This window comes from Musca autumnalis, unplaced genomic scaffold (genome assembly GCF_047663935.1).
Source record: "Musca autumnalis isolate F117 unplaced genomic scaffold, ASM4766393v1 scaffold_5, whole genome shotgun sequence".
Lineage (NCBI taxonomy): Eukaryota > Metazoa > Arthropoda > Insecta > Diptera > Muscidae > Musca > Musca autumnalis.
This window is the reverse complement of record NW_027412088.1, coordinates 129648400-129792578: the sequence shown is the minus strand read 5'-3', so window position 1 is coordinate 129792578 and position 144179 is coordinate 129648400. Positions and strand designations below refer to the sequence as shown.

Below are 144179 nucleotides of genomic sequence, written 5' to 3'. Positions count from 1 at the left end.
CAGCGGGTAATGTTGTTAAATTTCTCGTTGAGGAGGTATTTCGAAAGTTCGGAGTGCCGGAAACGGTCCATAGCGAGAATGGCGCACAATTCAACGCAAAACAACTCAAAGACATGATAGAGGCATACCAAATTCGTCATATGCAAACGGCCCCATCTTCTCCCCAATCAAACGCCTCTGAGCCCGTAAACCAATCTGTGTTGGCAGCGATCAGAGCGTTTTTAGAAAAAGATCACCGTGATTGGGATCTCTAGTTAACAGAGATAGAATGCGCACTCAGAACGTCAGTACATACGGCAACCGGGGTAACCCCATTTTTCGCGCTCTTTGGGTACCATATGTACACCAATGGCGCCGGCGAGGAAATTGAAGTCACTTACAGAGCATGAAATCTTAAACTTAGATAAAAATGATAAACTAATGCTCATAAGAGAGCGTATTAAAGAAAATATGCACCATGCATATGAAGTAAGTGCCAAGAGGTATAACCAACGAGCCCGAGTCACGAAACTTATACCGGGGCAGGAAGTTTACCGTCGCAATTATATGCTCAGTGGCTTCGGAAAAAACGTCAACGCTAAATTCGTCCGAAAATTTACTAAGTGACGCATTGTCAAACAAATAGGAAATAATATGTTTGAGATTGAAGACCTACAAGGTCGATCCATGGGTGTGGCACATGCAAAAGATTTGAAAAGGTGACACACTATTGTGAATAACGGATGGCAACAACAAGACTGTGATGCTAGCTAGGAACCATATAAGTTAAACCTTTATGGGAAATGCCCTATATTTGTGTAATGCTATGGTGGTAAACTTTCGAACTTACTATCATTGAATCCACTACATACCGTGTCCAAAACAGTCGCCGACCGAGATATTACAGATAAGACAAAATGGCAAAGTAAACGATCTAAATAATAAAATAATACTAAAATACATCCCTAATAATGTCAAAAGAGCCCGACTAATTAGATCTCAGGGTGTGAGAGTTCCCCACGTTGGTCCTCAACCCCTCATAAATCAACATAAGACAATAATTCACGATAACATTACAAATCTCTCCGCACACCGTCTACTCCCTCTCGCGCTCGTCATAACCGGAGTTTTGTTGCGGGAGGGTTATCACATAGCACAAAAACGCCACCTTCAAAATGTGTCATGCCAAAACAGTGAGCCTATTGAACACTTTTGTTGTCGTTTGTTGGGCTAGCATAGGAGAATCACAAATATATGCCACGGGGCCTGGTTAAGATGACCCCGAATGAGTTGGAGCCATAACGAAGGATGCACTTTATGTCTGCAAGGCATCATTACATAAATCGGAACAAGAATTATTAATTAAACAAACGAAAATTGATTATTTCTTGTATTTTACCGCAGTTTCACAATCGCACACAAATTAAATTGTGTAATCACTGTTCTTAAGACACTCTATTAAATTTATATTCACTTTTGTGGCGTTGTTGGGGGCTACATTTCCATTTTTGGTTTGTTTATTGGTAAACAAAGATTTTTTTGCACACGAGACGATGTGTGTAACTGGTTCTTTTTGTTTTGACAGGGAATGTAAGCTGTCAATATGCCAGGCGTTATTACACCCCGTACTAAGTGTACAGGGTAGGCCGTATAAAAAGGTAGTTCCAACACTGAGGTCTCGAATTGATTTATGGCAAAAGTTTAAATTTAAATATAAATGGAGTTAATAGAAACTTAATAGAGAAAAAAAGACAAAGGTATACTATATAATATTATAAATAACTCGATTTTAATGAAATATTGGAATTTATATTGAGTGAAAATCGCTCATATAAGAAGGAAAATTTTGGGAATGAATGGCCATAATAGTGTGGAAAAGAAATGGTTCGGACACAAACGCGTTTATTAAGATTAAATAACCTATTAAAAGAAAGTTATCCTGTGGGAAATAAATTAGAAAAATAATAAAATTTGAAGGCTATAAAAAAATAAAGTGCGATTATGAAAACGTATAAACTTTTTGTGCCAAGTAAAGTGTATTAATTGCGAAAGTAGGACACAACAACAAATAAAGTATATTTGCTCTGCAGGTGGCTAAAAGCAAAACGGATACTCAGGTTCAGAGCGGTTATGTGCGTAAATATAGTCTACGTTACGACCGAAATCCCGTTTAAGACAGAAAAACCGCGATGAAAACATATAACATTTCTTTCTTTTGTAGAAACAAATAATTTTCTTCTATAAAAATATACATTTTATGTTATGTTTTGCTTTTGTTTTCGAAATACAAAACACACACATACATCTATACAAAACATATTTTACGGCCTGTCATAGTTGAATTTGTTCAACTTGAAATTGAATACGCTCGACGTATTTCGGTAGTATTCATAAGAATACATGTGTTCTACTTTTTTTTTCACCACACACGCTTTGGGCATACGGTCGTATATAGGTACTGGCCTTATATGTATTTTTAATATTTTTTTCTATTTACGTATTTTTATTTGTTGTTATATAAGTTATTTTCTTATCTGTTTTTCAGAAAATTTTCATAACCATATTTTAACATATATTTAAATATTTGTTTTGATTTTTTTGGTAATTATTGTAAGGGACCTACAAAGAAGTAGTTGGTAGGGGTTCATTTAGTTTGTCTGGGATGCTTGGAAGTTCCCAAAATCGAAATTCTAACTACTTACATGAGCTCATATAGGTAGGGATATCGACATAAAAATAGAATTTGGTCAGAATATAGACCTATTAACCCCCTAACGATACTGGTGTGAGTCTCGTTTTGACAAAGATTTGAATTAATGAATATTGTTAGCATTTTTACCAATTTTAGTAGCCGCATGATAATGACTTTATATAACACTTAAGTTTAACTAAATAATTTAAACTTTTATTCCGTATTTTGTTTTACAATAAATATGTTTGATGACTTGTATTAATATGAAATTTGAGTGAGAACATTTTTAATGGTAGTATACGGTTGAAAGAAGGGAGTTAATGCCGTAGATGGAGGAAATGGGGTCCGTGAGATGATGAAGGGATACATGGACCATGGAAGGGCGGGCAAAGTGGGGACCTAGTAATCAAGGGTCCAGTATTCTGTGAGTGCCTCCGCCTTTGTGTTAGTGTTCGTTTTGTTTAATGTCCTCTGTTTTCGTGTTAGACCCTATGCTAGTAGTGGCGGGTTGAAAACCTCCCTGAGGCAGGTATGAGCAGTCGGAAGGCCATTATAGGGCCGAAATGGCAGCTCATCGGTAATGAGCGCGTTTATCTTCAATCCCCATGTTTTGTTGGGGTTACGCGCCATTATTCTAAATGTGGCGAATCTTCTTTCTCGGAATAAAAAGGACCGGAGCCCCATTCGTCTAAAGGAGGAGTAAGACAACCGCGACACTGATGCCGATTGACTGACCAATGCCCGGATAGCCATTCTAATTCTATACTTTCAGCCGTTACTCGTACTATTGCCGTTGGAGTCATTACCAGGTCCCATGTGAAAGGGGCCGATTGGATTGTTTCTGGCTGCCGTATATTATCATCCAATTGTGGCGTACCGTGAAGAAGGGTATGGTGCCGATAGTCACAACGTCTGCAGCTCTTGAGGCATTGGCAGTCCGGCGCTAGATGACTCCTCGCAAGACAGTTGCGGCAATAGTTCCTCCGCTCAACCGTTTCGTAGCGTTGAGTGGGCGACATCTCTAAAAACCGGCGGCAGGAACTAATGGGGTGATCCTCCTGGCAGATACCACAGGCATACTGCCAATAGCTTGGCCTTTCGTGACTGCTTCCTCTGGTTGGACCGACTTCTCCGAGGCTATTTTGGCGGTTACTTTTGAAGGTGGCTCGGTTACTTTGGCCCTGGTTTTCTGGCTGCCAGTCATCAGAGGAGAGATAAGTTGCCATATATGGAATAAAAATGAGAGAGGAGTACCATGGATTTTTAAAAAAAGGGGGCCCGACTAGTCAGTCGGAAAATAACTTGACGACTTTTGTAATGGGTCTAGTAATGGTCCCTCCACTTGTACGTAAGTCAACTACTCGAACGTTTGAGTCAACCCCATGATAAGTCTTTTCAACCCTTCCTATCTTCCATTCATTAGGAGCCAATCTATCGTCTTTAATCACTACTAAATCTCCTTCTTTTAAGTTATCTTGTTGAACTTTCCCCGTGTGGGGCTTGCTAGATCCTCCATCGGGACCCTCCCATTGGCGAATTGGGGACGTTCGGTGTGTTTCAACAACATACAGGACACCGGGGAAATAAAATACCCGGGGGTGACCAAAATCTAGCCTAAGGGACGGCAGCTGGTCCCTTAGTATCACTGGCGGGCAGATGTCGAGTCGACTAATATGGTCGCCTTTGGAGAGTGGGTGGCGTAGCAGAAACTGCGAAAGCGGCACACACACAGCGAAATGTGAATATCGGTTTGGAGCAAGCCAAGCACATTCCATTTTCATCGGTAGCGTCTGACCCATATTGGGCGGCTACAAACAGCGTCTGTATTCCAGAGGAACGGCTGAACAAAAAAGAAGGAAAACTATAAACCCTTCAGAAGGCAACGGGAAACCACTGAAGTATAATCCCTTGAAAACCATACAATTACAATGAATACAGGAAATAACAAACGGCCCTCAGTCTCCGGCAATTCGAGGGTGCTAAGAATCCCCGGAGGTAAAACCAAACTAAACATAGGAACGTGGAATATCAGAAGTCTTTACGAACTTGGGAAATTGGACAATACCATAAACGAGATGAAAAGGTTACAGATAGATGTGTTGGGCATTAGTGAAACTTGGTGGACGGAATATGGAGAATTTGTATCTCATGATATAAAAGTTTATCACTCCGGAAACCCGGAAGGAATTCATAGAAGAGGTGTCGCAATTCTGATCAAGAACAAAATAGCTGCCAGCGTCGCTGGATGGGTTCCAATATCAGATAGGGTCATGATGGTGAAAATATCTGGAAAACCAATTAATATAAACATAATACAAGTTTATGCACCCACCTCTGATAGCAATAACGACGAAATAGAACAGTTCTACAACGACTTGGAAAAATTGTTGAAAATGACAAAACCGCACGACATCACAATAATCCAAGGGGATTTTAATGCCAAAGTCGGGCAAGAAGTAACAGCTGAAGTTACAGGCAAATTCGGACTGGGAAAACGGAATGAAAGAGGAGAGAAATTGATTCAGTTTTGCCAAGAATATAAATACAAAATCACCAATACATTATTTTGTCTTCACCCTAGGCGACTTTATACGTGGAAATCACCTCAGGATAATAATGGCAACATAGTAAGAAACCAAATAGACTACATTTTGATAAATAAGAGGTACTGTACGTGTGTGTCAAAATGTTCTACCTATCCTGGTGCTGATGTCCCCTCAGACCATAACCTTTTAATGTGCAATTTAAGAATTAAACTTGCTACCACTCGCAAGAAAAAGCCGGAACCAAGAATCAATATTGAAAAACTGAATGACCCATTAACGAAACAAACGATAAAGGAACAATTAAATGCCGACCTCACTGAAATAAATGCAACAATATGTAATGTCGAGAACCTATGGAACCAAGTGAAAAAATCCATAAAAGATGTCACAAAAAATATAATCGGAACCAACATGCGCAAAAAAGAAGATCCATGGATAACGGATGAAATTCGAGCACTTCGGAAAGAAAGAAGTAAACACAGAAATGTAAACTATGAAAGATATTGGGAGATAAACCAAGAAATTAAAATCGCTACACGTGCTGCAAAAAATGAGCAAATAAATAAGTAATGTCAGGAAATTGAACGACTTAAAATACTTCATGACGACTTCAATCTCCACAAAAAATTAAAAGAGACATCTGGTATTTATCCAAAGAGATCGTCAACATTTATCTACAATGATAATAAAGTAGCAATTTATGAAACTGCAGAAAAGAAAAAACTATGGGAAGAATATATTAAGCAATTATTTATCGATCACCAACGAACATCCTTATCCAACTCTGGGGATGAAATTAATTTTACAGGGACACCCATTACTGAGAATGAATTACAACTAGCTATTATGTCAATGAAGGATAAAAAGGCAATGGGTCCAGACGAAATACCTGCCGAGGTACTTAAGTTAATAGACGGAAATAACACCAAGCTTCTTTTAAAATTATTCAACAATATATATAAAACAGGACAATATCCCCAAGATTGGCTCAAATCAACATTTATTACAATACCCAAGAAAAATAATGCGAAGACCTGCAGTGACTATAGACTAATAAGTCTAATGAGCCACGCTCTTAAAATATTTTTAAAAATAATACATAGACGAATCTATTCGATCTGCGAAGCACACATGGGACAAACACAATTTGGATTCAAGGAAGGCATGGGGACACGAGAAGCGTTACTAGCTGTACAAGTATTAATACAAAATTGTCGAGAGGTACAAAAAGATGTATTCTTATGTTTCGTAGACTACGAAAAAGCGTTCGATACGGTAAATCATGATAAATTGATAGAGATCCTACTTTCAATCGGATTGGAAGACAGTGACATAAACTGCATTAAAAACCTATACTGGAAACAGATAGCAAACATTCAAGTAGATAATGAATTAACTGACGATGTTCCAATTTCAAGAGGTGTAAGACAAGGCTGCATATTGTCCCCTCTTTTATTTAACATATATTCCGAGAAAATATTCGAAGAATCTGTACGTGGAAAGAATATTGGTATCCAACTAAACAACACCCTTATAAATAACATACGCTATGCTGATGACACCGTATTAGTAGCAAGCAGCATAGCTGGACTACAAAAATTAATAGACGCAGTAATACAAAATAGCGAAATATACGGATTAAAAATCAACGTTAAGAAAACAAAATATATGGTAGTAAGCAGGAATCATGCCGACAATAATACGCCACTAAAGATAAATAACGATGAAATAGAGCGAGTGACAACCTACAAATACCTCGGTATTCAAATCAACGATAAATGGGACATATCAAGAGAAATTAAATGCCGAATAGAAATGGCAAGAAACAATTTTTTCAAACATAACAAAGTTTTACTTAGCCACGACATAAGTCTTACTACAAAAATACGATTTGTAAAATGTTACATATGGTCCGTTTTATTGTACTCTGCGGAAACATGGACTTTGAAAGCTGTAGATGAAAAAAGACTGAACTCGTTTGAAATATGGATATATCGTCGAATTTTAAAGATCCCATGGACCGAGCGCATTACAAACGACGAAGTGTTAGAACGCATGCAAGTCGAACGCCAATTAATAAAAAATATAAAAACACAAAAAACCGCATATCTTGGTCACATTATGAGGCATGAAAAATATAAGCTTCTGCAAATTATTATCCAAACAAAAATCGATGGGAGAAGACCAAGAGGGCGACGGGAAACATCATGGCTCAAAAACATTCAAGATTGGACTGGACACCATAATGAAAGAACTCTTCTGAATGCCGCTAAAAACAGAAACCTATATATAAATTAATAAACTGATTTGTTAAATATACCAAATTATCATTATGTAATTGTATGATCGCTAAAACCCGAATACGGAATGGCAAATAAAGAAGAAGTTGAACTTTCCATTTTGTACGGCGATGTAGTTCCCTAAGATATTCTATCTTCCACCTTTGACAAAAGTTTTGGGAAATAATCTTGAGTCTTTTCCATCTGTTTGCCAAGTTTATATCGCAATCTGAGAAATCAGGTTCGGGGGCGGCCAAAATTGGCGCGCCAATCTAAAAATGACCTGGCGTCAGTGGGAATAGATCGCTAGGATCGTCACTAGCGGAACTAAGTGGTCTAGAATTGAAGCATGATTCGATTCGTGTGAGAATAGTACAAAATTCCTCAAATGTAAAGTTCATCTTTGGAATTGATTTTCGTAAATGTGTTTTGAAAGATTTAACGCCTGCCTCCCAAAGGCCACCCATATGGGGAGCGCCAGGCGGAATAAACTTCCAATTAAGATTATTTTGTATGTTTTGGTGTATGACTGAGTTTTGAAGGGACTTAAAAAAGCGAGTCTGTACTTTTTTAAAAGTTCCGCTGCTCCAACAAAGTTAGTCCCATTATCCGAATAAACACAGGATGGACAGCCACGCCGACCGATAAACCGCGTAAAAGCTGCTAAGAATGCTTGAGTGGACAAATCGCTGGTGGCTTCAAAGTGAATGGCTTTTGTCGCAAAGCAGACGAAAACACATACGTTTCCTTTAGTGACCAAACAAGCTCTACCAGTAAAGTTCTTGATGTTGAATGGCCCTGCAAAATCCACTCCAGTATTGTTAAAAGTTATAGTTAGAAGGGTCCTTTCTGGCGGTAAAGATGCCATTATTTGTTTCTGAGCTTTGGCCTTGTACAATGTGCAAACTCTGCAATTGCGTATGACTTTTCTTATAAAAGGTTTCAATCTGGGTAGCCAAAACTCCGATCTTCTGACCCTAAGCATTAGTGAGTTCCCACCATGTAACGTTACTTTGTGTGTGTGTTCGACAAGCAATTGGGAGAATTTTCCTAAGTTCGGTAGTAGACTAGGATGTCTCTCGTTGAAAGTGAGGGATGGCGATTGTGCCAATTTTCCATGAGCTCTCATTATGCCTCTCTGATCAAGATAGGGAGTCAAAGTTAGTAATGAGCTGGTTGGAGGTATACGGGTTTTCTTTTCCAGTGCTTCGTATTCGTCCGCGAAAAAATATCTTTGTGTTCGAATGATACTGGCACGTTTGCCGGCCTTAATCTCATCCGCTGAAAGTTCTATTTCCGATGTTAGTAGGTTTTGTCGATCTACTAGAGTATTTCTGCAGAATCTCAATGCTTGCGCATATGTTCTGTATACCCTGGCTAAGGACGAGATACCTTTCATAGGGTCTTTCTCCAATACATCCTCGATGTTTAAAACGAGTGCCTTCCTGGTTTTAGCCTCTAGATTTGTCTCTCCATTTATCTCCTTACTTGGCCATCTTGGTCGTGGCAATTTTAGCCACTATGGTCCCTTCCACCAAAGTCTATGGTTAATCAATTCACTGGGTGGGCAGCCACGGCTTGCAATGTCTGCTGGGTTATCTTCGGAGTTGATATGACCTGTTGGCCTGTTGTGCGCTCTAGTCTAAGTTTTTTTTTTTTTTTTTGAAGAATGGGACTCTACTATAAATTAATTAAGGAACTCTGTTCCCTTAACAAAATCCCGTAATTGTTTTAGGTCGTCTACAATTACCTGATTAAGATCTGGTATTGTATCGTTCCCTAAAATCTCTGGGATCTGATGTTTGCGAAAGCGGGGCATTGGCAGAGAAAATGCTCCAATGTTTCATCATCCTCTCCACATGCCCTGCATACGCTGTTGTCTGCACAATTAATTTTTTGCAGATGAGCTTGTAAACCCAGGTGACCTGTAAGAACACCTGTAAGTCTACTCAACTCTGCTTTACCTACCAGTAATAGGTTTTTTGTTTTTTCCTCATTTGGGTCTCCCCATAGGATTTTTGTGGCTTTCCCTAATTCCTCTCTATTCCATAGGGATAAGTGGGCATTTTTTGCCCAATTTTTTAACTCTAGCCGAGACGCATTTAGTGGCTTTGCGTTCGCCAAGTTTACGGTTGCTAATTCCCTTCCCTTTTTTGCCAGAGAATTTGCAATCTCATTACCTCTATTCCCCGCATGTCCCGGTACCCATATTATACGCACCGTGCCATGCTGAGTATAGCTGTTGATCGAATTTATACAATCCAAGACTGTTTGTGATTTTACTGTCTTGGATGTTATTGCTTTGATTGCAGTTTTACTGTCCGTAAGGACGTTTACAGTAGTTGGCCTCGTGTTGGCATTAAGCCAGTTCAGACACTCTGTGATCGCTCGGATCTCCGCTTGATGGACCGTATTGTGATCCGGCAAACGAAGAGATATTTCGGTCTCTGGTTCTTCAATAAAGAGACCCAGTCCCGTTCTCCCACCTAGCACTGAGCCGTCTGTATAACATCAGTTTCCAGTCGGCATTTGTGCTAGATTTCCGCCGATCCACGAGTCTCTGTCTGGAATTAATGTCTCGCATGAGGCAGCTACAAAAGTTTCAGGTATACGGTTCGATACAATGTTATCCATTGACTCTCCCGTTGTTACCTGTAGAATGTTTTGATGGTATGTTACGTGGTCCTTACTGATCCACACGTCCATCGCTTTAAGTCGAATAGCTGCGACAGCCGCTTCATACCTTATCTGGATTTCTATTGGGTGTATATATAGAATAGTTTCTAATGCCCTCGTTGATGTTGTCCTCATTGCGCCGCTTACACTTAGACAGCACATTCGTTGGACTTTCTGTAGTATTTTAATATTACACTTTTTATCCATAGCTGCCCACCAGACTACTGAAGCGTATGTTAGAATAGGTCTAACTACGCTTTTGTTTAGCCAGTGTGTCATCTTAGGATTAAGACCCCACTTGGCGCCTATAGCCCTTCTACAGGTTGACCAACATCTACGAGCTTTATTGGCTCTTTCTTGAATATGGTCTTTCCATTTAAGTTTCCTATCCAGAATTACTCCCAGATATTTGACTTTATTGGAAATATTGATCGTCTTGTTTAGGAAAACTGGTTCTTCAAAGTGTCCCAGTTTTGTTTTCCTAGTAAACAGACATATTTCCGTTTTTTCCGGGTTTACATTAAGACCTCTTGGTCTAGCCCAGTTGTACGCTAGTTTTAGGGCTGATTCAGCTCTTCTGCATAGCAAGTTTGGATTCTTACCCCTCAGAAGTATTATAACGTCGTCTGCATAACAGACTGGGTCAAATCCCTCATCGGTTAAAGTCCTTAATAGGCTATTTATGGTAGTGACCCATAGGAGTGGGGATAAAATCCCCCCCCCCCCTGTGGCGTACCCTGACCAACTTTGTCCTTTATTTTTACGTCAAGTAGCCCGCAGCTTATCCATCTATTCCTTAGCATGTGGCTTATCCAGTCCCTAAGGGCCCGATTCACCTGAAACTTATCTAAGGATTGGATAAGGGTTTCGGTGCTGACGTTGTTGAAAGCACCCTCGATATCAATGCATACCGCTAGTGTATACATCTTCCTGTCGAAGGTTCTCTCGATGTGGTGTACAACCTCATGTAATGCGGTTTCCACTGATCTACCTTTAACGTATGCATGTTGTTTGTATTTAAGCATATCGTTTGGAATCTTGCTCTTAATCATGGTGTCGACTATTCGTTCCATGGTTTTAAGCAGGAAGGATGTTAGGCTTATCGGACGATAAGACTTAGGAATTGCGTAACTTGCCTTCCCAGGTTTGGGGATAAATACTACCCTCGCCTCCTGCCAGGCTTTAGGGGTATAGTTTTAGTTTTAAGCATGCGTTAAAAATTCCAGATAGTTTGGGCGCAATGAAGTCCATCTCTTTCTGGAGTAAGCCGGAAATATCTCATCCGGCCCCGCTGCTTTGAAGGGTTTGAAGCTCTTGATGGCATCCTTTACCATCGCTTCATCAATTGTTGGTGCTTCCTCTGTAACACATTCCCTCATTACCGGCACCCCTGCGTGCGTCGCAGTGTTCGGCGGGAAATGTGTATTCATCAAAAGCCCCAGCGTGTCCTCGATTGTTTCCATCTTATTTCCCATATCATTCACCATGATCTCGGTTTGTGTATGGGTTTTCGATAGAAACTTTTTTATTTTGGATACATCATTTACGCTGTCTACCTGTTCACAGAAAAGTTTCCAGGAATTGCGCTTTGCTGTTCTAGCATTTTGTTGTATTCTTTAAGTTTTGTGTGATAGTTGTCCCAGAATACAGCTAATTTCTTTCGTCGAGCTCTGTTGTAAAGCCTTCGGACCTCTTTGCCTTTGTTACGAATTTCTCCTGTCATCCAGGGTTTTTCGTAGGCAGATTTCCTCTCTCGAAGGGGACAACTTTCTTCGAATGACTTTACTAAGACCTCCGTTATAATGTTGACATTTCTGTCTATATCTTCCGTGCTTAGGCATTCATATCTATCGTGCCCTAGCCTGTCTTTTATTAGTTTCCCAAATTTTATCCAATTGGTTTTGGATTTATTTCGGAAACTTATAGGTTTCGGCGGTGGCCGTGTTAGTTCAGATCTTATATAACGATTATCCGAGAAGGAGTGCTCTTCCGAGACCCTCCAATTCTGCACCTCGTTTATAAGATTTTCGGAACATATTGTTATATCTAATACCTCTTCCCTAATCTTGTTAACAAAGGTGGCTTTATTACCTATGTTAAGGGTTATTAGGTCGTTAGTATTCAAGAAATCTAAAAGGGCTTGGCCCCTTTTGTTAGTATTAGTACTACCCCACGCAATGTGGTGTGAGTTAGCATCGCTACCTACTAGTACTCCGTTACCTGTTTGTTTTGCTTTCCTCACCAACCGCTGCAGCTCCGACGTAGGTGGTAGTGTCGGCGAGTCGAACGGTAAATATACTGACGCAAGGTATATATTTCCATTCCCCAGCTTCAGCACAGTTGCGTCCGATGTTGACAACTCTGGAGAGAAAAGAAAACTTAAGTTTTGTAACATATTATACAGGTTCTCGGTCGAGACCCCGTATTTGCAAAAACAGTTGGTAGTTTATATGGTTTAGTCCAGTGACCTTGTTCTGAATAGTCCAAGGTTCCTGGATCAAGCCAATATGGATTTTACCTTTATTGATTTTCTCCATCAGGGCCATGGTTGCCGTCTCGCTCCGATGGAGGTTTATCTGGATGACCTCAACCATTGGTCCCCCAGTAAACGGGCTTCTTGAGAGTCGCTGATTACGGCATCGACTCCCTTTTCATTGTTGCTGGGAGGTAAAACCTCTTCGCATTTTTGTTTGGCTTCCTCGCTTTCGCCGATTACCGCCTTTCCTGTTTTGAAGCGGACAGCGTTGGAGATGTAGAAAGCCCTGCCCTTAGTCTTTGTCAGACTAGCCATGGAGAGATGGTCAATTCCGACCACAAGGAGAGTTCCGTCCTCCTGCTCCTCCCTGTGGAAGACCTCCCATCTCTTCACGTCCAAGTCCTTGTTTTGACGACCAAAGACTTCGAGCATGCGTTCCGTCTCGAACTTGCTGCCCCATCCTCTGACGAATACTGAAGTTTTTGTTAGTTGAGGAATTTGGTCTTTCCTCACCAACTTTAGTTTGCCGTTTTCCCATGGAGGTATTATGCTGCTGATAATATCCTTGAGGGCGGCCACGTTTGCATGCTGGGCAAATTGGAACACCATCACGTCCCCTTTGACCCCACTGCTGATAATTTGAATTGGATCACCTCCAATCATTATGTGATCCAATATCTTATTGTTGACCATTTCCTCAATTGCTGGAAGATGGTCTTTGGGTAGCTTTCCGGAACCTCTATTGGTATCGATCACTGCATAGCAGAGTTCGTCCCTATAGCGTTTCTTGGCTACCTTGGCGTAAGATGGCGGCTCTCTACCAGTCTCCGCAGCCCTCTTCTGCCGGGTCCGGGGTTTCTTCGCAGAATCCCCAGGCACTGCAGTCGATTCTGCGGCTGGGCACACCATCTTCACGTTCGAGCTGACTTTGTCGCCCTCTGCCAAAGGATTCTCGGAACAGTCTCCTTTGCGTGGTACTTGACGCGGTGCACTCGAAACGTTTGGGGATGTGGAGCTCTTTTTCTTCTTCGTCGGCTTTACAGTGTTCTGCTGTTCGGGGGATCTGATCCTCTTCGCCGCTTCCGAAGAAGTGGAGGGAGTGTTCATGATCCCTGTGGGAGCATCCTGCGCTATAGCCTTTTTGCTTGCCCGTTGCTTCCTGCACTTGCGTCGTTGAGCACCAGACCGCTGCTTTTTGTGTGTTGTGAGCTTTGCAATGCTGTCGCTCACTTCGTCTACCATCTTGTGGACCTCATCCTTTTCTGGGATTTCCATGACGGTTATATTATTTTTGCTTTCGCTATCAGATTTGGAGTCTGAGTCGCTACCTGTATCTGAAGGCTGGGTCGAGCATGAACTTCCCCTTAGCTTCTCAGTCTCTTCCTCCCTGTATCTGCCCTTAGGCTGTGTGCTTGTCGCATTACCTTCGACCACAGGTGCCAAGGCACCCACACCTGTGGGAGAGATTTGCTCACGATCGCATGATGACGACGGGGTGTGACTCGTGGGCAGATCAGCATCACCCGCCGGTACTGGGTTTATTAGGCCCTGCACCGTAACTTTTTCGCTTTGTCCAAATTTCTTCATATTGTGTTTTTTGTTTTAGGGGAACACCCCCATAGTCAGTTTTTTGTCCGCGGGGAAAATAAATTTCCCTGAGGCAGGTGATCGTACTAATCCGTTCCGGAACAGGTTTACTCACAAATGAATTCCCTAGATCTAGAACAAATTAGTACGGTCATCCGCCTCCCCCTATCCGCCGGTGGGGACGCGCCCGGTAGGAGAACTGACAAACACCCATTTTTAAATAACTTATTTTTTGAGTGGCTAGCCACACTCGTACATATTTTGAGAATGGCAAGCAACACTTGCATTTATTTTATAGAGTAGCAAGCCGCACATACGCTTGTTTTTCAACATGTCAAAATCAGCTACTTGCGCACCCGATTTTCGGTATTTTAAAGGTTTTAGCCTCCACCGAATTGGTATTTAGACCTTTTCCGGGCTACAAAAATTTCCCTCGGAAATTTGTCGGTATACGTTGATGTTTTGGGGGGAGGGGGTCCATAGAACGGTATATATATCGGTATATTGAAGGTTTTAGACTCATTAAGTAGTAGGAGGCGCTGTGTCCTGTATCAATTAAAAAACTAATTAGTGTCAAATAAATCAAACAACCCTTTAACTGGGGTAATTAATTCTTGATATGAGGCATGCAGGTGTCTATGTTTATGGTTAAGTCTATGGGTAAGATATAGAATTGTTATTGTTATCCCTTTTTGTTTATTTGTATGTATATATTAAAAAAACTAATTAAAATCTAGGATTGATTTGGAAAATGAAAGGGGGGAAAGCAGATGCATAATGCAAGTGGGTGGGTGTGAGGTGATGTGATACATACAAGCAATAGAATTGTTATTGATATTGATCATGGTGTATGCATATGTGATTTGTATGGGATTTTCTATGCTATGGACGATCATGCTATTTTGTTGTGAGGGATGATTGTGTGTCATTGTCAATGAATCTTTTTTAGATCGCATCCAATAACATTTCAATGTATTTTTTTTTTAAATAATTTAATTAATCGAAAAAAAGCTCGATTAATTAAATTAATTAAATCTCACAAATAATGGCCTTCGCCCCTAAAAAGGCAAAAACTTTAAAATAAAGTATTTTTTTTTTTGTTTGGCTTATATTATTGAAAATGTGTGTTTATGAATCCTACAATGGATTATTTTTCTGCAGTGTTTCGAGTTTTGGTGTTTGAGTTTGTAAGGTGACATATTTTAGAAATGATATTAGTATCAAGTCATGTATTATATGTGTTTTGTTATGAAAGACCATAAATTCAATTTTCCTTGGCTGTGGAATTTTCTGAAATATTTGTTTGAAGTAATGTATTCATTGTCCTAAAATTTCTTTCTTATTGGCGGTAACCAAGAGTCAACATATTTGAGATTTGGGGGCGACAATTAGGATTTCTGTTTTCTAAACAATTGTGTTTGGGGTTTGTAATGCATAAATATTGGATTTGTGGGTCATGTATTAGAAACAAATTTTAAAAATGTTGTTAATATTAAGTCATATGCTGGCTGTGACATTTCCCAAAATATTTGTTTGGAGTAATGGATTCATTGTGGTCTTCAAGTGTTAAGAGTTTTTCTTATTGGCGATATTTAAAGATTTTGTGTTTTAGTGGCGACCGTTAGGTATTTCTGTGTGCTTTAAGTTTGTAAGGCATTACTATTGAATTTATAGGTTATGAATAAAAAACAGATATGTATTGAACATTTTATTAGGTCTTGCAATGAAAAATTATGTATTAAATATTGCTACAGTTAACATGCCTTTAAATATTCGTTTTTAATGATGGATTATGGTCTGCAACAGAGGTCCGCAAAATGCATATAAAGGCACACTCTATTGCCTTTTCCCAAAAGCGAATAGTGCAGTGCCTTGCATATAAAAAATATGATTGTGCAAAAAGCAGATTCACCCCAAAAAAGGATTCACTGCTTTAGTGCATGCTTGCTTGCTTTTACATTTGTATTCACACGATTCGCAAATGCAGTATGCACAATACTGCATACCACCACACAGTATCGTACCATCTTCTGTTTGAATAAATGAATACTTTTGCCAAATTTCGCTTTTTCTTTGAGTTTCTTTAATAATAGGATAAACTAAACTAGTAATTGTTTTTATTGTCTCAACATTAATTTTTTTATGTTTATTAACATGTAAATTTGACCAGAAATATCTACTGCTTTTTGTAATGCAACGTGCTTTTTCGAAGGCAGCGTGCAAAAAAAGGCAACGAGCTCTTGTAGTGTGTTGTGTGTGTGCAATTGGCACACACTCATGAAAGCAAGCAATAGCATTAAACAGAGATGGCAATAGCAAGCAATGAAAAAAGCACGAAATCGCGAATATGCATTAAAAGCGAGTGGCATTTTGCGGACCTCTGGTCTGCAAGTGTAAAGAGCGTTTCTTATTGGCGACAACCATGGAATCGAATCAACTGTAGCGTTTGTATGCCACTTGAGTGGTAGGAGAGCTAAATGTATTAATATATGTAGGTTCAATTTATTATAGCTATGTTCCTCTACGTGCAAAAATCCTAAAAGTTGACCACTTTTTACTCGAAAAGTGTTCCTTTACTTCAGACACTATACAATTCATACAACTTTTACTACTTTACATAGTTTACCGACAATTGGAGAATTAGTGTTTTGGTGACGACAATTGGGGATTTATGTAACCTATACAATAATATTTGAGGTTTAAAAAGCATAAATATTGGATTTGCGAGTTATGATTAAGAAACATATACATATAATAAATATTTTATTATGTGTTTCATAAACTCTGACATTTCTTCACATATTTGCTTTTGATTGATAGTCTTCAAGTTTAAGGTGTTTTTTATGGCTGACAACCATAGATTCTTTTAATGCAATTGTTTGTGCATGTTTACATAAACATATTAACGAAATTACTTAAAATTTTAAAGGGATTATGTTGGAAATTGAAGGGATGCAAGTGGATGATGTCCGTTGTGAATGAAGTCGTCTTTTGTACATACATTTATATAGGGTGACTGTTCATAGTAAGTTGTTGGTGTTGTTGTAGTGAACACATATTGCAATGAAATGCAGGTGGATGGGTGTGAGGTCGTACTAAATACCTCATTGTATTGTGTATGCGATTTGTATAGGCATTTTGTAGATATGGATGGTTATTGTTGAGGACGCATATTTATAGTATAAAATCTTCTAACATACAAACAGTATTAATACAATAACAATAACTTAACCATTAACATTTCAATAGAAATGTTTTTGTGTATAATTATGCATTTATATTTCCAGAGTTGTAGGATTTTTTAGTGTAATGGTGACGACAAATAGGGATTTCTTCATCCTAAACAATTGCAATTAATGTTTTGAGATTTATATATTGGATTTGTGGATTATGAAAACGATATATAATTCAAATTTTAATAATAGGTGTGTACGATAATCTAAAAAATATATAAATTAGTACAAAAAATACTATATGTTGTTCGATAAAAAAATTTTAGTGAAAGATAGAACAAACTTAGTAGTTTTGTGATAGAGAACTTACACATTTTTGGCTGGAAAAATGTGTACGTTTGGACAGCTAACTTTTAATCAGTAGTTAAATGTAAACAACTTGAAATGTTTACATGTATGACCAAGAAAACTACACAATTTAATTTTTGGAATCATTTCAATAACTAAAATACAATTATAAAATTAATGTTTTATGTTATTTGGTTGAAAAATCGATTTTTTTTGCTTGAGGGAGTAAAATTCATTGAGAGTAGTTACTGAAATAATTATTGCTGGAAAAGTTATCATACATACCTAATACCAAGTCCAGTGTTACGTATGTTTTATTATGAAAATTATGAATTAAATATTTCTTAGATTTGGCATTCCTTTGAGTGATGAATTGTTGGCTGTCTTCAATATCTTTGTTACTTTATAGAAAACAAGAAAATAAGTTATATATTCATATAAAACCCCACCACTTCACCCCCAATTAATTTGAAAACACCGCTTTAAGAACCACATGGACTAAAACCAACCCGGTATAGAAACCACATGGTTTAAAAACCACACGGGTTTAAAAAGCCCGTGAGATAAAAACTGTTTATTATAAAAAAGGCTGGATTTGCCATTCAAATCCAATAATAAGAAAGTTGGAAGTGTAAAAAAATGTTGTAAATTTTTTGCATGTTAAGCAAAATGATTTTCTAGAAATTTGTTACCATGAAGAACGTCGATAAATGAATTACTTGGGACCTACATATATCTATAATTTCCTAAATAAATTTGGCACGAGAATTCTTCAACATTTTTAGGGTTTCAAATGAAAAAATTGGATGCTATGTACAATATATGGATATTGATATTAGGTTCTTACTTCAATTAACCAAATGCAAAAAGAATAATTTTAAATTTTATGGATGTTTATGAAGAAATGAAACGTTAGTTTAATAGTTTCATCTATACATCAATGTCTACAACAACCTTGCTGTAATTAAAAGGTTATTGTTATGGTGAAAAGCGAAAATAGTAGAAAAATTATGACAGTGCGATTGTGTGTTTAAAGAAATTATATCCACCGATTTAAATATTAAATTTATATCTAACACACAAGAACTGTATGCTAATAAGTTGCAAGTTTTGATTTACAAATCCTTTGTGCCAACGTTGCTTGTGAACAATTTTGAATGTCTGTGGAGGTATATTTCCCACACCGGTTGTAATATTTACGTATTCTAAGTGGGTGTTGGTAGGTTGTCATCAGAAGAATAAATCTGAAAAGAGTTGTTAAAAAAAGATCTGGATTGGCGGTGTTATGTTTGTTTAATTATAAGTATTAAGGACAAATTTGGAGAAATTATACAGAGATGCTAATGAAATAACATTAAACAAAATTACAATTAACACATCCAATTAGTAATTGTAATTTTAGTGGTATTCAATGAGAAAAACGTGTGATGGGGGTATATGTGCTTATGAAAATATTGTACTTATATTGCTATTTGATAATTGGACTTTAATTTAGAGGAAACTAGCACTTTTGGTACAATCTGAAGTAACATATTAGGGATTCGTATGTTATCAAATGTTGTTGATGATAATATTGTGTATCAGATTAAGGGTAATTTATGAGTTATAGAGTCGGAAAATAAAATATATTTGCAGGCGTTTCGAGCATATCTACTCCCAGTATGAACATTTCATATTATACAGACAAATTACATCCTATTTTCCTCTAGAATTATTCGAACTCATATTTATGAGAATTCACGGCATGAATAATGAAAATATATAGGAAAATAAAACTATATTTAAAATATATAAGAAACACACTTTTCTATTTTGCCCTGTTCACAATATTCCAATATTGCCAACATGGTTACATTTGATAACTCCATAACAGCATAGACTTGTTAAACTTTTTTATCAAAGCTCTTTCTTTGCGATGCCTAATTATAATAGACATAGAAAATATTTATTTTTATCTCAACGGAAAAAAACCAACGGAAAAAGTCCAAAGGGTATCTTTAGCGCTAAAAAGAAAGTAAAATTAGGCAATGTGAATGGCATATGCTTGAGGTCAGTATGGTACTGAGGATGAATTCAGTAATGTACTTAATGATTTTGCATCAATTAAGCGATCATGAATAATCAAATAATATGCCGAGGTTTTAGATGCTATTGGTGTATTTGTTTCAACTTCTTGCTTCACATCTGTTGGTCAGCTTTTATGACTTCTTTTTGATAGCGTACCTTAATTACAGTAAGCGGTGCGTTTGAAATATTTAGGATTGGTTTAAAAATGATACAATTGGTTGAGGTTCTTTAAAATAGTAGTTTTTGTTGAAACTTTACATTCATGTCATAGAGTGCTGCATATCTGCGATCTTCAAATTTTAGGTTTAAATCATCATATGGATATGCTTCGAAAAAATGAACCTTCATACTTACTAAATTGGAGTGAATAATATTCTAATTATTTTCTAGATCTAAGAATAAAAAGTGTGTGGTCTTTTAATCGTATAATCCTATCATAGAAATGCAGTAGGACGCGACTTCCCGATATTTGTTTGCATTATTTGTTTTTACCCCAAAATATAAATATACAGTACGCAAAGTTCATATTCGTACACCCCTAAAAAATGAATAAAATCGTTATTAATTCCATATTTTATGTGCGAATATGAAATAATTGATAGGAATTGCCATAACGAAGAAAGATTTAAGAATATCAAAACAAATTTTTAATTTATTCCATCATTTTGGTATAGATGGCGCCTGTGTGGGTGGCAAAATTCGTATTCGTACACCTGTAATCACTATATATTTGGAGTTTTTAAGGATTTTCAAAGCCAAGTACCCCAAATTTTTGTTTTAGTCTTCTTTTTGAATGCCTCTGCTATAGAAATATTTAAAAATAACGGTCATTTTATTAAAAATTTTGCATGAATAAAAAGTCAGAGGAATATTTAAAATCCTTAAGAAAAATGTGGTGGATATGATTAGCTATTGCAATTTATTCCCGAATTTTTGACGAAAATAGCTTATAGCAGTCCTTCTGTAACAATATTCGAGGTCTAATATGAAAATAAATGTTGTCAGCGTTTGGAAATGCAAAGAAACGTAATCCGGGCCTAGGTAAAATAAACACAGTTTTGGTTTTGACTTGGTAAAAATCGAAAGTTTCGTTTTAAATTTGACATAAAATGTATTGAAGTTTTAGAATACGGTTTCGAAAATCATTTTATGTCAAGAAATATCGGAAATTACGAAATTTTAAGGAAGAAAATTTCCCCAGAAATAATGCTTTTCATCAAAAGGTTACCCCACGTTCTTTCCTGGACAATTTACTTCATTCTTTTGACATTTTTATACTCATTTTGGATCCTTTGGAAAAGAAATATAATACTCAAGAAGTAAAAACCACTATTTTCGCAATTCGGCAGCCATAACCCTCGTTCATAGTAAAGGTAGAATTTCAGTTGTACGCAAACAGTATGAAAACTTGTACAGTTTCATTTTTCTTCATAATTTCTCACAGTTTTCGGCATAAAATGATTTTCGAAACCGTATTCTAAAACTTCAATACATTCTATGTCAAATATAAAACGAAACTTCCGATTTTTACCAAGTAAAAACCAAAAATGTGTTTACTTTACCCATATTAGGGATTCGTATGTTATCAAATGTTGTTGATGATAATATTGTGTATCAGATTAAGGGTAATTTATGAGTTATAGAGTCGGAAAATAAAATATATTTGCAGGCGTTTCGAGCATATCTACTCCCAGTATGAACATTTCATATTATACAGACAAATTACATCCTATTTTCCTCTAGAATTATTCGAACTCATATTTATGAGAATTCACGGCATGAATAATGAAAATATATAGGAAAATAAAACTATATTTAAAATATATAAGAAACACACTTTTCTATTTTGCCCTGTTCACAATATTCCAATATTGCCAACATGGTTACATTTGATAACTCCATAACAGCATAGACTTGTTAAACTTTTTTATCAAAGCTCTTTCTTTGCGATGCCTAATTATAATAGACATAGAAAATATTTATTTTTATCTCAACGGAAAAAAACCAACGGAAAAAGACCAAAGGGTATCTTTAGCGCTAAAAAGAAAGTAAAATTAGGCAATGTGAATGGCATATGCTTGAGGTCAGTATGGTACTGAGGATGAATTCAGTAATGTACTTAATGATTTTGCATCAATTAAGCGATCATGAATAATCAAATAATATGCCGAGGTTTTAGATGCTATTGGTGTATTTGTTTCAACTTCTTGCTTCACATCTGTTGGTCAGCTTTTATGACTTCTTTTTGATAGCGTACCTTAATTACAGTAAGCGGTGCGTTTGAAATATTTAGGATTGGTTTAAAAATGATACAATTGGTTGAGGTTCTTTAAAATAGTAGTTTTTGTTGAAACTTTACATTCATGTCATAGAGTGCTGCATATCTGCGATCTTCAAATTTTAGGTTTAAATCATCATATGGATATGCTTCGAAAAAATGAACCTTCATACTTACTAAATTGGAGTGAATAATATTCTAATTATTTTCTAGATCTAAGAATAAAAAGTGTGTGGTCTTTTAATCGTATAATCCTATCATAGAAATGCAGTAGGACGCGACTTCCCGATATTTGTTTGCATTATTTGTTTTTACCCCAAAATATAAATATACAGTACGCAAAGTTCATATTCGTACACCCCTAAAAAATGAATAAAATCGTTATTAATTCCATATTTTATGTGCGAATATGAAATAATTGATAGGAATTGCCATAACGAAGAAAGATTTAAGAATATCAAAACAAATTTTTAATTTATTCCATCATTTTGGTATAGATGGCGCCTGTGTGGGTGGCAAAATTCGTATTCGTACACCTGTAATCACTATATATTTGGAGTTTTTAAGGATTTTCAAAGCCAAGTACCCCAAATTTTTGTTTTAGTCTTCTTTTTGAATGCCTCTGCTATAGAAATATTTAAAAATAACGGTCATTTTATTAAAAATTTTGCATAAATAAAAAGTCAGAGGAATATTTAAAATCCTTAAGAAAAATGTGGTAGATATGATTAGCTATTGCAATTTATTCCCGAATTTTTGACGAAAATAGCTTATAGCAGTCCTTCTGTAACAATATTCGAGGTCTAATATGAAAATAAATGTTGTCAGCGTTTGGAAATGCAAAGAAACGTAATCCGGGCCTAGGTAAAATAAACACAGTTTTGGTTTTGACTTGGTAAAAATCGAATGTTTCGTTTTAAATTTGACATAAAATGTATTGAAGTTTTAGAATACGGTTTCGAAAATCATTTTATGTCAAGAAATATCGGAAATTACGAAATTTTAAGGAAGAAAATTTCCCCAGAAATAATGCTTTTCATCAAAAGGTTACCCCACGTTCTTTCCTGGACAATTTACTTCATTCTTTTGACATTTTTATACTCATTTTGGATCCTTTGGAAAAGAAATATAATACTCAAGAAGTAAAAACCACTATTTTCGCAATTCGGCAGCCATAACCCTCGTTCATAGTAAAGGTAGAATTTCAGTTGTACGCAAACAGTATGAAAACTTGTACAGTTTCATTTTTCTTCATAATTTCTCACAGTTTTCGGCATAAAATGATTTTCGAAACCGTATTCTAAAACTTCAATACATTCTATGTCAAATATAAAACGAAACTTCCGATTTTTACCAAGTAAAAACCAAAAATGTGTTTACTTTACCTAAGCCCGGATTACGTTTCTTTGCATTTCCAAACGCAGACAACCTTTATTTTTATATTAGACCTCAAATATTGTTACAGAAGGACTGCTATTAGCTATTTTCGTCAAAATTTCGGGAATAAATTGCAATAGCTAATCATATCTACCACATTTTTCTTAAGGATTATAAATATTCCTCCGACTTTTTATTCATGCAAAATTTTTAATAAAATGACCGTTATTTTTAAATATTTCTATAGCAGAGGCATTCAAAAAGAAGACTAAAACAAAAATTTGGGGTACTTGGCTTTGAAAATCCTTAAAAACTCCAAATATATAGTGATTACAGGTGTACGAATACGAATTTTGCCACCCACACAGGCGCCATCTATACCAAAATGATGGAATAAATTAAAAATTTGTTTTGATATTCTTAAATCTTTCTTCGTTATGGCAATTCCTATCAATTATTTCATATTCGCACATAAAATATGGAATTAATAACGATTTTATTCATTTTTTAGGGGTGTACGAATATGAACTTTGCGTACTGTATATTTATATTTTGGGGTAAAAACTAATAATGCAAACAAATATCGGGAAGTCGCGTCCTACTGCATTTCTATGATAGGATTATACGATTAAAAGACCACACACTTTTTATTCTTAGATCTAGAAAATAATTAGAATATTATTCACTCCAATTTAGTAAGTATGAAGGTTCATTTTTTCGAAGCATATCCATATGATGATTTAAACCTAAAATTTGAAGATCGCAGATATGCAGCACTCTATGACATGAATGTAAAGTTTCAACAAAAACTACTATTTTAAAGAACCTCAACCAATTGTATCATTTTTAAACCAATCCTAAATATTTCAAACGCACCGCTTACTGTAATTAAGGTACGCTATCAAAAAGAAGTCATAAAAGCTGACCAACAGATGTGAAGCAAGAAGTTGAAACAAATACACCAATAGCATCTAAAACCTCGGCATATTATTTGATTATTCATGATCGCTTAATTGATGCAAAATCATTAAGTACATTACTGAATTCATCCTCAGTACCATACTGACCTCAAGCATATGCCATTCACATTGCCTAATTTTACTTTCTTTTTAGCGCTAAAGATACCCTTTGGTCTTTTTCCGTTGGTTTTTTTCCGTTGAGATAAAAATAAATATTTTCTATGTCTATTATAATTAGGCATCGCAAAGAAAGAGCTTTGATAAAAAAGTTTAACAAGTCTATGCTGTTATGGAGTTATCAAATGTAACCATGTTGGCAATATTGGAATATTGTGAACAGGGCAAAATAGAAAAGTGTGTTTCTTATATATTTTAAATATAGTTTTATTTTCCTATATATTTTCATTATTCATGCCGTGAATTCTCATAAATATGAGTTCGAATAATTCTAGAGGAAAATAGGATGTAATTTGTCTGTATAATATGAAATGTTCATACTGGGAGTAGATATGCTCGAAACGCCTGCAAATATATTTTATTTTCCGACTCTATAACTCATAAATTACCCTTAATCTGATACACAATATTATCATCAACAACATTTGATAACATACGAATCCCTAATATGGGTAAAGTAAACACATTTTTGGTTTTTACTTGGTAAAAATCGGAAGTTTCGTTTTATATTTGACATAGAATGTATTGAAGTTTTAGAATACGGTTTCGAAAATCATTTTATGCCGAAAACTGTGAGAAATTATGAAGAAAAATGAAACTGTACAAGTTTTCATACTGTTTGCGTACAACTGAAATTCTACCTTTACTATGAACGAGGGTTATGGCTGCCGAATTGCGAAAATAGTGGTTTTTACTTCTTGAGTATTATATTTCTTTTCCAAAGGATCCAAAATGAGTATAAAAATGTCAAAAGAATGAAGTAAATTGTCCAGGAAAGAACGTGGGGTAACCTTTTGATGAAAAGCATTATTTCTGGGGAAATTTTCTTCCTTAAAATTTCGTAATTTCCGATATTTCTTGACATAAAATGATTTTCGAAACCGTATTCTAAAACTTCAATACATTTTATGTCAAATTTAAAACGAAACTTTCGATTTTTACCAAGTCAAAACCAAAACTGTGTTTATTTTACCTAGGCCCGGATTACGTTTCTTTGCATTTCCAAACGCTGACAACATTTATTTTCATATTAGACCTCGAATATTGTTACAGAAGGACTGCTATAAGCTATTTTCGTCAAAAATTCGGGAATAAATTGCAATAGCTAATCATATCTACCACATTTTTCTTAAGGATTTTAAATATTCCTCTGACTTTTTATTCATGCAAAATTTTTAATAAAATGACCGTTATTTTTAAATATTTCTATAGCAGAGGCATTCAAAAAGAAGACTAAAACAAAAATTTGGGGTACTTGGCTTTGAAAATCCTTAAAAACTCCAAATATATAGTGATTACAGGTGTACGAATACGAATTTTGCCACCCACACAGGCGCCATCTATACCAAAATGATGGAATAAATTAAAAATTTGTTTTGATATTCTTAAATCTTTCTTCGTTATGGCAATTCCTATCAATTATTTCATATTCGCACATAAAATATGGAATTAATAACGATTTTATTCATTTTTAGGGGTGTACGAATATGAACTTTGCGTACTGTATATTTATATTTTGGGGTAAAAACAAATAATGCAAACAAATATCGGGAAGTCGCGTCCTACTGCATTTCTATGATAGGATTATACGATTAAAAGACCACACACTTTTTATTCTTAGATCTAGAAAATAATTAGAATATTATTCACTCCAATTTAGTAAGTATGAAGGTTCATTTTTTCGAAGCATATCCATATGATGATTTAAACCTAAAATTTGAAGATCGCAGATATGCAGCACTCTATGACATGAATGTAAAGTTTCAACAAAAACTACTATTTTAAAGAACCTCAACCAATTGTATCATTTTTAAACCAATCCTAAATATTTCAAACGCACCGCTTACTGTAATTAAGGTACGCTATCAAAAAGAAGTCATAAAAGCTGACCAACAGATGTGAAGCAAGAAGTTGAAACAAATACACCAATAGCATCTAAAACCTCGGCATATTATTTGATTATTCATGATCGCTTAATTGATGCAAAATCATTAAGTACATTACTGAATTCATCCTCAGTACCATACTGACCTCAAGCATATGCCATTCACATTGCCTAATTTTACTTTCTTTTTAGCGCTAAAGATACCCTTTGGTCTTTTTCCGTTGGTTTTTTTCCGTTGAGATAAAAATAAATATTTTCTATGTCTATTATAATTAGGCATCGCAAAGAAAGAGCTTTGATAAAAAAGTTTAACAAGTCTATGCTGTTATGGAGTTATCAAATGTAACCATGTTGGCAATATTGGAATATTGTGAACAGGGCAAAATAGAAAAGTGTGTTTCTTATATATTTTAAATATAGTTTTATTTTCCTATATATTTTCATTATTCATGCCGTGAATTCTCATAAATATGAGTTCGAATAATTCTAGAGGAAAATAGGATGTAATTTGTCTGTATAATATGAAATGTTCATACTGGGAGTAGATATGCTCGAAACGCCTGCAAATATATTTTATTTTCCGACTCTATAACTCATAAATTACCCTTAATCTGATACACAATATTATCATCAACAACATTTGATAACATACGAATCCCTAATATGTTACTTCAGATTGTACCAAAAGTGCTAGTTTCCTCTAAATTAAAGTCCAATTATCAAATAGCAATATAAGTACAATATTTTCATAAGCACATATACCCCCATCACACGTTTTTCTCATTGAATACCACTAAAATTACAATTACTAATTGGATGTGTTAATTGTAATTTTGTTTAATGTTATTTCATTAGCATCTCTGTATAATTTCTCCAAATTTGTCCTTAATACTTATAATTAAACAAACATAACACCGCCAATCCAGATCTTTTTTTAACAACTCTTTTCAGATTTATTCTTCTGATGACAACCTACCAACACCCACTTAGAATACGTAAATATTACAACCGGTGTGGGAAATATACCTCCACAGACATTCAAAATTGTTCACAAGCAACGTTGGCACAAAGGATTTGTAAATCAAAACTTGCAACTTATTAGCATACAGTTCTTGTGTGTTAGATATAAATTTAATATTTAAATCGGTGGATATAATTTCTTTAAACACACAATCGCACTGTCATAATTTTTCTACTATTTTCGCTTTTCACCATAACAATAACCTTTTAATTACAGCAAGGTTGTTGTAGACATTGATGTATAGATGAAACTATTAAACTAACGTTTCATTTCTTCATAAACATCCATAAAATTTAAAATTATTCTTTTTGCATTTGGTTAATTGAAGTAAGAACCTAATATCAATATCCATATATTGTACATAGCATCCAATTTTTTCATTTGAAACCCTAAAAATGTTGAAGAATTCTCGTGCCAAATTTATTTAGGAAATTATAGATATATGTAGGTCCCAAGTAATTCATTTATCGACGTTCTTCATGGTAACAAATTTCTAGAAAATCATTTTGCTTAACATGCAAAAAATTTACAACATTTTTTTACACTTCCAACTTTCTTATTATTGGATTTGAATGGCAAATCCAGCCTTTTTTATAATAAACAGTTTTTATCTCACGGGCTTTTTAAACCCGTGTGGTTTTTAAACCATGTGGTTTCTATACCGGGTTGGTTTTAGTCCATGTGGTTCTTAAAGCGGTGTTTTCAAATTAATTGGGGGTGAAGTGGTGGGGTTTTATATGAATATATAACTTATTTTCTTGTTTTCTATAAAGTAACAAAGATATTGAAGACAGCCAACAATTCATCACTCAAAGGAATGCCAAATCTAAGAAATATTTAATTCATAATTTTCATAATAAAACATACGTAACACTGGACTTGGTATTAGGTATGTATGATAACTTTTCCAGCAATAATTATTTCAGTAACTACTCTCAATGAATTTTACTCCCTCAAGCAAAAAAAATCGATTTTTCAACCAAATAACATAAAACATTAATTTTATAATTGTATTTTAGTTATTGAAATGATTCCAAAAATTAAATTGTGTAGTTTTCTTGGTCATACATGTAAACATTTCAAGTTGTTTACATTTAACTACTGATTAAAAGTTAGCTGTCCAAACGTACACATTTTTCCAGCCAAAAATGTGTAAGTTCTCTATCACAAAACTACTAAGTTTGTTCTATCTTTCACTAAAATTTTTTTATCGAACAACATATAGTATTTTTTGTACTAATTTATATATTTTTTAGATTATCGTACACACCTATTATTAAAATTTGAATTATATATCGTTTTCATAATCCACAAATCCAATATATAAATCTCAAAACATTAATTGCAATTGTTTAGGATGAAGAAATCCCTATTTGTCGTCACCATTACACTAAAAAATCCTACAACTCTGGAAATATAAATGCATAATTATACACAAAAACATTTCTATTGAAATGTTAATGGTTAAGTTATTGTTATTGTATTAATACTGTTTGTATGTTAGAAGATTTTATACTATAAATATGCGTCCTCAACAATAACCATCCATATCTACAAAATGCCTATACAAATCGCATACACAATACAATGAGGTATTTAGTACGACCTCACACCCATCCACCTGCATTTCATTGCAATATGTGTTCACTACAACAACACCAACAACTTACTATGAACAGTCACCCTATATAAATGTATGTACAAAAGACGACTTCATTCACAACGGACATCATCCACTTGCATCCCTTCAATTTCCAACATAATCCCTTTAAAATTTTAAGTAATTTCGTTAATATGTTTATGTAAACATGCACAAACAATTGCATTAAAAGAATCTATGGTTGTCAGCCATAAAAAACACCTTAAACTTGAAGACTATCAATCAAAAGCAAATATGTGAAGAAATGTCAGAGTTTATGAAACACATAATAAAATATTTATTATATGTATATGTTTCTTAATCATAACTCGCAAATCCAATATTTATGCTTTTTAAACCTCAAATATTATTGTATAGGTTACATAAATCCCCAATTGTCGTCACCAAAACACTAATTCTCCAATTGTCGGTAAACTATGTAAAGTAGTAAAAGTTGTATGAATTGTATAGTGTCTGAAGTAAAGGAACACTTTTCGAGTAAAAAGTGGTCAACTTTTAGGATTTTTGCACGTAGAGGAACATAGCTATAATAAATTGAACCTACATATATTAATACATTTAGCTCTCCTACCACTCAAGTGGCATACAAACGCTACAGTTGATTCGATTCCATGGTTGTCGCCAATAAGAAACGCTCTTTACACTTGCAGACCAGAGGTCCGCAAAATGCCACTCGCTTTTAATGCATATTCGCGATTTCGTGCTTTTTTCATTGCTTGCTATTGCCATCTCTGTTTAATGCTATTGCTTGCTTTCATGAGTGTGTGCCAATTGCACACACACAACACACTACAAGAGCTCGTTGCCTTTTTTTGCACGCTGCCTTCGAAAAAGCACGTTGCATTACAAAAAGCAGTAGATATTTCTGGTCAAATTTACATGTTAATAAACATAAAAAAATTAATGTTGAGACAATAAAAACAATTACTAGTTTAGTTTATCCTATTATTAAAGAAACTCAAAGAAAAAGCGAAATTTGGCAAAAGTATTCATTTATTCAAACAGAAGATGGTACGATACTGTGTGGTGGTATGCAGTATTGTGCATACTGCATTTGCGAATCGTGTGAATACAAATGTAAAAGCAAGCAAGCATGCACTAAAGCAGTGAATCATTTTTTGGGGTGAATCTGCTTTTTGCACAATCATATTTTTTATATGCAAGGCACTGCACTATTCGCTTTTGGGAAAAGGCAATAGAGTGTGCCTTTATATGCATTTTGCGGACCTCTGTTGCAGACCATAATCCATCATTAAAAACGAATATTTAAAGGCATGTTAACTGTAGCAATATTTAATACATAATTTTTCATTGCAAGACCTAATAAAATGTTCAATACATATCTGTTTTTTATTCATAACCTATAAATTCAATAGTAATGCCTTACAAACTTAAAGCACACAGAAATACCTAACGGTCGCCACTAAAACACAAAATCTTTAAATATCGCCAATAAGAAAAACTCTTAACACTTGAAGACCACAATGAATCCATTACTCCAAACAAATATTTTGGGAAATGTCACAGCCAGCATATGACTTAATATTAACAACATTTTTAAAATTTGTTTCTAATACATGACCCACAAATCCAATATTTATGCATTACAAACCCCAAACACAATTGTTTAGAAAACAGAAATCCTAATTGTCGCCCCCAAATCTCAAATATGTTGACTCTTGGTTACCGCCAATAAGAAAGAAATTTTAGGACAATGAATACATTACTTCAAACAAATATTTCAGAAAATTCCACAGCCAAGGAAAATTGAATTTATGGTCCTTCACACGCAGAGAAAAAAATATGTTTGATCCAACAATATTCCAAGAGCAAAATATGTATTGTTAACATATTGTTGGATTCCTCATGTAGTATTGTAAATCCAAAAATAGTTTGTGTCAACTGAACAATATTTCTCTCTTTTCTTCGAAAATTTGTTTCTCTTCTCTCGCTATTCGATGCCGTGTTGAAAAAACAATTTTGGTGAGTTGTGGTGTGTTTGTATGACATGCTGTCTTTACCTTTGTTTTTGTGTGTATGTACTTGTGAGACTCTTGTTTTTATTTGTTTCTGTTTTGTTTCATTCTTCTTTCCTTTTCATGTTTGTTATGGTGTTTAATTATTCCTTATGTTGTGGTGGGTTCTTGTGGCTTTTTGTTTGTCTTTGTTGTCAGCCAATGCAGCAAACCATGTATTGTGTTCATCAATGATTGCAATATTATACGCGACATTTATATCCAAGTTATGCGAAAAGTGTATATGAGAAGTATATGCACTCAAATCAAAAAATTCTGGGCTGGTTTTCTGTATTGACAATACTTTTTGTAAACAAAATTAGATTATGATAGTTTCTACAATCGGTATTGTTAACGATTTTAACAATATTGCGGAAATTCGAAAGTTGTTTTTGTTTTCTATGTTTGGAACAAAAGATGGTATTTTTGGATTTGGATTACAATGTTTGAACAAAACAAATTCATTTTTGGAACCAAAACATATATTTTTGTTCCAACAAAAGCGAAAAATATTTTTTCTGTGCGTGCATAACAAAACACATATAATACATGACTTGATACTAATATCATTTCTAAAATATGTCACCTTACAAACTCAAACACCAAAACTCGAAACACTGCAGAAAAATAATCCATTGTAGGATTCATAAACACACATTTTCAATAATATAAGCCAAACAAAAAAAAAAAAATACATTGAAATGTTATTGGATGCGATCTAAAAAAGATTCATTGACAATGACACACAATCATCCCTCACAACAAAATAGCATGATCGTCCATAGCATAGAAAATCCCATACAAATCACATATGCATACACCATGATCAATATCAATAACAATTCTATTGCTTGTATGTATCACATCACCTCACACCCACCCACTTGCATTATGCATCTGCTTTCCCCCCTTTCATTTTCCAAATCAATCCTAGATTTTAATTAGTTTTTTTAATATATACATACAAATAAACAAAAAGGGATAACAATAACAATTCTATATCTTACCCATAGACTTAACCATAAATAGACATCGGATTTTGCATATTTGCATATTTTTTAATATTAAAGATACGAAGATTCTGTTTGGACCAAAATTCGTTTCAAAGAAATCTAAATTAAATGGCAGGGTCATATTTCGTATTTATTTTGCATATTTGCATATTTTGCATATGCAAAAAATATGCAAAATATGCAAAAAATATGCAAAATATGCAAAAAATATGCAAAATATGCAAAAAATATGCAAAATATGCAAAAAATATGCAGAATATGCAAAAAAATATGCAAAATATGCAAACAGATTTTGGCCGAAAATAGTCATAAAAGTCGTTAAATTGTCATTTAAAGTTGGAAAAACCATCAAAAAATACATAACAGTGTTCTAAACTACAATTAAGCCTCACTTGTAATTATGCCTGGTAAACCTTTTTCTAGGAATTTCGGCAGGTGATTTTTGTAAGTTTGGATCGATTATTTCTGGAGAAATTTCTATGTTTGCTTTGTTAAGATTTCTGTCGTCTTTTGGATCTCAGATCAAACAATGATCAACAATGGCAGACCAATAAATTCAGGACTAAGGTACCACATATGATTTATCATTTTGTTATTTACTTTATCTGATATTTGTTTGTGAATGTCTTTCGTATTATGTAAATCTTCAATGCGGTTTAGGTCTTGTTTTGGACCTAAAAGTATTTCTGAATATAGTTTTCACTATTTTTTGTATTAAACTCAATCTATTGTCTCTATTTCTTTTTAACCTATTGATAATGTTTACCCAATATATCCTATATTATATCTATATAAACATTATCTTGTTCATTATACGTTTTGTAAAATCAATAACCCAAACTCTCACTTATAACACTCAGTTGTTGTCGTGTGGGATACCAAATAAATAAATAAATAAATAAAATAGAAAAAAACATTCTGGGGCGTCCAGTCTCGAACGATTTAAACGCAAGGTGATTCTTCGGCCTCTTGTTCTTGGGAAGTGAGTTGGGCAGTAGTTTTAAAACACTCTCGCCTACTTCGAACTTGGATTTGGCAATCGCAGACTATTCTTATAGAAGTCACTTGAATATGTTTGGTTGATGTCCGGATGTGCTTCCAAACTTGCAGTCAAAAATCCCTCTCAACAATTTTCTAACAAGTTTGTACGGTGGTACAGAAGCTCTCGACCTAATATCTGCTCGAGCTGGTGAGACCCAATTTTTCTAGGCATTTGTACACTGCTAGTTCTTGTTTCTCCCATGAGCTACTGTCAGTTTCAGGAACACCTAGGAGTTGTTCTTTACCCCCATGTGATACCAGAACAGCAAGCCGTTTTCTCTTCCCTGTTTTGAGAATATCTGTTAATAGTTTTCCATGCCAGTGTACACAAATAGCCTCGTTCCTTGAAGCTGTTGCATTTATTTTTCCCGGTTTATTCTCCGCTGTTCACGGATAAAGCTTCTAGAGATCTTATATTTGTAGGAACCCTCTCCGATAGCTTCTACTGTAGCCATAATGATACTAGTAACGTTCATATACACCTTACAGGGGTCCAGCACCAATGACAATTGCATAGTTACGATTTTCTTGAAGCCACGCTTGATTGTATTCGGGACAGATGGTTCTTCAGATTCTACGATACGTTTAGCATCAAAACAAGACCTAGGTCCCATTGAAAATGTATTGAAATATGAAAAAATTGACACACAAATTTCCGAAAAAGGAAATAACAACATGATTAATAATCTGTGGCATCTTAGTCCTGAACTTGCTGATCTGGCATTGTTTGATCCAACGGTGCAAAACGCCGTAAAGAGTCAAAAGGCGACAAAAATCTTAACAAAGCAAAGATTAAAATTTCTTCAGAAATATTCGATCCAAACTTCCAAAAGAGCAAATGCCGAAAATCCTGGAAAAGGGTCTGGCATAATTCTTGTTGTTCAAGAGATTAAACATTAACTCCGAATTTCCAGGAGGCGCAAAGGATGGCAAACAACTTGAAAGTTGCGAACTACATAGCAGATCGATCTTCATGTAGTCAGCTGTACCCAGATAGCTCCAAAACCACATGATGTCTGACCCTCGAATAAATTTAATTTAGAACAAAATGTAAAGGACATTTGTTTTCATTCCAAAAATTGATAAAAATGAAGATAATGTTTTTTTAATAGTCTCCATTTTCGCACAAAGGCGTACCTAGTCACGTTTATCGGGACATTGGCTTTATTATCTCGAATTCTGTAATACCTATTTAGTATTAGATTTATTATATATACTTATATTTTGTTGTTCAGCAAGAAATGTTAAGAACAGTATGGACAAAAAGCTTTAACCCATATCGTACCGAGAAAATTTTTGTATTTATTTTTTTTAAAAACAAAGCACTTTTTAGGGTAATTAGGACCTATGATGTCAAAAATCAACTCAAAAAAATTTTCCGATTTTTCGTTTTCCCGGAAAGTGGTGTTCGAAATTTCGAACACTGGCACTTAAGCTATATGTTTAGAAGTAAAATAAAATTGATTTATTTGCCGTTTTATTGATTTATTTCACAATTTTTGTATGAAAATATGGTTGAAGATTGGTATTGAGACTTCTTTGGACCTACAAAACTTTTCCCCGAAATGTGTCAGCACTGGTCCACGTTTTGGATTGCCCCCCATAGAACTGTACCGCCCGATTTTCGGGAGATCTCAAGGATTTAGCTGCATTATCCTACAGAAATGACTGTAAATTTATACATATTTAGTCTTTTTTGAGGTTACTTAACTTTCCTCCAGAAATTTGTCAGCATAGGTCCACGTTTTATATAGCCTCCGTTGAATTGTACCTAACGATTTTAGGGTTTTTCAGGCTTTTAGCCGCACTATCCTTTAGAAATGGCTGAAATTTAGTATTTAGTCTTATATGGTGCTATTATAACTTTTCCTCGCAATTTGTAAGTAAATTTCCACGTTTTGATATACTCATCGATATGTAGGTTAAGTACCAGCGTTCGAAATTTCGAACAGTCAACTTTGCACATCTGTAAAGTCGCGCTTGCGCATGTTAATAAAGTTCTCTATATTTTGTGAAACGGCTACATATATTGGCAATAATTCCCCATGATTACTTTTTTAATTTCATTTATTTATAATTTTTTAAAATTAATTTAAAAAAGATCCAAAAATATAGGTTTTAAAAATCTACCCTTAACATCGAGGGGGAGGTGGGGTTTTCAAGGGAACATTTTTTTTTATTTGCTGACAGATTAGACTTTATACATATACCAAAACTTGTTTAAAATTTAAACTTTTTCATCCATAAATATTTTTTTGAAAAAAGGTGATTTTACTGTTCGAAAAATCGAACACCAAGTACGAAATGGGTTAACCATTCCAGAGAAATGGGTCGCCGAAATCGCTAAATAGCCAAAAAATTGAGATTTTCATAATGTCGAGGCCCCAGTGGAACATGTTAACATATTCCAATTGTGCTCAAACTTTGACAGTCTTAAAATCTGACCACACTAAAAACTTTATGCGGTTGCCGCCTTACAAAATCCGTCATCGATTTGTTCCCTTTGAACAATAACCAGCCCAACGCTACAAAATGTAACAAAGAAAATATTGAATTTTACATAGAACGTTTGATATTTTATCAATTTTATATTTTTGCATTGTTTAATAATAAAAAAAATGTACTACAATACCATTCTTTTATACCCTACACCACACTGTCGTAAGAGGTCTCGATAACACAATAATCTGCTAAAAAATCGACGTTAAGCGGCCAACTATCTTAATTTAGAACACTTTGAAGATTTCTGACGATTTTCTAACATTAATTGACAATTTTACGACTTTTATGACGATTTTCGGCCAAAAACTGTTTGCATATTTTGCATATTCTGGATATTTTTTGCATATTTTGCATATTTTTTGCATATTTTGCATATTTTTTGCATATTTTGCATATTTTTTGCATATTTTGCATATTTTTTGGCATATTTTTTGCATATTTTTTGCATATATTTTGCATATTTTTTGCATATTTTTTGCATGTTTTTGATATGACCCCAAATATCGAAAAAAAAACTTAAAACGCCTAGATCCAAAATTTAAGTCCAATCAGATGAGAAATAAAAAACATGCAAAAATCCGATGTCTAACCATAAACATAGACACCTGCATGCCTCATATCAAGAATTAATTACCCCAGTTAAAGGGTTGTTTGATTTATTTGACACTAATTAGTTTTTTAAGTTTTTTAATTGATACAGGACACAGCGCCTCCTACTACTTCATTATAACACGGAAATGGCTGCAAGATGGTACTTAGTCTTCATTGAGGGTATAAAACTTCACACCTGAAGTTTGTCGGTATAGGTCCATGTCTTCATATAGCCCCCATAGAACGGTGCCTCCCGATTTTCTACATATAGCTCGTTCTCCACCAAAATAGCTGATATTTGGTATTAAGTTTTTGATAGAGGTATTAAAAACATTCCAGCTGAAATGTGCCGGTATAGGTCGACGTCCTCACATACCCCCATAGGACCGTACCTTCCGATTTACGGTATTTTGAAAGTTTTGACCTCAATATACCACCGATATGACTGAAATTTAGTATTTATTTATTTATTATAATATTAACAATGTAGTAAATACACTGTTAATAACAGATGAAATAGCATTGGCTACAATGACCATCAGCTAAATTGCCATGGGTGTATTAAATATTGCAGAAGGGAATTATCAGTATAAGCCCTTTTCTTCAAATAACCCCATAGAAGTGTACTTTCCGATTTTCGGTATTTTAAGGTTGTGTCATCAATATCCCATCGAAACGGATGCAATTTAATATATAATCTCCGTTGGTGGTATAAAACTTTCCACCTGAAAATTTCCGGTATTGTTCCATGTTTTATATACCCCCCATAGAAAGATCTCTCCCAATTTTCGGTATTTTGAAAGTTTTAGCCACAATATTCAATGGGAATAACTGAAATTTGTTATTTAGTCTTCGCTGGAGTTACGAAACATTCATCCAGAAATTTATCAGTACAGGTTAACGTTTTATTCAGCCTCCATAGAACGGCGCTCCCGATGTTGTTAACTATCCAAATCCAGAATATCCAGGTTTCGGTCTAGTCGGTATTGCCCAATTTTATGTATTTCGCTCAATTCGGAAAATTGTAAATATTGGTCCATGTTTTGCAAAGAACAAAAATGTCGCCCCATATTAACTGTTTTGAAGGGAGTATTATCAGTTGAGATATATGTACTACTCCTGCAATAAAAGGAAGAGTTTAGTACTTTCATAAACGAAATAAAACTAATTGTTCCTATTCACTTCAATACAGTTCGTGGTGGAGAGTATAAAAAGTTCGGCCCGGCTGAACTTAAAGTTTTTCTTACTTCTTTTTTTGTTCACATTTCCTATTTGTTAAATTGTGTGAAAGTGATTATTTGAAATTGGCCAATTTAAACAATTTAAATGAATCAACATTAAGTAAGGTAGGATATTTATAAATTGGCGTGTGGCCATTGCCAGTAACTCAAACAGCAATTTTTGAACTTTTGCACACATTGTTCGCATCCGTCCGTCTGTGGTAATCACTCTAGCATCCACAAAAATGGAGATAGGACGCTGATTTTGGAAAATGCGTCTTTTGTTTGCAGGCAGGTCAAGTTCGATGATGGGCTATATCGGACCACGTTTTGGTTTAGCCCCCATATAAAGGTACCCCCCGATTTACGGTATTTTGACGTTTTTAGCTGCATTTTCAGACCTATTTAGCTATGATTTGACATTTAGGGTTCTTAAATGTCAACAAACTGATATAACAAAACTTCTGGGCATAGGTCCACGTTTTGGTATAGCCCCCATATAACGGTACCCCCCGATTTACGGTATTTTTACGTTTTTAGCTACATTTTCAGACCGATTCAGCTATAATTTGACATTTAGGATTCTTAAGTGTCAATAAACTTATATAACAACACTTGTGGACATAGGTCCACGTTTTGGTATAGCCCCTATATAACTGTACCCCCGATTTACGGTATTTTGACGTTTTAGCTACATTTTCAGACCGATTTAGCTATAAATTGACATTTAGGGTTCTTAAGTGTCAATAAACTTATATAGCAAAACTAGTGGACATAGGTCCATGTTTTGCAATAGCCTCCATATAACGTTACCGCCCGATTTCAGGTATTTTGACGTTTTAAGTCACATTTATAGACCGAATTAGCTATAATTTGATATTTAGGGTTCTTAGTGACCAAAAAGCTTATATTCGAAAAAATTATGAACATAGGTCCATGTTTTGGTATAGCCCCATATAACGGTACCTCCCGATTTTCGGTATTTTGAGAATTTTACCTACAAGTTTTAACCGAATTAGCTGTAACTTGAACATTTGACATTTGAAGTTCTTAGTGGTCACCACACCTCTCCACCAACAATTGTCAAGAAAGGTCCATGTTTGGATATAGCTCCCATATAACGGTACCTCCCGATTTTCAGTAATTTGGCAATTTTAGCTACAATTTTGAACCGAACTAACTGTAATTTGACATTTGAAGGTTGTAGTGGTCACCACACATCTGCATCAACAATTTTCAACATAGCCCCAATATAACGATACCTCCTGATTTTCGGTACTTAAAATTTTACTTAAAATGTTTAACCGAACGTAGGTCCATGTTTTGGTATAGCACCAAAACAAACCTCCCGATTTTCCGTACCTCGGCTTTATTTTTTGGACGAACTTTCTGTAATTTGAAATTTAAGAGCCAACAAAAATTATTCATTTAAGTTCATATTTTTGTATAGCCCACATATAGGGGTACCTCCGAAATAGCTGTCAATGACATTTGAAGTTCCCACGTTATGTACCGATTATCGGTATTTTGAGGTTTTAGCTACAATTTTTAACCGAATTAGGAGCTATTTGACATTAAAGGCTCCCATCAAAAACTGTCAACATAGGTCCATGTTTTATTATAACCCCTATATACCTACGTACTTCCCAATTTCTAGCCCACCAAAAATTGTCAACATACATAGTTAGATATAGGCACCATAAAAAAGGGCCTCCCGAATGAAGCATTTTATGAACATTATCTGACATTTTAACGTACCCACTTAAAGTTGGGGACGGGAATGAAAACTAATTATTCCATTTTAGTTCAGAATATTTTAAGGTGGAGGGTATGAAAAGTTCGGCCCGGCCGCGCTTAACGCTTTTTTACTTGTTCGTGTTTGCTTTACTACTACTGTAGCATAACTTCAGACGAACAAATTTAAAAGAAGCCAAATATTCTGAAGCCAAATATTCGTCTGGCACGTACACTTAAAACAATATTCTCATATTGAATCCGTTCCGAATCGACTTCTGGCTGAAGTCATATTTGGTAAAAGACTAAAGACCAAGTACGACCCAATTCAAATGTGTTTCTGACATTTCTTTATTCCTTTACCAGCTATAACTTCAGACAGAAAGACATGCCTCTTATGTGTCGAGGCCTTTAATCTTCCAATACTTTAGTTTCAGAAAAATCTAATAAAGGCGTACAATTGCATTTTACTTCACAATTTTCATCTTGTTTCTGATTCCTTCTTGTTGGTCTGAAGCATTTCGTCATGACTGAATGTTAATTTTTTAGTCGATGGTCAGACTAGCACGATTTCAACATGGCGTTACAGGCGAGAGGTATGAAGTAGTGAAACCCATGTACATGCTTTTCAATGTTTGTTGTGTTTCCTTTTTTCTCAAGCAAACGTTAACAAAACCAGCATAAAAAATTTAATATAAACATTTTATTAATGAAAAAGTGACAATTTAACTATTAATATCAATTGCATTGCAAATGTTAATTATTTTATGTTGTTTTTAGCTTATTTATTTTTGTTTTGTTTTTATTCCCAGCAAAATGTTCGATGCCAAAGATGCTATTCAAGAATGGGTGCAAGTGAAATGGAATGTCATTTTTTCAGCATCTTCACTCATTCTTTTTACAAGAGCGTGACCCCCAAAAGATGCAATTCATTTTCAGATCCTAAGCATGTCATCTTTACTAACTCGATGGAATGGCATCTTCAACAATTCTTTGGCATGTCATTTTCACCAACCCTTTGGCATGTAATTTTCACGTCTTGTTCGGAAAATGGAAATTGCTGTATTGAAAAATGATTTTCATTTTTTTTATTTTATTAATTCAAAGGAATTAATAAAATAACTATAATTTATTTATCATCATAAAGTTTACATCTATAATTGCAGTTTGTTCTCGTTGTTGTAACAGTAGTTAATATGTTTGTATTCTCATTTTTCTGCTATCAGTCGTAAGAATGTGGCTATTTCGCTATTTATATGGTTTGTAACCACAAAGCTGCAAACTTAAGTTTCTTAGCAGGATTGATAGGGCAATTGAAAAGGAGCAGTGTGTCGTGGGGGCCTGTGCTGTATGCTGGGCAGATGTTTTCCACGGTGTCATCAGTACTTGCCCTATAGGAATTTTGACGGCTGCACCATCCCGAGCGTATTGACCCAAAACTACTCTGGTTTGTCCTGACAGCTGGCGCTGCGCTTCTCAGCTGCGATAGATGGTGGATGTTCTCCAGGGAATGCATTCACACAATAACTGTTTACTGCATCTGCGACTGCATTCGTGTGAATGCTACTTAAACCTGGTTGAAAGGCTTGTTGATCTAGAGGTTCTCTCTTGTAACGTTAGACTTCTCTTTCTAGATTATGAGCACGGTTTGCTCTGAGTGAGTCCTCTGCTAATATGGAGATGGAGATGGCCTTCAGCGCAGTTGTTGTGCTGCTTACGGATCCTATGCTATTGATCCACAACTGGAAAGTTATTTCTGATGCTGGAAGAACTATAGCCACAAGGGTCCTTGCTACGGGCGACAAAAGCGAAATCGGTTTGTAAGATTCACCTTTGCTGGCATCCTTTTCGGGCTTCAGTAGCTGGCCTATTTTCCAGACTTCGGAACGATGTGTTTGGCAAGCGACAGGGTGTACATTTAAGTGAGAAACTTGACCTCCGGCCGTCCCAGCTGCACGCAACAGAGTTTACTTCCTCCCCAACAGGTTTCGATTCATCTTACAAAAGGATTTTACTTCCCATCAGTGCAGTGCAGATTTTGACGTTGGCTCCAACTGCAGATTACTATTTCGTGAATTTTATTTTACAACGTTTTGGAAATGTTTGTTGTTTTGTAGGGATCTACAAATCGACTTGTTGAGCATGGTTCTCTAGAACAGGCAAGGAAAATTTTATTATTGGTCTGTTCCTTTACTTTTAAAAATGGTAATTGTTGCAAAAATGGTAAAAGTGGTGAACTGCTCTCATATATGTAAATTGTATGCTTTTAAAAGTAAGGAAGCACTTTGCGGGTAAAAACTGGTAACCTCAGGCACGTAAAGGAACACGACTAATACCAAAGAGTGCAGTCCGACTCTACTTTTAGCTCAATGATTGGGACTTCCTAGCATAATAAATCTTACATTGCTTTAAACGTACATATTTAGAAAAATAAAAGAATATATACATGTGTAAAAATAAAAACACAAAATTCATCTCTATTGGATCGATGGAATGGGTTCAAATGCTAAGGAAAAGATCGGATCTATCACGACTTCCTTTGAATTGGTTCAAATGCTGATGAAACGATCGGATCTTTCACGACTTCCTTCGAATGGGTACGAATGCTGATGAAAAGATCGGATCTTTCACGACTTCATTTGAACCAATGCAAAAGATCCAGTGAAATCATGGCATCTCATGGAACCACTTCCATAAAATTTTGCTGGGTTGGTATGAGAGACACAACAAATACGATTGGTCAAATAAGGAGGGCATGCAAATTCTGAATTTTCTCTTTAACGTGTGAAAAGAAACTTTAACGAAATTTGTTTCAAATTTCTGATCAACGACTTAACGGTGCCAAAGCTATTTTTGCATTATTAGCAAAAGCTTGAAATCAGTAACCACACTCAAGCTTTTTAACTATTTGAGGATCTTTACTATCCATTATTTTATTTATGGCTATATCACACCATATGCTTTTTCACATGTATGACATCAGCTGGTCTGTAAATTAGTATATCCAATGTGACAACATACACGTGAAAAAGCATATGGTGTGATATAGCCATTAACATTATTTGAACCACAAAACATGTTACAACGTTTAGAAACTGTTAAGTTAACAGTTAAGGCAACACATGTATTTACGCAGCAACATGTTTTGTTCTTTCTTTTATGCGTACACCACAAAATAAAAATAATGCAAAAAAAAAAAAAAATATTGAAATAAATGCATTTTTATTCAAGATTAAATGTACATGCAAATTTCTGGAATATCACAACAATTTCATTAATTGTTCCCAACGCATGCATACCTTTCTTCATCGCAAGGTATTAACAAACAAACGAAACCTTTGGTACAAGTAAAAAATAATTTAACTAAAATGTATATTTTTCACATTATCCACCCAATATTATCATATTCTTTCGAACGGCAAGGAAATAATACGTAAATTTACCTATCTACATTAGGGCTATAACCAAAAAAATACCACCACATAGCCGTGTAGAGCGTGGAAAACTATTATGAAATACGGTGTCAATTTTTCTCTATCGCGAAAAAAGTTTCCGCACCAAATGCATGGAAGTTCAGAAATGCATTTTTTAATTTTATCGGTTATAACAACATATTTGCTTTTGATTAAAATTTTTATTTTTTTGCAATCTAATTTAAAATCATTATCAAAGCGTTCTGGACCAATTTGTTCTCAAATCGCGCCATTTCGGAGCATATTAGGATTTTCTGACACTATTGCAATTTTTGGTTTTTCTTTATAAACTCGTGAGTTTTATGTTTATATTTTTTGTACCTTTCGGACAAGAGAATTTGGGGTCATTTGCAACGAATTCGCGAAAGTTACAGGCTGTTTTTGTTGATCTTGCCTGTGAGAATTGTATTTGTTTTCTACAAAAATACAACACCAGTACCATATGGGGAATTTTGTCCTAATAATGAAAACGCGTTTCTAAGATCGATTCGATGAAAAAAGTTTCAGCACCGACCGCAATTACTAAAACCCTTTTGATATTTTTTCTACTTATGATTTTAAATTTGCTTTGTTTGAATAAATATTTATAGACAAAAATACATTTCTCACAGGCAAAGTCATTAAAAACGGTCTATAACTTTCGCGAATTTGTTGCAAATGACACCATATTCTCTTGTCCGATAGGTACAAAAGATATAAACATAAAATTCGCGAGTTTATAAAGAAAAACCAAAAATTGCAATAGTGTCAAAAAATCCTAATATGGTCCGAAATGGCGCGATTTGAGAACAAATTGGTCCAGAACGCTTTGATAATGATTTTAAATTAGATTACAAAAAAATAAAAATTTTAATGAAAAGCAAATATGTTGTTATAACCGATAAAATTAAAAAATGCATTTCTGAACTTCCATGCATTTGGTGCGGAAACTTTTTCCGCGATAGAGAAAAAATTTCACCTTATTTCATAATAGTTTTTCATGCCCTACACGGTTATGTGGTGGTATTTTCGATATCTGCAAAAAAGTGCAAAAAGTTATATCCCTAATCTACATAGACTAATGAAAACGTAGACGTCGGATCTCTCTCACCGACTATGTTCGAATTGAGTGTGTTAAATAAGAAACTCAATATAAAATGCCAAAAAAATACAACTTAACAATTACATCTTGTCCTTAAAGTCCATTTTAGTTATACCTTACTTTAAGAAAATTAGAGAATAAGGTTTGCATTACCAGGGATTTGTTATTACATCTTCCATTTCATATAAATGTTAAATTTTGTAAAAATATGGCAATATCAAGAAAAAAGTCTGTATACATAAAATTTACTCAAATCTGATTGGTTGGTTTGAATTTGCTGACAATTTGTTCTTGCTTTTGGTGCAGCATACTCTCGGGCGCAGTTTAAATTTTAAAAGGAACACAAAGTTCCTTTTAATTTATCTGACACTTATTATTAAAGGAAACATGTAAGAACAAAAAAACGGGTTATCTGTCCGATACCGGCCAAAATTTAACTACAGAAAGGATGTAATATTGGGCCTATGACAAACAAAAATGTTTTAATGGCGAAACCTATAGCTCTGCGTGTTGCGTGTGCGTTCAAAAATACAAAAACAAAATACATGTATTTCAAATTGAAAACAACAACAAATACATGTATTTTGTTTTTGTATTTTTGAACGCACACGCAACACGCAGAGCTATAGGTTTCACCCTAAGAATTGAATTGTTCACCACAGACAGACACTCCATAGCAACCATAGACAAATAAAAGAATAGACAGAGATATTGTAGTGTGCTTGTTTTTTGTAGGGGTCGCTCTTACAACCAATATGCTGTGTGTTCACTCAATTGCATTTTGTTTTGGTGTAAATTGCAAGATTTTGTTGATATTTTTTATTTTTTATTTAAGGATGTAGATCCGGCCAATATTACCCACATATTGTCTTTTACCATCAAAAATAGTTCTTGCCATTTTAAAAATTGAGTATCCCGTAAACTGACTCAATTCTCATTGAGTGAGAAAATTTAGGTGAGAGGATTTCTTTGTCTATTCTTTTATTTGTCTATGATAGCAACGATAATAATTAACGTTTATCTTAAATGTGGGAAAAGCTTTTAACATTTTCACATTTGAGTAGGTACATTGACCCTTGAGTGAAAGTGTTTTTTCTTAAGCTTTTCAGGGCGACACATGACGACACCTATTGCAAAACTAAAATCTCTCCTTTTTTGTCTATACTTTCATTATTCTATGTTATTACTACAAAATAATAAGACAATTTTCAGCACCATCTACTTACACAAAACAGCAATGCCACCAACAAATGTAAAGGTTTGTATGTTTGATATGCCGTATTGTGAATGGTTGTTATAAGGTATCTACAAAAGTATTGCATAGTTTTAGGCGAATTAAAAATAGTGCCTAATCATCAATACTAGTAATAACATAGCCTAATGAATGTACGTACGACGGATTAACCAATTTTTCCGCGGTCAAGTCACTCAAACCCGAAAACTCAAAAAAGTTTGAAGACGATTTTTTGGGAAAATGACAACATTTTTGTCTGAGGATATAGTTCCCATCAAAAACTAACCCTATGTAGACTTTTGTCAGAACAAAATTTTTAAGTTGAATTTTTTTGGCATTTTATAATGAGTTTCTTAGTTACCACACTCAATTCGAACATACTCGGTGAGAGCATTCCGTCGTCTGTATATTCATTACTCTATGGTAATAATACAAATAAACAATATTTAACCCTTCGTTGGACACCGATAATGTTTGTCACACTCGTAAAACATGAGTCTGGCCAGACCCATATAATTATTTACCTTTTTTGTAAACTTAATTATTATTTTCGTATAAAAAATTTTAGAATGTGTTTAAAGGGTCCTAATCTTACCTAAATAATCCTTATTTGCCAAAAAACATGCCGAAAAATACGAAATTTAATTAATTTTATAAAGTTAGTAAAAACGGACATATTCCTATGAAGTCAAAATTCGTATTTTTCTTGTCTCGAAAATACTATTTATATAATTTTGATGCACTATATATATTTTTTTTTTTTTTGGGGTATTATTCAGAATGAATAGTGTCTATTTTATAACTTTACAGTTTATTGCAGTGCAATAACGATAATATCCATAGGTAAATGAAGGCATACATCTTAAGGATTTTCTCCTAATTTATATGGAGAATCCCATATTTGAACCATTCCACCCCACAAAAAGAGCATAAAGGCTATGCAATTGGTTTTATTTGTCCAGTTATCTGTATAATTGTCTAAAATAAATGTGTAACCCTATTTGCAAGGATTTTTTAGGTCTTGGTACATTCATTGATTTCAAACCCATTTCCTATTTTTGCAACCCTTTTATGTGCAATTTTGAAGATATGGTAGGGTGAAATGCCACAAATTCCATAAAAGGGTACTCATTTTGTCAAATAATGTAGAAAAATATCCAATTTAAAAAAAAAATCTGAAATTTGTAATTAAAAATAGGTGGGCTCTGGCCAGACTCATGTGTTACGAATGTGATATATATGTCAAAAAAACCTTGTAGCTCCTTTTCTGGTGATCCTTTTGACATCATGTTTCTTTCGGTGGAAAGGTAAGAAAATTTCATGAAGCTACCTGAAATGTCAGGCCCATAATTGTAACCCAGTTAAAATGAAAAAGACCTGGCCAGACTCAGGTGTCCAACGGAGGTGAACCAGAAACTACAACAACAAGACTATTTTGATTGAAAGTGCTTCAAGCTGTCAAAATTTTTGTTTACATTTTCGTACAATTAATTCACAATAACAATTAATTTGACAGATTGGGTGAAATCACCTAGTCTTACTATTCAACCTTATGTATTGCACCGTATAATAATGAATAATTTGTTTAAAAACGTTAGATTAGCTGTACACATCCCCTACTACACAATATTGACACACACAGATCAGCAAACGAACGCATATTTATTTTTGTGGATCTTTGCTTATTTCGTATTTTATTCGCTATGCATATTTAGCACTTTGCTGACCATTCGTCGCAGCAAATATCCAAAGGAGGGAGGTTTTAGTGGTTATTCTTGTCACAGCGGAAATAAAAAAGGTGACATTTGGTGTCAAAATAGTGATATATATTTATTTTTTTATGTACAACATATTAATAATAAGAGAAGATAAAATGTTTCTTATCAAGCTGGATTATTATTAAAAAATAGTAATATAGAAATTGAAAATTCCATATTTAATTATTGTATATATTTTTCCGAATATGGGATTAACATTTTAAACTTTGAAGGTAACAAAAGCTCTATTTCTTTACATGCCAGAGTCTTAAAGTTTTTACCACTTTTTTACTAAAAAAAAGTGTTCCCATACATTAAAAGCGCATATTTTTTACTAAAAAAATGTTCCCTTACTTTAAAAGCGCATTGTGATATCTATCTTCATTTCGATGTGTTGCATACGGCATGACAAATACTCTTTATTATATTACTAGCAGACCCGGTCCGTGTTACTGGCCCGTCGTAATGAGTTTTAATAACAACTTTTAATGGACTTTATGCTTGAAAATTCAAAAATACTTACTTCTTCGGACCATTGTCAAACCGAAGAGTAACCATTATTTTCTCTCACGGACTTTTTCGGATTTTTTCGCCCATTGATACTGTTTAGGATTAAAAAAAAAGCAGGCGTGGACGGGTCTTTAGGCCCAAAGAAGTACATAGATTGTAGTTTAATTCGTACATTTTTAAACCGATACATTCGTAATTTTTGCAAATATAGCATTTTTTAAAACTATCGCATAAAATATGTATCCTGTTTTCGGGGGCTACCCCTGTACATTCCCTGACAATTTCAGGAAAATCGGTTCAGTAGCTTTTGTCAGGGTTTCGGAGTCCGAGTCTAGCAAATTTTGCTCGAGTCGGAGTCGAGCTTTTTTTCACGACTCCGACTCGAGCAAAATTTGCTAGACTCGGACTCCGAAACCCTGACAAAAGCTACTGAACCGATTTTCCTGAAATTGTCAGGGAATGTACAGGGGTAGCCGGGCAAAATTCTTTTTTTTTTAATTTATCAAAAGAATTTTTATTTTATTTTCATGTGGTAGAGAGATGAACATTAATAAATTTTGGGAATCGTGTATTCATTGTATAAGAATACTATGAGAAAACGTGTAAACAAAGGTTTTATTATAATTATTTTTTGGTCCAATTGATCCACTTAATTTTTGCAAAAAATGTAAAGTTCCATGAAAATATAATTATAATTAACATACTGATACATTTATGGCAAAACTTATACACTAGACCGGGGCGATTTGAAAACCTTAATATGCCCTTCGCGTAGCCAACACAATAATTAAGAACTCTCTAGTATATCGCAAAAGCATTGAAACGCTCCTTCAGGCAGTTTTGGCCTTGAGATGATGCACATTTTTAGGAAAATATCCATAAGTTGACCAGAAAAAGATTGCAACAATTCTATCATGTTGAGGTCCGTAGACAGTGAAAATACTTTGGTTCGTTTGGGTCACGTCGCTTTATTGTTTTATAACGGTAAAAGTAGTGAAAATCTGGGTTTTTTACATTTTCAAATTTAAACGGGCATATCTTTTTTCACAACGGATTTCTATTATTCGTTTATCCTTTTAAATGGTTTAATAATAAATTTCGAATAAACTATTATTATTTTTTTTCAAATCGGTTAATAAATGGCTACGTTATAGAGGTTGATTTCAGAAACGCGAAAGGCCCATTAAGATTTTTTCCTTCTACACACTTTGAAACATTGGTTTTAGATCCCACTTATTTACAAACTCACTATAATGTGGAAATTTGTGATGTTATTATTTACCAATATTAATTTGATTTGTAGAGCACATCTTGAAGCCCAAATATTTGCAAAAACAGCCGTCAAATTGTATAAAAACGAACAAATTGTTTTCGAAGTTGAGTCTTTTCACTTGCCCCAGTTAGCTGTGAGTCAAATGACAAGCCCCAACATCACTTTGTGCATCTGTTAGGAACAGAAAATTAAATCTTTTGGTGTCTATACGTTCATTAGTCTATGGTAACACTGCGAAATAGTCGTCCTAGACCTCCATTTTGGTATACCAATTTTAATTTATTTTTATGTTAATCAAACTCCATGCAAAATTAAAAATATTTCTAAGTTTGATCTATAAGGGCTACACCTCCATCCAAATATATTACCCACATCATATGATTGTTATATGAAAAGATATGTGGTAAAAACAAAAAATGTTTTACAATCGAATCCGAGTTTCACCCATTCAGAATTCGCGAACTGTTAATATATTATATATAGTATGACTGAAATTCTTTAAAACTAAGTGTATTACGAGGGATCCCAAAATGTCGACCATTAAAATGAATTTTCGTGGAAGCTGTGTTGGCATCACTGTAGAAAAATGCGTAAAAGTGGGTTGAAGTCAACAAGTATTTTTATGTTCCCTTCCGATTTCTGGCTTAACCTTACATTTTATAAACCTATGCCCAAAAAAAAAAACTCAAAGGACACTCCATGGGCAACATGATACTAGTGTATCATTTTCGATATATCCACTGCATCCACCTAAAATTGATGCTGACATTTTGAAGCCGGAATTTCGGAGTTTTTTGAATTTTTTAATAATCCGGATGCGCAACAAGTTAATATTCCAAACTCGCAATAGGATTATAGAACTCGTGATTTTACGCCGTTTAATGTATATCTCATGAGTGTGCTCCTTACAGTATCTTAGTAATTGGAGTCTAAAGGCCAAAATTTGATGCGCGAATTTTCTTAAAAACATATTTTTTGCGTGTAAAATTTACAACTGTCATTCAATTTCCGTTGAACCCCGCGTGAATTTAGTTTTTTTACGCGACGTATCTAATGAGCCCTTCCGCGATCAAATCCATCCACTAAAACCGCGGATGTGGATACCTTGAAAATAGGAAAACATGTGAGCCAAGGCTATAGTCGGGTCGGGGCCGACTATGTGACTGGTAAAATTCAAAATATTAAAATTAGGATAGCTTAGCGCCTTTGCTCTGAATGTCTTCATTAATACAGGTCAATTTTGTTGAAACGCATTTTAGTACATCGTCAGTACAACTTAAATAAAAAATGCAGAAGACGTTGTGTTGTTGCCGCGACTGAAAGCGTTTCTATAGAGCTCCAAAGTTAATAGCCGGTAATAGTTACTTACTGTGTGCAGCTTCCTGAATCTGGTTTTACCTGCTTGCAAATCTTATACTGCCATCGGGAAAAAAGGAGTATATCTCGTTCTCAGTGAGGGTGACTATATATTTTATGTTTTTTATAAATAAATATCAACATAATTCCTGATAAGTCACTGGAAAACAAACTTTATACCAACACCACTGAATGTTTACAATAAACAACAGCTGGACTCCTCTAGCGAACTTGTTATGATTGCAATTCGTCGATAATATTTAGAACAGCTGACGATTATTACGATTAATCGAAATACATTCAGTGCGTTTTACAACACTGGTTTAATTGTTTAATGCCTGAAAGTATGCTTTATATTGCGAACAAATGAGTACGATGAGATCACTTTCATCTACATCGCCAGAAATTACTGTTAACACTCAGACAAAGCGTAAACACCATAACAAAATGGATTCAAATTCCCCTGATGTTTTTTCGTGGAATAAGTTGCGAGAACTTTTAGATGAAAAACTTCAAGATGTCGCAAAAAAGGATGATTTAATAGAAATGAAAAAAGAAATATGTGAATTGCGGCAAGAAAACGTCAAACTAAAAGAAGATCTGAATAAGCTAACAACACGTCTCGAAACAATCGACAGAAGATCCCGATTATCCAATGTTGTTGTTAGTGGCTTATCGTGTACGTCAATAGGAACTGCAAGAAAGACATTTATGGAATTATGTACTAAAGACATCAAAGTAGAAGTAGATGTAACCAACGTAAGAATGATTGGAGCAGGAAGACTATTTGTTTTTAGTTTGGGTTCATGCGTTCAAGCTCAAAAATTATTGGCTGCCAAAAGAAGTTTAAATGGGAAAAATATCTTTATACAGAGAGACTATATATACACCGACGGATTCCTTTAGTTTCTTGTGGAGGTTGAAATCATCATGTATACTTTGTAAGAATTCAATTTCCTGGCATTTGGCATTCAATAGAGCATTTTTGGCTGATCGGGTCGCGGATCGTATTTCCCTGTTTATCTCCCAGTATTTTTCATAATTTTTATTTTTGTACTTGCTTCGTTCATTCCATAGTTCTCGAATCTCGTCGGTAATCCATTCTTCTGTTCTTGATGGTGTTCTCTTTCCCAGAATGTTCTTTGCAGTCGTGTTTATAACATCTTTCACCTTGTTCCACAATGTGTGCACATTTTCTTCATTCAACTGTTGTAATTGTCTATTAATATTGTTTTGTAGCTCGTTTTTAATTGCCGAGTCTTTAAGTTTTTCTATATTCAATTTATTTTGAGGCAGTTTTGTCCGATTCGATGCAAGTTTAATTCGTATATTTGCTACGAGTAAGTTGTGGTCCGATGGCACATCTGCTCCAGGATATGTCGAACATTTTGTAACACTGGAGAAATATCTTTTATTTATTAGGATGTAGTCTATTTGGTTTCTCGCAATTTGGTTTTCATTGTCCTGTGGGGATTTCCAGGTGTATAACCGTCTGGGATGTAGGGAAAAACACGTATTACTCACTTTCATACAATATTCCTGACAGAATTGCACTAGCCTATCCCCTCTATCATTTCGTTTGCCTAGGCCATATTTTCCCGTAATATTTTTAACTTCTTGGTTTCCGACCTTGGCATTAAAGTCTCCTTGTATTATTGTTATTTCATGTTTTTTTTGTCATTTTTAATAACTGCGCTATATCACTATAAAATTCTTCAACTTCATTCATATTTGCATCTCCAGTGGGAGCATAGACTTGTATGATATTAATATTTAGCGGTTTTCCACTTATTTTTATCAACATTGTCCTGTCTGACATTGGAACAAATCCCGTGACACATGCCGCTATATGATTTTTAACAATAATACATACTCCTCTTCTGTGAACACCCATCTGGTTTCCTGAATGATACACCGTCATATTTTCTGATCTGAAATCACCGAAATCCGTCCACCATGTTTCGCTGACACCTAAGATATCAATTTGGAGTCGATTCATCTCGCTTATTGTGTTATTAAGTTTTCCACTTTCGTAAAGACTTCTCACATTCCAAGTTCCAATTACAAGTTTTTGTTTAGTTTTACCTCCGGGGATTCTTAGCACCCTCTTTTGGCCGGAGACTGAGGGCCGTTTGTTTTGCGTTGTATTGTTCATGTTTTGTACGATTTTCAAGGGATTATACATCAGTGGTTTCCCCTTGCCTTCTGATGGGTTTATAGTTTCCTTCTATATTTCAGCCGCCCCACTGGAGTACAGACGCTGCTTGCTGCCGCCGAATCTCGATCAGACGCTGCCTTTTTCCCTTTTTTTGGTTCGCCCCGCATATTTTATTTTTGCGGTACTCGCCATATCTGATGAGCGTTCCCCTATCCACCACCTGGGGAGGCGTCCGATGGGAGAAAAAAAAGACGAAAAAAAACTCCGCACGGAGGTCATTTTTGCTTAAATAAATAGAACTATACGGCTGTTTAAAATGTGCAAAAACAGATATTTAAAAACTATCGGGAATCCGGAGATAAAATACATTTTTCTAAAAATTGAGTAAGATGCTACATCTACGGTTCTTGATGGATCGCACTGAAATGGCATAGAATGATGTACTTTTTAATGGTGATCATTGAAATCGGTTGCGCATAAAATGTAAATGTACTTCGTGGAAATCATAGCCATATTCAACAGATGCTACATCGTGGTCACAAAATAGAATTTCACAAAGTGTATATCAAATAAAAGGTATTGATTCGCTGTTTTCGAAAATCGGATGCGCATCATGTCATTTCCACTACTACGCGGTTTCTATGCGCTTCAAAAGTTTAATATTTACTTTAACTATATTTTAATATAATGATCTAAACACTTTTGCCAATAGGTAAACTATAAAGTAAAAATTGGTTGCAACGGAATATATTCATTATTGCACGAAATTTTGACGAGAAAGAGAAAGACCTCTAACATGTTGTCTTCAACTTTTCCTTTAAAATCATAAAACAATAAAATTAGAATAATATAATTTTTATTCTTTTCCTCATATTTTCTTCGCATTTTTGTAAATAACATGAATATTATAGCTCGACTTTCACGGCATTGGCTTCATTTTATTTCTCACAATTTCATTTTATTTCTGGATGTCGTTGTATTTTTATACCCTCCACCATAGTATGGAGGGTATATTAAGTTTGTTATTCCGTTTGTAACACTTTGAACTAATCATTTGCGACCCTATAAAGTATATATATTCTTGATCAGGATAAAATTCTAAGACGATCTAGCCCTGTCCGTCTGTTGTAATCACTCTAGCGTCCGCAATAATTGAGATAGAGTGCTGAAATTTTGCACCTGAGGGTATTTTTTCTATAGGCAGGTCAAGTTCGAAGATGGGCTATATCGGTCCACGAACAATGTATAAGATATAATATCCGTAAAATAAAGAAGGAAGTATTAAAAAAGAGGAGTGACGTGAACATCAGAATGGCAGAGTTCGCAATTTTTATAAATGAAAAACGTTTTACTGGTCTCATGGAAAAATAGTTTCATCATCGGAAAATGATGCCGCCTTCTTAAAAGACATCCTTGGAGAGATGTATGATATTGTATCGAAGGATAGTTTTAATAAGAATATTAGTTTATCCAGTTTAGCAACGCAATAGCAATTCGAATCGTGCCATTTACTATCGTATAATGTATCTAATTTACAAAAAGCTCTAAGTTTTGGTAATTTCTTAAATTATATAAATAAATTTGAAATAATTTTTCTATTTGAGACTCATGTAGAATCAAAAAGAACATCAAATTTTACAGCATTTTTTAACAATTACTATATCCACTGGGTCGATGCAACTAGGATAAATAGGTCTGGCCGCGCTAGTGGCGGATGCCTTTACGGTTTTAAAAGGGATATTAAAAATAAATATCAACTAGATTTCGTAGTAATTAATAATTTCACGGTATTATCAGCCAACTTCTATGGGTCTGTTTTCTATTTGATTCCCTCATACCTAAATTGTACAAAATGGAAATCGGATATGGAACAATTTGAAAATTTTTTTAGTGAGTTCAGTCCAGTTAACTTCTGCATTATGGGAGATCTAAATGGTAGAATTGGTGAAGGTCAGTGTCTTGAAGAAAGTATTATTGATGGGTTTACAGATATAACTGAATTAAGGCAATCAAAAGACAAAACAGTCAACACTAATGGCAGAAAGCTGTTAACGTTTGTTGATGATATTGGAGGCATTGTTTTAAATGGGAGAACATCAGGTGATTCTGATGGAAATTTTACTTTCTGTGGGGTAATGGGAAGTTCTGTTATCGATTACTATATATGTTCATGTAGCTTTTTGCAGTTCGTTACCAACTTACACGTTGATTTAGAAACCTTCTCTGATCATATGCCCTTACATTTGGAGTTAAAAATACCAAATAACTGTCCTCTCGTTCAGAATAATCAAATATCATTTCAAAAGCTATATTGGCAAGATAAACATACTCTTCAATATAAAAATAAGTTATCGGAACTGTCAACATATTACAGATATATGCCAAATCAGTCTGTAAATTACTTGGTTAATGAAATAACTTCTAAAATAAAACAGTCTCAAGTGAGAAAGAAAAATAATGTAGTCTTTGAACCCAAACAAAAATGGTTTGATTGGCAGTGCTTTCGATTCAGATCCAATATGATTAAAAATTTAAAAAACTATAGAAAATCTCACACAATAATTAACAGGCAACGCTATTTCTTATCGAGGTCCAAATTCCGATATTTGTGTACTAAGAAAAAAGAAGCATTCTATAATAACAACCTAACCAAGCTAGATAGGATAAACTGCAGTAAAGATTGGTGGGCACTGTCCAAATCTTTGAAAAAGTCTAATCAATTGCGTAGAGGTAATATCAGTTCAAATCAATTTAAGATTCATTTTGAGAGTATTCTGCAAAATAATATTGATGATAGCTCTATATTGTGGTGCATTCCCTCTTACGTAGATCCCTTTATTGATTCTCCAATCGAATTTTTTGAATTGGAAAATGTCATAAAAAAGCTCAAAAGCAAAAAGTCGCCGGGTCAAGATGGAATACCCTACGAGTTTTACAAGAACGCACCAATGAATTTTCTCAGGGAAGTACTCCATGTGTTTAATACCATATTTTTATATGAAGATATCCCAGAGTGTTTTAAAGAATCCATTCTTATCCCATTATTCAAAAAGGGTGATCCGAATGTTGCCTCAAACTATAGGGGTTTGTCCCTTATGGGTACAATATCCAAAATTGTCAATACCATATTGTTGAATCGCATAACCTTTTGGCTTACCAGAAATAATGTTCTTAACGAGTTCCAAGCAGGTTTCAGAAAGGGGTACTCTACTGTAGACAACATTTTCAATCTTGTAAATATTATACATCTAAAAAGGGCTAATAATAAATCTACTTATAGTTTTTTTGTTGATTTTTCAACAGCTTTTGACTTGATCCCGAGGAACAGTCTTTTTTACAAACTGTCTTCTATGGGTCTATCTACAAAACTAATAAGAATACTGCAGGCCTTATATGATAATACAACAACAAAAGTTTGGGACGGATTCACATTCTCTAATTCATTTACAGTTAGCTCTGGTGTTAAGCAAGGCTGCATTCTAAGTCCAACATTGTTTTCGCTGTACCTTAATGATTTGCCGGATGAATTACCTGGAGGGGTCGATGTAGCGATGACGACATTGTTATACTATCTGAAACACCCGAAGGTTTACAAGTAATGTACTAATTTTTCGCAAAGGCAATCGAATTGCATCCAATTTAAAATGGTTTTATGGAAATGAAGAAGTTGAGATTGTCAATAAATATACGTACTTAGGAGTCGAATTAACTTACAATTTATCATTTACTACACATTTACAAAATAAACTAGCGACATCCAAAATGGCTATCAATTCTACTTGGTTGAAATACATCACACACCCAAAGATATCAAAACATAATAAATATAAAATATTCTCTGCTTGTTCAAAATCTATATTATTTTATGCGGCACAAATATAGGGGTTTCAGCGCTATGAATGTGTTGAGAAATTGTTGCGTTTCTTTATTAAAAAAAAAATGTTGTTACTTCCAAACAATACGCCCAACTACATGCTTTACTTAGAAACTGGCCTAACCACATTATATGCTTCTACTTTAAAGATGCATTTCAGTTATATAAACCGGGTGTTAAGACTTAGTCCCAATAGATTACCTCGTATACTTGCCGAAAAGATCATGGAACTAAACATCTACTGGGCTAAAGAATGGTCCGACTTATGTGAAAATCTAGGTTATACTCCTCCCAATAACACCGTACCAATATGTGTGTATTGGAAGGAGATAATTATTGCACTGAGTACTAGGGAACGTGATGACTTATCCAATACTGCGAGGAATTCGCAATTCCATGATCTGTATTCGAGTTTACAATATAATCAGATGCAAGAGTTAACTAAGGATCTCTCCTCACATGCGACAGGCTGGATTATAAAAGCCAGAGGTGGTTTGCTAAATCTAGCCTCTAAACCGTTTACTTCTAAAGCTGATGCAAATATACTTTGTACAATTTGCAACATGAATGAAATTGAAAACACAACCCATTTTATTGGCGTATGTCCCATTTATTCGGAATATAGAAATATGTACTTCGGGAAGAATAGACTCCAAGACAATGAAATAATCGATATATTAAATGGCACAAACTTTCTCTCTCTATATAAATATGTTCTTACATGCTTCAAATATAGGCAACTAATTATAAATGAATATAATATGTAAAAAACTATTGTTATTATTATATAGATGTATATATATATTATTATATAAATATAACTTTAATATGGCTAACAGCAATATCGCTAAGCCAACTATTAGATTTTTACTATAACTAAAAATACTTATACAACAACTGGATTTACTATAAAAGTTTGTAAAATCATCTATTAATAAAATAAAAAAAAAATAATAAAATAATAAACAATGGAAAAGTGGGATGTACGCCAACCATCAATAGGCTTTTTTCTCTGTGAGACCCCCGTCAACCCCCAAAATTTCGTTAGGATCCGATCAAAACTCCGACCTGTAGTGTGAATACACAAAAAATGAAAAAAGGGATGCATTACCGACCATTGCGATATCTCTGTTGTTTGACCACCTATGACAACCTACTTCACATCGTTGTAAAGGTGATATTTTCTACTTTCCTTGCCAGGTTTTGCTTTCGATATACCTCTTATAGAAGAGAGATATTCGCTTTGAAAAAATTCCGACCCCTGAATCATATCCGACCATTGTCAAAATCAATAGGTTTTTTCCTCTGCGGAACCCCCATTAACACCCAAAATTTTGTAACGATCCAATCAAAATTGCGACGTGAAGCGTGATTACAAAAAATTAAAAAAATGGGATGAATTACCGACTATTGCGATATCTCCGTTATTTGGCCACCTACGCCAACCTGCTTTACATAGTCAGACTTTGCTTTTGGAAGGTCCACAAACAAAGCTGTGATATTCGTCATTATAACTAAAATCGCAAAAATTAAAAGTTGGGTTTAATATGCGGCTATTGCGATATCTTCGTTGTTTGATCACCTACGACAACCTATGTTACAACGTTGTAAATGTGATATTTTCTACTATCATTAGCAGGTTTTGCTTTTGGTATACCCCTTCTGGAAGCTGAGATATTTGCTTTGGAAAATAACGTTGACTTTTTCTCCAAATAAGTTTTTTGCCCATTCCGACCCCTAAATATTATCCGACCATCAACAAAATCATTAGGCTTCCGGGACCCTCATCAACACCCAAAATTTGGTGACGATCCGATCAAAATTGCGACCTGTAGCGTGATTACAAGGTTTAGATGGACAGACGGACGGACGGACACACATAGCCGTATCGACTCAGCTCGTCGAGACAATCATTTTGGTATATATATGTAAGTATGGGTATACGACCATTATTTCGATGCATTACAAACTTTTTGGGCAAAACCAACTTATAATACCCTCCCCACATAGTGGTGTAGGGTATAATCAGCAAAAATATATTTTTACAAATCCGCGGACTAAACCGCGATTTTCTTTAAAATCTTTTACAGAAATGGAATCCTTTAGACGCGATTATTATATTTGCGAATACGCGTGTCATAAATTACAGAGATACGCGAGTAATATGGGGTTTTTACGCAAAATAGAATGTGGATGCACATCCGCGGTTATTAAAGAATCTATATAAAATAGGTGTATATTGACGTATTTTGATGGGCCCTAATGAAACCGGATGCGCATCAAATTCGTATGCACATTGCGCGGCATTCACCCACTTTAAGGTTTTTGGCATTTTTTAGATGCAACTGACGGCACACAATGGCCGCTGAGTTAAACATCGAAATATTCATGGATATTGAAAGTGATTGATTCGCTGTATCCAAAATCGGATGCGCATGCTGATGCGCTTTCGCGATGGTAAACCATATTTCTTGATGAAGTTTTAGCAGTATACATTAATTATTGTATGTGATTTTAGCGAATTAGTTGGGGAACTCCAAAATATTTTTTCTAATTTTTCTAATCGAACCAAAATATATACATATTTGGAATAATATTTTAACAATACGTTTTTTCTCTTTTTTGTTGCTATAATATGCAATTTCATACTTTTCTATGCATTGCCTAGATTCTGTACGTATTTTTAATTTATAACAATCTGGTGTGGATTGTACAGGAAAACACAAGCGAGGATTGATGTATACTGCCGGACGGACAAATTGTCTCATTGTGATCTTATCTGATAGTTACATAACGTGTTAGAATGGAGACCACTCCTTGTGATCTTATCTGATGGTTATGTAACGCGTTAGATTGTATATCACAAATTGAGCGATTTTATTGAATTTTGTTCTAGCTTAAGTACTAATCGTGAGAAGAAATAGTAGGGCGTAAATATATTAGTCGAAGGTCACACTAGAGTGGTTTCATTGAAACTTTTAGGGATTCTTAAATCGAATTCCCCACTACAGCAACTTCATGATTTTACTCTAGTATGGACATCGACCTAGGAACCCTGGATTTCATGAAATTGTTTCAATGAAACCATCTAGAGTGACCAAGGACTTAGCAATAGTTTACAGTTGCATAAACTGGTATATCGAAAGTAGTAATGGACATTAATGAGTTGTTTTACAAGAGTAGTAGAATACATTATTTACATAGTTGCATTCTGTCATTTAACTTTAAAATACAATCAAAGACATAAAATATAACAAGATGGGACATTTCCATTGCTACTATACATCGGCAGATGGCGCTGGAGGTCTAACATTATGTTATGTTCCAATATGGTGACATAAAATTATGTTATACTTGTTTTTGTTGTCGTCGTGTTCTGTTAGTTGTCTGTTATACACAAACACTATCTATGGTTTAATAGTAAAATTCAACTGCATTATGCACTATGTCCAATCTTTACAGTTCTATGTCTTTGATACAATGAATCAATCACAATGGGAAATTGGAATATTTACAAACTCACAATGACAAAGGTACAAAACTATGAAAATTGTTACTATTGAAATGCAGAGGTCATGATAGTGTAATTATAGAAATATGGATTGCTTCAATCTCCCCCTCTGATGCTGAAAGCGTCCCGATGAAGCAACAGAAATTACGGATTGTTGAACTTCTGTTGTAACCTGCATCAGGATTGTTGCATCTGCTTAGGATGGACTGCATCAGGAACAATCGGTTGTTGAAACTGCTATTGTGCCAATAAGACTGCAAAAACATAGAACTGTAAAGATTGGACATAGTGCATAATGCAGTTCAATTTTACTATTAAACCATAGATGGTGTTTGTGTATAACAGACAATTAACAGAAACAAAGGCGTACACCAATGTGAACTATGTTAAATATAAAATAATTCATGTCACAATATTGTAACATCACATTATGTTAGACCACCAGCCCCAGCCGGACGGACAAATTGTCTCGTTGTGATCTTATCCGATGGTTATGTAACGCGTTAGATTGTAGATCACAAACTGAGCGATTTTATTGAATTTTGTTCTAGTTTAAGTACTAATCGTGAGAAGAAATAGTAGGGCGTAAAAATATTAGTCGAAGGTCACACTAGAGTGGTTTCATTGAAACTTTTAGGGATTCTTAAATCGAATTCCCCACTACAGCAACTTCATGATTTTACTCTAGTATGGACATCGACCTAGGAACCCTGGATTTCATGAAATTGTTTCAATGAAACTATCTAGAGTGACCAAGGACTTAGCAATAGTTTACAGTTGCATAAACTGGTATATCGAAAGTAGTAATGGACATTAATGAGTTGTTTTACAAGAGTAGTAGAATACATTATTTACATAGTTGCATTCTGTCATTTAACTTTAAAATACAATCAAAGACATAAAATATAACAAGATGGGACATTTCCATTGCTACTATACATCGGCAGATGGCGCTGGAGGTCTAACATAATGTTATGTTCCAATATGGTGACATAAAATTATGTTATACTTGTTTTTGTTGTCGTCGTGTTCTGTTAGTTGTCTGTTATACACAAACACTATCTATGGTTTAATAGTAAAATTCAACTGCATTATGCACTATGTCCAATCTTTACAGCTCTATGTCTTTGATAAAATGAATCAATCACAATGGGAAATTGGAATATTTACAAACTCACAATGACAAAGGTACAAAACTATGAAAATTGTTACTATTAAAATGCAGAGGGCATGATTGTGTAATTATAGAAATATGGATTGCTTCAATCTCCCCCTCAGATGATAGTAAAATTCAACTGCATTATGCACTATGTCCAATCTTTACAGTTCTATGTCTTTGATACAATGAATCAATCACAATGGGAAATTGGAATATTTACAAACTCACATTGACAAAGGTACAAAACTATGAAAATTGTTACTATTGAAATGCAGAGGGCATGATTGTGTAATTATAGAAATATGGATTGCTTCAATCTCCCCCTCTGATGCTGAAAGCGTCTCGATGAAGCATCAGAAATTACGGATTGTTGAACTTCTATTGTAACCTGCATCAGGATTGTTGCATCTGCTTAGGATGGACTGCATCAGGAACAATCTGTTGTTGAAACTGCTATTGTGCCAGTAAGACTGCAAAAACATAGAACTGTAAAGATTGGACATAGTGCATAATGCAGTTCAATTTTACTATTAAACCATAGATGGTGTTTGTGTATAACAGACAATTAACAGAAACAAAAGCGTACACCAATGTGAACTATGTTAAAGATAAAATAATTCATGTCACAATATTGTAACATCACATTATGTTAGACCACCAGCCCCATCTGCCGATGTATAGTAGCAATGGAAATGTCCCATCTTATTGTATTATATGTCTTTGAAGACTGTAGTAATTGCATAAAGATGGCGTTTAAGACTTTCTGCGGAACATCCCCCTGGAGTAATGGTGACCAACTAACGGTAGAGGTGAATGTATTTTGCCTCCCAGTGGAGTAAAACTGCATCGTACACGTACATAGTTGATGATTCATCAAGCTTCTTTTCAACAGGCGTTCTCTTCTTGTGGGTCATCTTTGGATACGAATGCGGCAACTGATTGTTCCAATAATTACGTTGTGCTATTGATTTTGTTGTTGTTGTTCTCGGCTATTACTCACAAATTATGGTTGGTGTGGTCGTGATACATGGCCCCACGTTGAGCGCCAATGAAACAGTTCTGCCTACCAACTGGTACATTAAATTAAAACACCGAAGACTTAAATTTCAAATGAAAAATTTGTAGCCCTTTGACAGCATCTGCATCTGTAATCGACACAATTTCCTTGTACACACTTATCGCTGTCACAAATTCTTCAACAACGGCGGCGTCTCGCTTTCCCTTGAAGCGAGCAGTGCAATGCGCAAATGACCCAGCACGGCCAATTCTACGCATTGCCTGGATAAGATTTTGGAATTGTACATCGGTAAACTGCGCCATAATTTCGTCTCCAGACAGATACTCGTCACTTTCGGCTTTTTGTTCTTCCTCGGCTTTAACGTCGTTGTCCGTGGCCACTGCGTTGGGCGTCAATGAAACAATCTGGTGTGAATTTGCCGGACGGACAAATTGTCTCGTTGTGATCTTATCTGATAGTTACATAACGTGTTAGAATGGAGACCACTCCTTGTGATCTTTTCTGATGGTTATGTAACGCGTTGGATTTTAGATCACAAACTGAGCGATTTTATTGAATTTTGCTCTAGCTTAAGTAGTAATCGTGAGAAGAAATAGTAGGGCGTATATATATTAGTAATAGTTTACAGTTGCATAAAATGATATATCGAAAGTAGTAATGGACATTAATGAGTTGTTTTACAAGAGTAGTAGAATAAATAATTTACATAGTTGCATTCTGTCAGTTAACTTTAAAATACAATGAATCAATCACAATGGGAAACTGGAATATTTACAAACTCACAATGACAAAGGTACAAAACTATGAAAATTGTTACTATTGAAATTCAGAGGGCATGAAAGTGTAATTATTGAAATATGGATGGGTTCAAATTTATTTTTTTAGAGGTTTATACGGACTCTGAGGTAGAATAATTCAGATTTGCTCGCAGACTTTTTTAATTTTTTTGATTTCCGCGAAAATAAAAACAAATTGACTGCTTAAGCTGAAGTATTCCCCCAATGGCTTAACTTCAGTAATTACCCTCTATTACAGAGAGTAATGTTTTTCAAAACGAACTGACAGTATTGCAAATTTTTACTGATCGCTACCAATATCATGATTTCATCCCGGCGAAGGGAATTATCAACTGGCTTTTCAGTTTTTTGAAATGATGCCTTTTTTAGCGAAAACCCGAACTCTAAGTATCTAGTATTCTCAAATAAATGAGAATCACACTCACTTTTCGGATTTTCCAAAAAACATCAGAACAAAAATATTTGCAAACAACTATCAGCACGTATCAACTAAGAACTCATCGAGTTCTGTAAGTTGAAAAACATCATCACAGTTGCCTGTGAGTGATTGTTGTTGGACTTTATTACAAACTCCCTTGCGCGTGCCATTCGCTGTTTTTTGTTTGTTTTGTTTATTGTTGAAGATTCAATCTCATTTGATTGCTTAAGCTGGAGTATTCCCCCAATGGCTTAACTTCATTTATTACCCTGAAGCAATCCATATTTCAATAATTACACTTTCATGCCCTCTACATTTCAATAGTAACAATTTTCATAGTTTTGTACCTTTGTCATTGTGAGTTTGTAAATATTCTAATTTCCCATTGTGATTGATTCATTGTATTTTAAAGTTAACTGACAGAATGCAACTATGTAAATAATTTAATCTACTACTCTTGTAAAACAACTACATAACCATCAGATAAGATCACAAAGGGTGATCTCTATTCTAACACGTTATGTAACTATCAGATAAGATCAGACAACTTGTCCGTCCGGCAGTCTACATCAATCCTCGCTTGTGTTTTCCTGTACAATCCACACCAGAGATTGTTATAATGGCGCCCAACTCGTGGCCATGTATCGCGACCACACCAACCATAATCTGTGAGTAATAGCCGAGGACAACAACAAGAAAACCAATAGCACAGCGTATTTCTTGGAACGATCAGTTGCCGCATTCGTATCCAAAGATGACCCACAAGAAGAAAATGCCTGTTGGAAAAGAAGCTTGATGAATCAACAACTATGTACGTGTACGATGTATGAGTTTTACTCCAGGGTGAGGTAAACATACATCCACCTCTACTGTTAGTTAGTCACCTTTACTCTAGGGGGAGGTTCCGCAGAAAGTTTTCAACGCCATCTTTATGCAATTACTACACTCTTATTGGCACAATAGTAGTTTCAACATCCGATTGTTCCTGATGCAGTCCATCCTAACAATTTTCATAGTTTTGTACCTTTGTCATTGTGAGTTTTTAAATATTCTAATTTCCCATTGTGATTGATTAATTTTATTTTAAAGTTAACTGACAGAATGCAACTATGTAAATAATTTAATCTACTACTCTTGTAAAACAACTCATTAATTACTACTTTCGATATGCCATTTTATGCAACTGTAAACAATTACTAATATATTTACGCCCTACTATTTCTTCTCACGATTAGTACTTAAGCTGGAACAAAATTCAATAAAATCGCTCAGTGTGTGATCTACATTCTAACGCGTTACATAACCATCAGATAAGATCACAAAGGGTGACCTCTATTCTAACACGTTATGTAACTATCAGATAAGATCACAATGAGACAACTTGTCCGTCCGGCAGTCTATATCAATCCTCACTTGTGGTTTCCTGAACAATCCACACCAGAGATTGTTATAACCCTCTATTACAGAGTAATGTTTTTCAAAACGAACTGACAGTGTTGCAAAATTTTACTGATCGCTACCAATATCATTTCATTTCAAAAAGCTGAAAAGCCAATTGATAATTCCCTTCGCCGGGATGAAATCATAATATGGGTAGCGATCAGTAAAATTTTGCAACACTGTCAGTTCGTTTTGAAAAACATTACTCTCTGTAATAGAGGGTAATAAATGAAGTTAAGCCACTGGGGGAATACTCCAAAAAAAAAGTTGCAAATTAGAAGTGACAGGGTGCCAATGTTCTTGCTATAGTTGTTAAAGACTTTTATTGAAAGAACAAAACACTATCGGCCAAATTCTGAGATCTTTACTAAAGTTAGGTGCTTGAGAACTTTACATAATACATATTTTAGCCACATGGAGTCAACTATACAAGACGGGTTTGGTAGTAATTCTGTTACATAAACATATCCTGAATGCAGGAAATGCTGGGAAATGCTGCAAATGGTTCGTAGATGATGATCCAGTCATTGTCGTAATGGTATAAAAATCAAAAATTTTCTAAAATTTATATGTATGGTCTGTTTCTTTACTTTTGAAAATGGTAAAACCGATAAAAGTAGTAAAAGTTGTAAACTGCTCCCATATGAATTGTATGTTGTCAGAAGTAATGGAACGCTTTTCGAGTAAAAGGTGGTAAAACTTGAAGATTCTTGCACGTAAAGGAACAGACTAGTAGTATGTGGTTTTTAATTGCGAATTTACCTCATATTGACCAAAACGTTATTATATTTTGAGGGAACTGAAAAACTCAGAGATCCAGCCTTAAGGTCTAAAGTCCAAAATACCGCTGTAATAATAGCGTCTTCTATGGCTTTTTGGGCGAAAACTTAGCGGCTAATGTGTACTCCGGTCCTGGAATAACGTCTAAATATTATAATTGTGATTTTTAACAGGAAAAAATCTTTTCAATTTAAAGGAAAATTACAGGTTTTTTACGGATTACAATTTCATGTAAAAGATTATGACCCAATCCTTCGTAAATATTTGACTTTACCTGTTTGCAATGCTAGGGCATGTGATTAAAATATTATGTAAAGTTTTTAAAAGTATTCATGTCGAGTTATTAACTACATAACAGTGACATTATGTGGACAATATACTGAGATCAAAGTGTTGTCCTAATCGATCTAATTTAGAAATATAAAGCATTTAAAATATATTTTTTAATATAATTTAAATTCAAGACATGTCGTGGAATTAATATGGAACATGCATTACAAAATATCTTAGGGAAAACAACATATATACATATATGGTCCTAGTATAGGGAAAAGTTACATTTACAGTAGTATATGAATCGGAGTGGACTCCGGAGTCGTGAAAATAACTGGCCTGGAGTCGACGTCGAAGGAAAAATGGCTCGACTCCGAAGCTCTTGTTTTTGTAGAAAAAGCTTAATTTGAAAGAAAGTGGGCGTGGTAAAATTTTCTTTCCATAAAAACCTAAGTTGGGTTGTGATGGCATTTGATTTTTATTCATAAAGATATGTCGTTTTTTTTAAATATGACAAAGGGAAGTACCCCACCCACTTCGAAATACAAGAAAATATGCATCCTATTTTCAACGGGGGCCATCCCTTTACATTCCTTGAAAATTTTTTGTAGAAAAAATTAAAATTGAAAATTGAAAAAAGTGGGCGTGGTCAAATCTTTGCATAAAAACCTAAAGCTGAAAGCACATACAACGTTTGAGTAAAGTTTTGCGTTGGGCGTTGACAAAAAAACAACAACAACAGGGCGACGCCGACATAAAATTCCGGCGTTGATGTGTTTGCCGGCATATATTTCAAATGAATTTGAATTTTTCGGCATCATGCCCAACAGTGTAAAAACGGCCAAAACGACACAAAACTTTACTCAAACGTTGTATGTGCTTTCAGCTTAAGTTGGTTAAGTTGGGTTATGGATAATTTCAAAAAAGAATTATCTAAATCGATCCAGCCGTTCTCGACTGATGCCATTACCAACGGACGACATTCGATTTTTAATTATATAGATGGTTTAACAAAATATATTTGTTAAACGGCTTCTCAAAAATTCACATGGCCTTTGAACTAAAAAGGTGATTTTTAATGCCTTACAATAGGCAACGCTGATCGCAAAAACCATTGTTTGATGAAAACACTGCTATGCAGTTGAAACTATGTTGCTTAATCTCTTTTCTGTAATGTGTTGATCATGTATGCTGTAAAATATGAGTATGTTGTTTTATTATAACAACAACATCGAATAGCATAGCTTCGGTAGCAATATTTTTGTGAAATGTGTTTCTACATGTTGCCGTTGTTCATTGTTGCATATGTTGTTCATATTTCGAAGTTAGAAAGCAAAGCTGTACATTTTCTATGCTTTTGCTAATATGGCGTTAGCATTTTAAAACCTGGGGCCTAATTACAACATTCGATTCGATCGACTATTTGCTCGTGAAGGAAAAAATCGAACTAAACTAAATTTATCATATATACGAGGGCTGCACGAAAACTATTTGGCGTTAGCCTGTTTTTTGTAAATTTTTGCGGGCCTTGAATTAATTGATTTAATTTGTAATAAAACAAGATTAAATGAACGTCTGCTAGCACATAGTGCAGCACATTTATACCATTATTTAGTAGTCTCTATAAACTTGGAAAAAGTAAGAGAATGTTTATTTATTATTTATGTATTGCTTTAGCTATTAAGCACCTTTTGTAAAATGAAATTTGAAAATAAAAATAGCAATTTAAAAAAAAAAAAAAAAAACTATTTGGCCTAAGCAACACCGCGTGTTGCCAAGCGCCATTAAATTTTTTTGACAGTTTTTAGCCTTATACGTACTCAAGACAGTTTGTCATACGACCTTGTGTTGTGTTGTTTACAGTGACTTGAAAAAAATCACTTTGCAAAAAATGTAATTTACTTGTGATCATTTTCGTTCGATCATTTTTTACAACTTTCGACGCGGATAATCATGGCAAGAGTGCATCGATCAAATAAAATATGTGTATGTCCAATTCCATTTGGGGATGAAAGCCCTTGCTTAGTATATTAATTTTCGCCATAGCTCAAGTTTTTGAGATATCGCGTGATGAATTTTTTATTTTTCCCCTATAATACTTGGGATAATAGCTTCATATCTCTCTTTGGAGTTATTGTAGCTTCGTTTTAAGAATACATGTCTTCAGTCAAATCGATTGGCGAATCTTTTTGTAGAATATTTCATTCTTCTAACTCAATTCCTTTCATATCCATTTCGTCCTTTATTTCTTGAACCGTAGTAGAAATACCACAATATAAGATTTTTCAACTTCCAAACATTATACAAAAATGTTGCTCAGAAGATTTTAGGTACGGTTCTCTTTGGCAACTAATCAATATTTTACCGTTTTCATTGCCCTTTTGATGTTTACTCGGTCTTGGTTCAGAAAAAACTATGTTTGGTTTTTCTGTTTATTCGATATTGGTTATTTATTGGTATGTAGACTTACCAATTGGTTATTGCTTATGTAGACATCTGGGGTGCTTTTGAAATATTTACCACAAAAAGCTCCGGTAATGATGAACACGTTAATAACAAATTTTCATGGAGGACAGATCTGGTTATCTCAATTTTTGAACCGGATATTTCGTCATTAAAACCGAACAAAAAATCATTTCATACTATTTAAAAATCAAAGTGCTTTGTGTGTGACCTTTTTTAATACATAAATAAAATAAACGTTGTTTTAGTAATTAATAGGCAAAAGTTCATTCAAAATGATTTTTGAGAAAGAAGGTCAAAAACTCCTAACCCTAATATATACCCATATCACTTTGATGCATCGACATGTATACAAAATTCAGATTTGTAAAAAGTGACAGTTGTTATGCACAAAACATACCGTGTAGAATCCGATTTAGAAAGTAAAGGTAAGGTCACATTAGGCAAATATTTGATCCTACTTAGAGAAAGTGAGCATAAATTTCAATGCATTATTCACACTCACTTGCTCTAAGTAAACGCACACTGCCGGTCGCTGGAGCAAATATTTGCCTAATGTGACCTTACCTTAAGCTGTGTCTATTTTTTATTCTATTTTTTTTCTTTGAAAATTTTTTTTCAATAAGAAATATTGTCTTTGCTTCTTCAGATTTCGAAACCATCATAATTTTACAAGTTCCTTATTATTCGATAAATGTGTAATCGAATAATTGATAAGAGATATACTAATTATTAAAAAAAAAAACTAAAAAAATATAACATCTCCGACATCTGTTGACGTATAATTATGCGAATTATATGTGTCCATCCTTATTGTAATAATGTATGTATGTGTGCAAATTTGTTTACTTTGTCACTTCAGATTGTATTGAAATTGTTCGTATTGAATGAGTCGAATGGCCTCGATTTAATAAACAAGTCTTTTTCGAAGATAACGTTCAACGAACGTCTCTCCACCATTCATATCAGCTGTATTACGTCAATAAAACAATATTCTAAGCATACTGCGGCTGTTCTGTGCAGCAAATCAATATCTTTCGAGCAAAGAATAAGATGCTGTGACACATTGAAGCTTTTCTTTAAATAAAATTACAATTCCACCTACAAAAATTTCCGTAACATGTAATACCTTTATTACGTTAAATAAGCTTGTGAGCTTGCATACGGGTGTTACCAGTTTCTGAGCAAAAAGAGAGCCGAATCATAAAACATATGTCACAATATATGTGTACAGTGGTTCACACTGAATACGAGCCAACATTTTGGGAAAACAAGTTCTGCGTTAAGTACACACATATCGATTTTTAATAAGTCACAGTAAAATTCGCATTTGGTGCCCATACAAATTCGTCAAATAAATCCTCATAAAGAATGTTAACCCGGCATAATGCTATAATATAAACTTGCTATAAAAATCGATCAAGGGAACACAGGTTAGCTTTAACCGATCGCCATAAAATTTCATTTTAAGTTTTTTGGATAAAATGGAAAAATATTTGCTTTCATCACTAAAAGCAAGTTTGAATCATATGCGCAGTTTGAATCATCGCATATGCTAAACGAATATGAAATTGATGCCATTTGAAATTGAACACAAGTCTGTGGATATTATAGGAATCAACGGAATTAACACATTAGTTATTTTAAACTTTCCGGTGATGATAGTGTCTTCTATCACAGTGCTTTCTGGTTTTTCGACCGTCAGTTGAGTTTCATTACAAAGTATTAGGATCCTGATATCGCAATACGATCGATATTGGTATGTCCAAAAAATTTAAAAATTCAAGGGGTTAAGTTATGCAATCTTCATTTCGCATTGCTGCATCAATTGATGAATGCTGCAGCATTTTCATCTATCGTATATAAACTTGGTTTTTCAAGGGTTTTTTTCCAAGAAACTATGAAATTTGTTTGATATATGGTAATATTCAAAAAAGTTTTACAATCGTTGAAGTTGAGGTTCACCATTTAATTAGTCGCGAACTGTTAATATATTTTATAAAATATGAATACATTTATGTATATTCAAGTGTTTTAGCTACGATCTCATAATATGGACCATAACAAATAATTTTCGTGGAAGCTGCGCTGGTGGTAATATAAAAAAAGGGAAAAATGTGTTGAAGTTTACAAGTTTTTTTGTGTTCTTTCTTGATTTCTGGCCAAACCATGGAAAATTCAAACCTGTGCTCAAAGAAAGAACTAAACTTAGGCAATATGGTTCTAGTGTATGACTTTTCGATATATACACTGCATCCCACTAAAATCGATGCTGACATTTTGAAGTTTTGATTTCAGTGTTTTTCGAATTTTTCTTATAATTAGATGGTGCAACTAGATAATAATCGAAACTAGTTTATAGGATTGTAGAACTCGCGATTCCACGTTCGATGTATATCTCATGAGTGTGCTCCATACAGCTTCCTAGTAATAGGAGTCCAAAGGCGAAAATTTGGTGCGTAAATTTTCTGAAAAAACCTATTTTTTGGCTTTAAAATTTACAACTGTCGTACAGGTACCCCTGAACCCCGCGTGATTTTAGTTTTTTTACGTGCCGGATTTAATAAGCCCTTCCGCGTTTGAATCCATCCACTATAACGCCGGATATAGATACCTTGAAAGTAGGAAAATCTGCAAAATTATATTTTGACAATTCCGCGAATTGAACCGCGACTTTTTTGATTATTTTTGCATAAATGTAATCCTTTATACGCGATTATAATATTTGCCAAAAAGGTGTGTCACAAATTACAAAGATTCAGGAGTAATATCCCTATTTATCCCAAAATAGAATGTGGTGGCACATCCGCAGTTCTTGACGAATCTGTCTAAAATAATTTATATTGACGTATTTTTAATAGGCGGCCATTGAAATCGGATGCACCTTATAATCATATGCACATCGCGTAATTTTTGCCCACTTGAAGGTTTTTTGAATAGTAAGATGCAACTGATGGCACACTTTGGCCGCTGAATGAAACATGGGAAAATCCATGCATATTGGTAGACATGGACTCCCTGTATCCGAAAAGCACATGCACCTCAATCGATTTAAACCAATTCGCGAATTATACGGTTTTTAACTTCTATGTTTTTTCTTTTATTGTAATTTCAATATTACTCTCTGCTTCTTATTTCTATTGCTTATCACAGAAAGCAAATATACTTTCACGATGACTAATTACTTTTCTCGTGGAAGTTTAAGCAAAATACTTCAGGATTTGGATCGAAATTTAGCGAAATAATAGAATAACTCCCAACATTGATTTTTCAAATTTTTCGTATTTAACCAAAAATATATTTTTGAAATAATTTCCAACAATAAGTTTCCCTTCTTTGTTGTTGCTGTAATATGCAAGTTATAAGCTCGATCTTTATAATTTTAGTCTCACATTTTTCTACGCGTTGTCTGGATTATGTACGTATTTTTAAATTATTTTTTTAGAGATTTTTTGGACACTGATTTAGAATAAATAAAATTTATTCCAAGATTTCTTCAATATTTATTGATTTTCCGCGAAAATAAAAATTAATTTAGCAACTATTTTAGCATCTACGGATAGATATCAATTGCTGTTAACGATTCATATATACATGTTCTTATTACAACACAATAGAAATTTTTAAATATTTTTTCTTTATAAGAGAGTAAAACCGCATATAACTTTTGAGTGCAGCATCCAAGTTTGTGAACGCGAACAGGTTTGAAGCCACGATTTTTTTCGTAATCCATGTACCAAAAATGGCGGATGTGCTCGCCAAAAAAGTTTTTAATTTTTTTTCTATGTAATTGTAAAGGAAATTTGAAATTTACCATATATTTTTCCTGAAAGAGCTCATTTTAATATACTTTCTGATATTTTTGTTGAAAAACTGTTACGTAGTTTTGTGGCAAATGACCGTCTACCGTTTTTATTAAAGGGGTTTGCGGTGCCAACCCTAGCTCGTAGACTAATGAACCGATCGTCATATATTTTTATGGGATTATTTAGAACATAAACATCTAGTCATCAATCGATTGGTTTTTTTAATATTTTTAATATTCGATTTTACGGAAATACTGGACAGAAAAATTCAAAATTTAAATTTTTGGCTTAAAAACTTATGATATTTGGTCATAAAACGGGCAAAAAAAATTAATAAAAACGAAAAACGTTCGATGAAGAACTAGATTTTGATGTCCTTGACAATCCCACAAAACTAGATGACAATCGGTTCATTAGTTTTCGAACTAGATTTGGCACCTATTTCAAAATTCAATTTCTAGAAAAATCGGATTTACTATAAAGATGCGTTTTTTGAGTTAGCAACTGCTACTTAACCTTGCCTCAAATTTTCATGTTGATGTTCTTAAAGCTCATCGAGTTTCAGCATATTTTTATGAATTTCTAAAGTTTATAAACTCCAAATCATGTTTGATCTTGCACAGAAATTTCCTGCCTAGATCTTTACAAAAGATTATTGTTTGTGTAATACTATTTTTAAATCGGGAATTCACATTTCAAAAGGCAACAAATTTTCATGTTGATGCATATTTTTATGAGTTTTTGAAGTTTATAAACTCCAAATCATGCTTGATCTTGCACAGAAATGTAGCTCTTACACCTGCCTAGATCTTTACAAAAGATTATTGTTTGTGTAATAATATTTTTAAATCGGGAATTCAAATTTCAATAGGTAACATAACACGCATTTTTCTCGAAACTGGATTTTTTTGAGATGTGACACTGTTTGAGTATCTAAAATACCTGAAATCGGAAGGTGATTCTATAATGGTGTATACCAAAACTTGGACCAAGTTCCAAATTTTCTACACCAGGTCCTAAGTCTTCAAAATATGGATTATTTCATTTACATTTTTTGCAAAGAAGCATTCAGGAATCTGCGAATGCAATATTATAATTTCAAGCTAAAATATATTATGTATCTGTTGTTTTCAAACAAAACGACATAAGTCGACTTATCTAAATTTCGTGTTATTAATGTTTAATTTTTGAGAGCTTTCCATATCAATATTCCGTTTAAAAAAAAAACCTTTTCCGTAACTGATATATCTTATAGCAAAACTACTTAAGTGGGCCATTTTATAACATAATTTTCAAATAAACTTATTATCTGGACATAAGCAGCAGTAAATCAAACATATTCATAAAAAACAAAAGATGCCTTAGGCCCTTTTGTAAGAAAATAAAATTAAAGTATTTATTGATTCTCTTTCAAGTGAGAAAAAGCGACGTTAAACTAAATGTTTATGAAAAAAGAGATCCATGGTCCAATAAACAGCCAGAACTGCTGATCATTCATTTAACTAAACTAAATTAAAATTTTTTAAATTCTAAAAGCGTATTATACACTTCCGCTCACTTGAATAGAACCCCCCTGCAAAATTTTTTTAACCTCTATTTTTTCCGAATTATACAAGATATGAAGTTTTTAGATTTATTATATTTAGCTTTATGTGCTTGAGTAAACTTAGTCATTCATTTGCATTCAAATCCAATTTGTATAAGAATTATGCAAGGAAAACAAAATAAAGTCAAAAATTGAAGTAAAAAATTTGGCTCATTTGAATAGAACCCCCCTTTAAAACTTGGGAATACAGAAAGATTGTATTGGAATATCGATGCATATTCACTCTATATTGAAAACGAAGTACTTTCAGTAATATTCAGTAAAAGTATATCCTTCCTGATTAAGGATACACCCGTATATCCTGCTTTGGCAAGGATTCTTTAAATAATCAGGTGTAATGCCCAACAAAGCTTGCTTTTTCATTCAACAAGTTTATTTTTGGATGCGTTCCCATACATCTTATAGAATATTTACCACTGTAGAATATGGCGGCCCCACAAGGATATCCGCATTTCTTTTCAAAAATTTAAGTTTTGATGACTCGAAGTGTACAAAAGTTTATAAAATCGTGATGAAATTTCCACTCGGGATATCCTTAATCAGGAGGGATATACTTTTACTGAATATTACTGAAAGTACTTCGTTTTCAATATAGAGTAAATATGCATCGATATTCTAATACAATCTTTTCTATTCAAATGAGCCAAATTTTTTACTTAAATTTTTGACTTTATTTTGTTTTCCTTGCATAATTCTTATACAAATTGGATTTGAATGCAAATGAATGACTAAGTTTACTCCAAACACATGAAGCAATATATAATAAAACTTAAAAACTTCATATCTTGTATAATTCGGAAAAATGGAGTTTAAAAAAATGCAGGGGTTCTATTCAAGTGAGCGGCAGTGTATATCTATAATCAATAATATATAATACCGCCTACTATTTCTAAATAATATTGGTATGAAAAATATTTTTATTTTTTGCCTGCAGAAACTGGTATCCTTTCTGAAATCCAAATGTTTTATTTAAGTTATTATCAAATGTTTTTGGGTGATAATTTGTAAAATAAATTTCACCGAAACCAACACAAGTGTACATCTGTTTTCCATTTTCCACCGTTCTTTTTCATAGAAAACAACATAAGAATAAATATGTAATTTTATTTACTACTTGTATGTAAGTTAAGCTTAATTTCATATTTGTTGTTTTCAAATTTAAAAACAACAAGTTTAAAGTGGGTTTAGTTAAAATTGATTACTTTTGGGGATGGCAGAGAAGACTAGTTTCGTCCAACGCCACTTGGACTCATCAGTTCTCTTAGTTCTTTGTATTGAAACAAAGAACCCTTACCCAATTTTATGACGACTCGAGCTCAAGAATAAGTGTGACTGATGAATTCGTTGAAAGTGGGTGTAGTTAAAAATGATTACTTTTGGGGATGGCAGATAAGACTAGCTTCGTCCAAAAAAAAAATATTGTTTTCGCTCTCCTGAAAATTTAGATTTTTAGACTTATGCCGTTTTTCATGAAAACCACACATATATCCTATAAGAATTAGAGAAGTATGGATCTGGACAACAATTTGAAAAACTTCTGCATGTTCTAATGTGAGTTCAGATGCACATATCTTGTTATTTATCTTGAACCGCTGAACATAAAATCCATACATCATGTTTTGATGTTTATACAACAAAATAACGCAGTAAAACAGCAGATCCCAACAATAGAACGTAGAATTGTTTATTTATAAACAGACATTCACCTCTAATTTTCCCTAATATATTATTATATTTTTTTTTAATGGAGAAAGGTCAGTTTGTCTCACCATTTATCTTTAAGAAAATGAAGCAAATTTGTTTATAAATAATTTAGACGGGAATTCGTTGAAATGTTTTCGTTTTAATCTTTAATCTATTGGATTTTGATCTCTCTCGCTGCTGACTTCTTCTGTTTAAATAGATTGGACATTCGAAAAAATCGATACTGACGACAACCACACTGTGCGCTGGTCGCTGAAAAGAGGGGGGCATGTCTTATCGCCAACTCTACAACTTGGCGAGAATAACAACAAATCGAAATTAGCCAAACCAAAATAAAAGCGAAATTCAACAAGTAAGAAAAGCGTTAAGTTCGGCCGGGCCGAACTTTTTATACTCTCCACCACAAATTTCAGCCATTTCGGTGGATTATTGTGACCACAACCATCAAAAAACCGAAATTCGGAAGGTACCGTTCTATGGGGGCTATATGATGGCGTGGACCTATACCTACAAACTTCTGGGGGAAAGTTTTATAAGCCTAAAGAAGACTAAATACCAAATTTCAGCCATCTCGGTGTGATAATGAGGCTAAAACCTTCAAATATCGAAAATCGGGAGATTTCGTATTATGGAGGCTATATCAACACGTGGACCTATATAAATATTGTATGGTAGAAATGTTTCTTAGCCTCTGGAAACACAAATACAAAGTTACAACCGATTCTTTGGTCAAATGGGTCTGATACATTCAAAATATATTAAAATGACGCGTACTTTATATGGTGCCTTATATGGGGGCTATACCAAAACTTGGACCTATATAACCCAACTTTGGTAGGAATGTTTTTTGGCCTCTGGAGACACAAAGTACTAAATTACAACCAATTCGATGGTAAAATGGGACAAATATCTTAAAAATTCCTTAAAACGACGACGCGTCACGCGTCATTTTGTATGGGGGCTATACGAAAGCGTGGACCTACATAGCCCGCTTTCAATACCAAAAGTCCTACGTACATATAATATATTTTCCCAAAGTTTCATCAATCTACGTCAATCCGTTCGGACGCTAGAGTGATTTCCACAGACGGACAGACGGACGGACATGGCTATATCGATGTAGAATTGCACGCTGATCAAGAATATATATACTTTGTGGGGTCTACTATGATTATTTCGAGTAGTTACAAACGTAGTGACAAACTTAATATACCCCCATCCTATGGTGGAGGGTATAAAAACATAAAGCAACTCTCACTCATACACACATTTATATCAACATTCGAATGCACTACGGGTAACAGTGGAAGTGGATGTGATGGACGGACTGCATATACACGACTTTGTTGTATGCAATGCATAACGAAATAAACTGCAAATAAGAAATGTTGTTGCAGACTAAAGATTTTCAGTAGCAACTGTTGCTTGTTACCGATCAGATCGCAAACTCTGTCTGCATTGGCCTGCAGAAAGAACTGCCAAAGTAATACATACAAAGTGCATAAACTGAAAACAATCAAAACAAACGTCCGACATTCACCGAAGGCGAGATCAACGTAAACAGACGTCCGTCCAGGAAAACAAAAGATTTCCCAACAATACAAAAACCTTGGGACCTTGGGATCTGCAAGTATTGTGTGTGATGAAGATTTCAAGCAACAGCAACGACAAATAATAAGCCGCGGCAGCATATCCAAGCATATCCATACACTACTATATTAGTATATCTGGAGCAGACACTGGATTAATAAACTTCAACTACAATGTTGGGCAGTACATTAAACCTGTTAAAGCATCGGTATGTCAGTAAGGTCTTAGTGCTACATTATAATCGTCTTGGTAAACATAAAAAAAAACTGAATTGCTTATCTTTTATAGGGATGTCGATTGTGATGGATTTTAAATTTGGGTTATTTTTATATAGTCTATTGATAAGAAAACAAAGAACCTAATATCAACAACAGCATATCATTACTAATAGTAGCCTGATACATTTTGGACGCGGACCTTACCCATTGAGAAAAAATACCTTTATTTTATTTTTAATTTATTATAGTTATATTTTTAATTAATTCTCTTTTGACTTGACCTGTTATGACCTAAGAGGTACGTTGACAAATTTGGAGTCTACCGAAATTTCACACTTCCAACCATTATGTTAGGTTTCACTGGTGGTTAAGTCCGATCATCAGGCATATAAGGATGTTATTTTTGTGGCAGACGAAGGCTAAGCTTGGTAACTACTATTCATATACAATTCATTCGACAAATCCATATGCGAATTTATGTTTGATATTTGAAAATCCAAACTTCGAATGCGTATTCCACTTGTTCAAAGTTCAAAAATACTACAGTAAATTTGTTTTCCTACGTCATTTGTATTTGCTCTTCTATATCAGAAGATTTGAACAACATTTATTGTCTACGAAAGTTGTGACAAGTTGATAGGGTCTTAGAAGGCTAAGACGCAGGCAACCTTTTCGATTGGTTTGAATCAAAGCCTGCTCCTGCTGAAATTATTTTTAGCTTTATATTTTAATTTCAATTGAGTTTTGAATTTTGATAATAATTCCAAAGATGGGCCACGCGGTTTTGTCCCGATATACAGTGCTGCTCAAAACAGATGCTCAGATGCTTATATCGCATTCAATCTATTTTTAGGGACATTTTGAGTTTTGAAATATATTTGTTTTTGTTATTTGATTGTTTATTGACCCTACTTTCAAAATTTAAAAATGATTATTCAGTTATGAACGCTTATGTTAAAAATGTGTGAAATATCGGAGGAACACGTGTTTTAGCCTGCATAAAAAAATATGCAACTTCGTGGTACGAATATCTATTAGTTCATTTTTGACGAGTTTTTTGTATTGATTGGCATCAGATTGTTTTTAAACAGAAGAAGGGGGTAAAAAGCTTTCATGAGGAGTACATTTTATCCCACTTATGTTTACTTTTGACGGACAAGTATGCCGAAAACAAGTCATGTCTAATTTTTTAAGAAGAACTTAAATTATGTCCAGAAATTTATATCAAAGCTTTGGTATGGTAATGGTAATTTTTGAAAATTGTGGATCAAACGAAGTCCAAAAATAAATATAGGAACAGTACAATATCTAAAAGGAGGTGTACGGACAAGAACATCTCCTGCAGGGGATCATCAAATAATTATACGAATTATTGAGCAGATCTCACAGAGGTCATCAACAGATGTTAAAATTAGGCTTGACACCGATAAATCTATACAAACCCCTCCGATACATACTAAGCATACCGGTACACCAAAATCGGCAAAATTTGGGAAAACAGTAATTTCCAGGAAAAATGGAATTTTTCATAGAAATTATTTTGCAATTAATGTGTGGTATTGTTTTTGGAGTAGTCAAAACGAGTACTTCTCGATGATTTAAATCAATAGTGATATGACTTGAAGAAATGTACGTGATCACCAGGTCGAAAGATAATAGAAATTGTCTCCTTATAAAAGAGTGGACTCAAAATGTAGAAGGTATTTTATATTGCCCTGGAGGTATTTGTATGGACAGAAATAGTACTGGATGCATAAGATCGACATATTTCTCAGTTCCAAGAACTAACCGGACAGATAACTTGTCAAAATATACAATATATAATACAGCCCCTAAACCTATAAGTAACCACGTAAAACTATTACTTTTTTGCAAATATGTTTATGTTCTTATTGGACCCGATCAGCTTAACTAATCTAAATTCTTATAGGAGGTTCCGGGACTTTAATCTGGACTCTAGATTATTAAATATCGAATAAAATAGTTATCCTTAGAGCACAGGATTCCAAAGAATATATTAATTTATTTAGTTAACTGGTTTCCTTTACGATGTCTCCAGATAATAAATATAATGTTTAACTCACAATATATTATCACAACAAAAAACAAGTAAGCAAAGGTTATAGTCGGACGGGGCCGACCATGTGATACCCTACACCACTGTCCCTGGGAATTAGCTTTCAGCAAATCAAAATTCCTTTATGGAACAAATAAGCTTATTGTAAGAAACACTTTTTTTGGATTCTGCCACCTTATCACATTAAGCTTGGGACCTACAGTTTATCGCCAAGTCCGAAGAGAAGTTTTATATGGCTGAAATACTCAGAAAATGTCGCTAACATTACTGAGATGTATTTTGCCACCGTTGAAAGTTTGATGTTACCTCGCCGAGGAATCGAACAGACGACAATCTGTGTGCAAGGCTGATGTGAAGTTGAAATATAGCTCCACTCTATTGAATAATATTAGAAACGAAGCTACGTAATATTTTTTTGCTTTGAGCATATTAAATGTCTCCGAAGTCTATTCATGAAAAATCAAAAATGATATTAAATTGATATATCTAATAGGGTGCGACCGTTGTGCAATGGTATGCATATCCGCTTTCACGCTAAATGCCAGGTTTCAGTTCCTAGGCCAGGACTCGGCGATAAACAGTAGGTCCCTAATCATTGAGCTAGTATGAACCGGGGTGAACTCATTCATATTATAGAAGCCTCCCTTGTCCCTACTGGGATGTTTGTGGAACAATTATGTATATCATTACACATTTCTAATAAAAGTTCCAAAATTGAAAAATTGACATTGATAGCCTCTTCTGAAATTTTCTTTGAATATCAGGTTCCTTTTTGGAATACACCCAATATAAATAAATATATAAGCCGCTGCAAATATACCCAATTACAATGCAATTTGCCATATCTGGCCGTGAAATTTTCGACCGACGGACATTGCTCCAATTTTATTGAACACTGCAAACTCTATATACAAATTTTCAAAGGGAACATTGTGAGTTTATTGAAGATCTATCGTCCAAAAAAGTGCACTTGTAACACACATATTGTTTGGAAATGCACGCGATTTTGTGCTTTTTAGGATCTTTCGAAAATAGTTCATTGTGGATATATATTGTGATATCAAAAATATATTTTAACCGGTAAAAAATAACTAATAATGAGTAGAAATTCAAATAATTTCCATGCAAACAAATTTATGGCTAGGGTTCCACGTAATTTGCAATAATGCTGGGAATTTATCTATCTTGGTAGAGACAAATTGTAGCATGGGAAGAAAATGTTGTATTCTACACAAAACCTATTATATATTAGGCAGTAGACCCGTTTGTTACCCAGGAGAAACATTATTGCAATTTGTATTTTTAAATTTTTATATTTTTCATGCAAAAGTAATGGTCCATTTAAGCCACTAATAGTATGAGATCATCATCCAAAATTGTAGGCATGTTCTTCGACCTAAACTCTTACATCGTGCAAAATCTCGTGACTATTGATCTCTCTAGCGAGCTTCTGATTACACTACAAACAAATAACTGGATATATTAGGCTGTAACTCTGTTATCTGAGCACGTAAATCAACACATTTCAATGGAAAGGTCAAGAAATGACCTTCCAAGTGTTATTTGTGTGGGCGGAATGTATCTTCCAGGAATACATATATGAGCTGTATATTAAAAATTTTTCACAATTTTCACACAAAAGTTGTGGTCAATTTAACCCGCTAAATATTATCTGATCACTATTTCAAATTGCACGCTTCTTCTTTATCATGTTACCATAGTTAACATTTCGAGGCGATCGGACCATTTTTGCGACCTACAGAGCAGCTATAAAATCGGATAAAAATTATGTATTTGGTCCATTTCACCCGCTAAATATTTCACGATCATCACCAATAACAATAGATGTCTATTCTGGTCTGAACCCGACCTCCATGCAAAATTTCGTGACGATCGGTCTATAAATGCGGCCTGGAGTTTGATTACAATTTATAATGGACAGACGGACGGAAGGACGGACACACATCTCAAAATCGCTTTATCTCGTGGAAATATGAAGATTGGTATACCACATTGGGGGTCTACGACCGATATTTCACGGTGTTACATGCATTTTTTCCCAAAACAAACATATAATACCCTTTCCACATAGTGGTGTAGGGTATAAAAAAAAATAATTTCTTCAGATTTTGAGTCAAATTTACTCAGTTGCAAATGTTTTGTGCAGAACCAAAAGTGCGTTCGAACTTTGTTTTGCATATTTTTGTAATATAAGTGGAATTTTTACAAATTAAGTTTTAAATCATTAAAAGGGACCTAATAAACAATCAATCTACTAAAATATTTGCGTTTCAAATCAAATCCATAAATTACCTCAGAACTATATAAAATGTGAAATTGTCATTCCAGTTGCAAATGATTTTCAAATGTTACCATATGTAGCCGATTATCTATACCAAAAGGAAGGAAGGAATGTAACTAAATCTAATTGAATACTGATCAAGGACATATTTTCATGTGGAATTAAAAGCATAAAGTACCCTCCAACAATTAAATAAGACAGTATGTTCGGGCCCAACTCTTAATAACATATACCACGAGTCAAATTCAAACTTTGCCACCACATGTGAAATTGTACCGCAAGTATGAAGCCTAAAACGAAACCAATTAATTCTAATAACTGATTAATTCTGCGAACTTCGAAGTCTCACCTCACCCTTAAATAACAAGTGAGCAAAGGCTATAGTCGGGACGGGGCCGACCATTTGATATCCTACACCACTACCCCTGTGCATAAGCTTTTCACTGGTAAACATTTCTTTTAGGGAATATAATCCGACAAACACTAAACATAATATGCCTCTTTCTCTCGGGGACCCCCCATAAGCTATCAAAATTTCGTGACCATCCGATCAAAATTGCGACCTGTAGCGTGATTGCAAAAAAATGGAAGAATTGGATGCATTACCGACTATTGTGGTATCTCCCTTGTTTGACCACCTTCGCCAACCTACTTTACACCAATGTAAAGGTAATATTTTCTTCTTCCATTGACAGGCTTTGCCGTTGGAATACCCCTACTAGAAGCCGATATATTCACAAAGAATAAAACTTTCAATTTGTCTCCACATGAGTTTTTCCCCATTAAAATTTCGTGACTATCCGATCAAAATTCCAACCTATAGCGTGATTACAACAAATGGAAAAATTGGATATATTACTGACTTTTGCGATATCTCGGTTGTTTGCCCACTTACGCCAACATACTTTGCATCAATATAAAGGAGATCTTTTCTTCTTCCATTGACGAAATACTCCTACCAGAAGGGGAGATATTCGGATAAGAAACAAACGTTGACTTTTCTTTACATAAGCTGTTTGCTTATTCCGACTCCTGAATATTATCCAACCATCACCAAACTTAATAGGCTTCTTCCTCTGTGGGACCCGCATCAAACTACTTTGCATCATTGTAAAGGTGGGATATTCTACTTTCATAGTCAGGCTTTGTTTTTGGAAGCTGTGATATTCGTCATTATAAGTAAAATCGCAAAAATGAAAAGTTGGGTTTTATTAGCGACTATTGCGATATCTTCCTTGCTTGACCACCTACGACAACCTACTATACATCGTAAAGGTGCTACTTTCTACTTTCATTGCCAGGTTTTGCTTTTGATATACCCCTTATAGATGTGGAGATATTCGCTTTGAAAAAAACGTTGATTTTTTCTTCAAATAGGTTTTTTACCCATTTCGACCCCTGAATATTATCCGACTATCACCAAAATAGGCTTCTTCCCCTGCGGGAACCTCATCAACACCCAAAATTTGGTGACGATCCGATGAAAATTGCGACCTGTAGCGTGATTACAAGGTTTAGGTCGACAGACGGACGGACGGACACACATAGCCAGATCGACTCAGCTCGTCGAGACATTCATTTTGGTATTTGGTGTGGGTCTACGACCATTATTTCGATGTGTTACAAACTTTTTGGCCAAAACCAACTTATAATACCCTCCCCACATATTAGTGTAGAGATCCAATATTGAATGTTGGCGTCCTATGGGAGATACTTCTGCCTTATGGCTACATACGTTATATTTTCTTAACACTTTAATTTACTACCTTAAGTTTGCAAATTTCTTCGGTCTTTGCTGAAATATTCATATTAACTTTCCTCTTACTTCCGCATATTTACACAACGACACAACAATAAGTATATATGTATGTATTTTACAGCCGAAAGACTGTTTTATTTTTATCCATACCAAAAGTCTTGCACACATAACAAAATTTCAGATGCTAAAGACAGACGAATATAATCAAATCGAATTAATAACATACATTTACTCTCAGCTTATTTGTTAATTAATTACAATTTATTAACAAAAGTTGCAAAATTTCGGTTTGTTTTTAACTGAGAGGCAAATAAACAGATTTTTGTATAAAAGGGAAGTCTTACAGTTGAAATATTTATCGGAATATATTAAAAATGTACACCCTTGGGAGATGAAAATCAAATGATTCGTACTATGGAATAGGTATATAATAGTCCATAATGTCCCATAACTCAAGAAGTGAACTACTGAGGTATAGGGGATTTGGAAATATCGTCTGTGGAACAATGTTAATGAATCCAGAACTTCTCAGCGTAGGGTGCCTGATTAGGTTCAATATCTAGAGAAAATCTGACTATGTCTATAATACGTAATTATTTTATATATCCGATATAACGGATTGAAAAACACATTTCCTTTCATATATCCATAAATGAGTAAAAACTTGCAGGCTTATGCAACGCTTTCATCATTTTCCAGGATTATTTATATTTTTTTTTAACAAATTCCTATGTATGTATATTTCAACAGTAAAAATTGTTTTTTTTTTTAATTTATAAATAGGTCGCGTTAAAGATAGGGAACAGGGACGATTATCAGTCTTAAACAGCATAATTGGGCGGTAAAATCTGACAAGTCCGTTAAAAAAGGAAAGATTACAGATAAAATATGTTGATAAATTTAAAATTCTCAATGAATAACTCCATTCGACAATAGTCCCGAAGAAATAATAAAGTTTGAATTGAAAAGTATAAACGAAATTAAAAGTAGTAATTAAAAATCAAAACGACAAGCCAGCACCGCGGACCTGGTTCAGCTAGTTAACTATAACCATCATTTCGTTGTGGGATATATTTTATTAGGTTTTCGATGGATTGAGCTGTTTCCCTCTGTGTCGCATTTTATCAGTACCAACGACACAAATTAGGATTTCATTGTATGGGCTTTACTGTATGTATGGGTTGTATTGTATTCGACATCCGCCGAAAAATATGATGCTTTTAATTTAAGTTTAATTCAAATTCATTTGCATTGTTTTAGCCTATTGAATTTGAGTCACATTATATTTATCATTACTCTATGACTCTATGATATATGTATAGTAGGACCATAAAAAACACGCCAGTTCTATGTGGGGAATTTTGTCCTGAAAAAAGTTCACGCGCCAAAAGCGATTACTATAGTGCTTTCAATAAATTTTCTTTTTATACCCTCAGAATTTATTTATTTTATACCCTCAGCAAAATGTGCTTCATCGAAATAATGGTTTTAGACCCCAAGTATGTTTGGACAAAATCCGTTTCAGACAATTTGAAGTTAATTTAGCACTGTCCGTCTGTCTGGCTGGCTGGAGCGCACGATAACTCTCGAACGGATCAACGATTCGGTTCAAAATTTGGCTTTCGTAATATTTTGTCCAAACTTAGTTTAAGTTCGAAGATGGGTTATATCGGTCCACTCCTTCAGGTACTCTTGAAGGTAGTAACCGATTTGGCCCATAATCTGTACATTGTGAAATTTCTACCAAACATAGATGAGATTCCAATATGGACTCAATCGGTCCACTTCTTCGGGTACCTCCCACACAAAGTTTAGGATCTGTTCTCGGATCTTTTTGATTTTTGTTGTAAGAATTTGTATTCACCGGCCCCCATACGACGGTATAAGTTTCATCTGGGGCAAGTCCATATTTCCTGAGCAAAAAGCCTGAAAGTGCAAAAAACCCTATGACACCGTGTTTAGTGGTTGGAGCGCAAGATAACTCTTGAACGGAGACTCGGTTCAAAATTTGGCCTTCGTAATATTTTGTCCAAACGTAGTATAAGTTTCTTAGATAAGCCATATTGGTTCACACCTTCAGGTAGCTCCCCCACAAAAGTTCAAAAATGTTCGGAAAAATTTTGCGCACGATAACTCTTGAAAGGAGTGCCCGATTTGGCCCATACTTTACACATCCTAATACATCTGCCATATGTATATCAGATTTGAATATGGACTATATTTGTCCACCCATCGGGTACCTCCCACACAAAATTTTGGAAAAATTCACTTTAAGACCTGCGCTCTAATTAGTTGAAGCAACTTGCATTCGCTGCTTCAATTAAGACGGTAAATGCTGGGCAAGTCCATACTTCTTGAGAAAACAGCCCAAAAGGTGTTCAAACTTAGTTTCAGTTCGAAGATTGGCAAAAACTTCCTGTACCAATATTTAAAAAATGTCACTAAAATGGTATGCACGATATCCCTTGAAAGTTTTAATTCACATAGGCTGAGGGTATATCTCTGTAGGCAAAGCCGACTGATTCTTTTTTACTTGTTTACTCTATTCTTATAAGAAGACCTCCAGGTCTTCTATAAGTAGACCTTCAGGATATCTATACGAAGACCCCCAGGTCTTCTATAAGAAACCTCCATGTCTTCCATAAAAAGACCTCCAGGTCTTCTATAAAAAGACCTCCAGGTCTTCTATAAAAAGACCTCCAGGTCTTCTATTAAAAGACCTCCAGGTCTTCTATAAGAAGACCGCCAGTTCTATAAGAAGACCTCCAGATCTACCATAAGAATAACTCCAGGTTTTCTATAAGAAGACCTCCAGATCTACCATAAGAAGAACTCTAGATCTTGTATAATAATTCCTGTAGATTTTCTAAAATAAGTCCTCCAGATCTTCTATAAGATGGCCTCCAGGTCTTCTACAAGATGACCTCCAGGCCGTCTATAGGAAGACATTCAGGTGTTCAATAAGAAGTCCTTCAGATCTGCTATAAAAAGACATTCCATAAGAAGTAAGAAGCTTTCAATGTTCTAAAAGAAGACCTCCAGGTCTTCTATAAGGAGATCTCCAGGTCCTTCTATGAGAAGGCCACCTACCATTCTATGAGAAGACGTCATGCTCTTCTATGAGACGACCCCCTGCTTTTCTATGAGAAGACCTCCTGCTCTTCTATAAGAATACGTTCTGATTTTCTATAGGAAGACCTCCTGCCCTTCCATGAAAATACGTCCTGCTCTTTTATGAGAAAACATCCAGCTCTTGTAATCGCTTAAACGGGGAAACCAAATTTATCCAAACATTGGATCTTCTAATATTTTGTCCAAATTTAGTTTAACTTCTAAAATGGCCGATATCGATCTTCTCTTTATTATACCTCCACCTCTTTATTATACCTCCAAAAGTTCAACAATTGTGTCGATCTGTCCGTAGATGAAAGTTTTAATTCACATAGGCTGAGGGTATATCTCTGTAGGCAAAGCCGACTGATACTTTTTTACTTGTTCATTCTATTTCTTATAAGAAGAAGACCTCCAGATCTTCTACAAGAGGACCTCCAGGTCTTATATAAGAAGACCTCCAGGTCTTCCATAAGTTGACCTCCAGGACATCTATACGAAGACCTCCAGGTCTTCTATGAGAAACCTCCATGTCTTCCATAAGAAGACCTCCAGGTCTTCTATAAGAAGACCTCCAGGTCTTCTATAAGAAGACCTCCAGGTCTTCTATAAGAAGACCTCCAGGTCTTCTATAAGAAGACCTCCAGGTCTTCTATAAGAAGACCTCCAGGTCTTCTATAAGAAGACCTCCTGGTCTTCTAGGTCCTCTAGGTCTTCTATAAGGAGACCTCCAGGTCTTCTATTAGAAGACCTCCAGGTCTTCTATAAGGAGACCTCCAGGTCTTCTATAAGGAGACCTCCAGTTCTTCTGTAAGGAGACCTCCAGGTCTTCTATAAGGAGACCTCCAGTTCTTCTGTAAGGAGACCTCCAGGTATTCTATAAGGAGACCTCCTATAAGAAGACCGCCAATTCTATGAGCTAGCTACCATTCTATGAGAAGACGTCATGCTCTTATATGAGACGACCTCCTGCTTTTCTATGAGAAGACCTCCTGCTCTTCTATAAGAATACGTCCTGATTTTCTATAGGAAGACCTCCTGCCCTTCAAACGAAAAAAATTATAAAGGAAATATTTTTCATTTCAAATTTTCATAGAACAAGAATCCAGGGGCTGGTCTTCTATAAGATGAATTGAATTAAAAACTTAAATATTTTAGTTTTATTTTTTTCCCCTTTAAGGGGTTATGGCCAATTACAAATTTTACAAAATCGAAAAAAAAATTATTGGCTCATTTTCAAGTACAGGTAGAATAGAATAGGTTTTAAAAAATTTCGGGTCGATCGGACAAACATTAGCTGAGATATAAGCGTTAGAAAGAGAAAATTCATAGTGATTTGTATGTAACATCGAAGTTTGAAACGCGGTTTTCTCAAAATGACATTTTGGAATGCGGTGCCCACTGTGGCTCGAAAACGGATGATCCGATTCATATGTTTTTGTGGGATAATTATACATATAACAAGTAAAAAAGTATCAGTCGGCTTTGCCGACAGAGATATACCCTCAACCTATGTGAATTAAAACTTTCATCTACGGACAGATCAAAGGTCCTAAACTCAACATTTCCGAACTTTTGTGTGGGAGGTACCCGAAGAAGTGGAATGGAATCTCATCTAAGTCTGGTAGAAATTTCACGATGTGCGAAGTATGGGCTAAATCGATTACTACCTTCAAGAGTTATCGTGCACACAAATTTTCCGACCATTTTCGAACTTTTGTGGGGGAAGTTCCTGAAGGAGTGGACCGATATAACCCATCTTCGAACTTAAACTAAGTTTGGACAAAATATTACGAAAGCCAAATTTTGAACCGAATCGTTGATCCGTTCGAGAGTTATCGTGCGCTCCAGCCAGACAGACAGATGGACGGACATGGCTAAATCAACTTCAAATTGTCTGAACCGGATTTCGTCCAAATATACTAAAACCATTATTTCGATGAGCCACATTTAGCACAAATGCTGAGGGTATTAAAAAGCTTGTACTTAAGCGAGAGACATGTTTTACAAATTATTCTTTGACGGATTTATGGCGAAAAATCGATAAATTTTTTAGTTAAAATCGAAATTTTGACTTTGACAGTTCGCAATATGGATTTTGCTTTAGTAAAAACAGTGTTTGTTAGAACACTGCGCAATATTTTTCAACACAAAGAATTCCGAAAGTAGCTTAAGGTGCGATCTATCAGATGAAAACAAAATCATCTACAAAAATTTGTAGATTCCTTGTAAAAAATTCCTGAAAATTGTAATTTTTCGTGCTCGAATTCTATGCCATATGGCATAGTTTTCCACTTTTCCAAACAAAATGTTAAAAAATTAGTTTGGATTAGTCATATAGTGGGCTTAAGTATATATAAAATTGGAAAAATATATGTTTCAAATCAATAACAAAAAAAAAACCCGAAAGGGTTAATTGGTTTAAAGATTTCCCCATCTTCGTATTGCTTTAATTTTTGTAATATTTGTTCGTTCATTGTAAAGGGTTTTATCCCGCTTTTAAAGTTGTATTTAACCGACTTGCATGCAATTGGTAGACGAAAAGTGACAACGCATTTCCTAACATTTCTCCATGCTCTACACGGCTTTGTGGTGGTATTTTTGATATTTGCAAAAAATGCAGTAAAATTATAACCCTAATTTTCAATTTGGGAATTTCCATTTCAATATATGTCGTTCTCATATATGTGACATCAAACTGCGAAATCCGTTGCGAAAATAATATTATGATATTAAGGTGGGGGTAACCACTTGTAAATCCCAATTAAAGTCATTTTCCGTGAATTTTTCCAAGAAAACAATGAAACTTTTCCAATAGATGTTTCTTTCATCTGAAAGAGCACATCTTCATTTACTGTCTGAATTTTTCTTGTTGAAAAATATTACGTAGTTTTGTGGTAATTGACCGTCTTCCAAACCCTAATATTATTAAAGCATTTTGCGGTGCCAACTCTAGCTCGACTACTGAACCGATCGTGATATATTTTGTATGCTTATTTAGGACATAGATATCTAGTCCGATCTAGTCCTCATCGATCGATTTTTAACAAAATACCGAAATGGTGGAACCAAAAATTCAATTTTTGGCTTAAAAATAGCCGTTTTATGGTAAAAAAACGGGCAAAAAAAAAATTAAAAATAAAATCGATCGATGAAGGACTAAATTTTTATGTCCTTGTCTATCCCTATCCCAAAACCAAGCGGTTCCGCGGTTTTGGTTTCATTACTTTCTCCCATTCGTATATGATTGATAATATCCCAAATACTCGCCCTCATAAGATTAATATTATTAATATTCCATAAAAAAGTTTTTATTTTATAACGTTTTTTGTTACGTCTATGGGTATTTATGGTGGTAACGATATGACAATCGGTTTATAGTTTTTGAGCTAGAGTTGGCACCGTTTTTAAAATGTCATTTCGAGAAAAACACGTTTTAAGTTTCTATGCTACATACAAATAACAATGAATTTTCCCCTTCCAACATTCATATCTCAGTCAATTTTGTTCACATGGAATTGAAAGTTTTAAGTTTAAGTTTTTATATTTTTTATATATTCTATGCCACTTATTTTTTAAAATAAGCCAATAAAAAATTCTTAGATTTTTTGAAATTTACATGTCACCCCTTGAAATGTAGTCATGGTAGAACAAGAAAAGGTAGCAGCAATACCCAGCTGACTGAACTGGGTTGTAGTGTTAGTGTCAAATTCCATACGACATTTTATATATTTATTTCTATGTTCGATGTATATTAGGGACATATATTTTTTGAAGAAAAAAATTATTCATCTGAAATAAAAACAATTTCCCATAAAGACTCCTTCATATCATTGACATGTAACCTCCTCCAGGCCCGAACGACATGTCGCACACTAAAACACCAATTATAGAGGCGGTACAATATTTGTTAATATGTGTGGTATTTTGTAAACTTGAAAATAATAAAGCCCTAATAAACATGTGCTTCTTGTTTTCAAAAACAAAAGATTGAAACAGCTTCTCTTTTTTCAATGAATTACGAGCGACCCCAAACCTTTTTGCAAGAATTCTACTTCCTGCGTGATATTGTGCATTTAGTGGAATGATATGGAAACATTCAAACTGAAAATCTAACGAGTTTTCATTTATGTTTTTCAAAATATTCAATCAAATGTGAAAAATTATTAGTTTTTTAAATTCCAATAATTTATAGACATTTCCTTATTTTGTTTACATTTATATTTGACACTAACGTTCCAAACAAAAACAAATTCCTTTGTGGTTGTTGTTCGAGTTGTATTTGTTGTAGTATTAACTTTACCTTGTATTTGTTCTACCATGAAATGTAGTGTAAAAATTTAGAATTATAGAAAAAAGTAATCGAAAAACATAACATAGCATACTTTTAGGCTTCATAAATAAAATAAGTGCCGGTCCACACTAGCGTGAATTTCATTATTAAATTTCATGAAATTATGCGTTCTTAAATCGAATTCCCCACTACAGCAATTTTATGATTTTACTCTACTATGGAAGTCGATCTAGAGACGCATAATTTCATGCAATTTTTTCAATGAAATCACTTTAGTGTGGACCGGGACTAACATTTCAAAATATTTTAACAATTATATATGTTTCCTCGTAAGCACATTAAATTTTAAATTCTGACGTTTACGATTGTCGTCATTTATGAACAATAAATTGTGAATGATTAAGATAATGATTAATTGAATCTGGCGAATTAATTCCATTCTTCCATATTTATTTCCATATTTATTTGACAGATATGTATTCAAGAGAATTTAAAACTGACAAATTTTGTGTTTTATTAAAACATGGTTGATGTAAATGTAGTTTTTCGAAATAGTTTTTCTATCCAATATGTAATAAATGAGAAATATTTAATTTTCTAATTGGATCATACGAGGGTTTCATACCCCACCCCTTTCCCTACCCACTTTTTATTCGTGACCCACTACTTCGTTTTGAGTGTTACTTTTAATAAGTGTAAAGCATAGTACACACTGATCACTAAAACTGACATCGAGGTCTATTTCGTCAAATATGCCCAATGTCCTATATAGGACACAAAAATTCTTGTTTTCATGATATTTCAGTTTTATTGATGTACCGTTTTTATTTTTGACATCAAGGCTATAGATAGAAATGCATCTCGACACCATTTTGGAGGGGTCCAGTGCAAATTTAATTTTAAATTATCATGATCATTATCAAGTCTTGAGCATATCTGGGTTAATATCAAAGGCTAGCTGAATAATTACTTTCCTAATCTTTAAATAATACTTTACATATTGTATTTCAAATATTTTTAGCTAAACAAATTCATTTATTTGCCAGAAAATTGACTTTAAAGAAAAGGGTGATCCAACTAGAGGTTCCTAACTTCTAACTTTTTTTAAAGAAAAAACACAGAAAATTCTAATTGAATGGGAAATGTTTACTATAATTTGAAAGAACATTCTTTGGCATTTATTTTTTTAAGTTTATGTCTATCAAGTTTTGGCCGCGTCTACGTCTTAGACGGTCTGTCCCTAGAGTCCAATTTTCGCTGAATCGTTCGAACATTTCGACTGAATAAAGTTTCTTACCTTATCACCATTGGAAGAGACATAAACCGAGTTGCTAGCATTGCTAAGTCCAACAACACTGTTGTTATATAAGTAGGGTTCCTGAACTACAGCAACGTCGAATTCAGAACGGAAAAGGGAGAGGAAAAGTTCAGCTTTGCAGTGAAGTATAAATATTCCAAGCTCTGTTTGTATATCGTCACCTTCAAAAGCCTGCCACCACCCTCCGGAAAGGAACTGAATACCTTTCGTTTCCGGTGGGATGGGATAAGCTCTGTCGATGATTGCAACGAATCCAAATTCATCCAGGACATTTATGAGAGAGGGCCTAGCGCTGCTACTACTGCCAGAGGGCGCGTGGTAGCTACCACGGATACGGAGGACTCCTTATCTTTCGATACCTTTCCGACCTTCGTAGTATCGAGCTTCTTAATGGTCTCGCTACAAGGTATCTACCTGCATTAAGCAAGTAGGCGACCCATTAGTTTGTGGTTCCATTGGTCTCTTTGGATTACATCGTACACGCTTCGCCCCTTTTGGGTAAGGAGCAGTATTTCCTTCGTTAGAATGCCTTTCGATACATTTGGATACATTTCCTCTATCCTCCTCACATGTCTCAGCTTCGCCTAATAGTGTGATTGTCTATTAATGTTTTAAGTCATCGACAAACATCTGTAAAATTAAAGCGCATAATTATGAATGAAAAGTTCAAATAAGGGTTGACAGCACTTTTTCTCAACTTATTAAAAATATCGTTAGTTACGGAAATTATAAAAATGTAACTACATTGTTATAAATACATATATCACTGCCATTCTTGCTCTTTTTTTATTTGATCCAAAATTTCCAAAGAACTACTATTTTTTAGACACAACAATGAAATGGTTAAGTTATTTCATCGATTGGTCCATAATTACGGACTTTAGAGAATTTTGGCCCCATACAAATTACTATGGAAACAGAGATCGCTAGGTTTACACGGCTTAACGTTACACACAAATATTTTATGCTTCAGGTTTGTCAATATTTGAAAGTTAAAAAAATATTTTATTTACAACAATCAATTTAAGTTGCATTGAAATAATTTAAAAGAAATTAAAAATATACAAATTGCGAAAGAATATTAGTGGTTTAGGCTAATGCAACGATTTTTGGTGGTTTATTGGGAAACTAAAATCATTTTGGTGTTAATTTCAAACACAATACACACTATATTTATATAACAGTTTACACATAACTAGTTACTTCCTCACTTACTACTTACTTACTAAGTAATGAGTATGGTGGCACAGAGCTAGTGTGTCCGACTACAAATTCTAGAGTTGTGTGTTCAAAGCTCAGCGTAGGCATGGTTTTTTTTGTTTACAAAATTGTAAAAACATGTTGATGTACATGGATACTGCCAGAGGGCGCGTGGTAGCTACCACGGATACGGAGGACTCCTTATCTTTCGATACCTTTCCGACCTTCGTAGTATCGAGCTTCTTAATGGTCTCGCTACAAGGTATCTACCTGCATTAAGCAAGTAGGCGACCCATTAGTTTGTGGTTCCATTGGTCTCTTTGGATTACATCGTACTCGCTTCGCCCCTTTTGGGTAAGGAGCAGTATTTCCTTCGTTAGAATGCCTTTCGATACATTTGGATACATTTCCTCTATCCTCCTCACATGTCTCAGCTTCGCCTAATAGTGTGATTGTCTATTAATGTTTTAAGTCATCGACAAACATCTGTAAAATTAAAGCGCATAATTATGAATGAAAAGTTCAAATAAGGGTTGACAGCACTTTTTCTCAACTTATTAAAAATATCGTTAGTTACGGAAATTATAAAAATGTAACTACATTGTTATAAATACATATATCACTGCCATTCTTGCTCTTTTTTTATTTGATCCAAAATTTCCAAAGAACTACTATTTTTTAGACACAACAATGAAATGGTTAAGTTATTTCATCGATTGGTCCATAATTACGGACTTTAGAGAATTTTGGCCCCATACAAATTACTATGGAAACAGAGATCGCTAGGTTTACACGGCTTAACGTTACACACAAATATTTTATGCTTCAGGTTTGTCAATATTTGAAAGTTAAAAAAATATTTTATTTACAACAATCAATTTAAGTTGCATTGAAATAATTTAAAAGAAATTAAAAATATACAAATTGCGAAAGAATATTAGTGGTTTAGGCTAATGCAACGATTTTTGGTGGTTTATTGGGAAACTAAAATCATTTTGGTGTTAATTTCAAACACAATACACACTATATTTATATAACAGTTTACACATAACTAGTTACTTCCTCACTTACTACTTACTTACTAAGTAATGAGTATGGTGGCACAGAGCTAGTGTGTCCGACTACAAATTCTAGAGTTGTGTGTTCAAAGCTCAGCGTAGGCATGGTTTTTTTTGTTTACAAAATTGTAAAAACATGTTGATGTACATGGATGAGTTAAACCAACCCTTGTTGTTCGTGCCACCATACTCATTACTTAGTAAGTAAGTAGTAAGTGAGGAAGTAACCAGTTATGTGTAAACTGTTATATAAATATATAACAGCTAGTGTGTCCGACTACAAATTCTAGAGTTGTGTGTTCAAAGCTCAGCGTAGGCATGGTTTTTTTTGTTTTTGTTTACAAAATTGTAAAAACATGTTGATGTACATGGATGAGTTAAACCAACCCTTCTTCTTCGTGCGAGTGGCCTAGTGTGTATTGTGTTTGGCTACAAATCAGAAGTTCGTGTGTTCAAAACTAGAAGGTATCGAATGAAAAAGAAAAAACAAAAAAATGTGTAGTGTTGAATTTGAATATAATTTCACCTCAATTTTTTCTAAAAATAGAACTACGCTTTTTAGCTTCTTTACGACTGCCGGTATGTGGTTAAGTATGTACTTAAAAACATATTTAAAGAAGTACTTCCTTCCTATGACATCCCCATGTAAAAATAATGACTTTTACGGTATATTTGTAAGTAGTTACTACTGCCAAATTTTACTGAATAAAGTCATTACTTAGTAATGACTTTTTTGCTGGGTGTTGTTCCATATTCTAGTCCAGTCTGAGTAAAAGGTTTGCAAAGAACAAATACAAAATTGTTGGCAGCTGTAACCATACAACTACAGAATATCGGAAAATGTCATTTTATTTATCCAAGCGAGGAGCTTTATCGAAAAATTTATACAAGAAAGGTTTGTACCTCCACAGAAGAATAAGTAACACCAACATACAAAAATATTGCCGTGTCGTTCTAAAGGCTAGAAGTTACATAGTTATTAAGTCCTAGGAGTTATTTAATGTTCTTTGAAAGCTCCATCTTAAATGTTGTGAGCTTTATATTCATTTCAACAGACGGACGAACTGATGGACCTCGTTATGTTAACGAGCTAACATGACCTAAGGAGGTTTGTATTGAAAAGGTGAATTCTAGCAAAGTCCCACACACCCAACCAATATGCTGCGATCAGCGTTCGAAAACATACATTATGGTATTGTACCATAACGTTTTGTACCGTACTTGGCATGAAAAGTTACACTACGATAAGGTACCGTACATGTACATAAACTTAAAAAAAAATTTAGCGTTTGTGTACATGTACCCAACGATAATCGTAGCGTACATGTTTGGTACGCAACCACCATTGTAAAGTAACAACCACGTACCCAACCGAAATGGTTGGGTACGTACATTATAAATGTTGCGTGTACATTAAAAAACCACGTAGCGTACATCATTATGTACCCTAAAAAACAAAGAGAGGTTGCGTATACCTGGGTGATGTTTATAAAGAGTTTGCGTACACCTGAGTGATGTTTATAAAGAAATATTAAATATGAATGGCATGAGGAAAAATACAACCATAAAAATAAGAGTGAATATCGTATAAATAAAATACAAAAGTATCTATATTTATATTTAACCAGTAAATATGAAAACATTTATTTATTTTATAAAAAACTAGCAGGCCCCGGCGAACTTCGTCTCGCTTTTAAGGAATAAAATTTCATACAAAAACTCAATTTTCGATTTTTCCAATTTTCCGACTTTTCCAGAGAGATTTTCCAAAATTTTCTTCCGTAAAGACCTTCTCCTCGAAAATACGAATAACTGACAAAAAAATTTACAGAAATCGGCCTAGCCGTTCTCATTTTATGAATTACTATACATTTTTTACACCATTTTTATATATAGACTAGCGGACCCGGCGAACTTCGTCTCGCTATTAAGGAATAAAATTTCATACAAAAACTCAATTTTTGATTTTTCCAATTTTCCGACTTTTCCAGAGGGATTTTCCAACATTTTCTTCCGTAAAGACCTTCTCCTCGAAAATGCGAATAACTGACAAAAAAATTTACAGAAATCGGCCTAGCCGTTCTCATTTTATGAATTACTATACATTTTTTACACCATTTTTATATATATAAGATTAACGAATATATAAAAGATTAACATGTGAAAACATATGTAACAGGAGAAAGCTCAACTTTCATAATTGAAATCCCCATGACTTTTACCATTGATATATGTTCAAGATTTGTTGCTGACATGCGGTTGCGCTGGTCAGATAATATGTATTTCATAGCAGAAAATAAGAGAAAATAAGCGTTCCACGCTTACTTGGGTTGACGGTATTGCCTGTACAATATTAGCAATCTCACTGATGATGGTTTTCTGAGAGTACCAAAATGCTATTATATTTTCGTTTAGTGGCAATCTTGATTGTGGCAAAATCAGCTTCTAAATTGTGTAAATTAGATGAAATCGGAATTTCTGTGGTAAGTATCATTTGCAGATAATCGGAAAAAGATTTGGATGCATGTGGTCTGCTCGGTGATGGAGTTTCCTCTAATATTGGGTGGCTTGTATTGTGTTTTGAAACATAAAAGATCATTAATATAAATAAATATGCATTGTTTTGGTTTACTTAAGCAAATTTACCTTCTGTTGAGTTCATGCGTTTATGTAACGATAGTATGTAGTTCTTCGCCCTTTGTTTTTGTTTGCAGGTTAAACATACTTTGATTCGTGGATCCAAAAACACAGCTGCGTTAAACAGTTCATTTTCTAAAAGTTTATCCTTTCTTATCTTCAAGGACTCCTTGAGAAGGGTTTTCATGTTGCTATCCGGTAATGCGTCAATTTGAAATGTTATATCCATAATAATAATATATAGTTCACTTTAGCACAACTGTTCACTTTGTAACTTAATGGTAGCATTGTAAATAGGTTTAAATAGTCCCAAGAATTCAGTTGCGAAGAATGGTCCTTCAGATTCAAGAAATAAATCAGGATAATCCTTGCTTAGTGTATTTATAATATCCTTCATTTCCAGGATTCTTTCAATCATTTTATATGTTGAATTCCAACGTGTTGCACAATCAATGATAGGTTTTTTGTAGAGTTCACTTCTGAGAAAATTTAAAATCATTTTACTTCTAAGTTTGTTTTTACCACGAATCGTATCTTATCGACATTGTCTTTTATTGCCGACTGTTTCAGAACATCGTTTACACACAGTTGGAGAGTGTGAGCACCACAACGAATGCTAGTAATTGTGTTCGATGAGATGTTAAAATCAATTGATTCAATTGTGTCAATAGCTATTCGGCAATCGATTTTACCATGTTTAATGTATTGAACATTAATACCCATCCAGCCTTGTTGCGACATCTATCTTAAGGGAAAATAATATCCCTTTAAGATCGTTTGAGATTTCCGTTTTAATATTTTTTGAGAAAGCGATAATTCGTTCCATTACGTTATGTTCATTTACCGTTATCCCCAGTACACTTAAAACAGGTTCTATAAGAACTTTGAAGGCTTTATCTTCGTCCATATGTAAAGGACGTCCATTTTTTTGTAAACAGTTCCACCAATGCTGTTTCAATGTTTTTTGGATTCACACTTTTTTTAATAATACTTTGATGTCACTTTTTTCTTTTACGTTTCCCGCTTTTGATCAATATAGTTCGCATACAAAGGGATGCACATTTTTCAAATTTCGCTCTAAATTTGCGGAATGACAATTTAAAATATTTTTTACGCAATTTTGTAAATTACACACTGTTTGATTTGATTCGTTTGTACTGAACATATCACGAAGAACAATATGTTTTGGTCTTGGCATTTTTATAATTATTTTCACTTAACGTTTAAAAATTAACTAAATAGCATTTGCGGGGGTTCTTTTGCATATATAGTTTGCAAAAAATGAATTTTCGCGAAATTTTCCGTAAATTATACAATAAGACTACCAGTGTAACAAACTCAAAAACTAGATCATTCATGTGGTAATGGTTATAATTTATTACAATACACAAGAAAGGTAAAAACCAATATTGTGGTTTACAATTTTTAAACTCATAATTTTTATGGTGTCAAAAAGAAGGGACAGGCACTTTATGGTTTTGGTGTGCGAGGAATAATATTTCCACCTAATTCTGACTTTCTAACTTATCAAAACCAAAATCCCGATAATTCTACCTTTAAACAAACTTTAAAAATATAGCAGACCCAAAGAACGGATGTTGCATTCACAGCTAGGTACCAGTCCTTGGGTACCACAACGGTAATTCATAATTTGGAAAAACACAAAAAAGGAAAAAGTAATTCTTATTGTAGTGTTGTAGCATTTCTTTTTGTAAGATGATATTGATACTAAAAACAACTTACTTGAAACTGTTCTTCGATGCTCTCTTGATATTGGTAAAATTTGAAAATGAACCACCTGTTTTCACAATACAAATGATACGACTTTTAATAATAAAAAACTCCTCCATAAACTACAGCCCTATAGCAACCCTTTTGAAAAATGTCAAGATTTTAGATATTCGATCATAGCGTTTTGTTTAGGCATTACTAACTTCTTGCATAAGTATTTATGACATTTAAATAATGACATTTATAGTCCTAATTAATTGAAGATACATATTCATTTATATTTACTTGTATTTCATTTGTATATATTCCACAAAAATTAAACTTAATAATAACTTATTAACCAAACAAATATAAGTGTACCCTACCAACACTTTCTTTCTAAAGGTACATTATGATGTACTCTACGTGGTTTTTTAATGTACGCGCTGATGTACGCAACCTTTTCGGTTGTGTGCGTGGTTGTTACATTACGATGGAGGTTGCGTACCAAACATGTGTGTTTGACGAACTTTTCGAATCTCGTTGGGTACACGTACATAAACACTAAAATGGATTTTTAATGTTTGTGTACGTGTACATAAACTTTATAATTTTTTTGGTGTTTGTGTACATGTACGGTACCTTATGATAAGGTACTGATTGTTTCCGAACACTGCTCGAAACACCTGTTAGTACTTCAAACATTCTACGTCGTCCTAATACATCAGATCCATGAATTAACTGCAATGTGCTTTTGACCTCTGCAACGTGATAGTGATTGCTATCAGAATGAATATTTGGACTCAAATAATCAATTTCAATACCCGTTCGCGAGACGAAGTTCGCCGGGTCCACTAGTAAATAATAAATATAAAAATATTATTGTTTACAATTGCATTGCAAGTAAAATAAGTAATGGCGACAAATTGTTCGTTATATTGGTGGTTTTCTATAAACGGTGCGGTAGTAGTAAGCATTATTTTATCTCTCTTTTACATATTAATCGTTGATACGGTTTAAAGGAGTACTTAACTCGTCTTTATTAACGAATAATTAAAAATATCGAAAAGTGTAATAGCAATTCGTTTGAAAATCTACCCGCGGGGTCAACATTTTTGTTACTTACTACCGTGATCATTTTCACCATACAAATTCTCTCTTCGTGTTTATCATTGGTATAAGTATGACGTTACACATACGTTTTGGAACTATAACATTGAACTAGGAACTAGATTGCCCAACTCTAGTATGTATATGAAGGACATAGGCATTTTTCTTTTCTTATTTGGACCGTCTATTCAATTGTTCTTCGATTGTGATTAACACTATCTAATACCGTTACATCAACTCCCATACGCATACGTCAAGATCTACGATTTCGCACACCAAGCAAAAACTTGTTACGGGATTTTTTAATTGCAAATACTTTTTTTAATGCCAATTCGAAAAACAACAAACAAATAAACTAGTCACACAACCCCCACTACACTCAAAATATATACAGTATACGTATATAAAATAATCGACACATGGCAACAGCAAAATTAGCCGATAGTCGTCATAACATTTGTTTTGTTTTTCTTGAGCGACCAGACAACAATGACAACGATCACAGCCAATCAACAACCATTACACGCGTTCATAATAAAGTGTGTATTGGCGAAGGGGGCTATGGACGAGGGAGGGAAATATGTATATACCCAGCAAACCAAATGGTGGATGTCCAACAAGTCTGAACAATTTCGGAAGCAACGTCGTTTAGATTTCGTTTCGATTTCTGAACGATTTTTCGTTCCAAAATTATGTCAACCACTTCATACAACTTTCGTTAAGATATCGTTGTGATTTCGGATCAGACATCGGACGTATCGTCCGAATTTTGTTCCGATTTCGTTAAGATGTCGGTACGTTTGGTTTGCTGGGTATGCATGTAGTTTGTATGTCTGTTCTTCAATAACAAGTTTGCTCTCAAAATAAAAACAATAACAAGAAAACATAAACAAAATATTTTCCTCGCTGATAATGAGGAATCCCAATCAAAACAAAAACAAATGCAGACTATCTTCACTGGGGGTGAGAGAGAGACATCGCAATCGAAACACAGATACTCATTGCCAGCGTGACCGCTGGAAATTTTCAAAAAGTGTCACAAAAAGTATCATTTCTAGAAAAAAGTGGCACATGTGTTTCGAAAAAGTAGCACAAAAAGTGGCACACATTTTTCTTGTTATTAAAAACGGAAAACAATTGTTCTTTTCCAGAACCTGCAAGAAGCTACTATTTTTTACTAAGATAAAATTATTTTCTTTATATTTTTGGAAAAAAAAATAGTAAAACAAAGTAGATTCTTGCAGTTCTGGAACAGACCTTAACTGCAACAATTAGTATATAAATATAAATAGTAAGTCCCAATCCACATTAAGCAAGTTTACTTGCGGCAAGTCTCTGTTTGTAGGAGGAGGGGATAGGAAAAGGAAAAAATGACCGTACTGGCAATTATCAGGATATTCTTTTTATATTTTTCGTTATTTACATTGTTTGCCGGAACATAATTGCTTGTATAAGAGGCAAGTTTAAAAGGAAACGAGTAAAATGCCGCAAGGAAAATTGCCTAATGTAAATCGAGACTAATTAATATACAATATATTATATACATTCTAAAAACATTCTTTGAACTGCTAAGGACTACTAACCCAAAAATAATATTGAATCACAGTTATTATATAATTACTTGCAAAATATTGGTTATTTTCCCTCTAATAAGGAATCCACACAATTTTTTTTCTTATTGTACTGAATGAATTATCCGTAGAAATTCCCACAAAATTATTCCACGGAAGGTAATGACACTATAATGTAGATAGGATAACATTGCAAATATCTTTACTTGATAAGAAGTGTCTTGAGTGTACCCGTTATGCGGATCAAACTGCCTGACTACCATTACCAAACATTTTTGTTTGCCGCATGTTGCTTCAACTCCCTAATTCCAAATCGTTTAGTTCGACGCTTTTTCTACACTCCCTTGTGATTAAACTTGAGATTACATTACAATATATCTAATTTAAAAAATAGTGGCACAAGGTATGAAAAAGTGTCACAAATTTTCAAAAAGTGGCACATTTGGTATCAACGTAAAAAAGTGGCACAGAAGTATCAATGCCGAAAAAAAGTGTCAAATTGATACGGTCACACTGCTCATTGCAGTAGTGTGCTAACTTGATCGTTTGTTTGGGAGTGTGTATTTTGCACAAAGGAATGACGGATTCTTACTTTGTATTATTGTATGAAAGTCCACAAATTGTTTACAATCTAAACTTTAGGTGTAGTATGTATGAACCTACTTATGTATATATGTTTGTAATAATTAAGATTATGTGTTAATGTTACAAATTCCATAGGAAACCTCCAAACAGAACAGAAGAGCGAAATGCGTGAATAAAAATTATACGACACACACACACATTCCACATTCGTCCCCATACGTGTGTATAATAAAATCATATGGCCGCAGTTACTGGTTGTTTGTTTATTTCCATTTAGTACTTGTTTTCTCTGTTCAAATAATATTCGGCGATAATGATAACCTCGAAACCATGGGACGAGCCCCTTCTTTTGACGTATTGGAGGGTCAATAATAAATGTAGGTTAGGAAAGTCTCAACAATTAAGCAAAATATTTAGTGAACAAAGTTTAACAAAAAGGGTATAAAAATAAATCTTGCAAATATTTATATTGGAAAAATATTACTTATATAATTTTTATACAATAAAATTTGTATGTATATTTTATTAGATGTTTTTCAATAATTTGATAAAATTTAACATTTCTGTAACATCTATAAATATGTCGACTCATCTTATTTGGAACATTGCATGCACACTGGTCCCAACCTGCGACAAAAATCGAAAAATCGATATCAGCAAATCACTGCGACAATTCAGCAAATTGTCTCTAAACATATCATATTTTAATATTCCAGCACTGTTTTTGTAATTTATAACGGTATGTAACAAAGCAAAACAGAAGAAGTTGACATTTACGTATGATCTCTTAAAAACTTTAAAAACGTCTGTAAGGCTGTGACTTCTTACAAGGCAATTAACTTAAAATTGAAAGGATAAAATTATTTTTTTCGAAATGGAAATTTTAGTACAAGATTTTCTAATTTCTTTTACATAAACATTTGTACACATAAATCGCATAAAATGTACTGGAAATCACATTTTTTATAATACTTTTTTTGTGAAGTTTTTTTTTCCAAATCCTAAAAATTGAAGTTAAGTTTTACTAACTTCGCCATCCTTCGCCACTCTCCAAATTTTTTGAAGAATATTCGAAATAGTGTCAAGTTTACCAAAATGTTGGTTCCAGCTGCATATATTTGCATTTCCGTGTGTGACATTAAAAATACTGACGACACCTCTGGTCGTTTCAATTAATGTGCCTTATTACTGTATTCTCAGTTTCTTCTTTGTTTTGTGTTTTAATTGCTTGTTTTGGTTTTTTATACCCTCAGCTTTTAGGCTAAAGAGGGTATTTACACTTTGATACGACCAAAAATGTGCCTCATCGAAATAATGGTTTTAGACCCCAAGTATGTTTGTACGATATCCGTTTCAGACAATTTTGAGTAGATCTAGCAATGTCCGTCCGTCTGTCTGTCTGTCTGGCAGGCTGGTGCGCACGATAACTCTCGAACGGATCAATCGATTCGGTTCAAATTTTGGGTATCGAAATATTTTGTCCAGATTCGATTTAAGTTCGAAGATGGGCCATATATACGGTGACCAACCGTACTCTATTATAGAGGACAGTACTCTATTTTAGGTGTCCGTACTCTATTCTTTCAACGTACTCTATTTGTCCTCTATTTTCATCATATGTACTCTATGTCCTCTATTTTTGATTTGTTTTGCAAATATGTACATGTGAATACAAAGGTAATACAATGAAATCCGAGAAACCTAGGCAGAAATTTAACCAAATATTGTCGCTGTTGAAATGAAATCAGTCCTTTCATACGCATTGTATAAGGTCTATACAGCGATCGTATTTTTTTGAAATTTCTTGAACCAATCCGATCGAATCCATCGATAAGAAACGGTCAGGTTTTCATGCAGTATGGAATGTAAGCCGGTGAAAGAAATGTCCAAGGATGCCTCTATCATGGCGATCTTGCATTATCAGCTTACTCACGGCTTCAATGTTTTCTGTCACAACGGCAGTTTTTGGACCACCCTTACTACTTTCTTCGCTGAGTAAGCGTCCATTACGATTGAATTCATTAAACTAGTTATTCACAGAGCTATGTCAGTAGTCACACGTACAAATTTGTCTGTAAAGTAAATTGAGTTTTTGGGATAGAGCTCTAACTTTTGCACGGCCAGTGAGGACGCCCCTTCCAGAAATAGCGGCAAGTGCCACAGACATAACCATCGTGTCACCTACAAAGTTTGCCTAAAATATATTGATTGTTTTGGTAGAAAGCGGGAAGGATAGAGATCCTTTCACAAAAACTCAATTTACTTTACGGCAAAGCTTTTACGTGTGACTACCAATGTTTCGGAGTCGAGCCATTTTTGTTTCGACTCCGACTCCGGAATCGACTCCGAGAATAATTTCTAACAGCAATCAATATGAATAAAATATACACAAGTTTCCAACTTTTCCCTATATGTTGGCCTTTTTCTGAGGTATTCCTTGAAAGGAACATACACAACTACAAAACATCTTCTACGATTATAATAAAAATACAAGATCACCGATATTTGAAACTCTGTGTAAGAGGTTTTGAAGTGTGCGGACTTTCGCTCGGGAATATGAAACTCTAATTCGATTGTCATGGAATTTTAAGTTTGCTTTAGAGTATTAACTGGACCAAAAAAGTTTTTGAAATTCATTTTTGATAAATGTAGAAAAAAATTGTTGCCCGGGGTTGGAGCCAAGTTATTTTTTCGACTCAGTCTCCGACTACAGCATAATTGCTCGACTCCAACTGAGACTACGAAACGCTATTGACTACTGACTATAGGATGTTGCTTCATCGCGTCGTCATCACGTAGAAAATCGTGAAAAATGGTTGGGCGAAAATGTTCATAAGTAAATTCCAGATTTTTTATGCAAATTAATTCTTTAAGTCCTGTAAAAAACGCAATACCGTAAACCGTATTGAGTACGATTATGCTAGAAAATGTTAAGCTTTTCAATGGAAATGGTTGTCTACCCCCGAAATTTATATAGTAGCCCTCGTATGTGTACTCTATTTTCATCCCAAAATATTGGTCACCGTAGCCATATAGGTCCACTCCTTCAGGTATACATAAGGTACACTTATATTTGTTTGGGTTATAAGGTATTATTAAGTTTAATTTTTGTGGAATATATACAAATGAAATACAAGTAAATATAAATGAATATGTATGTTCAATTAATTAGGACTATAAATGCCATTATTTAAATGTCATAAATACTTATGCAAGAAGTTAGTAATGCCTAAACAAAACGCTATGATCGAATATCTAAAATCTTGACATTTTTCAAAAGGGTTGCTATAGGGCTGTTGTTTATGGAGGAGTTTTTTATTATTAAAAATCGTATAATTTGTATTGTGAAAACAGGTGGTTCATTTTCAAATTTTACCAATATCAAGAGAGCATCGAAGAACAGTTTCAAGTAAGTTGTTTTCAGTATCAATATCATCTTACAAAAAGAAATGCTACAACACCACAATAAGAATTACTTTTTCCTCTTTTGTGTTTTTCCAAATTATGAATTACCGTTGTGGTACCCAAGGACTGGTACCTAGCTGTGAATGCAACATCCGTTCTTTGGGTCTGCTATATTTTTAAAGTTTGTTTAAAGGTAGAATTATCGGGATTTTGGTTTTGATAAGTTAGAAAGTCAGAATTAGGTGGAAATATTATTCCTCGCACACCAAAACCATAAAGTTAAAAAATTGTAAACCACAATATTGGTTTTTACCTTTCTTGTGTATTGTAATAAATTATAACCATTACCACATGAATGATCTAGTTTTTGAGTTTGTTACACTGGTAGTCTTATTGTATAATTTACGGAAAATTTCGCGAAAATTCATTTTTTGCAAACTATATATGCAAAAGAACCCCCGCAAATGCTATTTAGTTAATTTTTAAACGTTAAGTGAAAATAATTATAAAAATGCCAAGACCAAAACATATTGTTCTTCGTGATATGTTTAGTACAAACGAATCAAATCAAACAGTGTGTAATTTACAAAATTGCGTCAACAATGTTTTAAATTGTCATTCCGCAAATTTAGAGCGAAATTTGAAAAATGTGCATCCCTTTGTATGCGAACTATATTGATCAAAAGCGGGAAACGTAAAAGAAAAAAGTGACATCAAAGTATTATTAAAAAAGTGTGAATCCAAAAAACATTGAAACAGCATTGGTGGAACTGTTTACAAAAAAATGGACGTCCTTTACATATGGACGAAGATAAAGCCTTCAAAGTTCTTATAGAACCTGTTTTAAGTGTACTGGGGATAACGGTAAATGAACATAACGTAATGGAACGAATTATCGCTTTCTCAAAAAATATTAAAACGGAAATCTCAAACGATCTTAAAGGGATATTATTTTCCCTTAAGATAGATGTCGCAACAAGGCTGGATGGGTATTAATGTTCAATACATTAAACATGGTAAAATCGATTGCCGAATAGCTATTGACTCAATTGAATCAATTGATTTTAACATCTCATCGAACACAATTACTAGCATTCGTTGTGGTGCTCACACTCTCCAACTGTGTGTAAACGATGTTCTGAAACAGTCGGCAATAAAAGACAATGTCGATAAGATACGATTCGTGGTAAAAACAAACTTAGAAGTAAAATGATTTTAAATTTTCTCAGAAGTAAATTCTACAAAAAACCTATCATTGATTGTGCAACACGTTGGAATTCAACATATAAAATGATTGGAAGAATCCTGGAAATGAAGGATATTATAAATACACTAAGCAAGGATTATCCTGATTTATTTCTTGAATCTGAAGAATGGTCTTTCGCAACTGAATTCTTGGGACTATTTAAACCTATTTACAATGCTACCATTAAGTTACAAAGTGAACAGTTGTGCTAAAGTGAACTATACATTATTGTTATGGATATAACATTTCAAATTGACGCATTACCGGATAGCAACATGAAAACCCTTCTCAAGGAGTCCTTGAAGATAAGAAAGGATAAACTTTTAGAAAATGAACTGTTTAACGCAGCTGTGTTTTTGGATCCACGAATCAAAGTATGTTTAACCTGCAAACAAAAACAAAGGGCGAAGAACTACATACTATCGTTACATAAACGCATGAACTCAACAGAAGGTAAATTTGCTTAAGTAAACCAAAACAATGCATATTTATTTATATTAATGATCTTTTATGTTTCAGAACACAATACAAGCCACCCAATATTAGAGGAAACTCCATCACCGAGCAGACCACATGCATCCAAATCTTTTTCCGATTATCTGCAAATGATACTTACCACAGAAATTCCGATTTCATCTAATTTACACAATTTAGAAGCTGATTTTGCCACAATCAAGATTGCCACTAAACGAAAAATTTCATCTAATTTACACAATTTAGAAGCTGATTTTGCCACAATCAAGATTGCCACTAAACGAAAATATAATAGCATTTTGGTACTCTCAGAAAACCATCATCAGTGAGATTGCTAATATTGTACAGGCAATACCGTCAACCCAAGTAAGCGTGGAACGCTTATTTTCTCTTATTTTCTGCTATGAAATACATATTATCTAATCAGCGCAACCGGATGTCAGCAACAAATCTTGAACATATATTAATGGTAAAAGTCATGGGGATTTCAATTATCAAAGTTGAGCTTTCTGCTGCGTTATTGTATTTTATATAATCTGTTACATATGTTTTCTCATGTTAATCTTTTATATATTCGTTAATTTTTTATAAAATTAATAAATGTTTTCATATTTACTGGTTAAATATAAATATAGATACTTTTGTATTTTATTTATACGATATTCACTCTTATTTTTATGGTTGTATTTTTCCTCATGCCATTCATATTTAATATTTCTTTATAAACATCACTCAGGTGTACGCAACCTCTTTATAAACATCACCCAGGAGTACGCAACCTCTATTTGTTTTTTAGGGTACATAATGATGTACGCTACGTGGTTTTTTAATGTACACGCAACATTTATAATGTACGTACCCAACCATTTCGGTTGGGTACGTGGTTGTTCCTTTACAATGGTGGTTGCGTACCAAACATGTACGCTACGATTATCGTTGGGTACATGTACACAAACGCTAAATTTTTTTTTAAAGTTTATGTACATGTACGGTACCTTACCTTATGCCAAGTACGGTACAAAACGTTATGGTACGGTACCATACTGTATGTTTTCGAACGCTGTACAAATTCCATAGGAAACCTCCAAACAGAACAGAAGAGCGAAATGCGCGAATAAAAATTATACGACACACACACACACATTCCACATTCGTCCCCATACATACTTACTTACTTAGCTGGCCCATTACAGAACATTTGTTCTATAGGCCGAACTAAGAAGAGATCTCCATTCCTCTCTATTTGTTGCTTTGCTCTCTGGAATACCGCGCCTTGTCATCTCATCATCCACTTGTTTGCGCCATCTATTCCTTGGCCTGCCAATTCTGCGTGCACCGCCATGTGGCATGTATTCATACGCCTTTTTAGTGGGTTCATCATCGCTCATTCTTTTGATATGGCCTAGCCAACGCAATCGCTGCATCTCGATACGTTTAACAATATTGATGTCGTTGTATAGCAGATACAGCTCGTGGTTCATGCGACGTCGATATTCACCGTCAACGCAGATTGGTCCGTAGATCTTTCGAAGAATTTTTCTCTCAAACACACCAAGCACTGCCATGTCTGCTTGCGCAAGTACCCAGGCTTCGGAGCCATACATCAGCACGGGTAGTATCAGTGTTTTGTAGAGCGTTATTTTTGTTTGACGAGATGTGGCTTTGTTTTTAAACTGCTTACTTAATCCAAAGTAGCATCTGTTGGCCAATACAATTCTTCTTTTTATTTCACAACTGATGTCGTTTGTTGTGTTGACGGAGGTGCCGAGGTAGACGAAGTCTTTTACTACCTCAATATTATAGGAACCAACTTCCACAGTCGGTCCGAGCTCAATGGACGCATTGCGCGTCGACACCATCAACTTGGTCTTCTCACCGTTTACCGCCAGACCCACTTTAGCAGATTCTCCTTCGACTTTTATAAAGGTATCAGTTACTTCTTTTACTGATCGACCCATGATGTCTATATCATCAGCATAAGCAAGTAACATGTGACTATTGGTGTAGATTGTGCCATTTCTTTTGACGTTTGCCTCTCGTATAACCTTTTCTAGCAGGATGTTGAAGAGGTCACACGAAAGGCTGTCTCCTTGTCTGAAACCTCTTTTGGTACCAAACTCTTCGGAGAGGTTCTTTCCTATTTTAACTGAGGACCTCGTGTCAGTTAAAGTCATTTTACAAAGCCGGATGAGCTTTGCGGGAATACCAAATTCAGACATGGCTTGGAATACCTTTGAGCGCAGCGGACTGTCGAAGGCTGCTTTATAATCGACAAAAAGGTGGTAGGTGTCGATCTGCATCTCTTGGGTCTTCTCCAGGATTTGCCGCAGGGTAAATATCTGGTCAATGGTGGACTTGCCAGGTCTAAAGCCGCATTGGTATGGTCCAATAATCTCGTTGACCATTGGCTTTAGTCGTTCGCACAATATCCCTGACACGATCTTGTAGGCAATAGGGAGTAGACTTATGCCCCTATAGTTAGAGCATATAGTCTTATCTCCCTTCTTGTGGACGGGGCACAGGATACTCAGGTTCCAATCGTCGGGTACTCGTTCTTCCTGCCAGATGGTGCTAACTAGCTGATGAATACACCTTATCAGCGTGTCGCCTCCGGTTTTGAACAGCTCGGCTGGTAAGCCATCGGCCCCTGCTGCCTTATTATTCTTCAGCCGATTTATTGCTGTCTTTACCTCATCTTGGCTGGGCGGTATACATTCAATACCATCTTCTGGGATTGGGACTGTGGTATCTTCGTCGTCTTCGCTGCTATTGGATACCAACAGATTTGAAAAATGTTCTTTCCATATCCTGAGTACACTATCTGTATCAGTTACCAAATTACCTTGCTGGTCTCTACAGGAGGATGTGCCTGTACCAAAGCCATCAGTTTGATGCTTGACTCTTTGGTAGAATTTTCGGACTTCATTCTGGCTCCTGTACATCTCGATTTTTTCACACTCCCGCTTTTCCATCTCTCTCTTTTTCCTGCGGAAAAGACGTTTCTCCTCTCTCCTTTTCTCCCTGTATCTCTCTCGTGCGCTACGCGTTGCTACGGATTGTAAAGTAGCCTTATATGCCGCATTTTTCTCTTCGGTGGCAGCACGACACTCCTCATCATACCATGGATTCCTTGGTGGAGGTCCCCATACATGTGTATAATAAAATCATATGGCCGCAGTTACTGGTTGCTTGTTTATTTCCATTTAGTACTTGTTTTCTCTGTTCAAATAATATTCGGCGATAATGATAACCTCGAAACCATGGGACGAGCCCTTCTTTTGACGTATTGGAGGGTCAATAATAAATGTAGGTTAGGAAAGTCTCAACAATTAAGCAAAATATTTAGTGAACAAAGTTTAACAAAAAGGGTTTAAAAAAAAAATTTGCAAATATTTATATTGCAAAAATATTACTTATATAATTTGTATACACTAAAATTTGTATACATATTTTATGAGATGTTTTTCAATAATTTGATAAAATTTAACATTTCTGTAACATTTATAAATATGTCGACTCATCTTATTTGAAACATTGCACACTGGTCCAAACCTGCGACAAAAATCGAAAAATCGATATCAGCAAATCACTGCGACAATTCAGCAAATTGTCTCTAAACATATCATATTTTAATATTCCAGCACTGTTTTTGTAATTTATAACGGTATGCAACAAAACAAAACAGAAGACGTTGACATTTACGTATGTATGATCTCTTAAAAACTTTAAAAACGTCTGTAAGGCTGTGACTTCTTACAAGGCAATTAACTTAAAATTGAAAGGATAAACTTATTTTTTTCGAAATGGAAATTTTAGTACAAGATTTTCTAATTACTTTTACACAAACATTTGTACACATAAATCGCATAAAATGTACTGGAAATCACATTTTTTATAATACTTTTTTTGTGAAGTTTTTTTTTTTCCAAGTCCTAAAAATTTAAGTTAAGTTTTACTAACTTCGGCATCCTTCGCCACTCTCCAAATTTTTTGAAGAATGTTCGAAATAGTGTCAAGTTTACCAAAATGTTGGTTCCAGCTGCATATATTTGCATTTCCGTGTGTGATATTAAAAATACTGACGACACCTCTGGTCGTTTCAATTAATGTGCCGTATTACTGTATTCTCAGTTTCTTCTTTGTTTTGTGTTTTAATTGCTTGTTTTGGTTTTTTCTTTACAGATTTAGACATTTTTCTTTTGGGATCTACTTATGAGTGTATTTTTTTACATTTGCATATTTTTGATATATGTATGATGCTACATATAATATGAAAAACAAGTAAAAATGTAAAGTTCGGTCGCACCGAAATGAAATATTCTGAGCTAAAATGGAATAATTTGTTTGTTTCCTTTTCTGTCCACGATACCAGTCAGAGACGTTTTTTGACCACTAAGAACTCCAAATAGCAAATTACAACCAATTCGAACCGAAAATGTAGATAAAACCTCAAAATAACTGAAATAGGGAGGTACCGTAATATGAGGGCTATACCGAAACCTGGACCTAAGACCACAATTTTTGGCGCAGAAGGTTTTTGATCATTGAGAACTCCAAATGGCAAATTACAACCAATTCGGGTCGAAAATGTTGATAAAATCTTCAAAATACCTGAAATCGGGAGGTACCGTAATATGAGGCCTATACCGAAACCTGGACCTAAGACCACAATTTTTGGCGCAGAAGGTTTTTGACCATTGGGAACCACAAATACCAAAGTACAGTCATTTACGGCCGAAAATGTAGATAAAAGCTTCAAAATACCTGAAATCGGGTGGTACTGCTACATGGAGGCTATAGGAAAAACTGGATCCATATTGATGATTTTTTGGCTAAAGTATTTATTTTAAGCATATACTGAAAAAATCAGATTGATCCGACGATTATAAATATTTTTGTCGCACCTTCCCATACAAGTGGGACCACTGTGCATTGTTTCAAATTCCAACTTAAGAAGTTACGAAAAAAACTATTTACCACAAACATAATTGAAGGAACAAAAAGGAGAGATTTTCCAATTTTATATTATGCTCAATGATTCATCGGGATTCAAATCCATAATCCAAATAAGATGAGTCCCTGTTTATTTTTTATGATCCAAACAAATAATTTTCTGAAATATACTCAGAGGCAATATTAATGGATCCAACCTCGTTGAAAGATTAGTAAACATGCTTGTGTGTAGGAACATACATACTGTGACATATAAATTAAAAATTCCCATCGTGTAGGTGAATATTTTGTATACCAAATTTCTTGTTGTGATTGTTATTATTTTGTATGTATATTAAGATTTTGTATTAATATATACAGTACATACATACATACGTTATCGAAACTAGATTTTAATATGCTGCGATCATTTGTTTCTGCACACTTTCATACATACATATTTATGTACATACATAAGTATGTGAGTTTCTGCATATACATACATACATATGAACAATTTGTATTTTTAATTGTTTTGTTTTATTTGGTGGCTGCACGCGAACAAAATGAGGCCACGCGTCTACTACCCATAAAAATCGATAAAAGTTAGCAAAACAACATTAAGGGGAGAGGAATGTAGCACCCTCACACACCATACAAATAGCTTTTAAATGATCGAAAGTGGCTCTTTATACCCTACACCACACTGCGGTAAGGGGTATTAAGTCTTTGTGCATTACTTTGTAAAATGCAAACGGAAACGAAATAGACAAATACATAGTTCCTTTTGATGATCTGCATAGTAGCTTCACTTTCTGAGACGATTTACGCATTTCTGGTCTTGTACATACATATATTTTTGTAAACAATGTACATGTCGCATTTATTTATTTTTTACCAAAGGACGAACTCTATTTTGGTAAGAATCGGTCCAGAATTGGAATTACCTCTCATACATATTTTTGCCCGATTTTAGGTATTTGGCGCACCAAGCTCGCGATGTATGTTCAATTTTGACGAAATTTGAAATGTGTGACGTAATTCGTACTAAAAATAAGTCTGCTAAATTATATAAAAATCGGATTGAATTTTCGACCGATGTATCAAATACATTTATATACCAAAAATAATCACAAATTCAATCAAATTTGATGAAATTTAGAAAATGGGTGTAGATTTAGATATTGCTCCCATATAAATACACTAGTGTGCGAAATAATAGAGCCACTGAAGTTACAACGCATTAAACGTTTCTAAATCACATCTGAAAAGTGTGATATGGCGTAATTTGCATTTTTATAGTGGAACATTATCCCATTAATAAAATTAAGTCAACATTTGTACAATCTGGGGGTTGACCTTGTATTATGCAGGGCAGAGCCTGTAAAGAGGTGTGCGAAATAATAGAGCCACTTTAAGTAAATAAGACAATATCTCAAGGAAATTGAAATTTGACCGTCAAAATCATAGGGAAAACGGTAGTTTTCCTTCATAACATTATTTTCCTGAACCAAAAATTAAAATTTTAACTCCCCTTCCAGAGTTAATGGGGCTGAAAACCCATATGGGCCCAAAATCAAAGATAATGCCCCATAAAGACCTCCAATATATCGCAAATATCAATAATATTTGTGATTGTGATGAAAATGTGCTAAACCACTATGAAATATAAGAAAACATCAAAAAACCGGTCGAAAAAAGTTAATATTTTTATGATTTTAGAGCAAAAAATGGGGGGTCCTCTAAGGAATATTACCCTTTGTAGCTCCTCTGCTCCAATAAACGAGTAAATAATTTATTGTTGTCAACTCTAACAGATCTTAGGTGTTATTTAAGAAAAGCCTACAACATAAATACAGATTATGTTTACACGTGATCGTAGATAAACGCCTAATTTGAACGGACAGCTTCGGATATCGTTTTCATTCACCAGTAGTAACCTTGACCCTTGACTGAAGCTAACCCCGATGTTTTATAAGGCCAGAAATACTCAGCAATAAAGGAGGTAGCCACAGATGGGTATCCTTCGACAACAGTTATAAGCATACTTTGTCTTTATGTTTAAGATTCGTGATTCCTGTACCCATAAATTGTTGTAGCCTGTTCTTAAATAACACTAAAGATCTGTTAGAGTTGACAACAACAAAATTTTTTACTCGTTTATTGGAGCAGAGGAGCTACAAAGGGTAATATTCCCTACAGGACCCCCCATTTTTTGCTCTAAAATCATAAAAATATTAACTTTTTTCGACCGGTTTTTGATGTTTTCTTATTTTTGATAGTAGTTTAGCACATTTTCATCACAATCACAAATATTATTGAGTTAAAATTTCAATTTTTGGTGCAGCGTTATTCAGGAAAATAATGTTAAGGAACGTTTTCCCTATGATTTTGACGGTTAAATTTGAATTTCCTTAAGAAACTGTCATATTTACTTAAAGTGGCTCTATTATTTCGCACACCTCTAAATTGGACACATGTTGACTGAATTTTATATAAATGCCCCACTATAAAAATGCGTTGTAATTTTAGTGGCTCTATTATTTCGCACACCAGTGTATTTTCATCGGATTTATAATTTCATCAAATGTCTAAGTTATAGTGGTTGAAGTGTGGCTACAATTTTAGTTTCAGTGTTTGATCGAAAATCTCAATGGTTTGGCTGTTATATGCCAAAATATCCAAAAAACGTGGATAAAAAACTTCAAATCAAAATCGGAATGCTCGATATTCACCGTAGACCATATGCTCCAGTAGACTTTGTTGCTCGCTACAATCCCAGGAATCAGAAACGCGACGTACCCATTAAGGTTTTTTCCTTCCATAGAAATCGCACCAGCCTAATATGCATATTAAATGTAAATTGGTTTTCGTCAATAATGTCTTACAAATTGAAATTATTTTGACCCTGACTATGCTTTACTTGCAACGATTCGTTCACAATATAATAATAAATTTTTATGAATGTGATGTGAAATAAAATTGAACCGTATCAAACTGTAGGTGTTTCTCTTATCATAGTAAAAGAAAATTCCAGAGGATCATTTTGTGACAATCAACCGATATTAATTATACTGTAATTTCAGACGTCAAAGTCCATTATACTCACAGCGGAACTTTTTTAGAAACAGGCTGTCCATAGTACTCACAGTGGAACTTTTGTAGAAAAGGGGCTCAGTTGAGCTTCAAAGTGGTTCCGATCGGCCAATAAATAGGATCATTACTTATAACAAAATTTAGTTAGTAATAGACGGCGTTATTGTCAAGAGGTTTGTAAATAAAAATACTTATAATTACAAATTTTGAATATTTTATCTGGTCTCTACTGTTAGTACGAACTTTGAAGTCTATTGATTAGATTTCTTCTGTTTTAATTTCCTGCCTCAACATTTTTGTTCGTTGTTTTGGAGGTTAATGATAAAGTAATTGGTGTATATTTTTTTTTTTTATCAAAAACAATTATTAGACACAATTTGAATATGAATTACAAATATAACTCATTTTTAAAGCTTTACGGATACTCTTTGTTATGTTCTTGACAATGAATGCAAAAGACAATTCACATAGCTTTAGATAGTTTGAAAATTTATGTATGGATATTTTATGAGTCAGTGGTAATTAATTGTAATCTTATTTCCATTAATGATTGATGAGATTGAGATTATCGTTTGTAAGTACTAAAAAATCATTGGCTGATTGAACTTCGACTTTTATACTCTCATAAAAATATTATTTCTGCCTACTCACGAACATTTCTTCTTTTTACCACTGCGCTTTTAAATGTGCGATAAAAGTTTCAAGGAAAATGGTCCTAAAACTGATATTCGATTTTTATAATGTAGAAATAGAACTACAAAACAAAGACTTCTTTTGTTATAGTTGGGATTTTCCGAACAGATTTATAAAGTACCGGTTAATTTAAAGTTAAAAGTAATCATTAAATTTCAAGGAGTACCTTCTTGGCATTACATTTTTATGGGAACATTAAATTTTTAATGACGACAAATTGGTTTATTTTTCCTTTTCAAATCCATCCAATAGTAAAAGAAAACATATAATGTTATTGATTTGTAAAAACGGCTACGAGAGTTTAAAGGTATTTTCGAGGAATTCTCTTAATCATTAAACTTATTCTTCCAGTCGATATAAAATTGGAGAAGAGTTTTTTGTTTCAATACAGAACACTAAAAAAAAACTGGTGAGATTATGTGGCGATCCCGAAAGCAAATAAATTTTAACTACGACCAACTTAAAGAAATTGATTATTAAGCATTTCCAGATTAAATGAAACCTTTTTCCAATTAAACGAAACCTTTTTCAGCGGAAATGAAACCTTTTCCAACTGAAATGAAACATTTTCCAATTGAAATGAAACCTTTTCCAATTGAAACGAAACTTTTTCCAAACTAAATGAAACCTTTATTGTTTATTAAAAGAAACATGAAACGAATATAGATTTTTGGCTGTTTCAATTAAAAAGTTGAAACTACGTGATGTAGTTGTAACAAATACATTTATATCGGTATGCATTCGTGAATAAATGTTCATTTTTTACTTCATTGAGGTTTAATTATATAATACTAAAACAAGTTAACCCCTCCTCATACATCTAAACGCAATCTGTTTCCTTGTCTTGAATTCCTTTGTTTGAAAGATTCTGTTGTTTCCCCAATAGGAGTACTGCAAGAGTTCTTAAATTTAGATAACGGTACATTTTTCAGATTTTTGTTTAAAAAATTGACTTCTGTATGACCTCTACATTGTGAGGGTACAGCATTGTCACAAAGAATGTAATAATAATAATGCTAAAAATTAAAGAAACCGTAGTAATGAAGTCTGTCTATCAAAATAGTAACATATTTATTGAAAAGGATTTACATACCGATTTTATGAACTACCATTTGTTGCTTTTTTAATTACATTTTTATTTGTATTTGTATTGGAAAGTTTCGACAATTGGGAACCTCAGGAAGATGAATCAATAGCCTCTTCCAGTACTCCTGTTGGGGAGCAACATAATCTTTCAAACCAAGGAATTCAAGACAACGAAACAAATTGGGTTAATACAAAAAATCACAAACGATAGGGATATTTTTAGATGTATGAGGAGGGGAAATATAGAAGAAGGTGTTAACTTGTTTAAGATTAAAAAAGAACTCAAAGACAACAATAACGTTTATTCACAAATACATATCTTTATGTGTATATTTGCTACAATTACATCACGTAGTGTTAAGCTTTTAACACTAAAATCAATGTTCGTTTCATGTTTCTTTTAATAAAAAATAAAGGTTTCATTTAATTTGGAAAAAGTTTAATTTCAATTGGAAAAGGATTCATTTCAATTGGAAAAGGTTTCATTTCAATTGGAAAAAGTTTCATTTCCGATGGAAAAGGTTTCATTTAATTTGGAAAAGGTTTTATTTAATCTGGAAATGCTATATATGTATAAATATTTTTTAAATTTTAAAAAAGACTTCCTTAATCCCATTGTTGTTGTTTTAAATTTTTGAAAAAAAAACAAAATTGCAAAAAACGCCACCAATGTTCTATTTTTTTAATTTAAAAATTACTTACTTACTTTACAATTACTTAAAATATTTAAAATTTGAATTAAAAAAGTTTTAAACGTAAATTAAAGGAAAACATTCCATTTGTTATCACATAACTTAAAATGGCGAAAATGTCCAATTTAATTGTAATTTGAAGTTGTTTAGAAATGTGTTGTTCGTATGTTCACGATGAATATAGCACAAAAAGCATTTCGGAACTCAAGTTAAAACACACCCAATAAATGTTTTTGATTACCGAGGATAACCAAAATCTGGTTAAAAATCGTAAAATAAGTCCCTGCCTAAGCTCTATTTCAAAAACGAGATATGTCGTGTTAACCAGTGTAATTGTACATAAGTCCAAAGTCTATCGATCATGGCCGGTTGTTCACAGACATTCGATTGTGTAAAAACTTAACGTTAACGTCACAAAGCGATACAAAGACCCACAATTGTGTTGTTGTCAATCGCAAACGATGAACTATGCCTGTAAATAAAAATATGTAGATTATTTAAAGATGCGTTTTGGTTTCCTGAAATGAGTTACAAACACAGCAAGTAAAACCCAAAAACTAAAAGAGCGTTCTCTTTTGTTGTGAAGTTTGTTTCCTTTTCACTATATAGTAAACATAATGTCTATATTGGATGAAGATATGAATAATTCTTCCAATAACTAGTTGCACTAAAACGTGTGCTGCTATAATTCATTTCAAACTGCCTAAATGTTTTGCACACATGTGTCTTTTATTAAACACATGTGTGCAAAACATTTAATCGTACTCCAAACGCGCCAATAAATGATCAACTACACATTTCACATTCGAGTGAATTAACACAAATATTTTCAATTTTTACCAAGAGACTATTTAATCAGATTAATGGGCATATAAGAGTACTTGTTGGAAATGTGGAAAACGTATTTAAATGTTAAATACAATTTGTCTAATAATTATTTTCTGAAAAAATCAGAAAAATATATTGATTTAATGCTTACAACAACAAACTAATTTGACATTGTGTCTGAATTTACTTGAACTACATACATATTTGGGAATACATAGAACAAATTGAAATCAAAATGTCATTGCTCCCTCTTGACCTTGAATCTTATCACTGTTATGTATACGCTTACTTCAAACCAAAAAAACATTAGATTATCTAAAACGTGAAAAAAAGACAATTACTAAATCAGCTTAATGGATTAGAATTCCGAATTAATTAAGATTGAAAAAGATTCAGATATCTGTGTATAGTAAACTAATGCCTAAAACCATCAATGAGGCAACATCTAAAACCACTGATAACAAGTAAGAACGGTGTTAAGTTCGGCCGGGCCGAACTTGTTATACCCTCCACCACGAGTTGTATTGAAGTAAAATAGAATGAATACGAGTAGTTTCTTTTGTGTATGGCTTAATACCAAATTTCAGCAATTTCGATAAAACAATGTGAGGTACGTCGATCTATACCGAAAAATTTCTGACGGAAAGTTTTTAGACTCAAAGAAGACTAAATACCAAATATTTCGGTAAGAGAATGTGGCTAAAACTGTGGTAGACGTTTTGACAAGAATACAATACACAAATATTTATTTGAAAACTTCGTTTATTGTGTGGGGGTAAAATCTCCCCTAAATATAAAGTGCCACACAAAATCACAAAACAATAATTGTAAAGCACAACAATTGTCAATCGTCAACACAGAGGCAGCAAAACATTTGGCCTCCACTTTGAATAGATTGGTCGTATAAATCAGTTTTACTGGAATCACCATAGAAACCTCATAGAACACACATTTACGCCATTCCCAACACTTCTTGCCAAATATCTTTACTTTTACTCCAGTCGATTTTGGTTGTTTTCAATCGCTACAATATCAATATTCATTTCACCGAGGCATCACTGTTGATCATCACAGCACATTCAATAGACTGAATTGTTCCAGACATTAAAACACCTTTTTAAACGTTTCTGAAAGGAAAACAAGAAACACTTGAAATAGAGAAACCATTATATTATTTCTCTTCACACTCACCTTTATATGGAACAATTCCAAAACAATTTATTCCTATTCTGCACTTTAAGCTGATTTCATTATTTTCATTTCATGTTGTTTCTGATTCCTTGTTTTGTTTTTGTCAGGTTTCTCTTTACTCTTTCATTCATAAATACACAGTTCAATGATGACATCTAATAGAGCGTGAATTTGTATTCACCTCGATAGTAGTGGGAGTAGGTTAATGTCTCGGATTACGTTTACCCTCTAGGATTTATTTGTGAAATATTCACAAAATTATGATTTATATAAATAAAGAATGCTATTTTCAAATTCTACGGAGTTTAATTGTTATATTGCGCATATATTCTTTTTATTAAATCGGCTATAAAAAAAACAACAAATAATTAAATATTTTATGCTGGCAACATCTTTACTAATTTGTCCTAACGACTGACTACTATATTTCACAGTTTATTTTCTTATTATTCTTCTTTATTACAACCAACTTAAGATAGATTCCCTAAAAAGTCTAAATTATTCTTCCTTTTGGAAAAAAACTTCGAAAGTGTTCAGACTTCCACAGCTGGAAAAAGTCTATAAATATCTCGGCCATCAAAGTATAAAAAAAACCTTAACAATACACAATTTTTACCCAAAGTTTCATTAATGTGTTTTTTCAAATATATTAAAGGTAAATATTGTATTGTGCTCATAAAAATCAATTACAAACATAAACTGAATTGATTACAGATAAAATATTTGGAGTGATTTTAAAATAATCTAAACATTTTTGGCTCGGGAGAACCTAGTGTTATAGCCCATAAAGTCTTCAACATTCCAATCGATTTACGAAGAATTCCTAGCAACTCCAAAAAAACTATTGAATAGTCAGGTTGAAGGCTGAAATAGAACGTACCAGAATCCAGACAAATCTTTGACAGAAGTACTCTGTACCTTTTTTGGTAAGGGAGCACGCGCCATTTGGTTCCCTATTTGTCTGATCACGATTCTGGCAATATTCCATACCTGCCTCCATCTGATCCTGTCAAATTTGAAACCACACTACCAACAGGGTAGTGTGTACTCAACATTCAGATCAATTCCATCAATTTACGTATCTTGGAGAGAAGCTACCCAAACTCGACCATCAGACTACCCACAGGGTAGTCGTGCAGCGCTCCATTGGTATCACTATTCATTGTGTGCTAAATTGTGTGCTTTTGAATATCCGCAACAAAAGATTCCCCAGTTTTATACCCAAGAGCAACGTCCAGATGTAGTTAACCCCCATGGTCACAAATAACCTATGATATAACTATCAGAAAAGACATCTACGGAATGTGTAACAGACCTGGGATAAGGATAAATTTCCCTCTATACAAATCCGAACAACTGTAGAGTTAGACGACACCTGCCTCTTAAAACCATCACCAATACACATCGATCCGATAGCCATTAATATGTCACCAACATTTAAATAAGTATAAAATAAGTTTAATAAGATCTGATCTTGATATGCAATTTAATTGATCTACAAGAAGTGCCATAATCAACACCTTTACGATGACCAAGAACATATACATATGAACTTGTGTTTTTTTTTTTTTTAAATCATTATCTAAATATTATTTTAGTTTAAAGAGAAAAAAAATTTCTTGTAGCACACAATGTCAAGAAAATTGCATATCGATTCGATGCCAAATTAATTTATAGTCATAAGTTTCTTTTTTTTCCTACAAGCATTAAGAGCTCTAAATTTATCACATGCTACAAAATCTATAATCACCTCACTCAATCATCTTTAACATAATCATCATCCAGCATTCCCGTCATTGCAGAAGGCCTTCGACAATACAGGAGAGCGTGGTAAGTGAGTGAATCTCTCTCGATTATATCGTATTATTATTTTTTGAGTTGTTTAACATAAAAAAAGAGTAATGTGATTACAAACGAAGATTTTACGCATTCTCTACATACTATAAGAAATTTTGATTGATCTCATAATTCGCCTGCTCTTAATACTTGGTGCTAAAAGATACTTCTATCCATCTAATATTATGTCAGATTTTTTTTTTTCATTTTCGGTATAAATTATTAACCCATTAAGGGATCAAAACTTATGGTTTATCCAACAACATATTTTTTTTTTGTAATGAATTTTCATTAGATTTATTATTACATTACCATTTCTATTACATCTTTATCATCAACTATGTTTTGAATAAAGTTTTTAATGAATTCAATATGAACTGGTAAAACAAATTAAGACGTTTTCTTACAAATAGGGGTAACAGTATGGATAGGTAATGATTACTTATAGGGGTCCATATAATCTAAAGCCACTATGGACATAGGTCGGGAGGGTCTCGAGGCTATTTCTCAAAACAGCTGAGAAATACAATGAATTACAGCAACGATTAAACAAACATTTTCAATACTTCTTTTAATTTTTATTTTGGGGTCGTAACGTATAACTTTCCTTTTTTTTTTTAATCTTTCATTTGCCCATATTTTATTTTTTGTTTGTAACTTCTATTTAGTTATGTTCATCAGGGAGTCTATAATAATCACTGTACTGTGAACATGCATTGGTAGAATGTGGATAAGAAACCCCCATCCCGACTGAAGCTACCCTTCAATGGCTCCCGCCATCCACACTTTTACCAAAGGCTCGGATGCCAACGATATTATAAAAAATGCATCTAACGATAGTTTACTTCGTGTACACTACAGGATTTGGCGCCCATAACGTGGGGCCTGGAAAATCTTGAATCCTGGCTCTTTCCGGTAGATATATTTAGATTTCATTAAAATGAAGGTTTCTGAATTGTCGTTATTTTGGGTAGTGAGATGTAGAATAACTGTCAATGTCCCCCTGGATTTTCGACCCTCTGAAGTTTACTTCGAGGTAGTTGACCGAAGGATTTTGTGCAGTCCTTTCTTGTCTTTATGATCCCAATGTATATACATATTTTTGACTTTCATTAGTTCAAAGTATCCCTCATTGATATTATTTTATCCACACTTAGGTAGCAGCACCTTTTCGCCAGGTGGAATTTCATCAATTCTGCTGAAGCAATTTGATGACCTATAGTGGAAAGTCGAAAGTTCAAAAGACAAAAGTATGAACTATTAAGCTGTTGTGTGTAGGATATTGCGATGTTTTTAGAGATATACAGAACTCCATAGACCAATTTGCTTTCCTTTTGTTATAATCGTATGCTTTTTATTTACTCTTATCCATATTTGTTCACCACCATGTAAGAAACGTCGCATACATATATTGATAAACTCTTTTTACTGTTTTTTATATACGTTTAAATAACTCTGATAAATAATTTCTGCATATTTGTATATCATAATTTAATGATATAGAAATATTTCTTAATTTTCTACTCGATAAGATTTCCTGTTTCTAAAGACTACTTTAGATCTTATATTAGTTAAAAGTCCTATCGTTTCAATATTAAAGAGTTTATCTCTTTTTTGCGTTATACAATAATACAAATCAGTTTTTCATTATTGTGAATTTTGCCCTCTTTATTAAAATGGCTGAACAATCTGCTTCTTTGCCAGAAGATCAGCCTACGACTTCTGCTAAAACGGTTTCATCTGCTTGCCAGATTTGTAATGAGCCTATGACTGAAGGGCAAGACTGTTTATTGATCAGCCAATGTTTACACTCATTTCACAGGGAATGTATTGAGTCGCATTTATCGACATCTTCACAATGTCCTATATGCCAGCATCCTTGTCAGTTAAATGAGCTACGAAATTATATTGTAACGCCAAAGGCACCTTCTAAGCCCAAACAGAACCAAAGAGGAAGGGGAAGAGGCGCAGGTACACATTCATACCAAACCAGAGCTTCAACTCGAACCTTGTTCGAGGAAGTGCAGACCCAGTTCCTCAATAACATATTAAATACACAGTCAGATCAACAACAGCAACAACCATCCACTCAAAATAATAATTCATTAAACAATCACAATGTTGACATCTCCCCAATTTCTACTAATGCAAGTCAAACCGGCGTCACCACTGCTGCAATTGACTATGCTGAAATCGATCGTATGATTGAATCGAGGATGACACGTATTTTTTCAAATCTTAACTTGTCCAATTTTCCTTCTATGACAAACAACAATGCTGGCAATCAGACAACTACCAATACAAATGGAAACCGACAAAACAATCCAACAATTCCTAGGGGTATTGTGGGGAATGTTTCCCATCAAAATATGCCACCGAATTTAAATAATGTTTCCAATCAAAACATGCCACAAAATTTAAATAATTTTTCTCAACAAAATATTCCTCCGAATATAAATAACTCTTCCCAGCAGCATATCCCACCAAATTTAAATAATTTTTTTCAACAAAACATTCCAACCAATGTAAATAATTTTTCCCAACAGAATATTCCACATAATTTAAATAATGCTTTTCATCAGAATATGCCAACGAATTTCAATAATATTCCCCGTCAAAATATGCCCAACATCAACTTTCCACACTGTAGCCAATATCCCATTTCTTCACAAGGTTTTAATATTACATCTAGTTCAACTAGTAACATGCATGCAGATAGGGTCACCTCTATAATAAATAATTGGAACCTAAAATTCGATGGTTCCTCTAATGGTCTTCATATAGACGAGTTTCTATATAGGGTTAAAACTCTGACCTATGAAACATTGAATGGTGATTTTTCCTTAATCTGCAAGAACTTAAATACAATTTTAGCTGGAAAAGCACGTGAGTGGTTTTGGCGATACCACAAGTTGGTCCAGACCATAACGTGGGAAGAGTTCTGCAGGGCCATATGTGGACAATATAAAGATATGAAATCGTCCTTTGATCTCAGAGAGGAACTGAGAAATAGGAAACAAAAGATAGGGGAAAGCTATGATAATTACTTTGATGCTATGTCAATGATAGCTGATCGGTTGCCAAGGCCAATGATCGAGGAAGAATTCATTGAAATTATTGCGAGAAATTTGCGTCCTGAGATACGTCAGGACCTTCTATACGTTCCTATTAGGTCCTTGACTCACTTAAGGAGACTAGTGCAAATGCGCGAAAATTTCCTAAGTGAAGAGTATGTGAGAAAGACTTTGACACAGCGCACTCCAAATACAGGTGTTATTCCTCGTCGTTTAGTTTCTGAGGTAGAGCATCACGACACTTTTCACGATTCTGAGCCAGAATATGTCGTTGAGGCACTGCAGAGAAACGACTCTAACTATAAGTGCTGCAATTGTGACAGCTCTGGTCACCACTGGCAAGACTGCCTGGAGACTAGAACTGTTTTTTGCTATGGCTGTGGTACAAAAAACGTGTACAAGCCACAATGCACTAAATGTCTTTCTCGTAACCAAGTCACGTCAAAAAACTTGAAACCCATGGGCCCTCCAAAGGACCAACCCTTGACGTAGGACCCTCAGTTACAGAAAACCCAGACCCTACTCTAGATATCTTTGAAAATTCTCAACATAACCCCGAATGTACAAAATCAACACCCTCAAATACTAATGATAACACAGATCCGACAAATTCACAACCCAATCGTAACCAAAGCCTAGACCATTCATATCCGATTAATAAGGTAACGATTCTTAAAAGACCCATATTATCAGAAAATTATATAGATCGTGGTATTGAAAAGATAATTTACCCAAGACTTCCTTTTCACAAGAGATGGGAGTTATATCAAAAGAAGAGGGATGAGATTTTTAACGTTTCTTCTCTAACATCTGCCAAGAAACCGAAGAGATCTACCCTTCGTTTAAGAAGGTTTTTCAAAATAAGGAAAATTTGTTCAAAAATTCAAATTTCGACTATAGTGTCAAACCCCAATGATATGAGGTACTACGCCAAGGTATCTTTTTTGACCTATAGTGAATACGGCCTTCTAGATACCGGTGCAAATGTAAGCTGTGTCGGAGGAGATTTGGCAAAAGAACATTTTCATAAATTACCCAGTTTTTCCGAATGTAAAACATTCGTTAAGACTGCAGATGGCAATAGTCAAAAGGTTGTTGGATGGGTTGTTGTGAATGTTTCCTTCAGAAACAAAACTGAAAGTTTAAAACTTTACATAATCCCTACTATTTCACAGAGATTGATCCTTGGGATCGATTTCTGGAGAACTTTTAATCTATTGGAAAACGTACTAGGATCTGGTGACATACTAGGTACCAGTGTAAATGGTATTTGTACCCCAGATATATCCAGTTTAGACATTCCCCCTGAGATAGAGAAATCTGAGCCTTTAGACGACACATTTTTCCCTTTATCTTGCCAAGAACGTAAGCAATTAGAAGCAGTTATTGAGTTGTTTCCAAATTTCGAAAAACAGGGATTAGGGCGAACTGATCTCATCAAACACTCAATTGACGTCGGCGATGCCACGCCTATTAAACAACGGTTCTACCCGGTTTCGCCGGCGGTAGAAAAGTTGATGTTTGGTGAGATCGACAGAATGTTGAAGCTTGGGGTGATTGAGCCGTCCAATTCACCTTGGAGCTCACCTATGAGGCTAGTCGTGAAACCTAACAAGGTCCGACTATGTCTCGATGCCCGCAAGCTCAACTCTGTCACTAAAAAGGATGCGTATCCGCTTCCTAATATAGAAGGGATATTTTCTCGTCTGCCTAAGGCAAATATCATTTCTAAACTCGACTTAAAGGACGCGTTTTGGCAAATTAGCCTCGACCATAAGTCTAAACATCTAACGGCATTCACAGTCCCCGGACGGCCTTTGTACCAATTTGTGGTTATGCCGTTCGGGCTGTGCAATGCCCCACAGACGATGTGTAGACTTATGGACGAGCTAATCCCGCCAGACCTCCGTCACTCAGTCTTTGGGTATCTTGACGATTTAATCATAATCTCGGAAGACTTCAAGACCCACATAGAAATGTTGATTCGAATATCTTCTCAATTTAAAAAGGCTAACTTGACCCTGAATGTTAGCAAAAGCAAATTTTGTGTTACCAAGGTCAACTACCTTGGCTACGTGATAGGCAACGGAGGTATTACAACTGACCCCGAAAAAATCACAGCTATTACCAACTGGCCAGTACCCAAGAACTTGAAGCAAGTTAGGGGTTTTCTTGGTCTAGCCGGTTGGTATAGACGCTTCCTAAGTAATTTTTCCACGGAAACCTTTCCGATAACTGAGGTTCTTTCTTCAAAAGTAAAGTTCAAGTGGACTGAGGAGGCCCAAAGGGCCTTTGAAAGGGTTAAGTCACTGCTCACTACCGCTCCAGTGTTAGCGAATCCAGACTTCTCCAAGAAGTTCTTCCTACACTGCGATGCGAGTGACTATGGCATTGGAGCAGTCCTCGTCCAACTGGACGATGATGGAAATGAACGCCCAATCGCTTTCATGAGCAAAAAGTTGAACTCCGCTCAGCGTAACTATAGTGTTACTGAGCGTGAGTGCCTCGCTGCCATCGAAGCAATTAGGAAATTTCGTTGCTACCTGGAACTCCAGGAGTTTGAAGTCATTACGGATCACTCTAGTCTGGTCTGGCTCATGCGTCAGCCAGATCTCAGTGGCAGGTTGGCTCGATGGGTTTTTAAACTGCAACCCTATAGGTTTACCATCAGCCACCGCAAAGGCAAAGACCATGTGGTTCCAGATGCGCTGTCTCGCATTCCACCCGACGAAATCTCTGGCCTAGAGATGAGTGATCCCGTAATAGACTTCAATTCCCCTAGCTTCGATGACCCCGACTACCTCGAATTAAAGGAGACGATTTCCAAAGACCCCAGTAAGCATCCAGATGTAAAGGTCGTGGACAAATATGTCTACTTTCGAACCATGCATTACTCTGGAGACGAGTCCCAAGAGGATCAATGCTGGAAATTGTGGGTTCCCCGGAATTTGCGTAGAACAGTCATAACCAAAGTCCATGATGTTCCAGAAGCTGCTCACGGGGGCATGGCAAAAACCCTGGAACTCTTGAGGCGAACCTTTTTCTGGCCAGGAATGGTTTTGGACGTCCGGGAATACGTGCGTAACTGTGAGGTGTGCAAGACCACTAAGGCCCCAAACATGATAATGAGACCTCCAATGGGCCAACAACCTGAATCCGTCCGACCATTCCAAAGGTTATATGTCGACCTACTTGGCCCCTATCCGAGAAGCAAGACTGGACATATTGGAATTTTGATAGTTCTTGACCACCTGTCAAAATTCCACTGGCTCTGTCCGCTTCGCAAATTCACTGCTACCCCTATACAGGATTTTCTCTTGAAACACATATTTCATGTGTTCGGGGTCCCGGAGGTTATCGTTAGTGACAACGGGAGCCAATTTAGGTCCAATGATCTAAATGCTTTCTTAACATCATATGGCATCAAACACACTTACACTGCGTTGTATTCCCCACAGTCCAACGCATCAGAACGCGTTAATCGTTCTTTGATTGCGGGAATACGGGCTTACCTGAAACAGGACCAAAAGCAGTGGGATGAAAAATTAAGCCATATCAGTTGTGCACTTAGAAATTCATATCACCAAGCCATACAAACCTCACCATATCATGCCTTGTTTGGCTTCGATATGGTCACTCATGGGTCTTCATACGAGTTATTGAGAAATCTACAACTTTTGAATGAGCCCACAGTGACTTTGAATAACGATGATAGCCTAAACATTATTCGTAATGATATTCGAAATCATATTAAAAAGGCATACGACAAAAACCAAGCTGCCTATAACCTTAGATCCAGACCACTGAACTTTTCTGTAGGTCAAATTGTTTACCGGCGTAACTTTGCACAAAGCAACCAAGAGAAAGCGTTTAACGCCAAGCTAGCCCCAGTTTTCATAAAGGCCAAGGTTAGGGAAAAATTAGGCCAGCACTATTACGTACTAGAAGATATGAATGGCAAGCTTATGGGAACTTTCCACGGAAAGGATATAAAGCTATAAAACCGTCTTTTTTCCATCTAATTATCCCTCGTAAACTCGGCTAATTATCCGGTTTGTGGTAGACGTTTTGACAAGAATACAATACACAAATATTTATTTGAAAACTTCGTTTATTGTGTGGGGGTAAAATCTCCCCTAAATATAAAGTGCCACACAAAATCACAAAACAATAATTGTAAAGCACAACAATTGTCAATCGTCAACACAGAGGCAGCAAAACATTTGGCCTCCACTTTGAATAGATTGGTCGTATAAATCAGTTTTACTGGAATCACCATAGAAACCTCATAGAACACACATTTACGCCATTCCCAACACTTCTTGCCAAATATCTTTACTTTTACTCCAGTCGATTTTGGTTGTTTTCAATCGCTACAATATCAATATTCATTTCACCGAGGCATCACTGTTGATCATCACAGCACATTCAATAGACTGAATTGTTCCAGACATTAAAACACCTTTTTAAACGTTTCTGAAAGGAAAACAAGAAACACTTGAAATAGAGAAACCATTATATTATTTCTCTTCACACTCACCTTTATATGGAACAATTCCAAAACAATTTATTCCTATTCTGCACTTTAAGCTGATTTCATTATTTTCATTTCATGTTGTTTCTGATTCCTTGTTTTGTTTTTGTCAGGTTTCTCTTTACTCTTTCATTCATAAATACACAGTTCAATGATGACATCTAATAGAGCGTGAATTTGTATTCACCTCGATAGTAGTGGGAGTAGGTTAATGTCTCGGATTACGTTTACCCTCTAGGATTTATTTGTGAAATATTCACAAAATTATGATTTATATAAATAAAGAATGCTATTTTCAAATTCTACGGAGTTTAATTGTTATATTGCGCATATATTCTTTTTATTAAATCGGCTATAAAAAAAACAACAAATAATTAAATATTTTATGCTGGCAACATCTTTACTAATTTGTCCTAACGACTGACTACTATATTTCACAGTTTATTTTCTTATTATTCTTCTTTATTACAACCAACTTAAGATAGATTCCCTAAAAAGTCTAAATTATTCTTCCTTTTGGAAAAAAACTTCGAAAGTGTTCAGACTTCCACAGCTGGAAAAAGTCTATAAATATCTCGGCCATCAAAGTATAAAAAAAACCTTAACAATACACAATTTTTACCCAAAGTTTCATTAATGTGTTTTTTCAAATATATTAAAGGTAAATATTGTATTGTGCTCATAAAAATCAATTACAAACATAAACTGAATTGATTACAGATAAAATATTTGGAGTGATTTTAAAATAATCTAAACATTTTTGGCTCGGGAGAACCTAGTGTTATAGCCCATAAAGTCTTCAACATTCCAATCGATTTACGAAGAATTCCTAGCAACTCCAAAAAAACTATTGAATAGTCAGGTTGAAGGCTGAAATAGAACGTACCAGAATCCAGACAAATCTTTGACAGAAGTACTCTGTACCTTTTTTGGTAAGGGAGCACGCGCCATTTGGTTCCCTATTTGTCTGATCACGATTCTGGCAATATTCCATACCTGCCTCCATCTGATCCTGTCAAATTTGAAACCACACTACCAACAGGGTAGTGTGTACTCAACATTCAGATCAATTCCATCAATTTACGTATCTTGGAGAGAAGCTACCCAAACTCGACCATCAGACTACCCACAGGGTAGTCGTGCAGCGCTCCATTGGTATCACTATTCATTGTGTGCTAAATTGTGTGCTTTTGAATATCCGCAACAAAAGATTCCCCAGTTTTATACCCAAGAGCAACGTCCAGATGTAGTTAACCCCCATGGTCACAAATAACCTATGATATAACTATCAGAAAAGACATCTACGGAATGTGTAACAGACCTGGGATAAGGATAAATTTCCCTCTATACAAATCCGAACAACTGTAGAGTTAGACGACACCTGCCTCTTAAAACCATCACCAATACACATCGATCCGATAGCCATTAATATGTCACCAACATTTAAATAAGTATAAAATAAGTTTAATAAGATCTGATCTTGATATGCAATTTAATTGATCTACAAGAAGTGCCATAATCAACACCTTTACGATGACCAAGAACATATACATATGAACTTGTGTTTTTTTTTTTTTTAAATCATTATCTAAATATTATTTTAGTTTAAAGAGAAAAAAAATTTCTTGTAGCACACAATGTCAAGAAAATTGCATATCGATTCGATGCCAAATTAATTTATAGTCATAAGTTTCTTTTTTTTCCTACAAGCATTAAGAGCTCTAAATTTATCACATGCTACAAAATCTATAATCACCTCACTCAATCATCTTTAACATAATCATCATCCAGCATTCCCGTCATTGCAGAAGGCCTTCGACAATACAGGAGAGCGTGGTAAGTGAGTGAATCTCTCTCGATTATATCGTATTATTATTTTTTGAGTTGTTTAACATAAAAAAAGAGTAATGTGATTACAAACGAAGATTTTACGCATTCTCTACATACTATAAGAAATTTTGATTGATCTCATAATTCGCCTGCTCTTAATACTTGGTGCTAAAAGATACTTCTATCCATCTAATATTATGTCAGATTTTTTTTTTTCATTTTCGGTATAAATTATTAACCCATTAAGGGATCAAAACTTATGGTTTATCCAACAACATATTTTTTTTTTGTAATGAATTTTCATTAGATTTATTATTACATTACCATTTCTATTACATCTTTATCATCAACTATGTTTTGAATAAAGTTTTTAATGAATTCAATATGAACTGGTAAAACAAATTAAGACGTTTTCTTACAAATAGGGGTAACAGTATGGATAGGTAATGATTACTTATAGGGGTCCATATAATCTAAAGCCACTATGGACATAGGTCGGGAGGGTCTCGAGGCTATTTCTCAAAACAGCTGAGAAATACAATGAATTACAGCAACGATTAAACAAACATTTTCAATACTTCTTTTAATTTTTATTTTGGGGTCGTAACGTATAACTTTCCTTTTTTTTTTAATCTTTCATTTGCCCATATTTTATTTTTTGTTTGTAACTTCTATTTAGTTATGTTCATCAGGGAGTCTATAATAATCACTGTACTGTGAACATGCATTGGTAGAATGTGGATAAGAAACCCCCATCCCGACTGAAGCTACCCTTCAATGGCTCCCGCCATCCACACTTTTACCAAAGGCTCGGATGCCAACGATATTATAAAAAATGCATCTAACGATAGTTTACTTCGTGTACACTACAAAACTTAAAAAATACCGCAAATAAAGAAGTACGCTTCTATTGAGATATAGGAAGACCTGGACCTATACTGATAATACTGTTCTGGAATATTTTATAACCTCTTTGAAGACTAAATAACGAATTTCAGTCATTTCGGTGGGATATTGATCGAAACGTGGACCTATACCGACGGATTTTAGACGGGAATGAGGGTAATATGAAGGCGTGGACCTGTACAGACATATACCTGGGGAACAGTTTTATATCACCATTTCGTGGGAATATTGAGGCCACAACGTTCAAAATACCGAAAATCGGGAGGTACCGTTCTATGGGGCTATATGAAGGCGTGGACCTATACCGACAAATGTAAAGGGGAAGATTGAGTACCCCCAACGAAGTCTCAATACCAAATTCAGCTATTTTGGGGTAATATTTAGGCAACAACCTTCAAAATACCGAAAATCGGGAGGTACAGTTCTATGGGGGCTACATGAAGGCGTGGACTTATACCGACAAATTTAGAGGGGGAAGTTTTATACTCCCAAAAAAGGTTATATACCAAATTTCGGCCATTTCGGTGGAATATTGAGGCCACAACCTTCAAAATACCGAAAATCGGGAGGTACCGATCTATGGGGGCTGCATGTAGGCGTGGACCGATACCGACAAAATTCTGGGAGAAAATGTTATACCCCGCGAAGCCTAAGTACCAAATTTCAGCCATTTTGGTGGGATAATGAAGCTAAAACCTCCAAAATACCGAATATCGGGAGGTACCGTTCTATGGGGGCTATATGAATGTGTGGACTTATACCAACAAATTTCAGGTGGGAAGTTTTATACACCCAACGATAACTAAATATAAAATTTCAGACATTTTGGTAGGATAATGAAGCTAAAACCTTAAAAATACCGAAAATCGGGAGGTACCGTTCTATGGGGGCTATATCAAAACGTTGACCGATATATCCCATTTTCAATACCAACCATCCTGCAAGTAATAAAAACTTCTGTACCAAATATTGACTCTCTATCTTTAAAATTGCGAGCTGTATCTTGATTTCAACAGACAGACGGACATGGTTAAATCGATATATGCTGATCAATGATATATATACTTTATAGGGTCTCCGACGAATATTTCGATGTGTTACAAGCGGAATGACAAATTTAATTATACCCTCCACCATATGGAGGGTAAAAAAACATAATACTTTAAACTAATGCTTAGTTATTACAGATTTGTACTATATTTTCGATTGTTATTGTTTTTATTTTGGGTAATAACCGTATTCTTATGGAGGGTATATTAAGTTTGTCATTCCGTTCATAACTCATCGAAATAATCATTTGCGACCCTATATATATATTTTTTGATCAGCGTAAAATTCTAAGTCCGTTCGCCCGTCCGTCCGTGGTAATCACTCTAGCGTCCACAAAAATGGAGATAGGACGCTGAAATTTTGGGAAGATGCGTCTTTTGTTTGCAGGCAGGTCAAGTTCGATGATGGGCTATATCGGTCCACGTTTTTGTGTAACCCCCATATAACGTACCGCCCGATTTCCGGTACGACGTTTTTTAACCACATTTTCAGACCGAATTAGCTAATTATACATTTAGGGTTCCTAGTGACCAAGAATCTTCTGCACCAAAAATTATGGACATAGGTTCACGTTTTCTTATAGCCCCCATATAGCGGTACCTCTCGATTTCAGCTATTTTGAAGTTTTTGCTACACTTTCAGAGTATTTCATGGTGGAGGGTATAAAAAGTTCGGCCTGGCCGAACTTAACGTCTTTTAACTTGATGGCTAACCCATTGGGTTTAATAGATCTTCATAAGTACATATTCCATATACCGTATTTTCTGTTTACCTGTTAAGGCGATGATGATCATGTACTTTAATTTGGTTATATTTCTCTTTCGAGACGAACTAGTTCACAGAAGGTTTTTGTAAATGAAAAAGAATGTCAGAGAAATGGTCATCACAAACCACTACACTACATGTTTCACACTTGTTTGGAGTGAATTTTACCGACATTTGTCGGTAACTCAAAAAATGAGTTAGAAAATCGCACTACAGGTGTATCTTTCATTTATTAACTTTGTCAATTATTCGTTGCAAAAAAGTTATTTACCTTCTGATGTACAATATTAAAAACGCAAAATGTAACGGACAACTCGTAGAGACAGTAGGAACATTTGTACTTTTTTGACCAGAGTTGTTGTTTTTTTTTTTTTTGTGCAAAATACAGAATGCGGGCACTGTATTGTGTAAGATTTATGTCGGCTTTAAAATAAATCCAGTCGTGAGAGGATTCAATTTTGTATGGTAAATCCGGACGATTTTGATCGGATTAACCGAATAAATCTTCGTAATGCGTGTTAACCGCATACAGACAGCCAATGCAAACAAGCTATTATTCTTTAGTTATTGTGAAACACAACATTATTATTATTATTTTTTCAAAGTAAAAAACGTTTAAATATTGGCGAATATAACACAACATTGTTTAATTAAAAATGGATCGTAGATATATTGGTATTTTCTTGCAAAGTTATTCTAATTAATACACTGCAATTACACATTTTCTTTACTTGTTTCGTTTTCATATTTTTTGACAGACCAATTTATTTAGAGTTCTACCAATTTTGACTTCGTCTATTTATGTATGAACACAGCGTACAATTTGTAATGCATTTAGTTTATAAAATTATATAATTGTTTGTTTATTTGTTCAGGGTAGACTGTGCGTCGCTTGGCCTTTGACTCACTATTTCAGTTGTATCGACTAAACATCTGGTTGTCGAGAAAGAGTGATAATATAGCCAAGTGCCACAAAGCAAATCAAATCAGTTGCAGATGAGAAATGGAAGTGAGCATAGATTCGAATATACACACATGTTTAAAGACCATCTGTTAGCCTAACATAAACTCGAATAAGAAATGCGACCACGCTACGCACACATTCGTATATACTCACTTGTATACTCGCACCTTATATGTATTGTAAACTATAAGTAGCAAATCTAATAACCTCATTAAAGGGATCAATGATCTGAGTACAATGCTGGTGACTTTTGGAAACCAATGCGAAACTGTTCACGAGTAATGTTGTATTTTTTACTACGTGAGAACATGTTTGGCAATAATAATGAAACATTGCATCAGACATTCGCGGGAGAAGAGAAAACCAAATAACCATATATATGTACCTTTGTACATACATACATATGTATGTATGTATGAATGTTCTCAAAGCCATGCGGACATGACACTACATCTGTTCGATGTTTTTAAAACTCAAAGAACCACACAGCACGGCGAATGTTACTTCTGCTTTTGGCGGGTTCCACTTATCTGAAAGTGAAAATATTTTTAAAAAAGTAAAAAAGAGATTGTTTTATATTTATGATGGTAACCTTTTGTAATCATATGCTTACAATTTATTCTAAATTTTACCTTTGTCAAAATGATGTCGAAAAAAAAATACTGAATAATATTTACAACAAATACATGTAAATAGCCAAAAGTTGTTGGTGTAGGTTAGGGTGGAGCGATTTGAATACCTTAAGGGGCGCTTCGCGTTTCTGATTCTTGTTATTGTACTGAGCAAAAAAGCTCCCAAAAAAATACGGTAAAAATCGAGCTTCCAGATTTCGACTTGAACAACTGGATACAATACTAATACAATATTACTATATATGGATTTGATATGCCCTTTATATGTATTCCAAGTCTACAATGTCAAGATTACAATGGTCTTTGTATAAATGAAATCGAAATTAAAATTATAAAAGTTAGAAGCAAATCATTGAAAGTGCTTCTGAAATAAGGTGAATTAATTATAGTTATACGCTAGGGGGTACCATAAATAAAATAATTTTTATAAATCATACGCCGGATAAAATTCCAGAATTACATTAATACATATGTATATGACAAATGATAACACCGTCCGAAACCCAAAATTACATATGAGCCGGTCTATATTCCTCGGAAACTATATAACTTTATATAATAATTTTTATTTATTGCATTCAAGTATAAAAAGGACATCACAAATTTCCTTGGCTTTTTTCACTCATATATTTCCTCATTCCTTCGTTTTTGGCTGCATTTCTATGGTCGTCGCTGCTGTAGACCAATGCCTAGAAGAAATTATAAAGGAAATTTGACCTTGACTATTTTGACCTGAATATGAGGTTTGGTGGATTTTATGTTTTCACAATTAGTTCTTTAAGACAAGAGCTACACGTGTGCCTCCGAGAGCAAATTAAAATTCTTAGGGGTTTAGAAGATATGAGCCTGGCAAAATGATCTCTTTTGACAAAAATTTCCCAAAGCACGTGCCTTCTTATTGTTAGTCTTCTATCATGCTGCGGTGTCAGAATATGGTTTGTTCGTGATTATACCCTACACCACCTTGTGGTAAGGAGTATTATGTCTTCGTGCATTAGTTTGTAACGTGCAAAAGGAAACGAGATAAACCCATAGTTCCTTTTAGGGATATACATAGAATCACTTTCTGAGGCGATTTACGCATGTCCGTCTGTCCATGTATTTTTGTAAACAAAGTACAGGTCGCATTTATTGTCCGATTCGCATGAAAATTGGGGAAGATAGTTTTTTTATCCAAAGGACGAACGCTATTTATTTCGGTAAAAATCGGTTCAGATTTGGATATAGCCCCCATATATATCTTCGCCCGATTAAAGGCATTTGGTGCACGAAACTCGCTATATATGTACGATTTCAATGAAATTTGGAATGTGCGACGGAATTTAGTCTAGAAATAAGTGTGCCAAATTATATAGAAATCGGTTTAGATTTAGATATAGCCCCCATATATATTTTCGCCCGATTTACGGAATTTAGTGCACGAAACACGCTATATACATATGTCCGATTTCAATTAAATTTGGAATGTGCGATGCTATTTAGTCTAGAAATAAGTGTGCCAAATTATATAGACATCGGTTCAAATTTGGCTATGGCTCCTATATATATTCTCGGCCGATTTTAGGTATTTGATGCACGAAACGCGCTATATATGTACGATTTCAATCAAATTTGGAATGTTTGCCGGGATTTGGCCTAGAAATAAGTGTGCCAAATTATATAGAAATCTGTTCAGATTTGGATATAGCTCTCATATATATTTTAGGCAGATTTGAGGTATTTGATGCACAAAACAAACTATATTTGTCCGATTTCAATGAAATTTGGAATGCGTGACGGTGGTTAGTCTAGAAATAACTGTGGCAAATCATATCGAAATCGGTTCAGATTTGGATAAAGCTACCATATATATTTTCGACCGATTTGCTCGAAACACGCTATATATGTCCAATTTTGATGACATTTGGGCTATGTGACGGAATTTGGTCTACAAATAAATGTGAAAAATTATATCAAAATCTGTTCTGATTTGGATTTAGCTCCCATATATATTTTACATATTCACAGTGGTGTGGGGTATTATATAGTCGGCCCCGCCCGGCTTTGATCCTTTCCTTACTGGTTTTTTAGTTTTGTTCATGTTTTTTTGTTCATGTTGCATGAAGCATTTCATGTAAATATTTATAAAAAAAAATAAAATAACAAGCTAGGATATTGATATTTCGGGAAGTGTTGCACTACATAAAAGATTTTAACATGTATTTTTATTTATTTATTTATTTTTTTTTTTTTTTTTGAAAAAATATTGCCGGATGTTTTCAAAGTATTTTTAAGTATTTATTTATTCAAGGACATTTTTGTTGTCCTTGTTATCCTTGAATGAAATAAATGAAAATTATTATATAAAGCCAATATTCTCACCTTTAATATGATACCAACACCAGCCAGCTGCGTTTAGTACAAGTATTTAAAATATTTTTTTGAAAATTTTTGTCCATTAAAATTTCAATGTCTTTTAAAAGATCAACAGGATGAGAAAACGAAAAGTCTTAAATACCATTTTACTCAATTTGCCTATAGTTTCAGACGTAATTTTTTGAAAATTGTCGCACGGTATACAAAGTAAAGGATGGACAATGTTCAATAATGATTTTGCGATGTACTAGAGAGTTTTTAATTATTAGGATGGTTGGCGTTTTTTTTTTTTTTTTTTTGGGATGACGACTTCTATTTTGCTTTTCAATTTTTTTTTCTTTTATTACAACTGAGTTCAAGACTCATCGAGTAATATTACTATATTTTCATGAATATTTAGCATATGTTGACATTTGTGGAGAGTAAATAATTCAATAATTATACTCTAAAGAATAAGTGGTATATCTAGGCTAAATCCATTGGCCGTGTTCTTCTTATTCTTCATTTATCATTATTTTTATGATAGCGAATTTTTGTGGCATATGTCTGAGCTTGCTTACTTATTTCCTCTGTGACCAACTTTACACCAAGATCTCTGTGGAGATCACTATTGCGTACATACCAAGGAGCTTTTACAATAGATCGCAATATTTGATTTTGTAATTTTTGGAACTTGTGTGTCAGGCTTAATCCCATAGTCGTTGTTTTAATATTTTATTAAAACAACATTAATTTATTTGTGGGAAAAAGTTAAACTAATTATTGTATAACGATTAAAATTGTGTACCGTAAAACATTGATATTTTTTAGGAAACAAAAAAGGACAATTCGGAAAAATATATTGCGACACCCTTCAAACCTACATTGAATATTTTATGGATTATTCTACCCTCTTTTAAAAATTTCATGCTGATCATGAACGTACACCGAAATTCATTTTAAGGTGGGGCATGAAATATGATTTTTAGAAACAAAATGTTAAAATACATATATGTGTGTGTGTATGTGTGTGTATGTATGAAAAATCTTGATTTCAGTGGGCGTACGTCCCTGTAAATGGTAAACCTAGTATAACCTTGAGCATATGATTTTCATTCATTTTTACAGTGTTTTATTTCATTACAAATGTTTTTATTTTGCCGGCTCCCACGTTACACCGTTAGTGTTTTTAACAAATAAAACAATGTGATGAAAATTATAATAATATAACAGAAATAAAAAAGAAAAGAAAAATAAAATCAAAATCCTTCAACTTGAGAAATGGGCGTTATGTCCGCTTCATAACGTTGGTCATAAATCCGAACCATAAATTTAAGTTTGTTTATTTGTAATTTGTACTTATACATATGAATATATAGACATATGTATGTATGTACGTTTGGGTGATTAGCTGAATAACCTGAACATATCGTCGGTGTCATGCTTAAGTGTTCCATACGCCATTTTTGACTTTTTGAGATACATGTGGTTTTTAGGGTTTTCCGGTATGCTCTTTCTGAATTTCTAGTCGGCTTTCTCCTATCTGCTCTAGTTTTCGAGATATCTACGCCTCGACGGGAAAGCTTCAACTTTTTTCAGTTATGAAATTAATATTTTAAAAATTTACAAGTTTAAAAACACATTTCAAAAATCAGAATTTTAATTTTCGATTTAGAAGTATTTAATTTATTGAGGCAAAGATGGAAATTTTTTTGTCACTTTGTTCCATGTGATTTACAAGATTTCACATTTGTGTCATAAGTGCGGATATGGAACAAATCGACAAAAATTCTTTTTTTAAAAAAAATCTCTATAACTTTTATATTTCAATACATATACCTCTAAATTTTTGCAAATATGTTCTATATACTATTATCAATATTTCAAGTCAAAAATATAAATATTTGCTTTAGCCAGCTCCAAGCAGTTGTGACGCAAAACATTAAAATACGATTATCTCAAAACAGGCAAATGGCGTATGGAACACTTAAGCATGACACCGACAATATGTACATCAGCACCATGCATACATTCATATTTATAAATATGTATATATACATACATACATATTCATACATATATTGTTGAACAACGCCGAAATGTATTAGCAAAAATTTCTATGTTATATGTATGTACGTATTATTGGTCTCAAGAAACGTGTTTTCTTCTTTGTTTTGATTTTGATGTCGTGCCTCCACATATACATATAAATATGTACGTAAAACAAAATTAGGTGGAATTTTTCTCGGCACAAGCGCCTAAATGTACAGTCTATAATTTAAAAATATGTTTTTTGTTGTAGTAGAAGAATATTAGCATACGAATATATGAAATTCCATTTTTCGATTTTCTCCGTAACAAAAAAGTCGACATCAATTTGTGTAATTTGGTCAAAGGCTAATCTCAAAATTGATTAAGAATGTGAAGGCAAATCGAGTGTATGATTTATGCTTTTATAGGTTTCTTGGACGATGTTTTTAAAAAACGTTCTACAAGGGTGTCTAAATTACAAAATTATGAAACATCTTTTAAGTGCTCGATTTCCTTATTCTTTTTCTCCGACTTGGATTGATACCAATCAAAATTAAAAAAAGAATATATACTACATTTAAGTCTCTACGATCTCAGTAAACAACTTTCAAAAACATAATGTCCTCCTAGGATTGTTATTATTTTTTCCTGTTCAGATCCGTAAACCGCTCAAATTTCCTTTTTCCCCTGCTCTTCGGATCTGATAATTGATCTAATTGTTTTCTCCAAAAAATTATAAAATATATTTGACCACAAGTATAAAATAGTGATTATGCAATAACAATTATTAAATCTTATAAGTTTTCTTGTCCAATGTGTAATTAGTTACTTCATTATCTTCATTATCAATTAGTTCTATTGAATGGATTGGATTGCTTAAGGTCAGAATATAAGGTCAGTTCACTTTTTAATAACAGATTTTATTAACATGTTTCTGCCTTACACATACATATATTTCACATACAAAAGTATATAATAATAATATTTTTGTAACATCGACTTCCCAATAAAACTCTACTTTCTTCTCTCTTTCAGCTCCACCATAGTTTTGGGGGCTCAGAAGTACAATTTTAGACTTACATATCGATCGCTCGCCAGCTTTGTTTATGGCAATCCCACGCATTTTACACCTGCCACCCAAAACTATGTGGATGAATGCGTTGATCTATGCCGTCCCGATCGTATACACATTTGCGACGGCAGTGTTCAAGAAAGTCAAATATTGCAGCAAATATTGGTGAAGCAAAGGACTATTACTCCCCTAGCAAAGTATGAAAATTGTTGGCTAGCCCGAACAAACCCAGCTGATGTTGCTCGGGTAGAGTCACGTACATTTATTTGCACCGATCATAAAGAACAAACTGTTCCCGTTACTGACGAATCTACTCCCGGCGCATTGGGAAATTGGATATCTCCTGAGGACATGCGTAAAGCTATTGCTGAACGTTTTCCCGGTTGCATGAAAGGTCGAACAATGTATGTGATTCCCTTTTCGATGGGACCTGTGGGATCACCTCTATCAAAAATCGGTGTAGAAATTACAGATTCGCCATATGTCGTAGAGTCAATGAAAATAATGACTAGAGCCGGATCAAAAGTTTTGGATCACATGCAAAAGAGCAATGAAGAATTTGTTAAATGCCTCCACTCAGTTGGTACACCCAAAAATGGAAGACATGCAATGCCTTCTTGGCCTTGTGATCCCGAGCGTACAATTATCTTGCACAGACCAGATAACAATGAAATTGTATCCTACGGTTCCGGATACGGTGGCAATTCTTTGCTTGGTAAAAAGTGTTTTGCTTTACGTATTGGCAGCACTATTGCAAAACGAGAAGGATGGCTGGCGGAGCATATGCTTATTTTAGGCATAACCAATCCTCAAGGCAAGAAAATTTACATTGCTGCTGCTTTTCCTTCTGCTTGTGGGAAAACTAATCTTGCTATGATGACCCCCACGTTACCAGGTTATAAAGTGGAATGTGTTGGCGACGACATTGCTTGGATGAAATTCGATAAAGACGGTACCTTGAGAGCAATTAATCCTGAGAATGGTTTCTTTGGTGTGGCCCCCGGAACATCGATGTCCACAAATCCCATAGCAATGAAAACTATATTCAAGAACTCGTTATTTACGAATGTTGCATCCACTTCAGATGGTGGAGTGTTTTGGGAAGGTATGGATATAAACAGCATCAGAGGTGTAACAGTGACTGATTGGCTAGGTAAATTATGGTCTCCGGAATCTGGAAAATCTGCTGCCCATCCCAATTCCCGTTTTTGTACACCAGCAGCTCAATGCCCTATCATTGACCCGGCATGGGAAGATAGTGCAGGTGTTCCCATAAGTGCAATACTATTCGGTGGTCGCAGGCCAGCAGGTGTGCCCTTAGTCTATGAAGCGCGAAACTGGTCACATGGTGTTTTTATGGGAGCTTCGATGCGTAGTGAAGCTACCGCAGCAGCAGAACACAAAGGTAAAGTCATAATGCACGACCCCTTTGCCATGCGTCCATTCTTCGGTTATAATTTTGGCGATTATTTGAAGCATTGGCTCTCTATGGAGTCGCGTGGAAAAGTACCGAAAATTTTTAATGTCAATTGGTTCCGTAAGAGCGATGACGGCAAATTTTTGTGGCCAGGATTCGGAGATAACTCCAGAGTACTTGATTGGATTTTCCGTCGTGTCGAAGGTGAGGAATGCTATCAAGAATCGCCCATAGGCCTACTGCCTAGCCCAAACTCCATCAACACTCAAGGTATAACATCTGAGATAAAAATGGAAAAATTGTTTCATTTGCCCAAAGATTTTTGGTTACAAGAAGCTGCAGATATTGAAAAGTACTTTAAAACCCAAGTCGGATCTTACTTGCCAAGTGAAATTTCTGCGGAGTTGCAAGAACTTAAAGATAGAGTTTCGAAAATGTGAAAACGAATTTAACGATATTTTTGAGAAAACATATAGACTGAAGGAATATAATAACCGTTTATTGAATTGTAAATATGCACATATAAAATTCAATAATGTGTTATGTAATAATTACTGTTGATTTTTATATAACTATATATGTATATGTTCTTTGCAAATAAAGACTTAAATTTTTCATGTATGCGCATTATTATGTATCAATATTTGGACTTGAAAAGACTGATTTATACAAAAGAGATGGTCGACTTTTTTGGTTTTACATTACCGTATTTATGTTTTTTTTTTTTTTGCAAATATGCTCCCTCAAAGTTATTTCACGAAAACTTCTTCAAAAAACAATTTTTTATACCCCAAGTGTCAATTGTTCGCTGGAATAGATACATACGTGTTTAAAGAAACACTCTAATTGAGAATTTCTTTAGCACACTGATGAGGGTTTGTGGGGAGATATGAAACTATAGTCGTCCCGTCCTAGTTCATTGGCAAATAATACCCTTAATAAACAAAGCGTTGCACTCCTCGATAAACAGTAGGTCCCAAATCATTGAGCTAATATGATTCGGGGTGCACTCATTGATATGAGAGAAGTCTCGCCTGTCCATTTTGGAATGTTTGTGGAACAATTGTTATTACGTGGTCAGATTGATTCTAATAGCCCGTTTCCACGGTACGGCGCTCGTTCTATATTCGTTGTTCGACCCATAACTACAAATAAATTACTTATTTCCCCACACAAAATTCTATGAACGAACGACGATTTTTCTACGTTGTTCGATTAGAAATACTCTCTGAACGACGAATAAGTTTGTCCCATCCCTAACAAATGAGAGAATTTATCGAAAAAAATAATTATGACATGTCTAAATTCAAAATTGAAAAATTTGTTGAAAACACAAAAATTTTTAAAAAAAAAAGGAAAAAGATGAGTGAAAATTAATGAACTAAAAATTTTATATAGATGCAGAAGGAAGATGGTTGTGTTTCCTACTTAATTCCACAAACACTTCTTGTCAATTAGTTCAAAATCGCGTAAAAAATCTGAAACAAAAAGGAAAGAAATAACTGAAAGTCTGTATAGGTACACAAACTTTGTTTTGACATGTCTCTCTCTTTAATTTTGAAAATAGAAACATATAAAAATATATTGAAAATACAAAATTATTCAGAATTTATGGAAAAAATGAATGAAATGTGTGTAGTTAAATATATAAGATACATTTGAAGAAAAGTCTGTTGCTTTTCCTATTCATTTAATGTATATTATATGTGTTTTAGGTTCACATTTTCGTGAAAACAAGGAAACAAAAATGAAGGAAATTTTGTTTATGTTTCTGTTAATTACGAATGGTGTCGTGGAAACGGGTTAATTCGTGTACGTCGTTCGACAGGCGAACAACGTAATTGAAACGCTCGTGTGAACATGACATAAACGTTTAATAAACTCAAAAATACATGGTTTAATAAGAAAGGTTAGCCAAAGCTTTATGTCAATTTAAATTTTTTCATTCCAGTATTCTTAAAACTTCAAAACAAAATACACAAAATGTGTATGTGTGTGGGGTGTTTGAATAATATGCCAAACAATTTTAAAAACAGTCGAATTCAATGATTTTTAAAATTGTTTTTAGGCCATTTGAATGGAAAAAATTCGTCAGATTTGCATTGAAACAATCATTTTATCTTATTCACAACTCGATTATGTGGAGAAAACTTAACACTTCATTCATTTTTATCGTTTTTTAAAAAATGCTCAAAAAATACATTGTAAACAAACCCACTTGTTGCTTTTATTTTGAAGTTTTAGGAATTCAGGAAAAACAAGGGTTCTATAGATTTTTTTCATTTAAATCTACCTCTTTAGTTATACCATGCAAAAATATATTTTTTATGATTTATTTTTAAGAAAAGTGTAAATCTTTTTAACTGATATTTTTTAAATGGAAAGGCACATGTTGATCTAACTTTTTTGTTTGTGGCAAATGACACTGTTTATACCCTACACCACCTTGTGCACCTTGTGGTAAGGGGTATTACATATGTCTTTGTGCATTAGTTTGTAACATGCAAAAGGAAACGAGATAGACCCATAGTTCCGTCAGTCCGTCTGTCCATGTATTTTTGTAA

General features: G+C 34.3%; 2 protein-coding genes across 2 annotated transcripts in view; one reads left to right on the top strand and one right to left on the bottom strand.

Annotated features, from left to right (window-relative positions):
• The window catches only part of LOC141406160 (uncharacterized), a 402688-nt gene extending 388291 nt beyond the window's left edge, over positions 1–14397 (bottom strand). The window contains exon 1 of the mRNA XM_073991293.1: positions 9434–14397. Coding sequence (XP_073847394.1) covers positions 12745–14235 — 1491 coding nt within the window. The 5' untranslated portion in view covers positions 14236–14397 and the 3' untranslated portion in view covers positions 9434–12744. The remainder of the gene's footprint in view (positions 1–9433) is intronic.
• A 61874-nt stretch (positions 14398–76271) lies between these two features.
• Positions 76272–142236, top strand: LOC141404900 (phosphoenolpyruvate carboxykinase [GTP]-like). The gene is made up of 2 exons (XM_073988726.1): positions 76272–76785; positions 140162–142236. Exons 1-2 carry the CDS (start codon positions 76751–76753, stop codon positions 142053–142055), a joined length of 1929 nt encoding a protein of 642 aa, XP_073844827.1. The 5' UTR covers positions 76272–76750; the 3' UTR covers positions 142056–142236.
• The last annotated feature ends 1943 nt before the right edge of the window (positions 142237–144179 follow it).

Bases quoted from the DNA above. Each gene is read 5' to 3' on its own strand.
- LOC141404900 (XM_073988726.1), top strand. From the start codon at position 76,751: ATGTTGGGCAGTACATTAAACCTGTTAAAGCATCG. The intron at 76,786-140,161 runs GTATGTCAGTAA...TCTCTCTTTCAG, and splicing joins TTAAACCTGTTAAAGCATCG to CTCCACCATAGTTTTGGGGG.